The sequence below is a fragment of the Leptodactylus fuscus genome, chromosome 11, assembly GCF_031893055.1.
Source record: "Leptodactylus fuscus isolate aLepFus1 chromosome 11, aLepFus1.hap2, whole genome shotgun sequence".
Classification (NCBI taxonomy): domain Eukaryota; kingdom Metazoa; phylum Chordata; class Amphibia; order Anura; family Leptodactylidae; genus Leptodactylus; species Leptodactylus fuscus.
The window spans coordinates 43,607,205-43,751,383 of NC_134275.1; the positions used below are offsets into that span (position 1 = coordinate 43,607,205).

Below are 144,179 nucleotides of genomic sequence, written 5' to 3' on the forward strand. Positions count from 1 at the left end.
ATAGTCACTGTAATGGCACCCCCTGCAGTCAGCTAATGGTTCCGCCATAGTAGGGTAAGATAGCCCTTCTATTCTGATATTGTATTTTCTATAGGGTAAAAGATATTGACAAGGAAACCATCATCATGGCAGAGGAAGTGAGCGATGCCAATCGATAGCGCTTACCCTGTCAGACCGTGGCATATTGTCACATATCATTTTTATGCGGTCAGACTTCTGCCTGCCTGTGCGTCCACGTCGCCATAGACATGGAGGCGATCAGTGGATTTCATCGACTTGTGTCTTTAATAGGATAATATTCCTCTGCGCTCTCCATGGCGGCGGGGCTGTGTGCTACATACCTACAGACAATACCGGATTCCACACAGACGGCAGGAACAGCGCCCTGGGGACACGTTCTAGCAAATACTTTGGAAAAGCTTTTAGCTGTGCAGCTACTGAAACCTTTTAATGGGTCACAGGAAAGATACAAACAGGACTCAGACGCACGGCGAATCCTCGGTGACTTATAGGCCAATAAAACATCTGCTGCGCCTCCTCCTCCTCACCTCACACCGCCGACGTGCCTCAGTCTACATTACAGCGCTGAGATTTGATTTTTTTTTTAGTTCTCCCTGTATGGAAATTGGGGGCTCTAAAATTCTACAAATGTAACCGCTGACCATAGTGAGAAAGATGGATCTGGTTAAAGGAACACTCCATGTAAAACTGGTGCATAGGCTTAGTGGGTGGGACATGACAAGGAATCTGTTAGAAGTTTACTTTCTGGATATTCTTCTGATGGGTCTCAGAGTAATGGTCAACAATAAATCACATCAGTTTTTACTAAAAACGAAGTCCAGCGGGAAAAGGAAATGACTGGCTCCCATTGATTTAAGTGGGAGGGGGCAGGATTTTGACGTGGATTCTGCGTCAAAATCCTGACCATTTTGCCCTGTGTGAACTAGCCCTAATAATGGAGCTTCCTCGAACTGAACTACATTTACATTACAAAAATTGGCACATACCATGGATACATCTTGACAGCAGACAATCCTATATAAGAGTGGTGCTGTCCCTTTAAATCCTCATTAGTCTTAGCCCCCTTGCAGACAGCCATGGGTAAGTTCAGTATACTATTGGGGGGTTTTCCCATTCATTTCTATCGGCCCAGGCACATGACCATGTATCACACAGATCAATGTGCAGGGTGACAGTCTGGGCTGCAAAACCCATTACAGGTCCTATTCTTGTCCAGTTTTGTGGCCGTGCTTCATTGAATGAATGGGGCTGCAGAAGTATGGCTGATTACATTCAATCACGGCCATTGGCCAGCGCACAGTCGCCTACAAGGAACCTTAGTTTAGACTCCCTTTCTAGCAGTGAATTACTTGAGCAGTAATTCCGCACATCCCCTTTAAGTGGCCTTTAAAGACAGGACAAGACGCAGATTTAAAGCATTTTTATTGTTTTACTGAAAACAAAACAGGAAACGAAGACTGAATGTTGGCAATGATCTGAGGGGGAGGGGAGGGCACTTACATCTCGTGATAAAACAGGAAAAAAAAACAAAAAAAACCCGGTAGCTGCACTAATGACAATCTTAAAAAATAAATGAAATTAAAATCCAGCGACAATGGCAGGTTGTGTGGTTTATTATTTATTTTAAAAGGAAAAAATAAAAACAAAAAAAATAAAAACAGAAAATACAAAAAAAATTTATTCACACTACGCTTCTGCTAACATTTTTTTTTTATTTTTTTTCTTAAAAAAACTTCTGCTTCTGGTAATTTAACCTAAAATCAGAATTCTTTATGGTACAATTGATAGGGTATCTGTTCAGTATATAAATCGGGGGGAGGGGATATTCAGCACCTTTTAATCTCTGAAACTTCCAAACTTTTGAGTTTTTTTTTTTTTGTCGTAAAAAGATCACGTAGGAATTCATCGCATGGAAAATACAAGACGTTCCACTCGCCACTGGTAGAAATTGCTAATGGAAATGTTCAGTTTTTTTTTTTTTTTTTTTTCCGGCAGGTCCGGTCAGTTGGGTGCTGCCACCGTGTAAGGGCTTTACAGTCTATGACCAGTTACGTGAGGAGGAAACGATCGTCCAAGGTGGGCGGAGGACAACTCTTGCACGATTATCCCTTTGCAGGATGCCACGCTTAAGAGACTGGCATCGATTCCTTGGCATGGGAAGTCCTGGCCTTTCAGCCTTCAATGCTGGATAATCAATATACACAATGTCCCTTCCTAAAGGAGAAAATACTGTCTGTTTACAAGCGATGCACGAATCTGGGGAAGAGAGGACGGTGCCACAAATACAGGTAGTGTAAAGTTATGGCCGCTTGGGACCAGACTAATGTTTGGGGTAACCATTAAAAGGATTGTTTAAGATAAAGTGTCTTTAGTCCTCCCAGAAATAACGCCTCTCTTTCCCACAGGCTGAGTGTGGTATTGCAGCTCAGCCCATTTCACATAATTGAATATCCGTTGTCTCTCCTGACAAGTCTGTTTTTAGGAAATACTTATTTCTCATGAAATCATTCTAAAGCCTACTGCCTTGTGCCATTCCTCTGTTATTCCTACTGGAAATTTATGGGTGTTATAAAATCTGACACTGTCCAGTCAGTCCTGACCAAGGCTGCATCCAGTTATCAATTTATTCATAGCTTTCCAGGCAGAATAACAGAGGAACAGCAAAATGCAGAACGCTCCAGAATTATTTCATGAGGAATACACGTATTTACTAAAACAAAACACATCAGAGGATACAATACATTATTTTCAAAGGGGGGAGGGGGGTCTAGAAATTTTTAATTGATGACCTATTCTTAGATTTTTGTTTAACAGCACCAGCTGTCCATGGGAAATGTATAGTATTCAGTAGAACCTCCAATACCAGACACGGCCTACCATTGACAATGACTGTGCCCAATTCTCTACTGTGGGGTATTTAGGAGATATATATATCTATATATCTATATATATATATATCCGGACTCTGGTCAATGTCAGCTTTGGAAGAGCAGTCGATAGAATCCATTTTCTTTCACTGGTCGATCTCTACTTAGCCCGTGGTGGCGGCACAACCGGAGAAGACATACGTGCGACTTGTTTGTCAGAAGATTAATACGATGATTTCCCCGCTGAGGGGGGTAAAAATACTTTTCACTTGGTAACTCCTTGTTTGCCAGGGTCACCCTCTGGCATGGAAAGGATTCACGTTAGTCTGTGACTGCTTAGAAAATATCCAACAGAAACAAGTGAAGGAGTCCATGAGATGTCTCCTCTTCGACATCATGGTGGACCGGCATCCAGAAGACTCCGCTGTAAGTAAATTACATCCAGCTTGATTCATAGAACGGGAAGTAACCATGTCCAGGGGATCTGGGGCTCCTTCTACAGATTCACACAAAAAAAAAAAATGGAGGTGAAGGGGAGGGAAACAAAAGTAACGGTGTCCATGTCTTCTCAGCAAAGGCTGTGTGTGGTGGAACTGGTGTCTGGTAGACCATTCTCTTGTGGTGCTTCTGTAGGGGTTGCTGGCTGGCACTGGGGGGCGACTTTGATCACAGAGTGCTTGCACTTGAGGGAGCCACAGCGACAACTGAAGAGCTTGCCCTTAATATCCCAGAAACGGTCACCATAATCAAAACTGCAAGAGGAGGCATAATGGGTTAAAAGTCGGCCTCATTTACCTCACTAGTAATGAAAGAGTTAAAAAAATAAATGAATAAATATTGTTTGGAATTAGAAAAACATGGCTGCTTTATTTCTAAACAGCGCTACTCCTGTCCACCAGGCTGTGTGTGGCATAACAGCTTGGTCCCAGTCACTTCTATGGAGCTGAGCTGCAAATCCAGTCACAACCCATGGACAGGAGTGGCGCTATTGTTGGAACAAAGTAACGCTATTAAACCAAGACAACCACGTAGTAACCAATTGTAACAAACCAAATGAACGTTCATGACTGGTTGCCATGGTTCATTAAAGGCATTTTCTAGGACTATGATATTGTCTTTACCAAGAACAGCACCGTACATTGTATAGTGGCTGTGCTTGGTATTGCAGCTCAACTCTATTCATTTGAATGGGATGGAGATGCAGCACAGTCATGTGACCAATGGATGTGAAGATAAGGTGGTGCTCACTTAAGTGCTGCAAGTTCTTCAAAACAGTGGATTGGTTGGGGGCCTGTCTTTACTGATCTAATATTTGTGGTCTATCTTAAGGATAGGCCATCAATATCATAACTATACACTAAAGGTTGAATGATTAGGGTTAGGCCTAGGAGAATAATAAAAAACAAGTTGCCCATGGTACCTTATGGTCAGTGAATCAGGTTAGCCAATTCGTTCCTCTCTACACTTACAGGCTGTCTACAGAATAGATGTCTGATCACTGGGACCCTCATGATCACAACTCAGCCTGTGGCACTAAGACAGTCGTGTACAGTCAGTCCTACAGACTTTGAATAAAGGAGTAGTGTGCGAGCATGACCACTGCTCCAGTCATACAGAGACATAGTTTCTTGTGGTCTGTGAGGTCCCAGCGATCAGTCACATATACTGTAGATAGATCATACATAAAAGACATGGTAGTGCCATAGTTCATGAGCATCAATGTGGCTGCAAAGAAAAATCTGATAGAAGATAAATTGGCAAGATGCTTTCTAGCACCAGTGCCACCACTTAGACCCCTACAAATTGGCCATTGATGCCACATTCCAGCAGAATGGCACCAATATTAAATAAGAGAGTCCCTTTAAACGGATAACTCATTTACATTAAGAGATGGAGGCTTTCTAAAGCTAGCACAGGCCGTAGGCTCAAAGTCCAATTTTATAACCTCCATACTGTTATTAGTAAAGTATGTTCTCTTTAAGGAGACGTATAAAATTATAAAAATAGCACCACCCCTGGCCACAGGCTGTGTGTGGTATTGGAAGTCCATTCACTTAATTGGTTCTGAGCTGCAATTCCACAGACAGACAGGTGTGGCACTATTGCCGGAAGTAAGCGGCCATGTTTTTGTAATCCTACACAACCCCTCATTCAGATATATCTTAGTTATGCTGGGCTCCAATTAATCCATCATGGATATTGATAGGCTTTAGCCCAGCTTCTTCCTAGTTCTGATAAAATACAGCTTAATTTGCTGCATGACTTGCAAATTTGTGACTTGCAGATATGAGAACAGGATATGTGCAGTATATGTGCCAGGCTCACCCAATCTGTTCTCCTGCGTTGATCTGTCTACTGCTGAAAAAAGCTATACGGGGGAAACGCAGGTCTTGATGGGACATGAATACCCGGACAGGAAGCAGATTGGGCTCGCAGAGGTGGTTGATGAAGCGACTGATGTTGCCGTAGAATCGGGCGTCGATGCAATACACCTCACCGTCCTGTAACACAAGATATTATGAATACAGAGAAAGATGGTAAGACTAGAGACCCGGGAGAAGGGGCAGGTTGTGCTTCTTTGGCATCTCCTTGGCACTCAAGGAATGAATCCTCTTAGCACTTGCAGTCGAGACCTTATTTATTTGCTTTACAGGGATCAGATTAATCACATTATCAGTAACAGGAAGCGGCTCCTGCGAGCTGGAAGTCACATGGTATTAAATTACTTTAGTGGTGCTGGCACCGTGGCCTGCTGCTGTCAACCCAGAATGCTTTGCAAACGCCAGACGCCAAGCTACATTGATTTACTGTTAACGCCCCAACACCCGTGAAGCTTTACAATGAGATTGGGGTCATTTGTCAAGACCGCAGCCCCATGCCAGCCAGAATATGGAGATGGTGTGCACCATATTCCTTGACAGCACCGTCAGGTTTGAGGGTGAGGAGGCAGCAGAGACTGTACCATTAACTAAAAAGTAACACAAATGAGGCCACAGCCATCTGAGAAGGAGCTGTGTGTTTTCCTCATGTCCTGAGGAACCAAGTAAAAAGCGGAGGAGGAGGAGGGGGGTGCTCCTTTCTTCTCAGCAGAGAACAACCGCACAAGCCAACTTTAATTACCACTGCTAATTTCAGCCACTTCGGGACCCCGAGCAGAAAGATGCATTAAAGGAGCTGGCCATGCCTTCTGGGCACGTTCGTAATGATCTTTAATGGACGGCCGATGCCAGTGGAGCACAATTAAGGTGGCTGGTGGAAAGCGGTCAAGTGTAGAGGCTTAGAGTACATCGTACAGCACCCGCCAGTCTCCTGCATGCTCGGACCACTCAGTGGCTTTCCCAGCATGTAGACTACTATATGTGAGGAGTATAAAATGTCCTGGAAATAATGCACAAGATCAATGAGCACTGAAGATGTAAGAATGACAGCTGCATCATCTGCAATGATCACTCCCATCAGGGGTCACCTGCGACATAAGATGACTGCACTCAACAGGGTATACTCATGAAGATTGAACAGCAATGGAAGAGCCATCTGATTTATAAGGAGTCTCTTCATAAATGTCATGGCTCCTCTGCTGGGGCCGTGACCAGTAAACTGGTGTAAATGATATTAAATCTAACTTTCATAAAAGTGGCATGGGAGGTTAAAACTTTTTTGCAACTTTTAAATGCAAGATATCTGGCCCCACTCCGTGCCATTTTACAACTGGAGTCACACTTTGCAGAAAAGGTGCCAGGAGTGGATTTAGCAGAGGTATATACTTCATTCCTTGGGAAGCCATCCCTGGCTCAGACTCAAAAAAAACCCTCAGCAAAATAAGAAATCAGGAAACTCTGCAAAATATTTTTTCTGCAAACTGTTGACTTCACCTAAAAGGGACTTTTGGATTTGCTCTGCAACAACTGTAGCAAAGCATCAGCTGTGAGAAGCATTGGACCTGTCAGAGGCCATAGACAGCAAGCTGAAATCAGAAACTGAAGAGGAATTGAAAAGCAAAGCATGGAAGAGTTGCAGAACTTTTTGCAGCCTCGGGACACACTGCACATTCACTCCACATGATAAAAGCTGCTCAGAATCTCACCTTATTGTCCAAATCAAACAAATAGGTGTCATCTTCACGGACATCGGCTTCTGTATCCGAAATTAACTCTCCCACATACCTGGGACATAGGAAAAGCAGAAGAGGAGGCAGTGAGCACACTATAATAATATTGCATAAGGCAGATCACATGCGCTGTCAGGATTTACCAATGCTAAGGCTCTATTGCACACGACCCTGTGCTTTGTCAATAGGTCAGCCCCATTTTCACATCAATGATCTCTATGGCCCCCATACACAAACCCATGTAATAATATGCAGGTCTGTTTTGTGGCTGGGGCTCACTAGATGAAGTAAATGGGTACGTGAAGGCACAGGCGGCACAGAGATGGCATCCATGCCATCTGTGCCGTTTAGCCACAGACTGGGCACAGGTTGTATTCATGTAGAAACAAGAAATCATTTATATAGTGTTGCCCAAAAGTATTGGCACCCCTGCAATTCTGTCAGATAATACTCAGTTTCTTCCAGAAAATGATTACAAGCACAAACTCTTTGGTATTATTATCTTCATTTATTTTGTTTGCAATGAAAAAACACAAAAGAGAAAGTCAAATCATTGATCATTTTACACAAAACTGCAAAAATGGGCCGGACAAAAGTATTGGCCCCCTCAGCCTAATACTTGGAAGCACAACCTTTAGACACAATAACTGCGCACAACCGCTTCCGGTAACCATCAATGAGTTTCTTACAAGGCTCTGCTGGAATTTTAGACCATTCTTCTTTGGCAAACTGCTCCAGGTCCCTGAGATGTGAAGGGGGCCTTCTCCAAACTGCCATCAAGAGATCTCTTCACAGGTGTTCTGTAGGATTCAGGTCTGGACTCATTGCTGGCCACTTTACAAGTCTCCAGTGCTTTCTCTCAAACCATTTTCTAGTGCTTTTTGAAGTGTGTTTTGGGTCATTGTCCTGCTGGAAGACCCATGACCTCTGAGGGAAACCCAGCTTTCTCACGCTGGGCCCTACATTATGCTGCAAAATTTGTTGGTAGTCTTCAGACTTGATAATGCCATGCACACGGTCAAGCAGTCCAGTGCCAGAGGCAGCAAAGCAACCCCAAAACATCAGGGAACCTCCGCCATGTTTGACTGTAGGGACCGTGTTCTTTTCTTTGAAGGCCTCTTTTTTTTCCTGTAAACTCTATGTTGATGCCTTTTCCCAAAAAGCTCTACTTTTGTCTCATCTGACCAGAGAACATTCTTCCAAAACGTTTTTTTGGCTTTCTCTGGTAAGTCCCTTTTCATTCAGACTCCGCCGGATAGTACAGGTTGACACTGTTGTACCCTCGGATTGCAGGGCAGCTTGAATTCGTTTGGATGTTAGTCGAGGTTAATCTTGCGTTGAAATCTCTCGTCAATTTTTCTTTTCCGTCCACATCTAGGGAGGTTAGCCACAGTGCCATGGGCTTTAAACTTCTTGATGACACTGCACACGGTAGACAAAGGAACATTCAGGTCTTTGGAGATGGACTTGTAGCCTTGAGATTGCTCATGCTTCCTCACAATTTTGCTTCTCAAGTCCTCAGAGAGTTCTTTGGTCTTCTTTCTTTTCTCCATGCTCAATGTGGTACACACAAGAACACAGGACAGAGGTTGAGTCAACTTTAATCCATTTCAACTGGCTGCAAGTGTAATTTAGTTATTGCCACCACCTGTTAGGTGCCTCAGGTAGGTAACAGGTGCTGTTAATTACACAAATTAGAGAAGCATCACATGATTTTTGAAACAGTGCCAATACTTTTGTCCACCCCCTTTTTTTTAGGTTTGATGTGGAATTATATCCAGTTTGGCTTTTTGACAATTCTTTTTGTGGTTTTCCATTGAAGACAAATTAAATGAAGATAATAATACCAAAGAATTTGTGATTGCAATCATTTTCTGGAAGAAAATGAGTATTATCTGACAGAATTGTAGGGGTGCCAATACTTTTGGCCAACACTGTAGACCTGGAAATCCACTTTATTTTTGGTTGAGAGATTTATGGCACATCCACAGGATATAGTAAAAATACATGGATAGACATGGGATCCACCTGTGACGACCTGCCCTTAACTCTTGTGACAACCATTCCACTCCAGCAAGGAGGTAAAGGTGCAGGGGATCCATGTTCTAGACACAGGTGCAGGTCCCATATCTAGTAGATAAGCTATATAGATCAGAGATGGGAATTCCCTGTGTAACACCCCTTCTGTGCACAGCTTTGCAATGGCTGACTACATGTAACATGAGTCTAGTAGCTGCTCCTTCACCAATTTCACTGAATGTGTTTTCCATCGGGCAGAAAATTCCTTCAGTGTTTAAACAGGGCAGAAAATCCTGTCTTCAGGCAAAGCGGAGGATAAACCTTCAGCAAACCCCACCTTGTGGAGAAAGCTGGTGAGAAGCCTTACAGATGGCCATGAACAGCAAGGAGCGGGACAAGGACAGCTCTGCGATGTCATTACCCTCAATACAATAGTGCAATAATACATGGGATGGACAGATGGGCATCTCAGAACAGAGCTGTCCTGACAGACGTCCAGCAGAGACATCTTCAGTACTTAGAGTCACACAAGAAATCACAGGCCCACTTACTCGCACACAAACGTGCCCATGGGAATCTCCTGCAGCGACCGCACTCCCCAGCCCATGTTTTTGGTCCGGAACAATTGTAATCGGATTCTGTGGAGAACAAACAAGTTAAATGCACTTACAGTATTTTTATGTACCTGTACATCATATAGAGATTACATCAAGACAATCAGCCAGAGGATTGCCTGGGAATGGAACTTATCTCCTAAATACTGGACAGAGAATAAGGACCTGGTCAGGCACACTGGCAGTCCTTTACTTCTATGGGATGACAGCCAACAACTGCACACCATTAATCCCATAGAAATGAATGGTGCAGCACATGTGCCTGGCACCCCCATTCTTATGATCCCATCCTGTAGAGAGGGAATAAAGCATACTTTTGGACAAACCATCAAAGAAAATGAATAAAATATCTTGGAATAAAGACTACTCCCCCAGTTTCAAAAGGGAAGGCTAATGGGAGCCTTTTAACCATCTACCCCAAATGCAAAATTGGGGAAAGTGAGGCTAAGGCCATGACAGACTGTAACATGCCCAATACTTAACTTCTTCAGAAGATATGTAGATGCCAGAGCTATCTAGCAGAGATTTAAAGGGGTTATCCAGGAACTCTCTTTACTCACTTTCTTCCCGGGTTCTTTAAGTCTGTGCCAGACTTTAGGATTCGATGCTGGTCTGACATCAGATCATGTGATCGGAAAAAGCACTGGAGTCCTTCCTCGACGTGTTCAGTGATACTAGCGGTACTATTATATTGATCTAGTCTATCAGACTCCATAATCCATCTAACACTGAACAAGAACTCCCTAGTCAACCCCTTTAATCCTAAATAAAAACCTGTGCACACTTGGCCAATTCAATATTTGTGCATGTGTATAGGGAGGGAATATCTGGAGAAAAGATTGTTAGGTGATAGAGACTCACTTCAAACCATTCTGCACTACTCGGTTGCGACAGTTCCGCCAGCAAGAACAGGCATGGTTACATTCGAAGATAAGTGGCGGTTCCACCATGTTGAATTCTGGCAAAAGGCGCCCACTCTAAAACAGGAGAATACATGTTTTTAAGAGTCGCAAGTAAAATATCAATAAATGAAATTTCACTATGGTATTGCTTATTTATTTCAGTGGGTTTTAAGATCCTTAGGTTAGGCCATCAATATCAGACAACCAGCAGCTGACTGAAGGGCCGTTATGCTCTGGCCAGTACCACGGTCACATTATTGTTTATGGTGATGTAGGGCAGCTACCAATCTCCCATCCTAGGTTACGGACAGCAATTCCAGAAATCCCTTTAACAAGCTTCCATAAGATCCTCTAACTCAGACTTGGGCATTGTACAGCCTGTGGGTCACATCCGGTCCTCTAAGTGCCTCTGACTGGCCCGCATTGGGTCATCAAAAGTCCTTTAGCTCACTAGGATATGATAAGACTCCTTAGTGGGCAGAGCCACACAGGACAGTGTGGTTGTGTTACACATAAAGAGCTGCCGGGAATGGAGACTGATGGAAGATAAGGAGGAGAGAAGAGACAGCGTGTGTGAGCAAGAGAGGGGAACTGGGGGAAGTTAAACTGAATGCAGTTGGAGGGGGGACATTAAACTGGGGCGGCTGGAGGGAGACATTAAACTGGGGTCAACTGGCTGGAGGGGGAAATATCTGCCTCTAGTTGCCCCCAGTTTAATGTCCCCTTCCAGCTGCCCCAGTTTAACGTCCCCCTCTAGTTTCTTCTAGTTTAAACTAGGGCACGAGGAGATGGACTTAATACTGTGGGACATTTGGAGGGGAACATTATAATGTGGGGGCATATAATGTTAGGGTGACTATAGGAGCATTATACTGTATGGAGACACATGGAAAAATGGATGAAAATGGGTGGAGTCAACATATAAATGGGTGGGGCTAAATTCACAGTGGAGCATAGTTGTAATTTCTCATGTGGCACCATGGGAAAATTAATTGTCCACCTCTGCTCTAACCGCTACAGGATTTTCTTAGCAGAACTCGGTATAAGGACCTATTTCTTGCACTGCTGGCACTGCCTGTCAACCTCATCCTACATCAACAAATGTTACATACGCTAAGTCATGGTCATACATACATACCTTATCATACCAGCAACGCATGCTGAGCTGGCCGCACATACAGTTACTAGAGGAACAGTCATCTATGCACACACAGTACTAGAAAAGAAAATGGATGGTTCATGGATTATTTTCTGCAGCAGAAAGTATCTAATACAGCTGAGTTCTGAGAGTAGAGGGCTCTACCTCTAGTGACCTTACCTGAAGATGGGTGATGTTTCGGTCCACGTTGAGCGGGGAGGTCACGCAGTTCTGTGAGACGTACTTGTAATTGATGGGGCATGGTTCGGAGTCTTCACCGTTGATGCAGGATATAGGGACATTCTCATAGCCCCTGGATATGTCCCTTTAAAAAATAAATAAATAAAATTATTGCTGACTCACAGCCACAGATATGATGAAAGTTAAAGCAATAGTAGAGCGACTTACCTGTTCATTACGATCTCTTGTTTTGGCTTTTCAGAGGAGTTACTGCTCTTCTTCAAAGCTGTCCAGACTTGAGAGTTTGGGCTGCAGCACTCCAGCGGGGTTTCTCCCTCCTTGTTTTTAAGACTAACCTCAGCACCATGGGACAAGAAGAGCCTGAACCAAAAAATTACAGGTAAGTCTTTTGAGAAGACAACCCCTGCCCATCCCAAATATAAACCAGCAAAAGTCATTAACGGAGTATCAAATACATCCAGGCAGGGGCGTGACTAGGAGAGAGCAGGACGTGACTTACGTGACGCATTCAAATCTGTTTTCCCGAGCAGCAATGTGAAGAGGGGAATCTCCGTGGATGTTGACAGCTTTGAGGTCACATTTAGAGTCGAGAAGGATCTCAGCAATTTCAACGGATCCTGCAAATGCCGCCCAGTGCAAGCAGATGTTCTCCTCCTAAGATGGAAATCTAAGTTATCTGCAGCGCAAGGGTATGTTCTTCATAAAAGCCATTCATAGGATCAGTACAGGGTAAGTAATGCATGTAAATAGCGACTGCACCAGCAGAACAGTGAGCGCAGCTCTGGAGTATCAAGATGTAACTCAGGATCAGTACAGGAGAAGTAATGTAATGTATGTACACAGTGACTGCACCAGCAGAATAGTGAGTGCATCTCTGGAGTATAATACAGGATGTAACTCAGGATCAGTACAGGATAAGTAATGTAATGTATGTACACAGTAACTGCACCAATAGAATAGTGAGTGCAGCTCTGGAGTATAATACAGGATGTAACTCAGGATCAGTACAGGATAAGTAATGTAATGTATGTACACAGTGACTGCACCAGCAGAATAGTGAGTGCAGCTCTGGAGTATCAAGATGTAACTCAGGATCAGTACAGGAGAAGTAATGTATGTACACAGTGACTGCACCAGCAGAATAGTGAGTGCATCTCTGGAGTATAATACAGGATGTAACTCAGGATCAGTACAGGATAAGTAATGTAATGTATGTACACAGTGACTGTACCAGCAGAATAGTGAGTGCAGCTCTGGAGTATAATACAGGATGTAACTCAGGATCAGTACAGGATAAGTAATGTAATGTATGTACACAGTGACTGCACCAGCAGAATAGTGAGTGCAGCTCTGGAGTATAATACAGGATGTAACTCAGGATCCGTACAGGATAAGTAATGTAATGTAATGTATGCACACAGTGACTGCACCAGCAGAATAGTGAGTGCAGCTCTGGAGTATAATATAAGAGGTAACTCAGGATCAGTACAGGATAAGTAATGTAATGTATGTACACACTGACTGTACCAGCAGAATAGTGAGCGCAGCTCTGGAGTATAATACAGGATATAACTCAGGATCAGTGCAGGATAAGTAATGTAATGTATGTGTAATGTATGACTGCACCAGCAGAATAGTGTGCGCAGCTCTGGAGTATACAGGATATAATTCAGAATCATTACAGGATAGAGTAATGTATGTACACAGTGACACAAAGTGACCTAGGATAAAAGATTAGGTGACACATCTAGCCATGTATGACTAGTTTAGGACCCTGTCTTTAATGACCGCTGGCAATTCCTTGCACTGGGCGGTACCTATGGGTAACAGATGGCCTCATGCATATAACCATAAACCACATTCATTTTCCAACAATCAAAACGACCACATTAGACTCACATTATCCCGGATGTTGAGGTCAGCTCCACTGGAATGTAACAGTTTAACTAGCTCCACGTGCTTGTATTCTGTAGCCCAAATCATTGGGGTCCAGCCTCCATCATCCTAGGGGACAAGTAAAGAATGAGGCACTGTAAAAACCCACCTGTCTGCAACCCAACAATCAATGTAAACCACATTAAAGGGTTAATCTACCCAGAAGCCTTTATCAACCCCATCAACTAGATAAGTGATAAATGCTTCATGTTGCAGAAACGAGAGAAATCTGCACATAGGACTTTTCTCTCCTTGGGTTTCAATATAAAAACAGCAGACACCCAAAAGACCCCATTACAGTCTATGCGGTACGTGGAAGTGTCTGTGGGTAACCACTGTTCTGGTGGTTGGCTCTCAGTCATTCAGGTCCCCCAGCAGACGAAACGATGGAGTGCCCAGTGCAGATGTGGACCTGGCCTGACTTGTCCAGATGGGAAGTCCAGTAATACTTTTTATTTATCTGTCCTATGTCGGAATCTCTTCACAATACAACAGTCGATACATCCGCTGCATATAGTAACATAACAATGGGAGACAGTGGGGGAGGGGGGCATAATAACATCTCAGATATGCAAATGAGAAGAAAAGTGGGTGGAGGACCAATTGTCACACTGGGGGTGTGATTTTAACTCTCTCTGCAGGCAAACACTTGAAGAATAGAGAATGTCATTCTGTACAATTGATTGCGAGATAATTACGGGAAGACAAAAGGAAGTAAAAGGTAAAACCAAAAAAAACACAAACAGCAGGAGCTCTCTCGCAAGCTGTACACTAGTGGCGTCATCACTACTGCTGATACATATGGGCTAACTGAGCACCATCCCCTTAGGAGTTACCTGGCAGTTGACATCCATCTGATCGCTGGTGAGCAGGTGCTTCACCACATCATAGTGACCTTTCTTTGCAGCCAAATGCAAACATGTTGAGCCCTCAGAGTCCTAGAACCGGGCAAGGAAATAGAGGAACAGAGACTTAGAAGCCATACACAGTGATAGGGGTACAACTATAGTGGGCAACAGGGAGGAGACATAATGGCGCACACAATGTTGCAGTTATTTCACCAAACAATATACTATACGGTGATATCAGCTAAAGGAGTTTTATATATTGATGACATGACATATACTTAGGCTAGATCATCAATATGTGATTGGTGGGGGTCTGATGCTTGAGACCCCCAACAATCAGCTGCCACTCACAAACACTGCAGCTTCTAAAGCAGCTGCTCGGCCCTATTCAAGTGAATGGGGCTGTGATGTAATACCATGGACAGCCCCTATGATATTTATGGCACTCTGTCAGGTATTCAGTGTTCGATTTGGAGCTGTGGCCTCTTCAATTCCCTGTTTGGTGGGGGTTGCGTTTATCAGGCCCACTAACAATCATCTATTGTCATGGAAAATTCTTTTAAAGGAGGGACACTACAGGAATGGAATGCTATTGCACTAGGACCCTGTAGCTTCAGGCAAAACACTGACTACATAACATTTACCTTGGGGTCCAACAAGGCTCCGGCCTTTACCAGATACTTCACAGTCTCCAGGTGATTGTTCTCGGCAGACTCCATTAATGGCGTCCGCTGATCCTCAGAGCAGTTATCCAAATTTGCTCCTGCCTGCAAAAGCATCAATAAAATGTTCAAAGGAAAGTTCTTTCAGTATTGTAAATAACCTAAGACGACTGCCCTAAAATGGATACCACGTCCACGGTCCTTCTTGACTTTTTAAAGTGAATTACCACCTTTTTCATTATTTTGTTTAAAATAATTCCTTAAATCTACCTTCATAGCATTTAATCTCAGTTAAACACACTCCAAATTCCCCGAAAAGAGATAAAATTGTTACTTTTTGCAGCCACCTCTAGAGGCAGCTCATGAACTTCCAGCATAGTGTGTTAATATTGAGTTCAAAGTATGAGCAGTAAGTGCCCCCTGGTGGTAGCTATAGTGTTATCTTAAAGGGGTTTCCCAGTGTAAAATATTGTTCACCTATTATAAGGATAGGTTATCTGTATCACATTGGTGGTGGTCTGACACCAGACACCCCCACTGGTCAGCTGTTGACACAGAACAGGAAGCAGACAGTGCTGTCCTCTGTGTAATGGCCAAACCTACACCAATTCAAATGAATAGGAGCTGATCTGCAGTAACCTGGTCTGGCCACTACTCAGAGAATGGAGCTGTCTGCTCCATTTTCTGTGTATCAACTGCTGAAAACAGTCGACCCGTGGTGGTGCCAGGGGTCGTAGGACAGGATGTCAATATGTTTATCCCAGAAAACCTGTTTACCACTATGAAGGGGATCTCTATCCCACAGACAAGAGTTCTGATGCTATGAAGATGTTTTTGACCTATTTAGATTAAATACAATGTATTCATGGTCAGACATTCACATAAAATTGTTTACTCTGAATGCCTAATATTCCAAGAAGCTGGCATTAAAACAAAGATGGCACTCACTTGAACAAGCATGTGGCAGATATCAGTGTGTCCCATTTCTGCTGCAGCGTGCAAGGGTGTCCTCTTACCGTGCTGCTCCATCTTGAAGTTGGGATCAATCCCATCCACTTAAAAAAAAAAAAAAAAAAAAAAGAAGTATATATTTATAATGACAGTGGCAGTGCAGGGTATTTTCTCTTGACCTCATTAAAGTACATGGCTCTTTACCCTCCGGTCATTCACTGACCTCAGTGGTCACAGGTTGGATACCAATGACTTATTAGCAGTGACGTCATCAGTACCCCAACATGTGATTGGCTGCAGTGGTCGCCTGAGCTGCTTCACTTCTGGTCCAGCTAATAACTGATGTCAGAGGTTAGGTATGTTTTTGGGGTTTTTTTCTCTAATTTCACCCTATCCCCAAACTCCTGTGTATTCCAGTTTGTCTAGAAAACCCCTTCAAAATAATAACACATTGAATGTCTGTGGCCACCACTAGGAGGAGCTCACGATCTTACTGCATACGGCTGTAAAGTGAAGTAAATAAGCTCCCCCTAGTGGTGGCTACAGGCAGACAGAAGGTTATACACCCTGTTATATACTCTATATGCAGAAGATTTAGAGCTTTGGATCAGAAAAACATAGCTCCGATTGCTATAATATTGGAGGATTCTACTGATGGTCAAGGAGGGAGGAGGACAGACCAATAATCAGATCTTGGCTCGTACATACTTGACCAGTATGCTGGGATATGTAATTCATGACCCAAATCAGTATGGATGAATACGGACATCCAATACTTTATAAATAAGCTCATACAATGCACTGTCCTGGTTTTTTGCTCCATAAAAGTGAAGGTGTACAATAAGGCTTGCAGAGCTTTCGCCTGCCTTTGCAGCATATCACCCCCAACAGGTTAAAACACGTAAGCTAGAGAAATTCAGCGTGGCCACAAATCAGTCTACCCACATAGTGCCAGGAATAGGAGGGCACAGATAAAGGAGTCTGTTCCCCAGCTGGATTGTTGGGTCAGCCGCTGGCAGTGTTCAAAAGTAAATTCTCCGGCACATCTGAAATTCTCTTTTATTCTTGTGCTGCAGCTACAGAGACCTCATTAGCAGGCGCAGAATATTGCAGACATCAGCACATCCCTGTGTACTCGCCGGCCTAGAATAGGCAGCAGCCCACGTCTGTGTGATATGTCTGCAGCTCTGGGAATTCAGAACTTATTTTATCCAGGAGGAGGCTGGCAGAGCAACAAGCCCTTCAAGACTGCCTGCCAAAAAGGGGTACAGGCTCCCGCTGACAACCTGCAGAACGTCTGGAGACACCAGAGAGAGGGTCACACAGAGCCTTAATGCCCTACCACCTCGGCTCTAAGACTAGATCATTTATTGCTAAATTTTGCGAGACGTCTATTTATTGCAAAAAAAAGCATCTCTATTGTCTAGGAATTGCATCTCCAAGGAGGACATAAGAGAATTCTGCACTTGTCAGTCAGGATAAAATGGGAGAGGTTACTGGCAAAACGCAGGACCCTTCCCTGGCTTGGCACCGCTCAGTGGACACTTGTCAGCATGGTGCATGACAGATCTGAGTTTTATTTGGTCATTAATAGCAACAGCTACAGTGAACACTTGTTTATATGTCACCTACCCACTGGGGTAATGGTTTGGGAGGGTAAAATCAACTAATAACTCCTCTATAAAGGTTAAGATATTATGTGTGGCTATATAGATAATGTACTATCCACGACCAAACATACAAATAAGACAATAGCGTGGCCAACAGCTGCCCCCCTCGCTCGCCCTACAAGCAAGGAGACACTTACTTTAATGTGGAGGCACTTTTGGCAACGACCTACCTCATATCCGAATAATAACTGTGTGTATGGGGAATAGCTATCTAAGCCGTATGGCCAGCTGTAGTCACTTCACTGACATCAGAATGCAAGAAAGGTTTACCAACAAATATTTCAAGCCAAGGGCCACATTTAAGCAACAGGTCCCATAAAGAGGTTAGTATTTTCCAGGCTAAATTCATGACCTATCCTTAGTACGGGCCATCAACTAAAAAGACTGGCAGGTGTCCGACACATGGCCGATCAGCTGTTTGAAGAGGTTGAAGGGTTTCAGAAGTTTCAAGAGACCACACGGTCCCGTTGAAGTGAGCCGCTTGGTATTGAAGAGACCACAGCATTCACTGAACTTTTCTCCATCTTCAGCCAGGTGATCTGTGGGTGTCCTGTGTGTCAGATCTGAATAGATCACATGTGGGTGACCTATGTTAAACCCCTTTAAATGAGTTGTCCTGGATTAAAAGGGTCTGTGTTATTCCAGGAATTGCTCTACTTAACAGAGATGACCTTCAATATCACACACAGCCAATGGACAGGAGGGGCGCTGTTACACGAAACAGTCTAATTTGACCCTACAGACACAATAAGAACTCACCAAGCATCATCAACACTTTCTGCAGCTCGCCTTGTCTTGCAGAGAAATACAGCTGTTTCGGATGGAATCGAAGTTTCTTAGGCCTAGAAATAGAGGAGACATTGTCTCTATGACAAGTCAAAAAAGATTTAAATGAGATTGTAATGAGCACCAATACAGAAATATAATGATTAATAAGACAGGAGAGAAGTCTGCTCACTTTTCTGAGTCCAGTGCAAGTAGCGCACTCTCCAGAGTCTCCTTCACAGGTCCCTGAGACAAGACAGGAGATTTCCCTGCGCCGTGAGCTTCTGAGACTTCGCAGGATTGAGGAGCGGACACGTCTGTCTTAGAGTCATCTGCTGCTTTCTGGGCTGTGAAATCACTATGGAGAAACGCAAGGAGACAATACATCAGTGACGGTCGCTGACTAATCAACAATAGAATATTGCTTGGGTCGTCAAGCCTCAGGACCTGCAAGGAAAGTCCTGTCACGTTTAGAGATGTCGCCGTTTGAGCAATTGAGAGATCAAAAAAAAAAAAAAAAAAAATAATCAGGAATTTGCCAAAAATCAAACACAGAAAGTCCTGATCTAACTGTGATCGCAAACCTTGACCTCAAGATGGTTTATTAGGGTACGCTGTCATGTGTCACCACTAGTTCTGGCCATTATAGAACTACATGTTTTGGCAGTTTGCCCTTCTGCAGTTCTCCTTGAACTGGCTGGGTAAAGACTAGCTGCTATGATGTCCGTCATAGACTAAACATGAGGTTCTGCTACCTAGCACGCTCTTACTTATTCTGTTGGATTTTACAGCTTGTTACACAGAAGTACGGATCTGTATTGATGTGAATAAAGCACTTGGTGTGACACGAAAATTTATATGCTGCAGCAACGTTTCTGCGTTTCTCTGCTTCTCTCTTACTCAGGCCCCCCTCCCCATAGATTAATATAGGTATATGTAATCTGATCCCTCTATGAGCTGACAGTCTATCTTGGAATACCAAGATGAATTTTATGTATGATCGGTGTTTATTGAAATTTTGTATAATAAGAGAACACGAACAAGAACAAATAAAGGAATCCAGAAACGGGACACGCAGGCCCCAATCAGCATAGAAATACGAAGGGGGGAACCCCCAACCGATAAAACTCAATAGGATACAGTCAATGCTGAAGCGACATATAAAGAAGAAATAAACCGGCCATGAGAGCCAGACAATATGAATGTCAAAACATACAGGGAACAGAGAAAGGGGACAAAGCCCCGGAACGATAAACAAACAGTCAAGACCACAAACACGAACAAGAGAGAGGGGGGAGACAGGCCAAGAGAACAAGGGGGAGAGCCAAAGGGGAAAGAAAAAGACAAAAAGAGAGAGCGAGGAGGATCAGAGACACAACCAAGTCCCCACTCAAGAAAAAGAAGAAGAGAAGTCAGAGGACTCCTGGAAAATCACCCAGGGCCGCCAGAGCTGCTCAAACCTAGAGGAGTCAGGAGAGTCTTCTGCAACCAAGGCCTCCATTCTCCGAATAAGGAGGAATTCCTGGAGAAACTCAAGAAGGGTAGGTGGCGTAGGGCTGCGCCAATGCCTCGGAATGACAGCCCTGGCGGCCGTGAGAAGATGCCCCAGCAAATCCTTTTTGATGATGGACAACTTACCAGGAATGACTGAAAGCAGGGCCAGTTGAGGCGAAACCACAACCGTGCGTTCACACACTCTAGAGTAGAGGGAGAAGACCGCATCCCAAAATGGTCGGAGCACAGTGCACTCCCACCAAATATGAAGCATGGTGCCCCTCTCGGTACCACAGCGCCAACACCGGTCAGAGACGGCAGGGAAGATCCTATGAAGGAGGTCGGGACATCTATACCATCTGGTAAGGATCTTAAAGCTCCTTTCCTGCGCACTACAGGGCAAAGCCAATTTGTGGGTGAGAAGGAGGGCCTTATCCCAGTCGGCAAGCTGAAGGCCTGAGGAAAGCTCAACATTCCACGAGGCCACATACGAGGGAAGCCCCAGCGTAACAGCGGCAAGGAGAAGACCATACAAAAGAGACAAAACACGTCGGGGAGGGACTGATGAGACAGTGACTGACTCCAACGCCAACAGGGGTGTAGAGAGCCGGGAAGAGAGAGAGAACTTTCTGAGAAAGGATGATAACTGGCCATACTCCAAGAGAGGCGGAGGTCCGGGTGCGTCAAACACAGCTGGGCGAAAGGGAGGAGGGAGGAGTCGCCTACAACCTGTCGGAGGCGAACATCAGACTTACCCCAGCAGAGGAATCTAGACCCCGAGCAACCCAGGGGGAACATGGGATTATCAAACAAAGGAGTCAACGGGCCCGGAACTCGTGCCAACCTCCCAGAAAAACACACCAGGTCCCAGGTCTTGAGAAAATGGAGGGAAAGAACAGAATGTCCGGAAGACTTAGGACGGAAATGCGGCGGGATCCATGGCAGGGCAGAGAGAGAGGGCGAGATCAGGTCAGCCTCTATAGCGACCCACTGTTTTTTGCAACGTCGGAACCAAGATGAATTTTAAAGAGGTTTCAGCACGTTAGGAGTTTAAGGCAGGGTATTTTGTATGAATCTAATGGCTTATGCAAAGCTTGTTGCAATCACTTAAAGAGGACCTTTCATGGTTTGGGGCACAAGCGTTTTGTATACCGCTGGAAAACTGAATTCAGTCTGTCGGCTTTCACGATCCATTCCCCGGGTGAAGAGCTATCGCTGCCGGTGCCGTAGCTCTTCACAGTCAGAAGGGCATTCCTGACAGTCTGTCAGGAACGCCCTTCTTCACAGCAGTGCCTATAGTGCTGTACTGTGTGAGTGGGGAGGAACGCCTCCCTCGCCTCCTTTAAACATCATCAGCAGCAGAATTTAGAAATAAGATGTATGTCTGGAATAGCTTTTCTAAACGTTATGCAAATATATGCTTAGTTAAAAATCACTAATCGCCAATGAAAGACTCCCTTTAAAGAGGTGATGCCTTATGTTATGGGCATTTATTCCCTGTCCACAGGACAGGAGATAAGCATCTAATCGCTAGGTTCCCCAGGAAGCAGAAAATCCCCTAAGGCCTCCTTGTGAATGGAGCACCAGTGCACTTGTGTGATTGATGCTCCATTCACCTCTATGGGGCTGTGGGACCTGCCGGAGATTACAGTCCTTGCAGCCCCATAGAGTGAATGGAGCATCGGTAAAACAAGCACATTGGTGGTCTATTCACAAGGCGGCCTTAGGGGAACTTTCAGCGCTGCGTCCTCCTGATCACTGGGTGACCTAGCATGTTCTGTGTCCATGACAGGACTTCATTCATTGTGACATGAGTAACAAAAAATGCACATTTTTTGGTGAAAGAACAACCTGACTTATGTGACACTCGACTAAACAAGGTGGCGCTCTATGCCCTCAACAAGTACAGACATAACAGGACATTTCTATGAAATCCATGCCCACTTAGAAGCAGCCCCATTAATACAGCATACACCCCTGGTAATCACCTCTCTGTTGTAGTGTCTGCTTGACCCTCGGTTGTGACGTCGTCTTCTGTGGGAGCATCTGCCACTGTACGCACTGTAGAGGTGGTATCTGCTTTTGCAATGGTGACCTCTTTGGCCTTAGAAATCTCTTCCCCACAGTGTGGACAGTAGCTGGCGTTGTTGACTTGCGTGGCGCAAAGTTTATGAAATCTGTGGGAGATGCTGGTTTCCGGTTGACACTCCATGAACGTTCCCTAAAGATATTTCAATATGCGAAATCAATTACAAGTGTGTTACAATTATCAGTAATCACCACAGGCGTTAATGACGAACGCCCCCGATCGCAGCAAGGTTCCGGCTACATAAATACAGCCCAGCACCGCAAGTACCAATGCGCCTGGAATTAAAGGCATTTTAATCATTTTGTTACTTCACTTGCTACTTATCAAGGACCTCTTACCTCTTCCTGACATGTCTGTTAGATAGAAATACTTGTAATCCTGTAAAATAACGAGTTCTGGAACAACTTGTCACAATCTAATTATTTCATGGAGAGCACAACCAAATAAGGAGGGATGAGCAGAGAGGAAAAGTGCATCTCTTTAAAGGGAGCGTGTCACCAGAATCAGCCCCTACTGAACTATAAGCATAGTCAGGTAGCCGGGGTACATGCGAGTAGAACGCTTTTCTGCTTCCCAATTGGTGCCTCTGCTGCTATGATACTAGCTTTTATTCCTGATATGCTAGTGAATGGTTTGGTGCAACAAGGCACTCATCGCACTTGAATGCATAGCTCTTCGGTGCAATGAGATGAGTGATGTCATCATGGGCGAATAAGTGAATATTTCAGCAACAGAGAAACCAATCTGGAAGCAGGGAGGTTTTTGTTTTGTTTTTTCATACATCAACCTCAGTTATCTGCCTGTGCATGTACTTCAATGGCGACTGTTCGGGTGACAGACTCCCTTTAAGGCTGTAGCCACATGGTGCACTAACACAGCAGATTAGCCTCTGCAAATCTGCCGACAGGTTACCCATTGCCATCTACAGTGGCAGCACTGTGAAAAGATTAAACAAATCTCAACCACATGCAGGGACTAAAACCTGCAGCATGTCAATTATTGCTGAAAATTTTATTTACAGGTTTTCTGGCCACGCACAGATCTGTTGTTCTGGCAGACTCTGGAAGCTTTAGCTCTGTGCCCAAATTTCTCCATTGTCTTTCATGGTACCAGAGTGCCTATATGGTCTCTACAATTCAGAGCTGCACCAATGTGATAGCAAAAGATGTTACAGTGGGGATTAATGTGTATAGAAAGATGCTGGAGTTTAGTATACATGTATATATGTTATGACAGTGACTTACTGCAGTGCAGAAGTATCCACACCCAGGACAACACTGGTGCTTCACCATCTTGCCCCTGTGATCCTCGCACAAAACCAAATGTCGCACTTTATTTGACGGTCTCATCAGCTCATACTTGATGACCTCGGTCGTACACCGGCTCAGCTGGAATGAAGAAAAAACACAAGCAAGTCAGAAACGTTATACTGTATACGTACCGGTAGCAGTGGCATCAGTGTTTTAATAGCAAGGCGGCGGTGCTGGAGAGTTTTCTCTCAGAACAGGGGACCGGCCCAGTGCTGCGAGAAAACTCATTACCATAATGAAGAGACAGGGAATATATACTGAATGGCGGCATGGAGAAGACTTCTAAAGGTAGAAGAATAGCCTTTTTAAGGCTATTCCGACTTGGGTTTAGCTAAAAACGGGATTCTAATGATAGAATCCATTTGATGCTATACCAGATTACGAGCTGGTTTTGACCCTGGGTCACATGAATAAAACCAGCATTTGAGCCCTGGGCCGCTCTTCCTCCACTCTAGTTTTCACAGGTAAGTTACCTGTGCTATGGAGGCTAGCATTACTATAGTTTCTCAGGCCCTATAGCACAGGTAACTACTAGTGAAAAAACAGGAAAGGAGTCAGGAGATGGAGAGCCCTGGGGTACAGATACTGGCTCCGATCAGGTGAACAAGTGTTGAAACCAGTCTAAAACCCCCACGTGCAGCATAAAAAAACCTAGAGGTAGTAAAGTAAGACTCCCATTATTGTTCCCCACATAGGAGCTTCAGAGGGATTCGTCACTGAGGTCTAACCTCTTGGTCTGTGCTCTCTATAGCCATGCAGCGATCTTCAGCAGTTGCAGTCACTTCGTCTTCTTTCGGAGTCTCCATTCGACAACTACAAAGGGGGATTCCTTGAAGACCGTCAACCTCCATGGTCTCGGATCCATTAGAAAGACCTATGGGTCAAATAAAGAGAACACATATTGCATTGGGTAGATTTTCTGAATCCTAAGGTGCGAACCCTCAGGTTACAAAGTTAAAGGGGCAGCCATATGGCATATTTGGGAATATGGATAACATAGAGGTGGCTCCTCTATTTGGAATTCCTCTAGAGCCAAAATATAGGAAACTGCTCTGTAAACGTTGCTTCCATGTCAAAGGACTGTCCTTGTATTATGTGGATGGCAATTCCCAAATAGTCATTTCGCTGTGGCGCCCCATTTGCAGGGGTGCAGGAGGTCTGCCGATCATCCAGGGGCTATATTCTAAAAGGAGTTGTCTCTGATTAGACAAACCCTTTAAGACATTCCATGTAGGCAACAGATCTGCATAAAGTGCTACAGTTTAACCATACCTAAGGGTAATATACGTAAACATGAATCATTTGCAGCCATATCTCCATCTGTAACTAAGTACAAAACCTCCTGAGAGGAGCAATAAAAGACATAAATGGGTACTGGCCAGAACTGTAGGTACCAGGGATCAGAGCCATGCAGCATGATTAAATAGCCAAGATTACTGAAAATTTTATTTGCTCAAATTATCTTCCAGCCTTCGACATCTGTGATGAATTGGGGACATCCAGAACAGAAGCGGATCCCTGGTGCTTACAGCTTGTGCGAGGTTATGTCTTACTGAGCCATATGTACATATACTCTTCAGTCAGAAGAACTCATTTCAATCCACTCTCCACACTGAGAACCCTGGGAGGGTGTCAGGAGTCCAAATTAGGAGGATTCTCCTGTGAGGAGCGTAGAAGCATCTCACACAAGAAGTGCAGCACGAACAGCAATGAATTGTGACAGAAAGAAATCATTCAGCCAATTATGTTGATTTATCCTCTACATTACAGTCGCCACCAGAGGGCATCACAGGAGATTGCAATGAAGTGCACAAAGGAGATGAACAAGATGGCATGTTGATGAGCGTATGCCAAAGGCCTGGGAGCTCATGCTGAGATGCAGGCGGCTGGCTCCAGTTATCAGTCAATTTTGCAAACCCCCCAGAACAAAATATAGTTGATACTGTCAGATTAAAGGACATTGGAACAGTGGTGGGAGGGAGGACAGATGTAGTAGACACGCACTAAGTTAAAGGGACTTTAATATCACAGATAATAAGGGTATCTAGCCATGATAATATGATCATTGTCTGAACAGTAGGGGTCTGAAAAGAGGCAGATCCTGAGGTTCCTGAGCAATGGGCCCCCTACCTACCTTGTACCATTTAGAATAGTGGTATATTCTATGTTGAAGAAGGACCTTTGGGGCCTATCCCTAACCCAGGGTCTAGGGCAGGGGTCCTCAAACTTTTTAAACAGTGGGCCGGAGGCAGAGCAGGTCGCACAGACATCGGGAGTGGTGCCCTCCTAGTGGAGGTAAAGTGAAGTGCGCTCCATGGCCTGGACCGAGCTCCCCAGGAGCTTCATTATAAATGCACGCCTGCCGGCGTTGTCGGCGGGGCCAGACAGAAGTGCTTGGCGGGCCGCATGTGGCCCTCGGGCCGCAGTTTGAGGACCCCTGGTCTAGGGCCTGGTAGCTACTGGTACCACCGCATCCCCTGAGTCTGACCACTGCAAATCTAATCAAATCACAACAAGGAAACTTCTCTGACAACTTGTTCAGGTTGCAGTTTGATGTTGACAGATATAGGGCTGCACAAAAAAAACAGACCACCAAGGACAGATGTAATTGCATCATCCTAGGGCTATAATCACATGATCATGCCAATTCTGTATGTTTCATGGTCCAGTCTGCATCAGTTTGGCATTTTATTTCTGAATGGGAGGGCTGTGTTTCTGACCCATTAAAAAGTACAGCACATTTGGTTTTAGGACTGGTCACGTATAGTACTTGGTCGAGAACCCTCAATGGCGTGAATGGAGTCTTATACTGATCAAGCATTCATCAGATATCCTGAACACTCACCTTTAGACTGGGGAGACAGGATCTCTTTAACTCGTAGGTCCAGAGAATCAAGCGACACTTCTGTGTACTCTGTGCTGGTGTCCTGTGTGTCACAATCGCCAGCTGTAACACATAGAAATAGGCCTCACTACTAATCAGGAAGCTATACATTAGTAAAGCATTGGTTCAGGTTTCTATGGTTTTGGTCGCTTTAACTGAAAGCAGGATCAAGCATATTGACCACATGATCCTTTCTCAACCTGCGAGAACCATTTACTCCCTGATCCTCATTTGGAGCCCACGTATGCTTAGCCAAGCCAAGCCCAATCTCACTCAGTTGCAGGCTTGCCACCAGGACGGCAATCCACCAGCTCAGCAGGTATTCACACTGGGAGGCCAGTGGTAGTATAAAATATTTACCAACAATATCAGACACATGCCAGATTTATCATATACGCCAACTTTCAATTATAAATAATCTGTTAAACGTATGCCAGCTATAAGATGAAGTACATTTTAGTACAGGCGTATGCCTTAGCATAAAACCAGGCGCATCCTCCGTCAGAGCAAAGTTTATCAAGACCAACGTGGAAACCGCTGGTGCTGATAAATCTCCCACAATGTCTGCCTGAGGCTTCGAGACCAAAACAGCAAACCATACTGAGCCTTAGGTTTGTTGGTGCCCCCTGCAGTACAATATATAGATAGTGTAGGATTAAATTGAGATAAATTTGTGTTCCCCTAACCATATCTATGGTCTATGCAAAGATGCCCCAACTTGTCTCTGCCCTAAACACAAGCATGTGTGTGAAACCTCTGTGAAATGAAGATATAGAAGTGCCACTGCTCCGATGGATCAACTCTCCCTACCAGGAACTTACTAATCTGATTCACGCATACATTACATGGAGACTTTGTGTCATGCAACTTATTAATAGGGGTTTTCCTCTGACTAATCGAGTTTACATACTTCTGTAGGATATGTGAACAATATGTGATCCATGGGGTTCTCACACCCAAACCCTGCAATAAAGTAGCTGTTGCAGCAGCCTCCAGGTACTGAAATCTGCTAGTAGAGGGAGGGCGAGCGTGCATGATATTCAATAGGAGCGGGGCTGTGGATGGGGCTGCAACTTCACTCCTATTACTTGAGCAGAAGGCAACCTCTCCTGCTCCCTGTCCACTGCAGCAGTTTCAGGCACCTGGAGGCTGCTGGAACAGCTGATCTGTGCAGGGTCTAGGTGTCTGACCCCCTTGCTACAAATTACTTACTGATAAGCTATCTTGTGAATAGATCAGCAGTACCAAAACTGCTTTTGGGGCCCTAAAACCCATATAATAAGTTGTATCTGGCACTCAATAACAAATATCAGTCAGTTGTGCTAACAAAAAGTCTTTGTGAGCTCAAGAATAGGCTAAAACAGCCTCCTGAGATCAGGGTTAAGGTGATGCACACTCTGCAAGGACACTTTTGCCCCCTTTACTAACAGCATATTGACTCAGTTTCAGCTACGTCATGTCTGATAATGGGGGAAGAATCTGTTTGCAGCTACTAGTCTGTCTCCAGTTGCTCTCTGTATGCCAGCCCCATTCATGAAATGTTTTTTACCGAGAAGTGGGTTAGGGTTTGTTCCACCTGTTCCTTTCCTCTTCTTATTTCTTTTCATCCATGGAATATCGCCAAGGCTTCTTTGTTTATTCTGATTCTTCCTCAGTAAACTGGACTCTGAGCTCTACAATGACAGATACACATCACATATAACAAGGAGCCGCATGTCATGTGTGTTTTACATGTGGCCTTTTTAATGTTTCCTTCCAGACCTTTTACATTCACAGTGTGTTATAAATGAGAGACAACATTAAGATCTACAATGGACTGTGTCTCTCCATCCCATACATTGGGCACATAATACAATTATTTCCGGCCCGCTTCCTCTCCACATTCATTACTGCTCAGAGAAGGACAGGACTTCTCCTCCACCAATAAATCCACTCAAGCACATCAGACTTAATAACGTCTATATAATATAATACATTGAGTGAATGTAATTCCCTTAACCAGGGATTGCTTCATTACTAGTTTGCCCCACAATAGTAGCACTCACTAAATCCGACTCATCATCCTCTTCTTCCTCTTGTGATTCCATAGACTCGGCCTCCTCATCCCCTTCAGACTCCATGTCATCCGCCTGTGTCACAGATACATTTCATGACATAAAGGTAGGAACTAAACATATCATAAGTCACCAGATCACATCATATATACAACAGTCCAAGTCATTGATTCATGACGGCACAAAATAGTTGGGGTATTGGTAATACATGGCTGCTGGAATACTAGTATTGTCATATATAATGAAAGATATAAATTTAGAGCATGAATAAATTATATGCTGCTGTTTTTTTCTGTGTGTGTGTGTGTACAGGCGGAACTTCCTTTATTGAGCCTGCAGGTGTCACTGTTGCAATTGAAGTCAATGGAAAGCAATCTCCTGAGCATTTCATCTAGTGACAGAAGGCAGCTAACAATTTACATTGTTTCACACAATAAAAGTTGGTGCCAAAATGGGCGGCACCTTAAGAGAAGAAAGCCAAACCCACAGATTTCAGTAGGACTGACTGACTTCCATATGTGTACAGAGTCATGCCAAGTGACTTGTTACAGAAAAGAAGTATCAAGCATGTTGAATTACATTCCTGAACCTTTCGTTCTCAGGAAAGACAAACCACCAGAGGTGTCTATCAGTGATTTACTCCTTTCTTCTCATTTGGAACACATGCAGGCTTAGCCGAATCAAGTATGCACGTGTACAAAGAAGCCAACATGAGAACCTTGCAGCTGCACGACAAGTGCTTGGCTAACAGCGATGGGCACATTATGTACAGCATTTTCCCTGCGGCGCGGACTGTTCGGAGAGATTTCCCCTGACCCTACTGAGGCAGGATTACCTTCTTCAGGCTGTCTGTGACGTCTTTGGAAGCACCGTCTTCCTCTTGGTTTTCTGAAACACTTGGTTCGCCGCTGTGATAATCCTCTTCCTCCGGTTCCTCTGAGTAGTCATCCTCGTCAGAATCCATATCTATGTTTTCTCCATTCATGTGAGGAGCCTCAGAATCCTTGTCACTCTATAAACACAACCAATGTGAACAATAACATAATGACACGATCAGCTTGGAAAGGGAGGGGGGTAATTAGTAGTACTTATGGTTAATAATAAATGCATCAATACTGGGTAATAGACAGCTCTGCAACACTTCTGTGGGTCATCCTGAAACCGGGACGTCAACTGCTGTGACCCCCTTTCTCCTATTTTGGCAAGTTAGTTTGCTTCCTAGTCTCCGCTTAGAATGGAGAAGGGGATAGGGTGAGCTTGAGTTTAAAAAGCCCTAAATGCAAAGCCATTACTGTGACTAGGAGGCTCAACACACACTGAGGAACATCAGGTGTGTACATCAGCAGGATTTCATAGCTCAAACTCAGTCTGAACCCCCAGATGCCTTTAAAGAGTCCCTAACTCGCCACAGTTCTACTGTCCCATACTATACATAGTACAGGATGGTGGGGATGCAGGGAGGCAGAAACTCCTAGAATTATAGTTCACAATGATGCAGGAGTCCGGTCCAGGAAGTGTGGCTGATGTATGGACTGGATTTTCCATTCTGCATGGGACCGGAGTGCTATAGGCAGGAGCGCTCCTGGCACTGCAGGGTAGACCAGGTGACACATGGGGGCTCTTTAGCTTCTGTGACATCTGGTTTGCACAGTGGGAAAGCCATTCGATAGCCGATGAGTAGTACAGGGAGCTATGACTCTCAGAGGACTCCATGGTCTCACCTTGGGACTGGAAGAGGAATGTGTCATGTTCTTGAACATCTCCAGGACAGTCCTTTGCTTCATTACTTTGGTCTTCTTTTTCGGCACCAGACTGTAAGTCCCCATCCGTCGCTTCTTCTTTCGAGATGCCGCAGAAGCTAAATCACAAAAAGATACAAAGCAGGGGGTATTATAGCTTATGTCAACCTATATATCAACCTACTGATGTGGGTCAACAGTCATCGATACAATATACTGGACTGAGCTCCTTATGCATGGCTTATACACAACGCAGAAGTGGCGCAGGCCCCATACCTGACTGAGGCTTTGCCGATGAGATACAGCTCTGACCCTGAGGTAGAAGCTCTTGTGTTGTGCTGGACTGGTGTACGGGTAACTGTTTCCCACTCTCCAAACCGTTTTTGGCAGCAGAATCTTCCACGCTTTCTGTTTGCTCTGATGACTCACTGGAATCCTTAGGTACAGGCTTCAAGACAAGAAAGACGCCATTATTATTACAAGGCATATCTATGACGCTTTCCTTATTGGGGATAACTGGTGTCATCTTATGCGGACCGGGCGTGAGTGCCATCTCTGAACCTCCTACAACAACACCCCCAAAAACTAGATAATAGATGAGTGAAGAGAGTAGAGCTAAGCAAAAGTCTTTACTCTGCCAGGACAAGTAGTGTACCCTAAGAGGATACATAACTGGTAGTAGGATAGTGTTTTGGAAGACATTTGTAAAAAGGTCCAGTTTTAATATCTTCTTCTAATGCTCGGCAGTGATAGGTTAAATTTACAGGCCCAAAGCCTGAGGCTGCACTACTGATTTTGATACATTCTTCTGAGTGTTTTGTCATTTGCAGTGTTGACCCTAGGATAGGTCATCGATATGTGACCAATGGGGGCTGACACCTGGGACCACCACGATTAGCTGTGGCCTCTTCAATGAATACCAACGCATAGCGCCATACATTTTACAGTAACTGTACTTAGAACTGCAGCTCGGCCCATCCCCTTGAATGGAACTGATCTTCTGCTCATGACCTCATATTCACAAGCAAGAGGCTACAATGCTCATGAATGCCACAACCTCCTCAAACAGCTGACCGATGGGGGTTCTTGTGTCAGATCCCCACTGATCACATATTGATGACATACTCTAAAGTTTACAAGTCCTAAAAAAAAAAAAAAACTTTAAATCACAAAATATCCCTCTATGACCCTGTAACAAACAGCAATTAGAATGGGACTACTTGTCATCAAAACCTCTCAGTAGTGCAGTCTCTGGCTTTAGAGCCATAACTTTAAGCAATTTATCTCAACATAAGGGTCCGCAGCTACCCCAATAGGGCAGTTTATGGATAGACCATCCATGGTCAGACTCTGTTTACATGATAAGGCATTGCCTAGGATTATTTTATTAGAGGAATTGTGGTAAAAATCCAAGGCGGACGCTGATTTCTGCGACCGATGAGTCGAGAATCCACATGAGGATTAGCACCATTGTCAAGTAGTGTAACGCACAGATTCTCCATATGTAACAAGCTCATTATTCTAGTAGACAAATGGAGAAAAATAAAAAAATATATATGTTATACATTACACACACACACTTATACGGTCAATGCATAGTCTGCAATCTTTCACAGAGAAAACAATGACACATCCCGCTAATATAATAAGGCCTAATGCATACAACTGAGTGTGCAGGAAGATGTTCCTCTGAGTGGGCATCCAATGGTCCAGTCCATTCCGATGAACACAAAGCAGGTCCTATCAGAACCCCCACATAGAGGTAAGTACATCATGGATCATGGATATTTTGCTGCAAACTTGGCCCCACTTCTCAGAGATGTGAATGGGGCCTAATGCAGCAACACAATGGCGGTCATACTTGTACATGTGAATTTAATACAGTTTATAAAATGGGACAAAGCTAGGATACCCTGCACCACTTCTATTAACATGGAGACAGAACGTGGTAAAGACTGAGGAGACCACAGCTCTTATGGCCTCGCCAAACGTAAGCCCCGATCTGATATCAATTCTAAGGACAAACCATGAATATCTTGATCTTAAGAACCCATTAGAGTACTATGGTGGTATCTCTGCTCCATTTACTGGAGCTGAGAGCCAAGACTGTACAGAGGCTGGGGAGCACAAGTCATGTCTTACAAGCCCCACAACTGTCCAGAATCAGAATGGAGTGCGCAGCAGTGATCGGTACTCTACCCAGATTGCAGCCTAGAACGGAGGCCCCCCAACTCTGTCCTTTGTGGGGTACTGACCTGGTAACAGATAACCACATAGATGCCGCAGCCCCTATTGATTTCCTGTTACAGCAGGGCAACAGCAGTAAGTTTCATCTGACATCTGCTGATGGTGTCAGCACTGTAGATGTATGGCCTTAGCGCACCTCTCAGTAGTAACCCCTGGGCACCCACTAAAGCACAATAGTAATAGCATATCAGAGATGGGGAGGGATTTATAGAACATTTTATTTTCCCAAGCCTGTATTATAGCCCACAAAGCTACATTTACAATACTGCAGGCAACAGAGCTGAAATCTCCTGGAATTCCCTGCTTATTCAGCGCCGGCACAATGCTTGCTTTAGCATCTGGAAATGGATACAGAAAAAAATAACTATTCCTCTAAACCATCGTTTACCAACTTTCTCAGACCCCAGGCAAGTAATAACACTCCCCAGTGGCCCCAAGACAAGTAATAACACTCCCCAGTGGCCCCCAGACAAGTAATAACACTCCCCAGTGGCCCCAGGACAAGTAATAACACTCTCCAGTGGCCCCAAGACAAGTAATAACACTTCCCAGTGGCCCCCAGACAAGTAATAACACTCCCCAGTGGCCCCCAGGACAAGTAATAACACTCCCCAGTGGCCCCCAGACAAGTAATAACACTCCCCAGTGGCCCCCAGACAAGTAATAACACTCCCCAGTGGCCCCCAGACAAGGAATAACACTCCCCAGTGACCCCCAGACAAGTAATAACACTCCCCAGTGACCTCCAGACAAGGAATAACACTCCCCAGTGGCCCCCAGACAATTAATAACACTCCCCAGTGGCCCCAAGACAAGTAATAACACTTCCCAGTGGCCCCCAGACAAGTAATAACACTCCCCGTAGTCCCCAGACAAGTAATAACACTCCCCAGTGGCCCCCAGACAAGTAATAACACTTCCCAGTGGCCCCCAGACAAGTAATAACACTTCCCAGTGGTCCCCAGACAAGTAATAACACTCCCCAGTGGTCCCCAGACAAGTAATAACACTCCTCTGTGGCCCCCAGACAAGTAATAACACTTCCCAGTGGCCCCCAGACAAGTGATAACACTTCCCAGTGGCCCCAGACAAGTAATAACACTTCCCAGTGGCCCCTAGACAAGTGATAACACTTCCCAGTGGCCCCCAGACAAGTGATAACACTTCCCAGTGGCCCCCAGACAAGTAATAACACTTCCCAGTGGCCCCCAGACAAGTAATAACACTCCTCTGTGGCCCCCAGACAAGTAATAACTCTCCCTAGTGAACCCCAGACAAGTAATAACACTCCCCAGTGGTCCCCAGACAAGTAATAACACTCCCCAGACAAGTAATAACACTTCCCAGTGGTCCCCAGACAAGTAATAACACTCCCCAGACAAGTTATAACACTCCCCAGTGGCCCCCAGACAAGTAATAACACTCTCCTGATGACCCTAGTGGTCTCCGGAATAACGCAGCAGGTCTTCACTCAGCCACAGACATTACCGGCCTACAGAAGGCTTCCTGTTTGCTAACCTATTCCACTTATCTGGGTTCTAATGACACAGATAATGCTGACATGCAGCCATTTTTCCACCAGAGTGTTGGCACCCTAGGTAGGTTTCCATGTACCCGGGTTGGGAATGGCAGCATATCATTCATACAAATACACACACTGCACTGCCCACTTAACAAATGGAGTTTCCCTAGTAGTTTAGAAGCTATATCAAGTTTGGCTCAAATAAGAGAATTACATTACCTGGAAGTCCCCAACACAGAAGAGAAAACCAAAGGCAGATATAAGGAAATGAAAGTGGTTTTCCCACTAACATAACTTATCCCCTATTCATAGGTGTCTGACCAGTGGGGATACAATTACTGAATCGGTTACCTTGTACCCTCACCTAAATGCAGCCTTCTCTTTTGCAGTTCCATAAAAAAGAATGGTGTTAGTGCGTCCGTGTGATTACCGCTCCATTTAGATGGGAGTACTAGTACCAAGTTCTTATAATGAGTGGTGGTGCCAGCGCTTGAACCCCCACTGGGCCAATGATGTTGCACATAAATCATGTTACAACAATACTAAGCAGCAACACCAAGCACAGAGACAATACTATATATATATATGGGACTGTGTTTGGCATTCAGTGGATAGGCCACGGCACTCACCTGATTGGAGAGGTTTCTGGGTGTCAGACCCACCCCCAATCGATCACATATTAATGGCCTATCCTAATGACACAACACCAGTATGTAAGTCGAAGACAAGCCCTTTAAATCTCCAGGAAAGATGTCGGGACCTGAGACCCACATATTCTTTTCTAAACAGAACTGGATAAACCTTTACAAACCCTCCTCTTACCGAATTGCAGGCAGACCTTGGCAGGGTTTTTCGCGCCCTGTGAATTTTCAAGTCCAATACAGAAGAATCCGTTAGCTTTGGGGTCTCGTCTTGGTCTCCCACCTGAGGGGGAGCAGGAGAAGGGGCTGTGGGTACATATACATTAGAGGCTGCTTTAGTCTTGAGAGCAGCTCCAGGAAGAGTCTTTGCAGCGTGGCCACTGAGCGGAGAGGAGCTTGAGGTCCGTAAAGGCTGTTGATGGACAACAGATTTGCTTAGTAAAAATCCATTGCTCCCCACCACAGAAGTCTGTATGGGACTATTTATTTTCAGTGGGTGTTGTCGGAGGTCTCCTGGGTCTCTTTCACAGACGCCGTTCTCCGCCACCCAACAGGTTTTATAGTTTGGGTCCTGATTATGCAGTTTTGTGCTGTCCTGTCCACCATGTGGGGATACCGTGTGCTCCTTCACATCAGTCCTCTCACAAGAACCATTAGTGTCGCCGACTTTTTCTGGCAAGTTTTCGTCCCCCGCCATGGCATCGGTCACTGGAAAAGAATGATAAACACTTTAGTGCATAACACCTATAAGTGCAATAGTAACAGCTTAGTAATAAACTTTAAGGGGCATGCAAACTGGAATGACCCCTCATATGCTAGAGTGAACAGAAACAGACTGGCATTTATAGGGGTATTCCAAGACTATGATATTGAGCTCCCGTTCCTCTTCTTGAACAGTTATTGTACATCCATTCATCACATGGACATGCTGCAGTTCAGTCCCATTCAAATAAAGGGTGCTGAGCTCAATACCAAATGTAACCACTATACAATGAACGCGTCACTATATTTCTTAATTGATAGAATAGGCTGCGCTGATCAATATCATAGTGTCAGGTAATGTCATTAAAATACGGAGTTCAGCAAGGACCCCATTCTTTTCAAAACAGTTCAAACTTCAGTTTTGGCAAAGGGGACATGGGGCCTGAAATGCTTTTTATTCTTCAGCCCATCAACAGTCAGAGTCCCTCTCCAATTTATCATGTATGGCTTCTCGATCTATCTCTTGACAAACAATATTGCTAGACTGACATGTTACCCTTTCAGAGGGTACTGATACTCCCAATGGATTCCATACAGCTGAGCCGCGTATGGGCCGGCAAGTCCAGCTGATATATGGACCACGTCTCCTGGCCCAAACAGGGCTTGCAATATACTCTGGGAAATAGTATGAACTGGCTCCTGTCCAGAAGGAAGAAAAACGATTTTCTAGTGCCACCTACAGGTAGCCACCTTGTAAGTCACTGTCCAGCTGATTAAAGGGCCCTGAATTGTGCCTAGATATATCTGCCAATGCAGAGACACCCTTCTGTAGTCAGCCTTGCCAAATCATTTACTCTCACGGCAGATAAGGCATCGCCAGGGGTGTCTGGCAGCAGCTCAATCCCCTCTCTTAATTGAGAACACATGTATACTCGGCCAAAACAACTGTGCATATTTATAAGGGGAAAGCTGATGAAGGTGTATATATATTTTATATCTCATGACTATACAGATATTTTTTATATTTATATGAAAGAGGGGCAGTCGTCTCAGATGTAGTGAAAAAGAAAAATGGATCCTTTCATTCAGCCACCTAGAAATTTATAGATACACTAGCTGGTACCCGCGACTTCGTCTGCGGTGATTGTAGAAGTGTGTAAATACAGGCGCAGGTAAGGTTTTAGTAGTGTGTATAAGGTATGGGATATAAAATGTAACTTTGTATCTTGTTTTTGCTATAATTCTGAGAATACGTGAGACTTTTGTGTTGAACGTAATTTGTAGTTCAGCTGCTATACGGTGTTCTGAGAAACTGTACATAGTGTCTTTGGGACCGAGGTATTTCAGGTTAATATACTTCGATATACGACATTGTATGATTTGTTATTTTGCGCCAGTACATGTAAGTTTTGGGCACAGGATACTCTTGAGCAAGCAACATAAAGTCTGGCCCTGTGCATGACAGCTTAGTAACTCCATGTGCCTCTTATTAATAGCAATTAACCCCATCATGTCCCTCACATTAACCCCTGTGTAAGAGTTACTGATAGAGATGAGCGAGTACTGTTCGGATCAGCCGATCCGAACAGCACGCTCGCATATAAATGAATGGACGTAGCCGGCACGCAGGGGGTTAAACGCGCCGGCTACGTCCAAGCGGAAGTACCAGGTGCATCCATTCATTTCTATGGAGCGTGCTGTTCGGATCAGTTGATCCCAACAGTACTCGCTCATCTCTAGTTACTGATATGTGAGAGACTTGGAGGTAATAGTTAAGTATCTTCATTACTGAGGTCTTTTATTAGTACCTCCATATGTCTCACATATTAGTAACCTTTATATGGGGCACACAGGGGTTAATGAGGAACATGATGGGGTTTATTCCTATTAATGTGAGGCACATGGAGTTACTAACTCTAAACTAATAACCCCAAATGCCTGACATTAATGAGAAAAGGAACTAAAGGAAGGTAGCTGTGTGTTTCTTACTTTCAGTTTGCTAGCAGCTTCCTGTCCTCCTCGGGGAACGTTTGCAGGGTGCAGATGGCAGGAGCTATCACTATAGCAGGCAGGCAGAGACTTGAGCGATTAAGCTCCACCCCCTGGGTTACCTGCACCCCTCTCAAAGGGGAGTGTCCTTATGCCTCAGCTCTAGCAGAGCACTGAAGAGACGCTGGGACTTCATTTAACTCTTGCAGGTCCTGGGCTGCTGGCGTGCCAGTGAAATATGGCAGGAGTGCCACTCTTGGCATGTGTGCCAGGGGTTGCTGACCTCTGCTGTAGGGGGTAATATGAATTTTGTGGCTTGCTATGGTCCAAAGTGTGTGAGATTGCAGAGATAGTGATGTGAGTTTGGGTTTTGTGGGGGATCCTGGGAAAAACATATGTGCGCTATTGTGACGAAAAGTAGCCTATTGCGCAATCGAGTGTAGTGACTATGTTTGTGGAAAATTTCAGCCAAATCGGTGGGGCGGTTTTTGCGTGATTGACCGCCAAACATCCGAACATCAAAAGTCACAAACCCACAAACATTTCACATTTATAATATTAATAGGATGAAAACAGCGATTGTAATGAATACAACACTTTCGGGTGATCCACTGGTTTAATAGGGGTTTCCAGAATGTTTTAATTGATCCACGGGGGTCCAACACCTGGGACAACATGGGTCACATGGCCAGATCACAGTTCAGTCTCATTTGAATGAATGAGCCAAGCTGCGATACCAAGCTGGGCCCTGTGCTTAGCACTCTGCTACTCATAAGAACACTACAGTCTCCTTAAACAGGTGATGGCCCAGGGTCGGACCCCAGCTAAGGATAGCTCATCAATTAAAAAGTTGCCTTTACGCTAGGGCCCCACGTTGCGGAAACGCAGTTATTTATGGAGTTCTTTATGGAGTTCTTTATGGAGTTTATTTATTCAGTTTTGTAAGTGTTTTTTTGAGCCAAAGCCTTGAATGGCTACAAAAGGAATAGAAAATATATAGGAGGCTTTTAGATTTCTACCTTCTGCCCAATCCATTTCTGGCTTTGGCTCAAATAACTGCAACAAAAAAAGCTACAATTTCGCAACATGGGTACTTGGCCTTAATAGAGTTTTCTCAATCATGACATCCCTGCGTAAAGGGGTTCAATGTCTGATGGCTGTGGGATCCAAGCCCAACAGTTTTGAGGACAACTTTCCCATCTGGAGCACCGATGTGCACGGTTGACCACTCCTGTATTCGCTTCTATGGGAGTGCCAGAGACAGTCACCCTGGAAATCCCATAGAAGTGAATGGTGTGCTGACCGAGCATGCACACCAGAGCTCCATTCACATGGGATACTTGCAGCACAGTTTTCCTGACTTCTGTACACAATGGATAGGAGATAAGCGTATATATAAGGAAAAGCCCCTTTAAACATTTGGGCTGTAGACAATCTTCACTGTGTGAACAGGGTATGGCCGTTGCAGGATTCTCATACCTTCCTCCTTGCTGTTGGTGATATCTTTAAGCAGATCCTTTCTGGGTTCCACCTTGCCTGCACCAACCCTCTGCAAGAAAGAAAAATAGACATATTTTATAGGGCGATAACAGACTTCCAGCACATAGGAGCTGTGATAAGACATAGGGGAAATGGTGTAAACAGAAGGTAGACACCATCTTGTGTGTACACTCAAATAGGAGACACCCCAAAGGTTAGTCCAAATAATACAATGTACCCAATGAAGGCCTTCAATCCAGCTTACTCCACCTAGAACCAGTTTAATTTATCTAATCAACCAATGGTACCCAAAGGAGTGTCATCTATACATGACAGGCAGGAATATGGTACACAAGAGCCTACATGGAGGTACTTGTACCTTTGTCGTACACTGCAGTGTGAATGCGCCCTTAGCAGTCCGTTAATGTGAACAGCCTTAGACATCAATAGGAGACGGCTAGGCCTCAGAAGCACATTTCTCCAGCATTGACTACACAGAAGGGATTCCCAGCTCATTCTATTTGCTTCTATTTAACAATGCTTAAAGGGTTTTCGCTTCAGGGGAAACCAAGCATTACATTGAAATCAATTGGCCGTCCATGTAACACACAGATGCATGGGATTCTGCGTCGCTCTAGCTGACAGAGCAAATTCCCATAAGGAGCAGTCCTCTAACTTTATACATCCATAGCGCATCTTAGGCAGACAACCCCTTTAAGATTTCTTCAGCTTGAATCTGTAGGATTCAATGAGAGGTGGTCAAATAAGGCTACTGTCCCTTTAAGTGAGGCAAGGGACAACTATTGTCCTGAATTTCAGCAGCTGGAAACAAAATGACTTGAAATCTTGTGTTTGATGCAGACGTTACTGCAAATCGAGGTATGGCCCCCGGCAGGAGCTGACATGCAGAGTCCCCGAGGAGAATTAATAGATATAAAGCTTTCACAAGTTCACATAAAGACGAGCCGCCACGTTTTCTTGCTTCAGACTTTCAGTAGCAAAAATGTACAAGGAACCCAACACAAGTAAGAAGAGACAAAGCTAAAGACAGTGGCCACAAGCATAGACGTCCCTGCTTGAACTTGTAGTCCCCCGAACTAGTATCATCTTACCAACTGGTCAGAATAATAATACTGGAGACTTTAGGGGCCAACTTGAATTTTTCAGTGACCAAACAAACATTCATAGACATCTACTCATTTGGCATTCATGACCAAATTTTAGGTTCACTGACTATAGGGCCCCAAGGATCTGTCCAGGCCTTAACTAACTTGTAATAACTATGGGCAGATTTAATCCAGCGAGACCTGGGAAGGCAGAGAAGTGTCTAAATTAGTACTGTCACCATCCGCCATCCCTCTTGCCAATGTCCCAGTTACCCTCTTCAGTGTTCCGCTTGCCAATTCTGCCCAACTATTGGGGCCTCTGCTACACGTGACTCCTGGTTTTTAAAGGGGCTACGGACTCATTTCTGCTATTCTGCCGTGGGGAGGCCAAGGGCCTTATCCATACTGCTCTATAACTAAAGAAAGGTATATCTGGTCTCAGACATGTGCCCTGGTGTGCTTTTGTCTCACTTTCCTGATATTAACCTGACTTGTTCCTGACCACTTCCTACCATGACGTCTTCCTGTCACAACCCCTCTTCACCTGACTATGGCATCAGCCTGCTATGACCCCCTCCCCCTTACCTGACTATGACTGCTGCCTGTCATGATCCCTCCTCAACTGACTATGAACTCTCGCTGCCATGACCCTTACCTAACTATGACATCTGCCTGCTGCAACCCCTTCACCTACGACTTCTGCTTGCTATAACACCTTCTTACCTGACTATGGCTACTGCTTGCCATAGCCCTCCTCATCTATAATCTCTCCCTGCTATGACCCCTTCTCACCCGAACAAGTCTTCTGCCTGCCATGTTCCCTTTTTTCTGACTATGACTTCTGTCTATAGACTTGGTACCAACCCCTCGTGTCCCCAACTCAATTACAGTCAGTTTTTGCTTCTGTGATATCCCTGATACCAGGGAATACCTGACACTCTTCTCATGGGTATAGCTCAGATGAAATCCACTGCAATGCAAGAGGGGTCCCCTTTATCCCTGGAAGCCTTATGAAAACCCACAGATCAAAGACCTACCTTATAGAGTAATACATGGCTTTCTATAGTCAAGGGTTAAAGTCAAAGATGCCACAAAGCACGGAAAATAGCAGAACCATCCAAATAAGATCATGCTGTAAAATATTGCGAAAAAATTGAAAATCAAGGCGACTCTGCTGTAGATTTGGGCTTTTTGGGAAGACTCAAGGGTCTGTAAGGTGGCAAGGTAAAATTGTAGCCAGATATTTCAGGATCTTTGGAAAGGAATAGGCAGATGAGGAGATAACAGCACACCGCCGGCACATCCTACTTAATAAAACATGTCTGCAGCTCACCGCAAGGAGACGATAAATCACATCCAGACAAGATGCTCAGGAAACAAAAAGACAATATATAGAATCATTGGAGACCTGATCTCACGTCTAAAAGGATCGCAAGAGAAGAATCTGTTGTCTCTATCCAGCCCAGGAAGAGGAAGCGTACAGATGAGATCAGGGGCTCTCCTGTGTAAGGTATACAATGAGAGCCTCGTGTCTTCAAGATCAGGGCCAAGAATAACTGGAAAGCATTGAGCACAGAGGTTTTCCCATTACCACTTATATTGTTGGGGAGTGAATGGAAGAGTATTGTGCCTGCGAGACCACGCTCCACTCACTTCTACATGTACCCCCAACAGTGCCACAGAAGTGAGTGCAGCGCAGGTTACTTCTCCATTCACAGAGGTGTCTTGTGCACCCCTGTAGCCCACTATTACTAGGTGTCCAAGTAGTGGAACCCCTGTGGTCAGGTTTGCTTATCCTACGGATAGAGAAATTACCATCTATTAAAACAGAGATACACTGGCAAAAAATAAATATTAAAAATAAAACAAATAATTATTACTATTATCATATCATTGTATATGATTGTGTTAAATTAAAAAAAAAAACGTGAAATTTGGTCTTCAGATATCCAACCTTCATCTACCTTGCAGCGAGTCCATTGGCTGTCTGGTTGGTGTGTCTTTCATTAGTATTTTTGCATTCTTAGCCATAAAAAAAAAAAGCAAAAAGTCTAACCAAAAACAACAAAGTCTAAAAAGATGAGAAAAAAGTGGGGAAAAAAATATTTATATAAATAATATGACAAATGACTGCAATGACAAAGTGAATCTTACCCCAAAGCCCAACAACGGCCTACAGACTCCAGCAGCCAGCACAGACAGGCCTTACGGAGACAAAGGAGTCCTCATAATAGCCACTTTACATGAGCTGTAGCCTGCAGTATGTTCGGGTCCAAAGATCTCTTGCAAAGACCAAGGGCATGAGGTTCATTCCTGTAGTGACAATACAGAAAGAGTCTAGGCCGGCCTACCAACCCCTCAAACACATTGTAAGACCCCCAGAGTCAACCAGCAGAACCACCTGAGACAGCAGAAGTCTCCTTCGAAGCCCAAGCCTTGGATATTTTTTTTACCTACACATTGCAGAACATGCCAGTGTTTTGCATGTGGCTCATGTAAAACCACACACGCACCCCCACCCCATGACAGAAATGCAAACTTGATGCACATAAAAACCCCAAGCTGAATCACCATCTTGGCATCTGGAGCCCCCTCCCCTCAAGACAGGCAAAATAAGATAGAAATGATCAAAACTTGCTGCCTGGAACTTTGTTCCTCAATGCAATACCTTCAATCACCCCCCAAAAGCAAAGGTTCCCTTCTGTTTGCAATCCAACAAGCACCCATTAGCAGTCCTGTGATTGGCAGGAAGGAGGGGGGAGGCCCAGCACCCTCCCAGGATAATGTCGGCTGATAGATCAGACCCAACAAAAGCCAACGGCACAGCACTGTCTGCCTTCATAATAAAAGTCCTCGCTCTACCTTCCCCTCTCTGATTACCAAGCCCTTCTGCTGGGCTGACTCCAGACGTGCACCACGGCCAACGAGATGACTTGTGTGTTTTCTAGGATCTTCCAAGTGGAAGGAAAGCAAGGAGAGTATAGGAAAAACAGCATAAAGACTGCAAACATGGAGGCTCGTCCTCAGTGCTGCCTTGTGCTGGAGCAGCTGACATAGAGGAAGTCAAAGGAAAGGAGCACTGGAGATGGGTAGACTGCAAACATGTAGCATGGCACAATTTAACCCAGACAATCCCACTGTAAACTCGCACATCTGCCTCAGATCAGGTGGATGGAGTCAAGATTATCCTTCATTAGGACACAGTCTAGAAAACTGAGCTCAATAGACAAGAGAGAGGAAGAAACGTGGATAAGGAGGAAGGGTTGGAAGTTTCGAAGCAAGCAAAACCCAGAACCTTGACATCACATAGGTGAAGGAAACCCCACAGAAAACTCTAACGGTAGATTGCAATTTCAAGACGAAAGATCAAGACGACATATTGCAAATCTTTAAAACTGAAGACATTTTTGATCCTATAGTAGAGTCTGGTTCATCCACAAAGTCTCACAAGCCCTGAAATTATAACACTATCCTTAGACATCCTAAGAGAACATCTGAGGGTCTTGAGACTTGGTCAACTTAAGACACACCTCAGCGGATATTGGAGACAGTCGATCACGTCCCTGAAGCAAACAAAATGTGATAAAGTTTAGGAGACAAACCCAGGAGCCACTTGAATTCTTGGGTGGTCAGCAATACAAAAACAATGCAAAAAGTTGGAGCCGTAGCAAAGTTCATTGCCGGCCTGGCTCTTAGGACTTGTCAAGCCATGACCTATAGGTTGGTGAGGCCAGGAGAATTAATCTAGTCCTTGGTCTGCTCTACAAACACATGTAATAGGTACAAAGGAGAAGACAAAGATCAAAAAGTCAACCTTTCCAGATGTCTACATATGTAGAAACATGGACGCCTGGGCTGAAGGAATTAGGTGGCCAAGTGAAAGTCTTCCCAAGTATAGATCCTCCTAATCATTGGGTCAGATACAGACGCCCTAGGGTGCGATTCATCTCCCCCTCCCCCCCCAGAACTTACCCTGCATAATCACCATGAATTGAAGAAAACAGTCCCAATATTACATATTACTAACTCTAGTCAAATGATCCTCACCTTCCGAAAATCAAACTTCATACGTCTTCTTTGTTTTGTGCGCATTTAACACTTTGAAAGCCAACAGGAATTAGGAAGAGGACGTCTAACAGGTTACGTCAAGATGTTCCTAAAGTGCTCTCATGTAACATGAGCTGTTAATATCATCCACACGTTTGTTCCTTGAGGTTCCCAGAACTGAAGACAGGAGCAAGGAGTGGGGAAGGAATCTCAATAAGGAACGCTACAGAAAGGGCTGATAACAGGGAACAATAGAATGCAGTGCAGTGCATCGTGACAATAGAAACTTAGCGTCTGGGGGAAAATGTAATCAAGACGTATCCTTAATATAAGACGACACTAGTAAGATCTACTCCTCCTCTCTGCAAAGTTTCAGTGTGGGGGTGGATGGCGGCGCTGATCTTGACCACTGTGGATGGATCAAGACCTAAAAAAAGAGAGAAACTCACACGTCACAGACACATGAACACACAGCTGGGGTACGGGGATGTCCAAAGTGTTCTCTGGCAGCCCTTATGGCAGACCAGGTCTTCTACAAATCGCATTATACAGTAGTTGTGGTCACATTAATAGGACGTGCATACAAGTAATTAGAAATGGCAGCAGAAAGCCCTTACAGACTGATGGCTCCTGGCAGGACACAACAATGGAGTCAGTAGCACAAGCCCCAGGTGTTACCCCGCAGGCTGCGGCCTAGCCAAATCCTTGAAGTCCTAAGCTTCTGCTCTGTCATTAAAAATGATGCCTGGTCTTGTTTAGCCGTCCTTCTCAAGGATTGCATGGAATTAGATCATCGCCCTCTCCTCCACCACCCCCTCCTCCAGGCCTCTAGTGAGCATGCTCTCCTAGCTCACTGCACTGTTTACAGAGGGTATGACCAGCCACAGTAACACCACTGCAACCTGGTGGAAGAAATTATGACCGGTATGGTCATAGAGAAAGAGACAAAGGCATTGGAGAGAGGAGAGTGTGAATGTAAGATGGCCAACACATACACAGCCTAGTTAATATAGCCTTTATCTAGGCCTCTGACTAGAAGCCCAAGAGAAAGCCAAGAATGGAGGGCTGGGTGTATGAGAAGATGGTGGTGCACTAGGGGGAAACCACTGCAAAACAGCAGCAGGACCTGAACACTGCAAAAATGGAAAAAGTTACCAAAACCATAAAAATAGGACAAAACTGGTGACAAAAGGCTTGGTTAGCTGCCAATGCATAGGGTTTATCAACTAATGGAAGAACTAGATGTGCCACAACTTATTATGTAGTTGTGTTTCTGTAGCAGAGCTGTGTTTGTCCAATGCAGGAGCACAGGGCTTCTCCAGTGTCAACTACGGTTCTACATTGGACTACATAGAGGCCTCATGGGATGTCTGCCAGAAGAAAGGCCCTATTCACCCTACACAAGCCAAGAATGTTCTATTTTTGGGTTAGATCGGGCCTTCCTTACTGTACAGGCGTCCCTATATATATATATATATATATATATATATATATATATATATATATATATTGCATGGTTTATGATTTTTTTAACATGTGACCGTCAGAGGCTGAATTAATTAATGAAATCCTGAAAGAAGGGCTCAAACGTGATGTTAACGAAGCTGAAGACAGCAGGTAATCCTTCTTTACCGCAAGCCAGCAACAGATAAGGACGTAAATGGGAAAGCAAGAGAATCAGCCTTGGGGAAAAATTCATTATTTGCATTAAAGACCCCATGAGGCCCAAACAGGAAGCCCTGGAGAGTAAGAGAAATTGTAGCAAAACTTGTCTAAAAAGAATAAATATGGCAGAATATAGATATATACAAACACACACATAATATCACATATATACCCTATACATCAGGCCATGTTAAACATTATTCATTCAGGATCTCCCCCCTTTCTGGACTCAAGCATTGATGGTGGATCCTCGGGGACCTCCAGGGCTCCACTGACCAACACATCATTATTCCAGAGCTACAAAACTAGACACAGCCTCCAGTATGATCCGCCGTCCAGTGTAAGGGCATGTTCACACAGCTGTGTGAAAAATCAGTCACTTGTTTGATAGAAAATTTCTACAGGAACCTGAGGCCAAGTCTCAGATTTCTGCCAAGGATTTGCAATTTGTGCTGTCACGGATACGCACGTTCATTAGTCCCATGCCATGAGGCTAATCCGCGTGTGGCTACTCACCGCCGAGCCCAAGTGGCATGTCAATACTTTTATTTTTGCAATGCAGATTTCAATGCTGCTTGCTATGACTACGGCGCAGATTCACATTAAAAACATTGGGATGCGGAAAGTGCAGCGGTCACCAAAAATTTATGTTTAACGTCATCAATGTCAACATGCCCTAATGCAGGGTACATATCAGTGCCAGAAGCCACAACATAGATTCCATCATAAATCCGGGGGGAAAAAATAAAAAAAAGTTAAAACTTCATGACAACCCAACTTTAAGCCGAGGCTACACATTGCAGAAAAGTTGCATTTTTTTGTTGCGTGTTGTTTCTAGAACCAAAGCTATGAAGGATTTAGCATGAGAGACGACTAAAAGACCTTCCTTTATATTTCTTCTTCCTTCTGAAGCCAATCTTGACTCGCACCACTCCTGTCCATGAGATGTGACTGGTATTAACGCCCAAGTGAGTGGGGCCAAGCTGCAATACCAAACACGACCTGCGGACAGGTGTGGCACTTATGGAAAGAAAACATGAATGTCCTTTAACCTTAATCTGTCCATTTTCTTGTGCAATAAACGAAACACAACAGACTTAAAGAGGTTTCCCCACACACAATGCTCAGATACGGAAAGAGGATAAGATCACTCAATAGCCGTGACCCCCAGCATGACCCCCGGAATACATGGAATGGTAGTGAGCATGCAAGACCACTACTCCGCTTCAACATGACTGACAGAGCACTGGACTTAACTATCCATAGAAGTGAATGGAAAATTGAAAATAAAAAGTGTATAACAGTAGACCTGGTTTGTGATTCCCAACCTTAGTTTAGAGAAACCCCTTAAAAATCCCCATTCCAACCCAAAAGCAGAAATTTAAGGGACAGTACAGGGTAGTCTGGCCAGATTATGAGACAGCTATGACTGCAACCACATATGTAGGAGCAGGCTAAAATTGCAAGCTTTGCTGCAGCTCCTTCCTGGGGAACCCCTCACCAGGTCCAAGGAAACTAGAGGCCGTCTATATGTACAAAGCACACAAGTCAGCCTGAAACCCTATGGCTTCTGCATGCATTGTGCCCATGCCATGGACTTCTGGAAACTCTGACTCCCATTTTAACATTTTCACTGCAGTCTCCTCCGAACCTGACCTCCTTCCCTCACCATGAAGCAGGGATCCACAGAAAGCAATCCTAAGTCTACTGCTCAACTCCTGCCAACACACACGACATGATTCCAACAGGGCCTGCAATATTTCTACTGCTCAAGCCACCCAGGCCGAGATGCCCTGAAGATTTCACTAGGCCTTGACGACACAATACTGTACCTGGCAGAATGTGATGCCCCTCCAAGAGCCCTTCAAGAGAGGAGACTGTGCCAGGTTGTGAGTGAAGACATGTGCACGGCTTGTGTGTGACAGAGCTCCCTCTACTGGCCAAGCCGGCACATTGGAGACCATTTCGAGTCGGCTGTAAGCAGCAGCCATTTCGCAGACGGTGCAGGCACCTCATTGTCTTCTGCTGCGAGCCATGAATACACCATTAGACCTCAGGTTTCTTTACGTAAACTGTACAATTATCACGTCTGGGGCTAGTGCAAACCTTCCATAGGGCAAATCCATACAACTAAAGCTCTACATGACTGTGGGGCCAAAAGATTTTACTAAAAACCAAAAGATCCTGCACTAGTAACAAACATGCTGCTGGATTATCAATATCACTGCCGGCCCAAGTACAAAATCAATGTGAGGCGATTCAGCAAATGCCCTTAGAGCATCATATTCAAGGATCCAAGGGGAGATTATCCATGCAACAACTGAGGTGAACTGAGCAGGTCTGAAGGACTCAAGTCCTATGATGATGAGCGTCCGCCCTCCACAAAGGGTCCTCCACGCTCGTATTGATCCTCTGACTACCGCATCAAATATTTATGCTACCTCTGCACTTCTGACAGTCGCACACAGAACATGTCCGCTTATATCATGCACCCAGCAAAACCCTGAGACGTCAATCTGCAGCTTCAGCAATTTGTCATATAAGGATATAGATAAAATGGTGAATGGTTGCAATTAATAGAAATGTATGGGAATAAAAAAAAAAAGAAGAAGAGGGAATGGGGGGGTTGCAAGGAAACGCCATGGAAACTGCAAGCCGAGGACTTGTGCCCTACTTCTGCAAACATAAAATACATAATTAAAACAAGGAGTGGAATCCACAGCTCGGTGCCAGCGAGACAGACAAAACCTGTGCTGAATTCAAGGGTCTTAGGAAGGAACCTAAGCAATTTGCAAGCCTTCAATGGCTCAAGTCGGTAGCTGCTGCATCCATGGTCAAGGGTATTGGTCTGCAAGCTGGGTGCAACAACAAGTCTCACCATGCTGGAAGATGTAGTCTCCCCCTAAGCTGAAAAACACATGACCCCCATCCCAATCATATCATCTGCAGTGACAATGGAGGTCAAAGTAGAGAGGGGGGGGGGGTAACAATTTGTACACCCGTCATATTGAATGACACTTGGATGTGCACAAACAGGACTGAAGCTGCTGCTGGTCCTAAGTAGATCAATGTGGAAGACAAGGCCAGACAGAAGGTCTTTTCATGGGTGTAGACATCTAGACATGGTACAATGTCTGCACAGAGAAGAGCTGGTGTTCAGCACCTACCAGACTCATAACCTCAGTACAAGCCATGCACAGCCTCCCCCAGGGCGAGTCCCAGACAAGCAGGCCTCACAGTCAGCTAACGTGTCCTGCCTTTTTTTTCTTCTTCTTCTTCTTCCTTGGCCCACAAAGCCTCCGCAGTAGGTCACGTGACCTAGCTCCCTCTATAGGTAAAATGAAGGCAGTGACAACAACACAATAAAAAAAAAAAGAAATCATGTCTGGAGAGCCATTTCAGATCAGCAGCCATCTCCGGTGACTGCAAAGAAAGCCACAAGAAGCCTGGTCTAGTCTGCAAGGAGGTGAGCAAGGGAGTAAAGAGCCGAGATGGCACAACAGGAGAGGGCTGCACCAGGCTGGCCAGGAAACATCTGGGGCAACACATATTTTCTTCCAACGGTTGGAATTGCACAAAGTCTTGTAGAAAGGAAGAAAATATGCAAAGAGATTCGATGCTGGATCCTTTAGTGACAAGATTGAGGATTCTAATCTGGAAAAATCCCGACCAATGCTAAGCAGTGGTTTAAAGGGATTTTGACCCTATAGATCCAGTATATTGGTATGGAAAAATCAATATCATTGACCATTGTGTTGAGCCTTCAGTAGCACAGGGGTGGCTAAAGGTCCCCGTAAACAGCAGAAAATATCAGTTGAACCTGCAGATTTTTGTGTGTGGGGGGGAGGGGTACGATATCTTATGCCTACAGAGACCTCCCAAGTTGTGAGGGGAAGAATCGCCATGAGGAATCATTTACTGGCTGATTCTTTACTACCCCGCTAGATAAGCTACCACCAGAGATGTCCGGTAATGGTGTACTCTCTTCTCCCTTAGACACACACAAACCGAGAGTGCATGTCTACTGGGTAAGAGAAAGGAATCGACTAACAAAGCATTCACCAATAACTATTGAAGGTGTATGGCCACCTTAAAGGGGCTTTCCAGGATGAAAATATTGAAGACCTATCCAACACCCAGGACCTCCACAGATTAGCTGGTTGAAGAGGCTGCAGCATCCGGGTGAGCTTTGCGACCTCTTCACAGATACTATGCACAGCTCTGTACTTGGTATTGCAGAGGAGTCTCATTCACTTAAATAGGACTGAGTTGCTACTGTACCATGTGACCGATGAATGCGACATCATTGGCACAGGGAAGAGGCTGCAGCAGCAGAAGTCTTAGGTGTCAGACCCCCCAAACATCATATATTGGTGTCCTATCCAAAGAATACGCCATCGCTATATATAAGTCCCAGAAAACTCCTTTAAGGACTATGCAAACAGCTTCCTCGACTACGTGACTGAATTTTCAGGCCTGGGGTGACATTTAACAAGACGTTTATAAGACATCTTCTACCTAAGAATGATCCTCTTGAGTAGGAGCTACAGACAGTGCAGCCCTGTGAATGGTTGTGGAATGAGTGAATGTGTCCAAGGCGCTTATTGCATCTATGGGCTTTGAATAAGTCTTCTGTGTATTTAACACACAAAAAGCTCATTAAATATATATTCAATTATTTTCAGTGGTATTGTTAGCACCAGCGAGCTGCGCGTGGCTGTAGAATATACCATGATGGACACAATGGTGGCAAACCAACCGAGGGGCAAGAAATAGCAATTATAGTTGTAGAGAAGGAGTAGAAAAAGAATCACTTTACTAAAAACAGCGCCAGTCTTGCTCCTGGACAAAGGGTCGTAACTCAAAGCGCCAATCATAGGCTGCAAGTATCAGAACTCAGAATCACAATCAGATTCCTGCTCCTGCCCGACACCACTCTCTTGACATTAAATAATCTAGTTTACCTGCTCCGGTCTGGCAGCACCCACTTGGTATTAGGGAGTCTAGTTTACCTGCTCCGGTCTGACAGCACCCACTTGGTATTAGGGAATATAGTTTACCTGCTCCGGTCTGACAGCCCCCACTTGGTATTAGGGAGTATAGTTTACCTGCTCCGGCCTGACAGCACCCACTTGGTATTAGGGAGTCTAGTTTACCTGCTCCGGTCTGACAGCTCCCATTTGGTATTAGGGAGTCTAGTTTACCTGCTCCGGTCTGACAGCACCCACTTGGTATTAGGGAGTATAGTTTACCTGCTCCGGTCTGACAGCCCCCACTTGGTATTAGGGAGTCTAGTTTACCTGCTCCGGTCTGACAGCACCCACTTGGTATTAGGGAGTATAGTTTACCTGCTCCGGTCTGACAGCACCCACTTGGTATTAGGGAGTATAGTTTACCTGCTCCGGTCTGACAGCACCCACTTGGTATTAGGGAGTATAGTTAGCAAATCAGGTATCAAAACTAACTGCACTGATTGCTCAGGAACAGTGGGGGGCTAGAAAAAAAAAATCAATTGTGTGGGAATCCGTCGAGGAGCACCTATTAATGAATGAAAAGAGCTTGAGGTGATTAAAGGTCCTCTAAAGCATTTTCAGCAATTTCTCTACAAAATTCAATTCTGCAAGTGGCCAAAAATCATACAATACACAAAATATTCATAGATCTCTCCCCCTTCCATCAAATGTCATCACAACATCATTGTCACAGAGGGTTTCCTACAATAAGCAGCCTCTACCATCACATTAATGTCCACATCCATGGATATTGACACCTCTAAAGAACCTCATATTGTCCGTGTGTCCTACAAGGAGCAGGGTACAACCCTCACCTTCTTTCAATCTTTAGAGTTAACAGTTTTATAAACAAAGTTTTATTGTGTAACTTTTTAATATACTTTGAGCCTCTATTTCTCAGAGTTTTCAGGACCTCTGCTTGCTACTAGCGGGAGGGGTCCTTGTTTTGGTTCACAGGATCTCACCTATACAAAATTCCCACAGCTGAGTGTTTACTACAGCTGGATTTAGTTCATGAAGAATTGTCTAGATTGTGTACAATGTAACAAACCCTCAGCTGTGAGAGGCATTAAAGCCCACAAGTGAAGGCTCCTGGACATTACTACAGCATGGACATACCTCACACATTGATGGTTGGAATAATCCATCTTCGAGCACGTTCTGCGTCATCCCTACCATGACATGTTGTGTTTTGGAGTCCCTACAGCTATAACAACCACAGCATGATCTACATTTTATAGTCCCTACTGCCGCATGCTCTATGTTTTTTGGAATCCATGCTGTATCATTCCAACCATAGCTTGATGCTTTTTAATCCCTACAACAGCATGTTTTTTGAGTCCCTACTTTTTCATCCTGACCACACCATGCTCTACTTTTTGAGACCTTAATGCTTCATTGCTACAAAAATACATCCTAACTTTTTGAATCCCCACCTCCTAAATCCTACCAGAACATGCCCTCTGTATTTGGATCCTTACTGCTTTATCCTTACCACACCGTGCATTTTATCCCTATAACTATATCAACCACATCATGTCCCGTTTTTGAGCCCTAACTGCTCACTTCCTTCCAAAACATATTCTTATGTTTTTGATTCCCTACTGCAGCATTCCCTACCCTTTAGTGTCCATGTTGCATCATTCCTATCATGGCATGCTCTTTTTGGAACTCCTACTGCTTTTAAGTCCCTAATTCTTTTTATCCTAAATACACCGTGCTGCACTTTTTGAATCCCTACTACAGACTGCTCTATGACTTGGAGTTCCTCCTGATTCATCCCCATGTTGTTCTTGAGTCCTTACAACTATATCAACCATGGCATAATCTATATTTTTGAGCCCTTACTCTAGGAGCACGTTCTAGGATATTGAATCCTTACTACTGTACTGCTTCATCCTCACCACACCATACATTTGGTATATATATATATATATATATATATATATATATATATATATATATATATATATAATCTCCACAGCACACTATATTATTTCGAGTTCTCTCTGCTTAATCCCTACCACGGCATGCTTTTGAGTGTCTACTTTTCCACCTTAGCGACTTCCTGTTATACTTTTGAGTTCCTACAGCGTCACAGCAATACAACATGCTCAATGGGGCAGATTTACGAAGACTGGCGTGTTGTACGCCTGTCTTAATACAAGTCTCGACTGGTGAAGGGAACAAGTGATTTATGAAGAGTAACCTTCCACCAGAATGGAGACCTGCTATAGTTTGGAACCTGTGTAGATTTCCATCACAACTTAAGCCAGAAAACGGTTAAGAGTTATAATGGATTCGGCACAAGAAAGGGTCAAGTGTGCACCACAATATAATCCCTTTACATCAGAAAACTAGCCTAGAAGGATTGATAAAGCTCCCAAATAAGTCTGCCTCCTTATCGCGTAATCCTGCTATACTTTGTATTTGAGTCCCTACTGCTTCACCCCACAACTGCATGTTTTACAGTCCCTACTTTTTCATCCCAAACACACCATATTCTACTGTGAGTCCCTACTGCTTCACCCTTTCTAAAGCAAGCTGTACATTTAGAGACCCCACTGCTGCACCCCTATTACCACCATTCCCTATGTTTCCCTATAGCTGCCTTCCTATCACACCAAGCTCTATCACTAGTGTATTGAGAGGATTTCCCTCATTGACTCTACTAAGAATAACAGAAGTACACACAAGACAACCCTTGCAATTCTTAGTAGGAAACTGTCCTCAGAAAATTATTAGCTTCCAGCTTCCAAAAAAAGAGAAATCTTGAGGCCAAACATATTGCACGTGTGGTTACTTGTATCCTTCCTCAACCACAGCCATGGTCCCTGTGTCATCTTGACCTTAGCTCTGCTCTGTCTAGTAGACTCTAAAGCTATTCCACGGCCATGGGTTTTTGTAGGCATAATACACACCGACAAACAGACAAGTGAGGTCCAAAGTTGGAGCATTTACCGGTGAGTGTTAAATAAATACACTCGCTACACCTGCTGGAAGGCAGACAGCTGCAGACGCCACCGCATTTATCTCTGGCAGTTTTCCTGACATTGCAAAACAAAACAGAAAAGGTGAGTTCTCAAGCCATTTCCCTCCATAAGGCTTCATCCTTCAAGTTAGGAGTCACCATGGCCAACAGCAGACACCTACACACATACCCATGCAAGACAAGCGCACCTGCTCTTTCTCTGCCATGCCCCACTCACTAACCCACACCACCTCTGATCTTCTCAGGACCTCCATCCTCACTTACAAAGCTTCCCATGTGCAAAAACTGCTCTGGTTCCCATCAAAAAAAGCATTGTCCTACCTCATCCAGGCCTACAAGAGCTTCACACACGTTCCAGACACACTGTGGGTGCAGCCAGACTTGGGGCATGCTCAGTGCACACAGCTACTCAGCCATTGCACGGCATTCAACAGTAACAAAAAAAAAAAAAAAAAAAAGAAAGAAAAAAGGAGGAAGTGTCAATGCAATGAAAATCAGACCAGCTAATCCAGCGGCTGTACTTGCAACGTCGTCCTCCAGACCAGTAGGCTGACAATCACACCGCCACGTGCTGTCGCTGGAAGCTTCTTCAATGTATTCCAGGCATTGAATCCAAGGAGCCACATTCCAGTGTGCACCACAAGCCCACACAATGCCGTGCTGCCCGCCCTGTGAGTGTGCACACATCCCTATTGTGTCAGGCCTGCAAACAAAGGCCAACACTTACAGTCTGGTCTTAATGGACTGCAGGCGCTGGTATCTCTATTTTGCAGGACATATGACCTGTGGATCTCCAGTGCTTGCAACACCATAACCCCCTAGCATGCCCTCCAAGCCATTAGTTCTGGGAGCATGCTGAGAGTTGTAGTTCCTAGCAGCTTGCACTGTCTATAGCTAAGGGAACTGCTGTCTAGAAGTTGTAGACTATATTTTGTCAATGGATCATCTTGGCAGACGCAGACATGACTGCGTTTCCTTGACAACAATGGTTAATACCTCGGAAATCTTCTGCATGCTTTTTTTTCTCCTCTTTTCTATTCAATATGGAAAATCCAGCGATGAGAGGGGAGCAAGAGTGATGGGTATTCAGTACGCCAAGGACTTGCTGCACAAGGTCCCTACAGAACCATTCCCTATCTAACTCGTATGTAACCAGAATATCTGGTCCTAAGAGGTAGCTATTTGGGGTATTAGACCCCTGGAAGACTGAGGGTCATATACTGTGCCCCTAAACTTTACTATTCTTCCAAGTGCCAAAAGAGAACCAAACAATGGAACGCTGCCACATGTCTATCTGCTACAAAAGTAGGATGAAGTGGAGGGCAAGGATGGCCACACACATTTATATAGGCCTACCAGGTAATATGTCTGGAGAGAAGGATCACACATGAGAAAATTCAGTTTGCCCAGTTTGTTTCTTCTCAGGATATACAAGTCACCTCCTAGGAGTCTGGCAGGGGCTGCTTCCCATTGAGAATACATGGACAAACTGAGCATGCATGTGTAAGCAGAGATGGGCAGGAATAGCCATCAGCAACACTAGACAGGAGCCCATGCGGATATTGTCCCCCTCCCACATTTTTTGTTATTGATATGTATAAAGTGAAACCTGTCCAAAAGACGGCCCCCTCCAAGAAAACCACCTCACCGGATTCTTTGAGAAGACCAATTTAGAATTTAAGTTTGGGTGGTCTCAGAAGAGTTTTCACGGTTTAGAAATACAAAATGAAGCAAAAATCCCATCCTAAAACGCCCCCTACACCAGATTCACACTATTGTTAGGGTGTCCGGAGGAGGACAAGAACAACGGACAAACGGATTGCTGTATTTGGACAATAATGGAGCCACATAAACCCCACTGACTACAATGGGGTCTGTTCTTTTTAACTGAAATTGCTGGTCGAAAAAGTCGATCTTGGATTTTCACCTGAAGATTTTTCACTGATGCAGATGTGAACACAATAGAAACAATAAGTTATGGGTAGTAAAGAAAAGACAGTAAAAACTGCTCAAAGGCTGCTTTCACACGGAGTAACACTCCGCTCATTCTGACACGTAAACACGTGTCAGAGTGAGGCGCTTCAAAACAGATCCCATTGACTTCAATGGGTGCCGTCTTACGCGCGCTACACATTAAAATCAATGGGAGGCTTTTAAACTCATTGATTACAATGTGCAGCGCGCGTAAGATGGCACCCATTGAAGTCAAGATCTGTTTTGAGGCGCCTCACTCTGACACGTGTTTACGTGCCTTGAAGAAGGAGCACGAAATGCAGCTCCGAAACGCGTAGCCATGCAATATGGATCTTGCTGTAATGCACATTACTGCTTTTTATGAAGACTAAATAAAAGTTAAATTTTATTCATCCAACCTATTTTTATGCTGGATTCATCTCCTTTGAAAAATAATATTATTCATCATTTCTTTACCTGACTTGGTCTGAAAATTGTCACATTTGTTACTAAGAACTTTAACTCAGGGTCCATGGATACTTTTTAGCTCATTTTGTAACTCTGTAATTGTTACGAAGGTCAATGTGGGGTTTCTAAGAACAATGGACAAATGTAGTGTTCTAGTCTTTGTACATGGGCAGAAATAAGTGCCGGCTGAAGATATTAGAAAGCGGATAGGCGCTCGCCAGTTCCAAGATATTAGAGATGAGCGAACACTGTTCGGATCAGCCGATCCGAACAGCACGCTCCCATAGAAATTAATGGAAGCACCTGTGACGCTGACTTTGCCAGCGGCTGGCGTCACAGGTGCTTCCATTCATTTCTATGGGAGTGTGCTGTTCGGATCGGCTGATCCGAACAGTATTCGCTCATCTCTAGCAGATATACAATATGGGGCCTCGGCATGCCCAGCCGCCACTGTTTGGACCTACATTTATTGACTATAGCATTAGCTTACCATTAGCTGCCCCTTTTTGTATGTGGTAAACAACTGTAAAACAAGCTATAAACCAATGAATGTAACGGTCAGCACTGTATCCTTGTGACCCATTAGACCTTTTTAACAATTTCGGCTGTCAGCGATCACCTAACTGGTTAGTACTTTTGTTAGTATTCCTCCAGCACACCGCCATGTGTCAATAAATATGGCAGCGCCAAGCTTTGTCAGGCCATGGAAGGTTTCACAGATGACACAACTTCAGATAGAAATGCTGCCGTACTAGATCACACCTAATGTTAAAGGGACTTTTGTATGGACGACCTATTCCTGAATGGAAAGTGCTGCACGCCTCTCTTAGTCAGCTATGATCCCTCTCGAAACGCGTCAGCTAGTGTTGGACTTACCACTTCATGTTATACCATCCTGTGTCTGTGATTGCTATACTTTTAAGTCTTTTGGAACTAATAATAATAAGAATTTTTTTCTATTAAACAAGGATACGCTGGACTACAATTATCGTGCAGCACTTTGGATTATCACGTTCCTAGCCGGTGGAATGACAAGTCCGTGCGTCCAGTCCTTCAGTCCGGGAAACAAATGTCCAGGTTAGTACACTTACATATATTTTACTAACCTTTTGGTTTTTATACCGCAAGTTATGCACTACATTGCTTGTGGACTATTATGGGTGGCTGTGTTTTTTCCCTCTCCCTTTTTCCTTCATTACATTGAATATTCCCGAATGGGACTGAATTCATTTGCCACAACCTCTTCAAAGGGGTGATCTGGGAAGGTCCTAGTTATCAGACCTCTACCAATCACATACTAAGGATAGAGTATTAATACAGAAGTCCCCAAATCCCATCTAATGAATGTGGTCATATTGTGACACGCAAGGTAATATGGCCACAACTCAGCAGCCAGCATAAAGACAACCCTGCAAGGCTTCTGTGCATCTACATAGCAGCACGATAATGTTGCATGGTCACCACTTTCGTCCAGGCAGAGGACAAGCTAACAAAATAGCACCAAGTTACTACAAGCCACACCAAGAGAGAGCTAGTAGCAGAAAAATACAATTTCTAGGATAATCCTTGCAAACAGCAGGAGGCCACACAAAGGAGGAGTTAACGGAAACAGGTTCTTTGGAAGAATTTTAACCATTAAGTAAGACAAAAAAAAAAAAAAAAAAAATCAATTCTCAAGAACAGATGCCTCCAGCAGTGAGGTATACACAGCCATATACAGTCATATAGCAGAGCTCAGGCTCAGTGTCTCACTAGTCTCCATGGCACAGCGTCCTCCCAACAGGGTGTAAGGTCAACAACTATACAATATGTGCACTATTAGCAATCCCATAATCTGGTAGGATCTGTGCAAACAAAAAGACACTCACATGCAAATCACTTCCAAGTAGGACTCTGGGGATGGGTGGAGGTGACTGCAAACTTTCCAGTGTCCAAATGCAACATCTAAAAAGCAAGAAACTAGAGATGTGGCGGGACAGAAGTGGGAAGATTCCACAAGCTCTTGGATCCAAGCAGGATGGGCTGACGTACCTCCACCACAGGCCACTGTGCCATCAGATTCTCCCCCACAGCTGCTGAGGCCTACCCTGGTGTGTCCATGAGCTTTCAGGACTAGGAGTAGTGAGGAGCATGCTCAGTGAGAGCTCCTTCCCTCCAGCAGGAAATCAGCTCATGGCTGGTTGGCTGTACTGTGGAGAGAGATTCCTTGTGCTCAGCAAGGGCCACCATGTCAGGTCATTCTGCATTCATTAGCAAAGCAGATAAATCCCTTAGGGGATATTCACACGTGGCAGATTTGTTGCAGAAATTTATGAGACTGTCCTATTTATCTAAATGGGGTTTGTAAAAAATCTATGCACATACCACAAAAACAACCCCGTGTATAAAAAGGTGAAAAAATGGGTTTGCATAGAAATATAAGCATATTCAAAAGATATATACATGTAGACCGTTCTGCTTATTGTCTATGGTTGGAATTAGGCCATATCTGTCAATGTGGCACCAACACCATCTGATACGTTGCGTAAATAACAAGCCATTCAGTGAGCAAGGTGTTCCTACAGTGCACGGCAGGCTGCATGTCACTAGGCTGGAACTATGCTTTCAGGGGCACCCATACAGGTTGGCGAAACCATAGAACTAAGTTATTGGGCTGTTCAGATAAAATGACTCTGCCCCCCCCCCCCCCCCCATCTTCCACAATCCCTAAGAGTTACACCATAGCGCCCTTTCATTTATTTTTTTTATTTTTATTTTTATTTATTTTTTTTTTTTTTTGGGGGGGGGGGTCTTCTTCTAGACCATTATTGTGTTAGAGCCTGGAAAACAAAAAACAGAATTTGCGGCTCTAACCTTAGAATGAAGCTAGTTTTGTGAACAAGTCTCAGAATCCTTGGCACCCACGGAAGATAAGAAACCCATTTCACTGTAAAAATTGTTTTAGAAATACTCCAGGTAGAAAATACAGATCTCAGAGCAGATGTGTAGTCAAACCCTGGCCCAGGAGCCCTAGGGGTCCCATAAAGTGCCTCTTCCCAATATGAGGAGACCAGGACTATGGACAATACATTATAGCTGCCTTGCCGCTTCAGGTTACATCTCTGTCTCGCAGAAATTACAACCCATTGTGTCCAGAATCTACATCTTAAAGGGGTTTTCCAGGTTTAATAACTGATGACCTATCTATTGGAAAGGTCATCAATTGAAGCTCAGCAGGGGTCACACTTACATCCAGGACCCCCGTCATTCAGCTGCTTATAGGGACTGCACTGTGGCCTCTTCATTACTTACCAAGTGCAGAGCCATAGTGGTCAGCATTATTTCTGAAGTCCTGGGTTCGTGTCCAGCCAAGGACAACATGTACATGGTGTTTGTATGTTCTCTCTGTGTTTGTGTGGTTTTCCTCTTGGGCACTCCATTTTCCTCCCACACTCCAAAGACATACCGATAGGGAATTTAGACTGTGAACCCTATATCGGACAGTGAGTGATGACAGTCTCTTTAAGCACTGCAGAATATGTTGGTCGTTACTGATGCTGAAACGTGGGGAACCCAGATATCAGACCATCATTGATCTTCAGTTGAGACCTATCCTAAGGATAAGTCATGAAATGATAAGTCATGAAATGATAAGTCCTGAAAAACCCCTTTAAGTAGAGTAGAGGAAAAATTGTGTACAAACCCAAATGCAGCTCCGAAACTACAAAGAAATACATTAAAAATGCAAGAATTTGACTTCTTATAGAAAAGGCCCAAAATACAAGAATATAAGCACGAAAATTTCAATGAAAAATATACATAAAAAGAGTAAAAATAGACAAATTATAAAATGTATGTAATTATAATAATAGCTAAATCTTCACTAAGTGATTTATATTGCTACACTCGGAGCCTAAATCTTAAGGGTCCAACACATAAATAGCACACAAGTGTCTACAGGGCTACAATCCCATATTGGTTTCACTTAGAGGGAGATATCGCAATACCTTCACCTACCAAGAACCAATCTTCAAGGTGGATCCCGGCTGTCAAAAACCTGCAGGGTCTACTCATGAAAATTAGGTTACACTAAAGGCTATATATATATATATATATATATATATATATATATATATACACACAATATGATCATGGGTTATAAATTCAGGAAGGGGCCACCTTAGAAGAGGTCCACTAAGGAGTTAATAACTTCATGTCTGCATAACTTCAAGTTTGCATCAAGGACCTAGTTCTAATATTGTGTCCTACAAAGCTTGCGGGGCAAGGAGAAAGGTTGGATGGTCCTCGTGTAGAAGACTGCATTGTGCAACACAAAGGAAAACAAGATGACAAAAAACCGAGGCCAAATAATTCTAATAAAAGGTGAGTAAAGTTTCCAAGTCAAGGGGAGAGGGGGGGGAGGAGAGAAAAAAGATCTGCATGCAGCCATCCAAAGCCCAGCAAGCCGGGCCCCGCTAGACGTCTCTAAGACAAGAAACATTAGCCAACACTAGAAATATGTAAATTGTCTCCAACAGCCTGGAGGGAACAAAGACTGTATGACAAGTCAGCAGCTCCACAAGCTGATCACTGCCAGATAATAGTGAGCAGGAGGGCGAGCTGAGCCCTGATGGGCTGACGTACCTCCACCACAGGCCACTGTGCCATCTGATTCTCCTCCACAGCTGCTGAGGCCTACCCTGGTGTGTCCATGAGCTTTCAGCACTAAGAGTAGCTGGTGAGCATGCTCAGTGAGAGCTCCTTCCCTCCAGCAGGAAATCAGCTCATGGCTGGTCGGCTGTACTGTGTCAATAAAGGAAAGATTCCCCCGGGCTCAGCAAGGGCCTCCACCAAAGTCCAAGTCAAGGCACTGTGCTCCTTCATGGAGGCTACCACAATCCTACACGCTGCTCTACCCTAAATAGTAAAGTGTCATGGGTGTAAGGTCACAGACGGTCGGGTGTTACTGATCCAAAGTGCATGCAAATTACTGAGGAATCTGAGAATTAACACTATTCTAGCTCAGGCTCTCTGAAGTAAAACCTGACATGCTCATGATGTTGGAGAAATACATATAGAGACGTAGAAAGCAGGTTTAGGGTCAGATGTCATCTACTGGGGTTTCTGATTCAACACCCAAAGCTAAATTCAGCCGACAAGATATAAGGGGATCTAGGATGACATAATATTCCAGACATATGGCCCTCTGCCTCTCTAATAATAGGTCACAATGACCCTCCATTACTATGCAGCTGACATGGAGTCTTCTGGGCATATTCTCCTGCCCAATCTGACACCGGACAAGATAAATGGAAGTGCATGGCAAAGCAACAGTCCAACACCAAGCACGTATGGTGCAGGGCTCCTATTGTACTGAACTGAAAGCCACGACAACCCTATCCTATAAACTGATAACTTAACAGATGTGTCTACAGGCAGGAGAACCTGTATATTCTGGCATTCAGATCATTAAACTAACAACTTCTCTTAAAGGGATGTTCCCATCTTAAGAATTTTAGTTTTGCTCCCAATTTGGGATGGCCGTGCACTGCTCCCATTCATTTCAAGCTAAGTGCTGTAGTTCTTCTATCTCTGACACTCCCATTGAAATGAATGGATCAGTAAGCAGCATCCATCTTGACCAATCCTCCACTCTCATGTCAGTAGTGGATTCAGAAGCAATGCGCAATATAAAGGGAGGTCTTATATTTTTCCCTTCTGGCTTTGGATGTAAACCAAATGATAGAGATTGAGTTTCCAAACATGTAAACACGTGTCAGAGCGAGGCGCTTCAAAACAGATCCCATTGACTTCAATGGGTGCCGGCTTACGCACGCTACACATTGAAATCAATGGGAGGCTTTATAACTAGAGATGAGCGAACACTGTTCAGAACAGCCGTTCCGAACAGTACGCTCCCATAGAAATGAATGGAAGCGGCCGGCACGCGGGGGGTTAAGCGGCCGGCCGCCGGCAAAGTCTGCGTGCCAGGTGCTTCCATTTATTTCTATAGGAGCGTACTGTTCGGAATGGCTGATCCGAACAGTGTTCGCTCATCTCTATTTATAACCCATTAATGTCAATGTGTAGCGCGTGTAAGCCGGCATCCATTGAAGTAAATGGGATCTATTTTGAAGCGCCTCGCTCTGATACGTGTTTACGTGTCTAAATGAGCGGCGTGTTACTCCGTGGGAACAGAGTCGAATTTTAAGGCCTAAACAGCAAAGTAAAACCCAGACTTTAAAAATAATATTTTAATTTATAGTTGCAAAATAATAATTAATACATTTTAATGCTACTGTATTTTTATTCATTTAATTTAGAAATTTTTTTTTACCCATTATAGCCTATGGCCCCATACACACATCCATGTATGATCAGGGGTTCATGTTCATGTGGTTTAGGTGCAAAACTCAAAACTCCGTTTTGCGATCCAGGGCTCACTAAAATAAATGAATGGTTTGTGCGCTTACCTAATAATATACATTACATGAGGCCAAGGATTAAGGCAGACAAGGATCTCAGAAGAAAAATACAATTTCCTGCATATTCCATATTGAACCAAACCAAAAAAAATAATGACCACCTTCATTTTACAGAACTGACCCCAGGGAGTATGGAGGATAAACCAGGAGCCTGAATCATTGCGCGGCTTCTTTCCCGGATTAAGGGAGTTTAGTGAGAAAACAAATTGTCTACGGAGAGGAGAGAGATGTCGGATGAATCCTCGGCGCGTCCATCTGATAAGGACAGCCGTTATCGAGGTCAGGGCAGACCATCTGCTGCACGCAGCATAGAAAGGTGCCAAAGACTAAAGGTGGCCACGCTCGCTGCTTGGCTCTAGCTACAGAAAGCCTGCCCTAGACCCGCCATCACATTTATGTATGAAGCATACCCTCCCTGCAGAAAGAGGCCTGGGCCAAAGACTCCACGCTGTACCTGCACAAGACACAAGGGACTATCCTCATATGTAAGGCGTAAGATGTCAAGTACCTGCTTTATGAGGCCTTGTCACTTACAAGAAGTCAATCATTTGTCTACAGACATGAGCTACAACCTGAGGTCCCGGTCCAGAACTATAATTCATAAAGCATGCTGGGAGCTGTAGTACAACTGACTGTAGAAGACTGACCTCAGGCTTCACCTGCTTTAATAAGGGGACTGGAACAGTCTCACCAAATTTGTATCGGCGTTATCTCGGCCAGTCAGATGAGACAACTTGTTTGTCACTTATTTAACTGATGGCTATTGCTTCCTAACCAATTCCCTGCCCCCCATGTACATGCATACTCAGCTTGTGAATGGGGGAGAGGGTAGTAAGCTGCTGCCATGATAATAAAACAGGATCAGGCATCGAAGTTAGATTTGCCTAATCCATCTGTCCTCCAGTGTCATGTCAGGGGAGAGGTAGGGGGGCCCATACACACAGGAAAGTCAGGAGGTCCCCACCCCCATACCCCAAGCGTGGGCAATCTACACATTTTATCACAAAATTGGTTGCACTTGATGTGTATGCAAACTTACTACATAGGGGCCTCCTTACAATATGGTGTACTTTGCGGCCTCCTATTGGGGTCCACACTTAGCAAGTTGCTCCACTCAGCATCCGTTCATACAAGGTAAACCAGGTGTTCAAAATCTGGATTTTTGACAACAAGAATATTATAGTCTGCAGCTTTGTTATGACCGATATATACTTGCTTTATTGTTTCCTATGTGTAACGAAAGACACCATTTCTTTTATTTTATTTAAGTGATTTGCTCTCTTGTGCAAAGTTTCTGACTTTAGTTACTGCTGTGATTGGAAAGAGTCCGGGAATCCTAAGACACTGGTGCAGAACTGTACAATAATAGCTACAGAAACCGAGAAGAAAAATGGGGGTGAAAAGACAGACTAAATACAAGTCTGTGCAACAGCGACACCCGCAGGAAATGTGCTCAAACTGCAGAACATGAACTGGAGCGTACTGGATGTGTACAGTTTCTATCTTCACTTACTGTATATGTGTCTCAGTATTATCTAATTATAATGAAAGCATATTATACAAAGAATACACCCCCATACTGACAAGCAGGAGATTTATTCTACAACAATCTCACATTTAGACCTGGATTTTTCTTTCAAAATACACCATATCATTTAACTACTGACTCAATGAGATTTCTCAATTTCTTATCCACACACTCTTTTATTAGTATACACGTATATTCACAAATGCCAACTTTGGTTTGCAAAACATCAATTTCATGTGAGATAATGGCACAGATTATGCATTTATGGTATTTGTATGGCATTCATGCCCTCTACAGATCTATACATTGAAGGATTGAGCCCCGACCGCAAAACGCACAGAACATTAATCTGTCCTGAGTTTGGAATCCAGGCTTCAGACACTTCACAAAGACCCATGGTAATACATGGTCATGTATAAGCGTCTATAGAACAGGTCAGTGAGCTATTGCTAAGTGCAATGTCTGAAAATATTTAGCCTAGGGTTATAGATATATCAAACATTGCACGGCCTGAGATCACAGCGTCACGCATCCTTCATTACCACTTAGTTACATTACGACTTACTAGTTGGTCTGACATTACGGTCACAAGAAATCCAAATCCCGGTGGGACTTCTTTGAACCATCACATCATGGTACCTCGCACACTGACTCATGACTTGTGATGAAGGTGGCGTGGACACCGGTCACTGGCCGTGCGATGGCTCATGTCCTTGTGTGTCCCTAGCCTTACAGGTGTAACTCGGCTGTTAAATAAAAAGTTGTAAGTGAGTCGCAGTCACAAGCGGGTTACACTAAGGTCTAAGCTAGCAGTCTCATATAACCTGCAACTGAGAATCCATGGGCTGTGAATTCATGGGCTGTAAACCCCATAAGTTAGGACCATCTAGCTCTAACTTATGGGGTTTACAGCTTTGCAAAACAATTGAACCCAAAGTACCCTGCTGCCATAACACCCAACCCCCTCTCCTATTTAACTTTATGCAAGAGAACAAGGGACAGCAGGGAATCCACCAATTTCTATGGACACCTAGGGTCCCCAAAGTCAAAGGTCTTGCTAGCCATGGCTTCAGAGCTGGTCCAAGAAATGGGCCTCCCCCGTCCATCAACAAAATGTAGAGGAACGCCCGACAACCCCTTTAGCAGGCTCTTCAGACCTTGGATGGCTGTATACCATTGAGATGACTTATAAATGTTTTTGCAGGCTCTGTCCAGATGACCTTCATGTCACAGCAGCCGTGTTCTACATCTGAAGCCTATATACTTGCTCACGTTTCTACAAATGCGCAGAATAAGACGTGTGTTAGGTGTTTACACTGATAATGGAAGGTGTCATTGTGCTGTGGTGAGAGACAGGACCACCCAAGTGCGGCCAATCTCAGTACCCGCCGCTTATCTCTTCATACAGCCACCTCCATCTGGACCAGACACCTGCAGGATATCTTGGCGGGCCCTGATTCCCTGCGAGACACACATCCCCTGGGTGCAGATTAATCTCACCATTACCACCTTATTAGACTCTAATTGTCTGCTGGTTCCCAGGAGACAGGACAATTTTAACCCCTTTGTTGCAGGGTCTGGGTGACACATACTATAGCATCTCTTTTTCAGCTAAAGAGGCTTATATGTAGATGAAAGGGTTAACCAATCCGGCGCTTTCGGCAAGGATTTCTCACACTCCCCACTGTACTGACATCTGTCATAATGCAACCCAACTACTCATGAGATCATGGCCAAATATCCCTACAGCATGTATGTTTATCAGCATACAGAGGGTTACAGCAAAACCAAGATGGTCACTCAGCAATGTAAATGTGTGGCCTACCTACCGGGACTTCTAAAAGGACATGTGCATGACCATAAAGGAAACCATTCTGCATAATAAATGATTATCTAAGAAAATGTTCTTTATCCTGTTGCAAAACAAACTCCTAGCAGGCCCATGGAATGTCTAGGCATGCTGGGAAATGTAGTTCTGCAGCAGTTGAATAACAGATGGACCAAAACAATAACCAACATCTTCTACATGGTGCCTATTGTAGATCCATGGTCATCTGCTCAGAAGTCATGATAATGTATGTGTGGTGCCGTGCCGCCATTTAGAAACATGCCCTGGCGCCTGTGCTTGACCCTATACACATGCATGCTTAGCATAGATTCGGGTGTTTTCAATAGAGAGGCGAAAAAGTATCTCTGGTGCAAGCTCCATCCTTGTGTGAACATTCACCTAATGTCTATGGCTGCTGATCTAGGCCTCTACTAGAGATGGGTCAACCTGACTCTTCAGACCCCAGGGAATAATAGGGAGGGTGAGAAAAAATAAATAAATAAATGCATTTCCCCTTCCCTCTTTTTGGGCCTCCTTGTGGCATCAAGCGCTCTCCTGACGATGTCAGAAGCGCAGGGTCATCGGGGACGCGTGTGATTGGGCCACAGAGGTCATGCCAAGAGTAATGACCAATCACAGGCCCCAGTGGTGACCCCAGCGCATGATGCCATCGAGGAGACAGTGAGAGCACTAGACGCCGCCTGGAGGCCCAAAAGAGGTAAGGATAGAAAAGCATATATATATTTTTATTTTTTTTTCACACTTCCTCTGGGCCTCCACCCAGAATACTGTGGGATCTGAAGAGATCCCAGAATATAATAATTTCACTTCCAGTACATACTGAACATGTTCAATTTGAGCCACAAGAATGGAGAGCTACAGCAGTTAGGAACTAGTGTAGATTGCTATTATAATACACTCCAGAAAACTGGTGCGAGTACTAAGGCTGCGTTCACACAGTTTTTTGGTCAGGAAACTGACTCAAATTCCTCCTCCTAAAAACGCCTCACCATAGGACTGTAATATGTTGGGCGGCGGAGTGTCCACTTAACTCACAGACACACAATGTGACAAGTGAGTGGTGCACGGCTATTTTTTCACATTCTTCAAACATGTACCCCCAGATCATCCTTCTACGCCAGAACACTGACAGGGATTGATAAATTTCACCAAATGAAACTCAACAGTAACCCAGCATGCAGCAGTAAGGGTCATGTGGCCTTTAGAAGGCTGCCTTGAGCTGGGGACCCATGTTGTGAAAAAGCAGCTTTTTTTGGTGCAGATTGTGTCGTGGCTTTTTGATCCAAACCCAGGAGTGGCTACAAAAGGAACAGGAAATATTTAAGAAGTTCTTATACTTCTACCTTCTGCTCAATCCACTCCTGGCTTTGGCTCAAAAACCGTAGCAAAATCTGCAACAACAAAAGTAGTTGTTCAGCAACATGGGGCCACAGCCTAAAAGAGGTTTATTGTGGAATAGCAAATAGGCAGAAATAGTTAATAAAAAATGATTAAAAAAAAAACAACAACCCAAACCGTAAGCAATACTCACTGAACAAGCAGTGCTCATGCCATCCAGATACTTACTAGGCCTCTGATGGTCTCCACTTCCTGGTCCTATCCAGATACACAAGAAAAGCTCGCTCAGCTGATCTGCCTTAGGGTTTATGCCCGACCGTGTGCTTTGTCAGTGACTTGGGCATGTTTTTCACGGCTAGCACACTGACCGCATATGTAGCCATGCCCAGGGCGAAAAGGACAGGCTGATCCCTCGTTCACATCTGCGTTGGTATTCAATCCAGGGGAGACGCATGGGAACCCTCCGAACGGAATACTAAACGCAATTTCAAGCGCTGTGCAGTAAAAGCACACGGACCCCATAGACTATAATGGGGTCCGCGTGCTGCCCGCACAAATCAAGTGGACAGGAAAATAGACTATGAACTACTTTCCTGTCCGCATGTTCTGTGCGGAGACCTGGAGGCAAGCCCACGGACCCTATTATAGTCTATGGGGATCCATGTGCTTTTACTGCACAGCGCTTGCAATTGCATTTGGTATTCCGTTCGGGGGTCCCCACGCGGACTCCCCCAGACGGAATACAAACGCAGATGTGAACCAACCCTGAGTATTCTCTCCTCGAGACAGGTCAGTGTAGGAGAGCCAGCGGTCACCTTGTAAGCGTCAGAAAATCGGTGAAAACAATTTCAGGCTAAAGCCCCACTTTGCGGAAATGCAGAGGGTTTTTTTTTGCAGATTTTACTGCTTTTTTTTTTTAGTCAAAGTCAAAAGTGGATTTAACAGAAGGGAAAAGTCTAAGCACTTCATAGACGATTTCCATTCCTTTTTAAGCCACTCCTGACTTTGTAGCAAAAAAAAAAGAAAAGCAAATCTGCAACAATGAAATGCTGCGTTTCCACATCATGAAGCTTGAACCTTAAGTTTGTTTTGTTTTTTTTCACTGGGATGTTTCAGCGATATTTGCCTGGTTACTTTTTGCCATCTGTTCCCGTTCCTACTCTATTTGTCCCTTGTTTCTTTGATGTTTTGTAAATTTTAAAAGTTTTTTCAATAAAAATTACGGTTTAAAAAAAAATAAAAATTTTTTTTTTCCAAGGCCTCCTCACTCATGCTTAGGTCACACAAGGTGAAATATAGCCAATAACAAATGCTAGACTATTTAACCGCTTTTCGACAGAACTTTTTTTTTCAGTTCTAAATGAAAGAAGGTCTTTCATGTCCTCTAGCATTGTACGTGTTATATACTGTACTGAATACATCGCAATGTCAGATTTTCTGGTTTCTGCCCAGTGAGGATCACCCCTGACAGTACAAAACTAGAAGTGTTACGAGTCACGGGGACGTTCCATACTGCAAACCAATGACGCTGAGCTGTAAGGCCAGCCCCCTCTGACATGCAGGGATAGCGCCGGAAAACTAATGGTACTGGGGTAGGTACTAGAAAAATTGACAATGCGCTGCACAGATCAGCTATGGATGTGGAGCGCGTGCAGACTGATCCTATTGAAGTACTACGAGTGGCGCAGCAGCCGTGTTCACTTTATAGCAGTGGCTTTTGATTTCAATGGGAGCCATCTTTTTGGTCAGGATTTTGAGGCGGATATGGCCTCAAAATCCTGACCAAAAAAACCCTGTGTGAACTTACCTTTACACTGATTCCAGCACAGCTGCATAGTGGACAGCTGAGGCTCCCCCTCCCCCCCCAACCAATACTATGTTCTTATATTTCTTATGTTTACTACCTTTTCACAATTAGGCCAGGGCTACATGGTGACTTTGGCCACAATTCCCACAGTCCTATTGCCCTGCTCCTCCTCCACCAATGTAAGCAAGAAGTTGCTCTGTGTCCCCAAGGATGCTGCGACTTCTAGTTACAAAAACATCAAGCACCGAAATTTTTTGCAACTAAAACTTGTAGTACCATTAGGATTGCAATGACACTCCATTCATTTACAATGGTAAGGATACACCATGTCAAAGTGACGCACTGATCTTTGGCAGCACGACAGGAGTTAAAGGCAAAAATCACCAACATAGCCCTGGCACTTCTGAAGTCTAACTCATTTTCCCATTGATGCAGCTATAAGAAGGCTTGTATTTTTTTGCAGGAGTTGTTTTTATTGGTATCAATTTGGTGACTTGTCCATGCGATCGCGACAATAATACATATCAATACTTCTGTATTAGGCTCTTCCTATAGTCCGCTCTCTAAATGTACAAAGGGTATGGCTAAGGAGTTAAATGGATAAACTTAAGAAGTATACAAGATGGCACAAAGCCAAAACAGGGACACAGAACTAGCACCCCGCCTTAGGCAACATGGAAATTTCAGTTGTGTTTTGCTGCAGGAGATAATAGGGTTGTAAAATAATAGCTCTATATGCCCCATTAGATAATGTGGATATCGCAGAGCAGGGTCCCACACTTCGAAACCCCCCCTCCTCTATGAACCAGAACAGAGAGTCACTCTGTAGGGTTCTCCTATTTTGGCAGACTTGAGATGACCATTTATTAGAAGGTGGGCTTTTTATATTCGTGGCCACCACATAATACTGCAGCAGTTACCCCGAACCAGATCCAAGGCACTCATTGAGCCACAGGGACTGCTTTCTGAAAGGCGCTGCCCTCTGATGGGACATCCCCTTTAAAGTTATAAACTGAAAAGTTCTGAGACTTTCTATCATACTTTCTGTTTCTAATCTTCACCAATGTCAAGTTTGGATTTGTGTTTGCCATTGGAGACTGGCACAAGAGAAGACTCGTTACACTGTATAATAGCACTTTCTTGTAATAAGCCCAAGTACTTGTGTCAATTGGAGACAAGTTTTCAGGCCTCGGAGACACAGCCAAAGTCCTGCCCACCCGCAGAGGCCACTGGTTGCATGGTGTTGCAGATGGAACTGAGGCATTACCTCTAAAACTGTACAACATTAGCCAACATAGGTGGGCAAGGGTCTCACCAGGCGTGGTCAGCCGAATCTATAGCAGCAAGCAGAGATCTTTATTATGGTGATGAACTGGAACACAAAGTATATTATTAGCTTGCAAAACTTTGGCGACTACTACTGTTGGGACTACAAATGGGTATAAAGCCACATTGGTGGATTGTCCCCATCGCCCGGCGACATGGCTGTTACAGTGGCCCCACAATAGTTTAGGGCTGGCAAATCCCATCCCAACTATAGGCCTAATGACCCAAACTAGCGCCATCACCAGGATTTTTTTGATCATTACACCCACAGACGGGACAGAAGTTGCACCATTGACACTGGTCATGCATTTCATACCAATTCGGCCTAAGGGGTAACACAAGAGATCTCCCACCTTAGGTGTGAACATGTGCAGACAACCACCATATTAAGTGTGTCACAAGCCGCAACCGTAACGCAACCCTGTGACCAATGACATATTCACTGACATCTAGGATGCAAAACAAGGGTCTGTGACGCCCGAAATATAGGAAACATGACACCATTAGACATTATGATCCAACATGGCTACAAAATGAGACTTTACAGCGTGTCGGCTGCTGTTAGGAAGTTGCAACTGACTTAAGATTTTGTTATCGGACGCAATCCTAAGTCATATGGTTAAAAAAAATGGCGCAAAACTGTGATAGCAGTAGAATTGCCGATTATGCTGGGAAGTCTAGAAGTGGGTACAGGAAGGCTATATGCGGAGGTGTATATATTATACAGGGTTAGGGGCAGGTTTATAGGTTACATATAGGGCAGGTATAATAATAGAGCACACATGGAATAACAACAGCCGCCAATGTCCCCACCTCCCCGCACCACACACTGACCAAACACCCGGGGCCCCAGGACCCCCAGCCCCTACAAAGAGCAGAGCACTGCCAGCCTGCACCCCACAGGCTACCGCGACCCCAAAATGAAGAGCCCCAGACCCTCCCGCGAAGCCGCCGGCGCCGCCATCCTCCTCACCTCAGCATCCAGTGTGGCCATGGCTCCGACCCCGAGCGTAGCCCCGCCCCGCCGCCTCTGACGACGACGATGCCCCGCCCACTCTCTATTACAAACCCGGGGGAACGTAGGGGAATATGAGGATCCGGCGCATGCGCGCTCAGATGCCTCCGCCGTAATCAATATGGTGGCCCTGTCTGAGTGACCTAACATGGCGGGTCTATGGACCACTGTCCTCACAGAGCCGCTTAGGAGTTGGTGGGCGCCTTGTATAGAAGCCAATCCTTGTGTCTGCGTGAAAAATGCTACTGCTTAGTTGTTCACTGTGGTATTCCAGGTTGTAGACCTCTCTGGAATTTGTGGTTCCTCAATAGCAATAGAGCCCCCATTTACCTCAGAAAATGAGTGTGTTATAGTCCTGACGTCTGGCTGCTGTTACATAGTCATCCCTCTACTAAATGCTGGCGTCTTTATCGTGTTACACAGGTATATAATAATATAGTTTATACGTGTATATGTTACACAGGTATATAGAAGTATATGTTATATAGGTATACAGAAGTATATTACTATATATTATATATTTATATAGAAGTATATATTATACAGGTATACAGAAGTATATTACTATATATTATACATGTATATAGAAGTATATATTATACAGGTATATAGAAGTACATATTATACAGGTATACACAAGTATATTACTAGATATTATACAGGTATATAGAAGTATATATTATATAGGTATACTGAAGTATATTACTATATATTATACAGGTATATAACTAGATTATGCATGTATATATTACACAGGTGTATATAGATATGTGTATATAGATATATATGTATATATTACACTAGGATTCGGGTTTCCATCCTTTGGGTCTAAATGGGAAACTGTTTCTAACTATTTTATACTGAAACTGACAGAACTTTTCTCTTTGCCAATTTTAGCAGATTCTGTGGAGGAGTCTGCTTAGGAGACTTCAACCCCAGTGTGAACCCAGCCTAAGGGTGAGTTCACAATGAGTATACGCCAGCTTATTCTGAACGTAAAGCACGTTCAGAATAAGCGGCGTATAAAGCAGTTCCCATTCATTTCTATGGGAGCCGGCATACGAGCGCTCCCCATAGAAATGAATGGGCTGCTTTTTTCACTACAAGTGCTCCCGTTGAAGTGAATGGAAAGTGCTAGCGTGTACGTCTCTGCATGAGCAGAGCTAGCCGTACACGCGGGCACTTTCCATTCACTTCAATGGGAGCGCTCGTAGTGAAAAAAGCAGCCCATTCATTTCTATGGGGAGCGCTCGTATGCCGGCTCCCATAGAAATGAATGGGAACTGCTTTATACGCCGCTGATTCTGAACGTGTTTTACGTTCAGAATAAACTGGCGTATACTCAGTGTGAACTCACCCTTATATAGGTATATATTCTACAGGTTGCGGGTAAGGTAGCAGCAATGGTGCCGATGAAAGTAGTCAAAGACAGGGACACAAAACGTGGTGCAAACAGGTTTATTTAGAAAGAAAAACAGCAAAAAAAATAAACCTTCACATCGAGTACAAAAATAAAATACTGCCTTAACCTAAGGCAAAATAAGGGCTAGTTCACAGGTGAATAGGGTGTGGCGGAATTTGGTCCGGAAAAAAAACACTTCAGGAATTAGGAAGCGGTTTTTGGCATTTGAGGTGGGTTTTGGTAAAAACCGCCAGGTGGTTTTTCCCTCCAGCACAGAGAATGGACCTTAAAAAAACTGCGGTTTTCCGCCTCCCATTCACTTGTATTGATTTCCTGAGGCAGAATCTGCCTCAAGAAAGGGTAGCTCGCTTCTGTTTTCTGCTAGTGGGAATAAACTGAGCGGAAAAGAAGACCACTAGCGGTTTACATAGACCTATATTGTGAGGGGGCGGATTTTGAGGAGGATTCCGTGCCCAAATCTGCCCTCTCTTGCCCCGTGTGAACACGGTCTAAGACTCCTGCTTGTCCGAGCTTTGAGGCCTAGTTCAAATCTGCATTCGATATTCCATTTGGGGAGTCTGCATGCCCCCCCCCCCCCTTGACAGAATACTGAAAGTACACGGACCCCACAGACTATAATGGGGTCCATGTGTTTTCCACACATTGTCCACGCAAGTCATACAGAGAGGAAAGTAGTTCATTAAGTACTTTTCTCTCCACATGACTCGTGGACACTGCGTGAAAAACACACAAGCCCTATTATAGTCTATGTGTTTTCATAAGCTCACCGCTTGTCAGTGCGTTTGGTATTCCATTTGGGGGATCCCCATGCAGATCCCCCGAACGGAATACCAAATGCAAATTTGAACCAGGCCTCACTAATATAGTATAAGGCTAACTGTACATGTGGCTTACTTCCACAATGAAACAAAGCACAACAAGTCCCAGTTTGTTCTCACCACAACTCAGCTCTCCAGGACAGACCCAGGCACCTCCTCCCACTCCCAGGATCTGACTTAAAGTGCGGGCTCTGCAATCTTTTATGATCAGTAACGAGTTTGGGACCTACACCTGGGGCTGAGGCCTACTCAAGACTCGCCCTGGACCACATGTATGTCAGAAACCTGTGGGATATATACTGTGACTCCAGCACTATATATAAATATATATTACACAGATATTTATTAGTATATATTTTACAGACATATATAAGTATATGTTATGCATGTATACACTGTCTATTATATACATATATGTGTATATATAAGGCTGGGGTGCCATGTGGTGTAAAAATCACGGTGTTTTACAGTCAGAGCAAAGTGGATGGGATTCTAGTGAATCCCTTGTCCACTTTGCGGTAAAAACTATGATGCGGCGATTTCCAAAAACAGTGCGGTCAATTAAATCTACAGAAACGCCGGTGGTTTCCCCATAAGTATAATTGACACATAAAGTCTGCAGAGGAGACCTCTGCAATCTGAAATAATGGCACCCAGCAGATTCCAGCATGTCCCAAAAAAGTGCCGTTTACACAATAGTTTTGGGGGGGCACACATTTTTAACATGTTGTTACAGGGGTTTGGTTTTTTTTTTTTTGGGGGGGGGGGTTTCTGGTCTTTTTCAGGATGAAAGAAGGACAAGCCTTCAGCTTCAAGTAAGTAAATAGCTGTAACCTTGTCACCCCTAGCAACCAATTAGAGACTACATCTTCTTTCTCCTGAGCAGTTTCTAAAATGAAAGCTGACCCCTGAATGGTTTTGGGCCTTGTAACCACTTATGGTTTTGTTTTACAGGACGGTCCCCTCAAGTGTCATCTTCTTTTGCTGTTGGAGAGACCCTTTATACTAAATGTATGTAGAATACTACCAAAATGTCACCTGTGCTAAATTAAAGGGGCTGTCTACTATCTATGTCCTCATGATAATTTAGGGTTGAGGAAGAGTGAGAGAAAAATGGTGAGCTATACAATATGTCAATAATTCTCCTCTTCTGCAGTTCTGCTCTTCTAGATAGGGAGCAGTATTATAGTAGTTATATTCTTGTATATAGAAGGTAGTATTATGGAAGTTATATTCTTGTACATAGGAGCAGTATTATAGTAGTTATATTCTTGTACATAGGAGCAGTATTATAGTAGTTATATTCTTGTACATAGGAGTAGTATTATAGTAGTTATATTCTTGTACATAGCAGGTAGTATTATAGTAGTTATATTCTTGTACATAGGAGGTAGTATTATAGTAGTTATATTCTAGTACATGGGGCAGTATTATAATAGTTATATTCTTGTACATAGGAGCAGTATTATAGTAGTTATATTCTTGTACATAGGGGACAGTATTATAGTAGTTATTTTCTTGTACATAGGAGCAGTATTATAGTAGTTATTCTTGTACATCGGGGACAGTATTATAGTAGTTATATTCTAGTACATAGGCAGTATTATAATAGTTATATTCTTGTACATAGGAGCAGTATTATAGTAGTTATATTCTTGTACATAGGAGGTAGTATTATAGTAGTTATATTCTTGTATATAGAAGGTAGTATTATAGTAGTTATATTCTTGTATATAGAAGGTAGTATTATAGTAGTTATATTCTAGTACAAGGGGCAGTATTATAGTAGTTATATTCTTGTATATAGAAGGTAGTATTATGGAAGTTATATTCTAGTACAAGGGGCAGTATTATAGTAGTTATATTCTTGTATATAGAAGGTAGTATTATGGAAGTTATATTCTTGTACATAGGAGGCAGTATTATAGTAGTTATATTCTTGTACATAGGAGCAGTATTATAGTAGTTATATTCTTGTACATAGGAGGTAGTATTATAGTAGTTATATACTTGTACATAGGAGCAGTATTATAGTAGTTATATTCTTGTACATAGGAGCAGTATTATAGTAGTTATATTTGTGTACAAAGGATGCGGTATTATAGTAGTTTTAGTATTTCTATTATTATATGTGTATCCTTTGGCCAAAAGAAAAAAAACAAGCCTCAGGTCCCAGTATCTAAAGCTGCCCATACATATTAGACTAAAGTAGATGATAAATTGAAAGTTTATCAGATGAAATGTAACAATTGTTCAAACTGTTCATTGATATACCGCCATCGCATGGAAAATGTCAGCCCTGCTTCAAATGTTATTTGTTAATTGGATGAAAGATTTTATTTTACAATTTTTGTCCTGGTGTTGCTGAAAATGTTTGAGTAAGGCCGCTTGGCGACCCCCCCCAACAGAAGCCTATCTGTATAAAAAACTGGTTACCTATAGACCCCATAGACTATAAATTGGTCTCTCGAAAAATGCAGAGAGAAAACTGCTGCTTGCAGAACTTTTTTCTCCGCATATTTCATGCGGATTGGGGAATGGAGTGGCCCGAACGCAGATGTGAACCGGGCCTAATATCAACATAGCCAATATGGAGTAAATGTGTATGGCTGTGTCCGTAACATTCAGAAGACGTCATCTGTATAGTTTTTGCATTTCTATCCTGGAGCTTCAGCCTGTGCGTGACATATTCTCAAGCTCAGTATAAGACAACAATTTCTTCTTACAAAAAGGTTAATAGCAAAATAGTTTTCAGAAACCAGAGCTGTGGGGGATACAGCGGAGCTAAGACAACAACACACACCCCAGGGCTGCCTTGCAAAAAAAAAAAAGACAAATATCTGCAGGTTACCTGAGGACACAAGATTTATGCTTTTTCTGTTTCAACCCTCAGCCTTATTATCTAGTGACCTATTCTCCATTGTCGGCTTTATGAAGTCAGAAATGCATTGGCCGTGAACAATAATAAGATCTCGCTTCTAATGTAATTACTGCTGCCAAATGTCTCAGCTTCTGTGGTGAAATCCAGCACAGCGTCCATCTGTACTGAAGGAGAAAAAGAGCAATGATCACTGCAGATAAAGTGATAAGACCACATCCATACCGCGATTTAACCACACGATGACCAGACTGGATAGATGGCTATGAGGTAGAAAGATATGAAGGAGGGATAGATAGATAGATAGATAGATAGATAGATAGATAGATAGATAGATAGATAGATAGATAGATACGTGGGTAGATATGTAGACAGATACATAGCTATTAGGTAGATATATAGATAGACAGACTGACAGATAAATAAATAGATAATGGATTCCAGATAAAAAGAGACCTACAAGATAGAGATATAGATAGATTTGAGGTAGATAGCTAAATATCTGGTTGGTAGGTGGATACATAAATAGGCAGATACTCAGCTAGGTAGTTATAGGTAGATATGAGGTAGGTGGGTAGATAAATATAAGATAGCTGGATAGATAGATTAGATAAATTGGTAGGTGAATAGATGGATAGATAGTATGTTGGTGGGTTAATTTGGAGATAGTAGGTTGGATGGATTACCGGATATGAAATTGATAGTGGATAAGAAATGTCACTGTGGTCTTTCATCCCACTGTGTGAATATAGCTCCAGTCTCATCCTATGGCTATGCTCCCATCTACTCCACCCTTGCTCAGGTCAGCCACAGACAGGATCATGTCATGATCTGGTATCTGGCAGGAACCAAAGAGCCCCCCCACCCCCGTCCGCCACAACAGTTGTGCTATAACACTATGACATTGTTGGGGGCATCCGTGAATCAGGCGATACATATTAACCCTTTGGATATTTCACCAGAGGGTGGATAAGTGCCGCTCAGACATAACTTTATTTTTCCTAACGTCAGGTGGCTGCACATTCCCAGAGTATAAGATTATCATCATTGTACTAATAAACAGTGTGGCCATATTAACTGGGCAACAACATTCATTTCTATGGTCCTTGACTTCAGACGTTCCATGGGATTGCTACTACGCAGAAACAGCCAAAATTAGATCCCAGCTACAATCACACTGGACATGGAAAATGTGCAGCATCCTAAGGGGCCCTGCTCCAAGGACATGTCCCCTTTACACAGCAGTACGTGAAGATTAATGTCCTTTCATATCACATCTATAGCTGGTCCCCACATTCCTGTGTCTGCGCCATTACCTGCCTCACTGGTTATAATCCCTCCAGCCTGATTTGTTCCCTGTTGGAGGAGTAACTTCTCTTTCAGGTTTACTTTACCTTAAATACTACTTTTATAATGGTTTCTCCAGGGTTGCTAATGAAGTTTATTGAAGAAATCACAATGTTGTATATATATATCATATTCATAGAAATCGGGCCCCCAGCTCAAATTATACCACCACCTTGCTTCCTGGGTTCTCCATCAGGCTCTTATTTCTATTTTTTACCCATTCTGACCCTTTAGTTAAAACAATGTAAACCCCTGGACTTCCCCTTTAAATCCAAAATTGTTCTGCCTGTCCTTTGGTCATAGTTGGTGCCTCGGAAGTCAAAATAAGCATTGCACCCTAACCAACATGGACCAAAGATCGAGGACACTCTGCGTTTACCCTTTGTTGACTGAGGGTATATTCTAAAGTGAGTCCATGGGTATCTTCAGAAGCCAGATATTTTGCCAACACAGAGGCCATATCCTTTGGATCTTGGAAGACAGTGTGAACAGTGCACATGGACAAGACCCAACTTCCAGGCCAGGTTTTCCAGCAGAAGACTATAGGAATATATCATGGTTGCACTTCATTGGAACAAGGTTGGGGTGACTAATCTGGCTCTGCCCTGGTGTGAAGGTCACACACTATAAGCCGACTACATGGTGACGGGCGCCTTGTTCTCACAAACAGACTTCACACTATTGGCAGATTACAGATAGCGGCAAGAAAACCTGAAGACGCCTCAGGTCAACTGGGAGGAAACCGACCCAGAGCTCCTATGACATGAGCGATACAGGCCCCAAACCACAACTCAGTGTAACACATTTGAAGCGGTACGCTGCCATCTGATGGTCACTGTGCAGAATACGCCAGGAAGAAGGCATGCCAAAATAAAAGTCCCCTGCTCTAGACCCATAGCAGAAAGACCAAGAGGAGGATCCACCAGCTTTAGAGTACAGAACCCCAAAGTTATGTCTTAAATAAGGCAGAATATCCCTTCCTAATTAATGTTTTGGAAGGATAGGCAATGACCTTGTCAAGGGAGGTTTATGCTATAGGGACAGATTAGTCACAAGCTTATATTTAGTATTTTATCAGGTCTTTTTGGGCAGGGAAGCAGAATCTTGTGAGTCTTATTTTTGAGGTTCCCCTCATTGCTGTACCCCAAGTGTCAGCATGTCATTGTCCCGTACCCCAAATGTCAACCTGTCATTGTCATTCACCCCAAGTGTCAGCGTGTCATTGTCCTCTACCCCAAGTGTCAGCATGCCATTGTCCCATACCCCAAGTGTTGGCCTGTCATTGTCCTTCACCCCAAGTGTTGGCCTCTCATTGTCCTGCACCCCAAGTGTCAGTCTGTCATTGTCCTGCACCCCAAGTGTCGGCATATCATCATCCTGTCCCCCAAGTGCTGGTGTGTCATCGTCCTGTCCCCAAGTGTCAACATGTCATTGTCTACTCCCCCAAGTGTCAGCGTGTCATTGTTCTGTCCCCCAAGTATTGGTGTATAATTGTTCTGTAGCCCAAGTGTCAGCTTGTCATTGTCCTGTCTTTGAAGTATCGGTGTATAACTGTCCCGTCCCCCCCAAGTATCAGTGTATAATTTTCATATCGTGTTAGCATGTCATTGTTCTGTCCCCCAAGTGTCAGCATGTCATTGTTCTGTCCCCCAAGTGTCAGCGTGTCATTATTAGGTACCCCAAGTATTGGTGTATAATTTTCCTGTATCCCAAAGTGTCAGCATGTCGTCATCCTGTCTCCCAATTGTCATTGTATCCCCCAATTATGGAGGTATAATTGTCCTGTAACCCAGGTGTTGGTATATCGTCATCCTGTCCTCCAAGTGTTGCTGTCTTATTGTCCAGACATGGGCAGACGTGTCCTTAGTATTGTGTAGTCTTGCTGCTGGTTGTGTAACTTTCACTGGGGACTCTCCACGATGACAGTCACTCAGTTCCTCCATCCGCCATTTTCCCAGCTGGTTTACAGATCAGCTTTAGGCTTTTTTTTTTTTATAGAACAAATCACACAAATGTGGAAAACTCTTTTAAGCCTTAAAGATCCTGAAAACCATAAAGATCCCTGTGGATCTGTCAGTGGAGATATCACAAAGCACTGCTGCATGTTGGGAAATAAGACGTCCTGTTGTCTATTATTACTGTACACAATGGATTTTCAGGCCCTCCCATAAAAAGAATGCATTTAACCCATTGAGTGCTGCAAGCTATTTCATAGTAAGATGAATCCGACAGAAAGCCTCCCCTGTCAGTGTAATATTCACTGCCCAAGAAAGATTAATCCTTTCACAACCTTTGCTCTAAAACAAGATGCATGATAAGCTTGATTTTAAGGGCATTTTCTTAAAGGGGTTGTTACTTCAGACAATACATTTTACTCTACCTTAATCACACACCATCCTGCTCCTAGAACACTGAGCAAACAGCTGTAATTTGTGGGGGAAATGGAAAGCAGAGCAAGTGTTTAATTTGCCTGCAGCGCCACCACAGGGGAAATAAAGCATTACAGTGCCCAGTAAAATGAATGGCTTCAAGGCCCTCTAAAGCGATAGATACTCTTTGTACATTTTCTTAGCTCGTTAATATTTAGGGTCTTGAATTGTGGCATCCAGTCTAGTAATGTAGAATTTACAGAGTGACTGGAAATGAATATAATATATAAATTATTATATTAGTCTGTCGGAGAGATGTCATGTGGATTGCATTATACCTGCCATTGCAGGGATTGTCAGTCAGCTTTCCCAGGCTCCTGAAAGGTAAATATGGCTACTTATGTAGCTATATTGGAAGGGAAAGTGTTTTATGTGACTTATATATTGATAATCTTTCTTTATAATAGGTTATTAATTTGTAATTGGTGTGGGTCTGACAATTAGGACCCCTGTCGATCAACTGTTTGAAGAGGGTGAGGCGCTTACAAGTGCTTTGCTGACAACATCATATTTATTGGTCACATTGTACGCAGCAATTTTTCTTTAGATTTCGTCTCAAAACATTCATTCGTATTCACTGGCTGGAATATCAGGAATTCTTTATCAGCCTGTATACACTAGGATCTGACCAGTGGGGCTTAGCTACTGAGCATGTGCGACCTAGCTACTGAGCATGTGCGACCACTGGCAGTGGACAAAGGGAATCAATAGAACAGCAATCCTGGCCTGTAAAGTAGAAGTGACGCTCAACTGATCACCTGATCTATGGGGTCTGAGGTCTGATATCAATGATCTAGTCTAGCAATAGTTCATCAATATTTATCTCTTGCAAAAACCCCTCCTTAGGGCTCGTTCACATCTGCGCCCGGTCTCCGTTCTGCAGGTTTCCTGTTCCTGCACAAAACAGAGGCAGGTGACGGAAACCTGTAGGTGTTACGATACTGGTGATACAGCTGGAATCCGATAGCCAGGAAGGACGGCAGACACAGCGGAGTAAGAGACTTGATCGATGGATAGCCAGAAGTCGGTGCACAGAGCGGGTAGTCGGGTGAAGCCAGGAGTCGGTACACGGAGCGGGTAGTCAGATGAAGCCAGGAGTCGGTACACAGAGCGGGTAGTCGGGTGAAGCCAGGAGTCGGTACACGGAGCGGGTAGTCAGGTGAAGCCAGGAGTCGAAACACGGAGCGGGTAATCAGATGAAGCCAGGAGTCGATACACGGAGCGGGTAAGCAGGAGAAGCCAAGGTATACTGAGCAAGAATACCTCAGAGCTAGAGGACTGGGAACAAACACAATACTCAAGCATTGGTTATAATATGCTCTGGGTATATATAGGCCTAAACAGGAAACAAGATGGCCGCAAACAGGAAACAAGATGGCCATGGTCATGAAGCAATACTCGCCACATTAACTGTGGGCAAGAGTCAAGGAACAGCAGCCTCCAGTGGTAGGAGTAATAATGACACCTGAATAGCGGCCACTAGTGGAGATCCTTGGAACAGTATCTTCACATGATGAAACAGAGGTTCTAACACATAGATTCTGACAGTAGGACTCTTTCATACCCATTCATTTGAACGTGTTTGAAAGATGTCCGGCCATGAGCGGTAGTGAGCGTTTTATGCTCTCCGCCGCGAAACCGGTTTATTTTAAACCAGACACAGAGTCGGACATGCAGTACTCTGTGTCCGATTTAAAAAAAAACAAAAAAAACACGGTTTTGTGGCGGAGAGCATAAAACGCTCACCGGCGCACACGGCCGGACCCGATCTGACAGGTTTCCGTCTTCTTCATGCAGAAGACGGAAACCACAGAACAGAGACCCGAACGCTAGTGTGAACCTAGCTCATACGCAGGCTAGAGAAACCTAGCACTTCTTTGTACACTTTCCTATTCCATTTATGTAGATTTATTATTTATTATTATTTATTTTATTTTTTATTATTTATTTATTATTTTTAAATATATAAAGGTAGAAGGGCCGTCGTGACTCTTTACATTAGGTGGACCCATGTACAAGTACAGTACAAGTGAGAACATTCATATCTTAGCTGCCCCTCACTACTTTTCTAGCCCTATAGGAGCTCCCTTTATTCTGCATGCTCCTTTACAGCAACCCACAGTGACTAAATCTTTGTTTCATGAGATTACTGTCCCTTTAAGCAGACCAGGGCCCATTTCTAACAGAAACGTCCCATATATAGTTAAAAACTCCTCCAATTAAACTAGGGGGAAATGATCCATCAAAACTTATAGGATGAATTTGCCTGCGGTTGTGGAGTCTCAGTAGGAGTGCGGCGCTCCCTGCCCCAGAGATGTTCTTGTCTGCGGCTAATGAACACAGTGACTGACGTCCCAATAAAGCGGGAACCGGCTCCTTCACGCATATTAAATCACTCTTACATGGAAGATTTGCACAGATTTGGTTTTCCAGCAGAAATTGATAAATTGGATCTGCTTTGATAATGAGTCTTTTCCTCCGGCTCTGTGTCCGAGACGGCGAATTGCTTAAGCCTGACAAACTTCAAGTGTCTATTCTGACTGACCGATGGAGACGTTCCCTTTTTTTCTATTGTGCAGCTTATATTTTATTAAGTTTTACATGCTGGAAATGTTTAACGTCAAACTAAAATCTGCAAAACAAATCCCATGTATTTATTGTCAGACGGCTCTAGGAAGCTGGGATGGAAGATGTTGTCTGGAGGTGCTATCCTTGTGCTGCCTTTGACATGGAGGGAACTTTGCAGTCAAATGGTCTCTTATGGAGATCGTGACACCCACAGAGGCTTAATACAGATGATGTGTGTGATATGTATGGACAATGCACTGCACACAAGCGTGCAATTCACACCACCATAGACAATGCAGCGTGCACAATTCTAGACTATGTATATGATTGGGTGCATGAGAAAACGCAACAGACAGCTTTCCTCTGACCTGTACAATTAACAATGCTTGGCATTGTTAAAGGGGTTGACCACTTTCAGACCAATATTGAGAAACAAATATTATTGTTTGTACAATAAGAGGATATACAAGTTTGCAATATACTTTCTGTATGAATTCCTCACGGTTTTCTAGTTTTCGGCTGTCATTCATTGTTACTTCTAGTGGATAAAAGTCTAGCCGTGGTCATGTGATGTACGGTCCATGGTCATGTGATGAGCACACAGGTGCACAGCTGATTACCAGGCAGATATCTGATTACTGTGCAGTAATATAACAAGCAGCACCGGAGCATTTACTGGGAACGGGACCACCTAAGTCGCACTTGCTACTCATTTGCATAATGGACTAAAGTTGATTTAATCGGGAAGGAGGATGTGGTGAACGGTGACAAAGTTTAAGCACTGGGAGATTTCTGGTAGTGAAAGATTATATGACGTACCCCTTATACATACCGCTCCTTCCTAAACACCATGTGCCGTGGGGGCTGTACCCAAATGTGTATATAAGTACTAGCATTTACCCGCGACTTCGTCCGCCGGCTGCAGGACCTTGGATGATGTCATCTTGGGTCCTCAAGCATAGCTGGCGCATACGTTTGGCGGCCGCGGTCTGGAATTCAGTGGATTTAGTGTCATCACAAGTACCCAGGTTCCAGGTGACCATCTAGGTAAGTATGGAATTTCAGGGTAATTCGTTCAGCTGTTTTGGTGTGATTTAGGACCAAACGTACAAACTTTCACATTTATAATGTTATTAGAATAGGATGCATATGTGTAGTGGTCAGATGGTCTGGAATATTTGAATTATGCAAATCCCCAGCAGTCCTACAGATTGTAGATTTATTTATTTTTTCTGCCACAATGGAGAGGGGGAAGAGTGTTTATGAAGAACGTTGTGCCTCCCTGGCAGAGTTTCTCTTTAATAGATTATTAAAGGCAGAAATGCAGGATACAGATAATGTCTGAACTGAAAGACGCCTTATCAACTGTGGGAGAAGCAATAGCTCCACCTAGTGACACATCATAGGCATGACATCTCACAACTGTTTCCAAATTTAGCAGATTATCCGAAACATACACATAAAAATGGACGTGTAACAACTTGTTGGGGTATATATAGCAAGCACTATAAATCTACCATGCATAAACAAAGAAAACTGACTTCAGCATTGTCCTATTAGCTGTCCCTCATTCTCATCTTTGTATGGTCAGTAACTTTTCATACAGGTTTGGTACTAATGAATATAAAACTAAGATATCTCATGTGAGAAAAATGCTTCCTTCCCCACTTATCTGGCTCTTTCTTATGTGCAAAAGTGATTGTAATAGGGGAAGGAAATTGTGTTTCCCGTGATGGTTCCCACCGGTTTTATCTATATGCAGCACCTGCTATCTGTGAGTGGAAAGGGAAGAAAAGTCATGATGTAGAACTCCTCTCCTCAGTGGGAAGACAAGTCACACGTTGTGTACGCTTAGTGCCATCTCTTCTCCAGATAACACACTCACACACACCTTTTTCAGGAGTTTGCTGTACAGCAGCAGCAGTCGGAGCAGCCTCCGCTTCCCACACAATAACAATGGACATTGGGCGCTCGTGGTTCTACCCAGTTCTCCTTCCTTGGGCTACTTTACACTTGCCCATTTTCCTGCTTCCGGTATAAAATAAAGACAACCACAATACAAATAGTTTTATGTATGTCATTTATTTTTTAAAATAACTTAAAAGGAGAAAAAAGAAAAATAAATGTGCAAAACTAAGATTTACAGGAGGATGGACGAAGACAAGTAGAAGTGGAATAACATTCACATCCATACATCATGAACCTCTTTCCAGAAGCGGCTTTTTTTTACCCCCAATGCTTCCAATTTTTGGGATGCCACCATAATGTTTCCGAAGGGTTAATTTTATATATCAGATTCCAAGGCAATAAGATGGAAGGTGCTTTACTAACTATAAAGTGCATTCGCTTTCCTGAGTACTACTGAATTATTCTGGAGAATTATTAGGTTTTCAAGACCCAAGTGATGGCTGTCATGTTGTTTGACGGCCAAATCGATATTCGTGATCGTGCCCAGTTCCTAGTGAACGGATAAAAGTGAGCTTTGACAAAATGGCTCCTGTACCGAAGTGAACCACTGTGTAGTCCCTGAGGCTCCAGTGAAAGGGGAATTCCACTATATTAAATCGGGACAGAAGATAAGCACTAGGAGAGGACATTCTGCTTGAACGTATAGTCCTTCTGAATCTGTCTTTCTTGCTCCATTGACCTGTAGCAGCAGCCAGTCTGTTTAGGGGCCCATAGAGAAATATAGGTCAGAGTCCCGGCCCTCTGCATGTGCTATATCAATGACCTGTGCTTAGTCTGGAATCGTATATTCCCGTATATAAAATCAATATTTCTGTGGCAAAAATAAGATATAGAGAATCTCTGCCTTAAAATCTGATTAATAATGCAAGAAACGATAGGAATGCTGTGACGGGACCATCGCCAAAATGATTCCTGCTCACAGCGCCAATATAGCTTTGAGCAGAGTCATGTCAGGTTGATTGTTATGAGACTATTCAATGAGGTTGTGTGGCACCGCATGCCTATCAACCAATCAGAGGCTGTCAAGAATTAGAAAACATGGCTGCTTTCTTACAAACAACAGCTCCACTCCTGTCCACAGGCTGTATGTGGTATTGCAGTTCATTGCCATTTGAGTTTGTGGGGTTGCAATGCCAGATACAACTTTCTGTTGCCAGTCTTGACAGATTTGACCCAAAGCCTAGCACTGCGACCATAGCCTAAGGCCAATTAAAGGGGTTTTCTGGATTAAAAATATTGATGGTCTAACCTTAGGATAGGTCAGTGGGGGTCTGATGTTTGAAGCTGTGCTGTGTACGGCTGGAAGCAGCTATGCACCTATTGAAGTGAACAGGAGGAGGTACAGTTCCAGGCACCACCGCTGCAGTGTATGCCTCTGTACACTCTATACGGCTTCCACCTTCATACACTGTAATAGAGGCAACAGAGAACTGCAGCTCTGCTCTCATCCAGCCATATACCTTGTATACAGCTTAGCCAAACCAGGCTGAGTTCACATCTGCACAGAGACTCCAGCACAGAAAACAGCAGAGAGAAAAAGTCCTGCACAGAGGACTAATCTTTCCGCTGGTTTCAGTATAAAGACGGCAGACCACATTTTTGTCTATGGGGTCTGCCTGTGTCTGTGGGTAACCACTGTTTTGGCAGTGAAGCTCGCTGTCATTTGGGCTCCCCAGTACAATGTGACCCTGGCCTCATCTAGCAATGAACCTATAAGTCCACAGTTCAGTAGTCAAGGCTTGTCAAACTACATGTCCCAGCATGCCACATCCCACTGCGCCAGTACATGTCATGCATGGGTGAGTGTCAGCTATAAAAATAATAGTGTGTATGTGGCATTAAACTGATTTTTTTTTTTTTTTTTAAATAAAAAGCAACCACACAACAGATCATTGGAGAAAATATTACAATAATTTTTTTTAGACTTCATTCACACTGAAGACTCAAGATTTAAAGGCAAAGAAACAAACATATCATCTCTCTCATATCATACAATAGCATCTAACACACATACAGATAGATAAATGCATCTAGATTTATACATGATTAAAAGCAATGGTCTGCATCCTGCGGCCCTCCTCAGCATGCTGGGAGTTGTAGTGTCACAGCAGTTGAGGAGCCACAGGTCCCAGAGCACCGACTTAAAAATAAGGCATCACAGGTGCTTAGAAATCTATAACTTAAGGTTGGCCGCATACGTACAACAGGCCTGGGAGTGTGGCGGAGGCTCCTGCAATGCCAAGTCCAGCTGCAGCGCCAGTTTAATGGTGGAGACATGAGGGGGGGGGGGGAGGAAAGTCCACTGATAAAACAGCAGAAGAAAACACCCCTCCCCTTCCTAAAAGAAATAGTCCATGGAGCAGCCCAGTAAGTGTCAGAGTGTACTTTATGAGGATGTCGCAGGTGACCCCCTTAGTTGCCGTTGCTGACTGTGGCTTCATTGCAGCTCTGCTCATATGACGGGGGGGCATCTGGGGAGTACAAGGAAACAAGTTCAATTAGTTTCACATGACAGGTTTAGCAAAAATCATACATTTACCCTGAGACTTAAAATAGCAGTACCCCGAGGAAAATTTACCTCACCTCCACTAGGGGGAGCTAACTACATTTGGATTATATACTGTATATACTCAAGTATAAGCCGACCCGAATATAAGCCGAGGCCACTAATTTTACCACAAAAACTGGGAAAACTTATGGACTCTGGTATAAGCCGAGGGGGGGGGAAATGCAGCAGCTACTGGAAAATTTCAAAAATTAAAATGGTCAGAGTTTTTGGGTGCAGTAGTTGCTGGGAAAGGGGAGGGGGTGTTTTGGTTGTCTGCCTTTCCTGAGCTTGAGGACTGTTCCCCCCCCCCCACTTGGAATTCAGCCTGGCTAAATAACCCCTTCAGGGGCACTGCAGATCCCCTATATTCAGAAGATCGGGCACTTTCAGACACAGGAATACCTAATGTGTATGTATGTGTAAGCTTTTTTTTCCCCCACTATTTTATGGGAGATTGTATACATTACTTTTGCGGCTGGTCATAGATCCCCCCCCTTGCAAAAAAAAATAAATATTTTTTTTTTTTCTCTTTTGCTTGACTCAAATATAAGCAGAGGGGGGCTTTTTAAGCACAAAAACTGTGCTGAAAAACTCAGCTTATACTCGAGTATATACGGTAAGTGGTATTGAACACAATGGGTGCTCCCTCTAGTGGCAGCTGCCGGTAATCATGACTAGAGATGAGCGAGTAGTGAAATAATTGAGATTCGATATTCGTTTCGAGTAGAGCCTCAATATTCGAATACTCGATCGAATATCGAATCCCATTATAGCCTATGGGAAAAAAAATGCTAGTTTCAGAACAAACCACTATTTGACTAAAGGAGAGTCACCAAGTCCACGTGTAGCAGGAGGAGAGAGTGTTTAGGAGGAGCGCTGTGCAGTTAAAGCGCACGGACCCCATTATAGTCTATGGGGTCAGTGTGCTTTAACTGCACAGTGCTTGCAGTTGCGCTGATAAAAAGTCAGCTCCCTCGTAACCACAAAGACAAGCCTGCGGCAAATCAACGCCGGTTCTGCAACAGGCTCGTCCTTGCTAGTCAGGAGAGCTGACAGCTTGCTGTTATTATGCATTATTGACCAGCGTTGATTGGCCAGTGTACAGCATTCGGCCACTCAACGCTGGTTCTGCCGAAGGCTCGTCTGTGAGGAGGCGGTGTCTAATATCGGACCACAATGGAGAATGTGTTCTGATCTTAGACTCCGGCCAATGAACGCTGGTTCTAAATCGAATATTTACTGCGAATAGGAGTAGTATTCGATAGAGTACGGATATTTTGAATACCGTAGTAATCGATTGAATAACTACTCAATCAAATTCTACTCACTCATCTCTATGACCAGTTATAGAAAGTAGGGTAATCAGTTTATTGCAGTCCCCATAACTGTCCTCTATAACTACAGCCTTATAAACAGTCAGCCTTATAAACAGTTGTCAGACAGACACCAGACTGAATAAGTGCAAAATATTCAGAATATTAAAACTCCTCCAATGTGGTAAGCTTCATGCTGAGGAGTGTGGTCTGTGAAAAGCCACAACACATCCTCCATGGATTCCCTATGTGGAGGCTCCATTGTTCCTCCTGGTGGAGGCCATTGATGACCCACAGTTTCTACACACTCCATGTACAGACTGATCTTATGTAACCCAGATAGTCAGAGAGCTCCTTGGCACGAGATGAGATTCAGTATCAATGTTATGTTTATATTCGGCTCAGGAAAAACATTCTTATTAGGGGATTTTAAAGCCAAATATAGAAAGAGACTTTCTGAAAAGTCATAAAGCCGCCAGACTAAACATTCTGCAGAGTGTCCATAACATATAATGGGCCTGGCAAATGAAGTGTTGAAAGATCAATGAGAGGAGTCACTAGGTGTGGTAGAGGTCAGAGTTATATACTATTACTTTTATCTTACCCCCATCTGCCTCAAATACACAGCACCCATAGAGCCCCTATGTGAAGCTTTCCAGTGTAGTAGTATCTATTAAATCTGTGGGGTCCAACTACCAGAACAGGACAGGCATATGGCTCATAAGGACATGTGCATCATCATAGTACAAGCACTTACCGTACGGATAACCCCATGTGCTATATTCTGGGGGTAAAATCAGCGTGCTGGCTGTAGGCACTGGAACAACAGCTCCCTCGGCATAGTACGGGACGGTGGATCCTGTAGACAGGCAGAGGGTGGGGTGTGAGGGAGATCCCAGAGTACCTGCCTCTGTCTCCCGGGAGTTTGGAAAGTTTAGCTCGGGTGCGTAGCAGAAGGGGGCATTTGACTGTTGCTGTGAGTGGCACTTAGTAGGAATAGAGACATTGTCCATAGGCTGGTTGCTGCTACACTGGTCATCATCAGCAGGGGGCGCACTGGGAACAACGGACATTGGTGCATGTGATATGGAGTGCCTTAGGCCAATGCGAGTCGGGCTGACTGGTATGTTTCCAATGTAGATGGGTAACGTGACGGAAACTTCCGGGCTTTTAACAGTGACCTGTGGAGGGAAAAAAACAAATCAATAACAAATGTTATGGAAAATTAGGTTTACTGAGACTACTGATCTCATCAGAGCAATGCACCAGGAGAGGATGGGGAGAAGCAGTGGGGTCCCAGCACTCAGCAAGTCAGGGATTCCCAACCTATGCAACACTGGGGGAACCCTGGAAAATTCCCTCCATGAATTTACTGCAAGTCTGCATGTACCTACAGATTTCATTGCAGATTATGCTGCTTCACAAAGAGTTAAATCCAGGGAATTTCTGCACAAGAATAACCTGAAGACATTTTCTAGGACATGTGAATGGGATATTAAATCTGTAAATTGCTGACGATTGGCACCACATAATCTACAACCAATAATACAGAAACTGATAATCTGGCAGTACATGTGGAATTTTACATAAGGCAGAAAACTGAGCAGAAAGAACCAAATCCAGAGTGTGTGAACACTGTACTATATGCTCAAGAAAAAGACGCAACAAAAGGCAGCACTCACCATTCATGAATAAGGTTGTTTTATACAAGCAATAACTTCCAGCATGGTAACACAGAGAGATGTGGGGAGAACAAATGGGCAATAGCAGTTTTGCATGTTTTCATGCTTCCTGGAGGTCTTGAGGAAGTATGACAACACATGAAATGGCCGTCGCCCGTTTGTTCTCCCTACATCTCATGGTACTACCATGCTGGAAGTTATTGCCTGAATAAAGCAACCTTATTCATGAATGGTGAGTGCTGCCTTTTGTTGCTTCTTTTTCTTGAGACAATAAAAGACTGTTTATTCTACAGAGCACCACCATATACGGGATAGAAGATCCTACTGTTTCTCCTGAATTTAATGAACTATATTGGAGGAGGATGGTTCAGCTATCTTTTGTCTATATTTTTGACTGTACTATATGCTTTTAAAGTGTCCATGAATCCCGAATATTTGAAGATCGGTCATCTTGCAGTCGGATTATGGGGAAGTTTATGCATAATGATATGTAACTAGACAGCTTCCCTGAAGATGTATGTGACTACCACAGGCAGACCATGGGCCTAACAAAAACCTTTCTGTGTCAAGAGCTTGGAGCTGCCTCTAATCTATCAATAGATCTCCATCTGAGCAGACAAAGTCACAATGACATCACTGCAGGCTCTGTGTAAACCAACTATGGTGCCCAGAAAAATTTTCCCCAGAGATCCAGGCCTGGAGCACAGACAGGTCCTCCCCAGAGACCCAGGCCTAGTGCCCAGACAGGTCCCCCCTCCCCAAAGACCCAGGCCTGGTACCCAGACAGGTCCCCCCACAAAGACCCAGGCCTGTTGTCCAGACAGATCCCCAAGACTCATGCGGTGTCCTGACAGTTTCCCATTACATAAACAGCACTTGCCGTACTGATTCATCTGATCCAAGGGGCACCTAAGAGGACTCAACCAACTGACGCTAGGTTCACACTAGTATTGATCTCTCCGTTGTACAGGTCAGCATGAGGACCCAAAAGATGGAGAGCCTGTCTGCTAACAAAAAAACAAAAAACACATATTACCAGCCGCCCCCATAGACTATAATGAAGTCTGCTGGTTACACCGGCAGAGAGAAACGTCCTCTGTGCTGGATTTTACTCCTACAATTTTAGATAGAATCTGCAGCGGAGCCCCATGTTGGCAAAATATGGCACACGTGCCAAAGTAGGCACTCAGAGGCCTCTCTGATGGCACAAGTGCAGTTGCCCTGATCACTCACTAACTGGGAACCCGGTATAGTATTCCCAGTTAGTGAGCGAACACTTCTTTCAGCTGTATGTGCAAAGGCACACACAGTTGAAAACTATCAATGTAGGAAGAAGACACTGTAGTTTACACTGACTGCAGAGTCGTACCTCTGCCCCAATGCAGGCGCAATGACATAAGTCATCAGCGCCTGCAGTCAGAAGGACGACGCTACTTGCCTCCTCTTTGTGGGACTGCAGGAAAGTAGCATATAATGTGTGGGCGCCTACTGTGGATCATATATTACTGCGTGGGGGCCCACTGTGGAGCATATAATACTGTGTGGACGCTCACTGAAGGCCATATAATAGTATGCGGGGGCCACTGTGTAGCATATACTTACTTTGTGGAGGCCCACTGTGGAGCATACAATACTGTGTGGGGCCCACTGTAGAGCATTTAATACTGTCCAGGGGCCCCACTGTAGAGGGGGGGGGGGGGCACTGTAGAGCAAATACTACTGTGTGGGGCCCCTTCACTATATCACACAGTATTTGTTCTATAGCAGACATGTGATATTAGTACAGACTGTAATAACATTGCACGGTCACTATAAAACAGATCCTGTTCGATGTAAATCGTGAACTTTAATTGTTCAGAAGTACCAAATGCAGAGATTATTACCCTTCAGTACAAAGCTGTTTGTATTATTGAAAGCTCTCTAAAGGTCCATTCACGTGACTGTAGTTGCCCTGAATTGTGTATCCGCAGAGTATTAGGGGGAGTCTAGCATTCAAAACACTCATTTTCAACTAAAGGCATGTTGAGATAGGCTATTTTTAAGACTTTCTTTACTACTTTGATTCTCCCTGCAGTTTCTTTGAAATTCAGTTACTTCTGGTAATGAGGATCATGGAGCAGCGCTCCGAGCACCCCCATGTCATACATGTCCACCGCCCCTTTCATGTTTCTGCTCCGTCCCCTCCTCCTCTTCTCCAGAACTTGTGCCTTGCGTAGGCTTCTGATACCCCGCTGTACCCATCTAATCTCAGGCATGCATAATCGGCTCTGCTGCTGCAAATTCGAGCAGAGCTGACTGTGCATGCCTGAGTAGCAATTTTGTGGTGGTCTCGTACACAAGCGTACTGCGTGTAGTTCTCAGGAGAATTAAGCGTACAAGCGTAGTACACTTGTGTAGGAGACCACCACAAAATGGCCGCTTGGGCATGCGCAGTTGGCTCTGCCCGATCCCACAGTGGCAAAGCCGATTGCGCTTGCCCAAGATTTTAGACAGGTACAGCGCGGCATCAGGGGCCTGTGCAAAGCACAAGTTCCAGAGAAGAGGAGGGGACGGAGCACAAACATGAAAGGGGCAGTGGACATGTATGACGCGGGGGTGCTCTGAGCGCTGAGGGAACACCCCTGGTACTCCATGCTTACCATTAGCATACCAAAAAAAAAAAAGTTTTGAAGAAACGGCGAGGAGAATCAAAGAAGTAAAGGTAGAAGTAGACTAGGCTTTTTATGGCTATTCCAACGTGCCTTTAGTTGAAGATGAGTTTTTCAAATGATAGACTCCCTTTAAGGATAAAATGCCGTGTTGGCACTATGCGATAATTTAGTGGGCTGCAGTTTGGGCGCTCTGTCTCTAAAAGGTTCGCCATCACTGACTTACAACTTATAAATGTACTTTAGACATCATGTATATCATGGTATGTGCTGTATATACAGAAAGAACAGCATTACGTGCTCTGAATGAACCTTGAACAGACCCCACAGAATTCTAATAGGGTCCTTCAGGGTTACAAAATGGTTTGTGTTCTTTTCATAGCAAGAACAGCATTGAAAAAACCTGAATTGCAGTGTAAACAGAGTGTACAGTGGTGTGATGCAGTAACATCTCTCCTCACCAGGTGGCAGTATAAGACCTCTAGTATACAATGATAGAAGCAGAATGTTACTTAGTGATTCATATTGACTCCTCTTTATGTTGTTTCTGCACAAGGAATAAGACTCTGGGGCAGAGATACAATTCACAGACTGATTAGTAAATATTCTGAATGAGATCATGCTAAGTGCACGTGAGTCAGGCGTGATCCTGGCATGAGTCTCACCAAGTCTGTACACAATAGGAGCCTCTCACCTGTAGATAATAGTCTATCTGGATGAGGTTACAGCCTTGTAAGATGGACTGAGGAAGGGCAGGCACTAGAATCTGCTCATCCCAAAGCGCATGCTTCCAGGCTTTTACCGGAGCCCCTTCAACCTCCGCAATGGTCCTCAAGTCATAGACCTGACGCTTTGATCTGTAGGCAACTTTCTGAGAATAGAGGAACAATGCGTAAGAATACAGCTCAGAAACCAGGTCCATATCAAACAGTGTTTTATATATATATTGCGATATGATAGTAGTTATATTCTTGTACATAGGAGGTAGTACTATAGTATTGCTATTCTTTTACATAGGGGCAAGTATTATAGTCAAAAACTCAACAGCTCACTAAATTATAAAATGATCCCATATGAACAGATGCACGGAAATTGAAGCGCAGTATTCTGCAGTATTATAGAAGTAGTAGTAGTAGTATTCTACATAGGCGGTAGTATTATAATATATAGAATAGAAGAAAGCGAAGCGGCACTCGTGTATCTCTAAAATTTGCTCTTCATTTTCCTCTGTATTATAATATAGTAATATAATATTGTTGAATAGAAGCAGTATTATAGTAGTTATATTCTTGTACATAGGAAGTAGTATTATAGTAGTTATAGTTTTGTATGTAGGGGCAGTATTACAATAGTTATATTCTTGGACATAGGTGGTAGTATTATAGTTGTTATATTCTTGTACATAGGGGCAGTATTATAGTAGTTATATTCTTGTACATAGGAGGCAGTATTATAGTAGTTATATTCTTGGACATAGGTGGTATTATAGTTGCTATATTCTTGGACATAGGTGGTAGTATTATAGTTGTTATATTCTTGTACATAGAAGTAGTATTATAGTAGTTATATTCTTGGACATAGGAGCAGTATTATAGTAGTTATATTCTTGTACATAGAAGTAGTATTATAGTAGTTATATTCTTGGACATAGGAGCAATATTATAGTAGTTATATTCTTGTACATAGGGGGCAATAATATAGTAGTTATGTTCTTGTACATAGCGGTCAGTATTATAGTAGTTATATTCTTGTACATGGGGGGGGCAGTATTATAGCAATTTTATTTTAGTTCTTACCTGAATAAGACTTGCCACAATGGCTCCAGTATCTCGTCCCGATTTATTATCCACTTCTGTGTGGATTTTAATAGGTTGCCCCACAATATAGCCCCGGAGGTCAGAGGTTACACTTAGCAAAACTTGCCCCGATTTCACAAGCAGGTAATTAAACTTCTTGGTTGCAGCTGCACAGCTTAATTGCTAAAAATAAAGATAAATGTAATAAAAACTTAAGTAAAACATAATCACCTCGAGCATTATCTCTGGACTTGGGTGAATCTAACGAGATTCTTTTTAATCAATATTAGTGAGGTTTGGCCCTCTGATACGTTTTAGCCTGAACTTGTTTGGATAGAACTGGAAGTCCTATTATTATAGACAGGTGATGAATAAAAATACCAATCACTTATACTCACCTTGCCTCACCACTCATGGGGATTCTTTTGGCATCCAATGGTCCCTTAGGCCCCTGGCTGATATCACACACCCTAGGTCACCACTGACATTATGGCACTTTGACCCAGTATATGATCAGCCAGAGGAGGAAACCAGCGGACCACCCAGGACAGGCGAGGCAAGCTGAATAACTGGTTATTTTTACTCACCTCCACTGAAGAGACTCTGGAGCATCACAGGGTTTCGTGGATGACTAACCCCACAATGTCTGGGTCAAGCTCGAAACTTAGAAACTTCAGGCTGAATCAGTTTTTATCCGAATTAGTAGGCTGCAGTATAGGGCTGACCATCAGTGACTCTCTGACAACTCACCTCAATATCTGGTATTTCATTCAGGTCCAGAGGTCTCAGGATGTAGAACAGTTTGTTGCTCCTATAATCTTTGGAGAGTCTCCGTGTTTCTATAACAGCCTTCACCTGGTAGGTCACCTTACCAAAAGGCCCCTCAAAGGATGTTGGAGCTGATTCTGTAAATAGGGTAGGACAAACCATATCAGTCTGGCTTCATACACAACTAGTACCAGATATTCTATATACAGCCCCTTATAATAAATGGATTGTCCTGACATCCACAATAGATCGCTGTGGACAATATATTTTTATTAGGAGGTCTGCTGACCATAGACTGGTGGCAGCATGGGTTTCATTTTTCTTCAGCACCACCTCAGGTGAAATGAAGCATTACATAGTCCCATTAAATGGATATTCCAATCTTATTGAGAGAATGTGACCTCTCTTTATGACTGGAGCAGGTCTGACTTTGGGGACCCTCATTGATCCAGATAATGAAGGGGGTGTAGCTCTGGTTTAGCATTGCGCTCCCTTCTAGTTGTCCCTTATTACCATTTATGTAAAGAAGAGTGGCTTGCTCCATCCTAAAACACAGCCAGTGGCAACACTGTGCAAGGGAAAAACTCAGGATTGATGCTCATTAGAGATGAGCAAGTACTATTTGAAACTCCAGTTTTGAATAGCACGCACCCATAGGAATGAATGGACGTAGCCGGCACGCAGGGGGTTATGCGGCCGGCCGCCGGCAAAGTCTGCGTGCCGGCTGCTTTCATTCATTCCTATGGGTGCATGCTATTCGAAACTGGAGTTTCAAATAGTACTTGCTCATCTCTAATGCTCATCAATCCTGAGAATGAAGAAGATGCTACACTAGCGCTGCATCTTCTTCATTCTCAGGATTGATGAGGATCTCAGAGGTCAGACCCCTACCAAACATATAGTGATGCCATATTCTAGGAATAGGTCATCGCTTTATAAGATGGAGGATAAATTGTCTTTGTACAACACAGACATACCTGGTCCTCCAGAGCAAGAGAGACTTTTTATATACCACTCTTATTGCAACTACTTCCTGCAGGGCCATCCAGAGGAGGGCACTAGTGAGACCATCCAAACCTGCACCATGTCACAGTAACACAGACTATACATTCATGTAGTCTGCACCAAAGTTGCAGCAAATAGAATGCCAAATACACATCCACTGTCAGACAGAGGTTTCTTGGGTCCATCTGCTAAAATATTTCTGAGGGCCCACCCTCCAACTACCCCTAGGAAAAAGACCTTCTAATTTGGATGTCTTATGAGGGACCACTATTGTGTTAGTTCCTGGGACCACCAGAGGATCCTCTGGTGGGCCAGTACGCATCCCATAAGTGCATGGAGACAATGGGTGCCTTCTCTGCACCATTATAAGTTCATAGACTATATAGGGGTATTGCTATGTATGCAATCCCCTAGCATTCACCTTCACCTTGACCAGAGGAGAACGCCCATTGTGAGCGTTTTTGTTATTCATTATGCCCAGCTTACACAGTATGACTGGATCTTTACAGCACAGTCAGTAAAGCAATAAACAGTGACCGAGAACCTGGGGACGGATCCTCTGAGCATGTTAATTGTTCTAAACACCTAATCTGCCCTCCCGACTCTGAGCCGCGCGGCTTTGATGTCGCCTCAGTGCAAGCCATTAATATTAAAATCCTAATTCTACCCTCCAGCAAGTGGCGGGAACCCGATAGCAGACTCAGCCATTACCTGGCAACAGAAACTGGAAAGGGAAGGTGTGCTCTCCGGGCTGCAACGTTCCTGAAAAACAGACACTTTCATGGTCATTTACAATGCAAAGCAACAAAGACAATGCATTCCAGGGACAAAACAACAATGAGGGGCGGCCAACATCTCACACAGGATAATACAGCTCAATTGTGCTTGGATGTACAATGGTGTGGCATCTCTGCTTGCTGTCAGTGAGTGGAAACCTTCTTTATATCCAGGTTATGAAACCTATACCTATATAAATATATGTACCTATATCAGGGGTCCAATACTTCTCAAAACTTTTGCACTAGGTTTGACTGACAAATATAGAAAGGTTCACATTGAAGGGGTTATATGGGGACTGTTTAAAACGCACTTACTGCAGGATTCTTCTTCTTCAAAACCTTGGGTTTCTTGGGTGGTTCCGACTCATGTCACAAAATTGGTACCAGTACCCAAGTCACCAATACTATGGGGGGGGGTGACTTTACTTATTACAATAACCTATTCAGCCAGACTCCATGGTAAGGTAATACCAGTGAACATGGGAGAGAAGAGGTAGCTACTCTATGCCGGGTTCTGGTTCTGATCATGTAACCCTGAGTCGGAACCAGTCCCAAAATTTGAGGTTCTGAAGAAAAAGAGCCTGGAGGAAGAGAGTTTTAAAGATTCCCCAAACCCCTTAAGTTTTTTTTTTTTTAAACAAATTTACTTTGGCTTTCATAGCAGAAGTGACAATGGCCTACCACATACTCTACATCATCCGACGGATCCCTACAGTGCCCTAAACACCCAACTGATTTAAAATAAGGCAAGTGGAGAGTTGCGTGCCGTGTTAGTACTGCCGTAAATCTCACCAAACCAGCCAGCTGACCATCTAAGGTATATGCACGCCTCCTGACTATCAATGGCAGGTGTCAGAGGAGAGAGGGATCGGGCAGTTCAATTTCAACATGCCTGATCCTTTTGCTCGCTTTTAAATAAGCCTACCCCAGAGATGTCTAGCAGCAGGATATGCCTCTCTCTCGCATGCATGTATGAAGGGTGTGGGGACAGGAGGGTTGGAGGTCAACTACCCCATCCATTTGTACACAGGAAAATAAGTGGACACCAAACCAAGTTTGTTCCCCTTTCCCATTCAATATACACATACATGTATATAGGCAGAGAGCTGTACCCTGAACTAGGGTTTTGCTTTTTTCTCATGTGTATGGCCATCTTTAGTCTCATTTTTATTAAGGTTTTTAATCAAGTCCATCAGAACTATGAAAAGAATGAAGTTTTTCAGCCTCTCAGATTATTGATCGTGTGGGTTGAGAGTTTTTAATTTACATTACCGTTTCCAGGCAGAGAAACGTAAGTGGCTGCAGGAATGTTCTCATTACATCCATATAACAAAGAATTACAGAACTTGTCCCCTGTGGGGAGGATGAAGCACACACAATATGTATTCATAGAGAAGAGCAGGGCAGGTGCGGAGGAGATGAGGTCAGCCTTTTATACCGCCACTTCACCAGAGAGGATTAACGCGGCAGATGGGACACCGGGCACTCAAGACGGCAAGACCGCAACTCGAAAGTTCAAAACCTTACATTCCCAATAGAATTATTAACCGCCCTATATGTTCAAGGAAAGCTGTAGAACATTCATTTTCTAAAACTTGTCTTATACATTATTTGACAGTATTACATTTCAGATACGAAATAGAACATTCTGATCATTCCAGTAAAGGGACAACCACATAATACAAAGACTAGCTGGGTGTACATGGGTAGCTCCACCCTCTGGATCATGGATGGAAGGATTTACCTTTATCTGCCAGAGAGAACGTTCCATTGAAGTATTGTTCTTCCAGGTTCCATGATGAATCATTGGCTTTATTTGAGACACCGCAGGACCCCAAGCAGTTCACCTTGATGGCTGCAATAAGAACAAAGACATGATGAGTCCACTATACATACAGACCTATAGTCTGGTAGGGGGAATATTATAGTAGTTATATTCTTGTACATAGGGAGTAGTATTATAGTATGTATTCTTTACATAGTGGGCAGTATAGTAGTTATAGTGTACACCTCTACCTTTCCTATGCTCTACTTTGCAGTCAGATGCTTTCTTGCATTTTCCAGTCTTCCTTAGCAAATCCAGCCCTCTTGCATCTCACTGCTCAGTACTACACATGCGTATATACATAATATCTTTCTTTCTCTCTATCTATCTATAGATCACAATATGACACAGAGTTACTGACATCAGTTTTTACAGGATGGTTCTGCTTCACAAAGTGAAATGATTGTGGCATTTTGCGGCACAGAAAATAACCGCAGGTAGTTTCTTCGATGACATGTGGGGAGTTTACAGCTACAAGCAGTAACAGAAACAAACAAGACTGTCAGGTCAATTGCAGGAAACCTGGATCTAACAAAGCAAATTGTCAACCAAAGTGCTGCAGAGCTACAAGAGGGAAAAGCATGGTGGACAGCATTCTGTGACTGGTAGTACTACACATATGAGATTGGTCATTAAAGTGTTAGTCCCATCATGTATAGTGATGGCATTGCTGCACAAGGCTATGATCAGTGGAGGGTCCCGGAGGTTGGATCCTAAGAATAAAGGGGAGCTTTTAAGTTACCCCAACACAGTGACACTCCTGGCCGTGCAAGTAACTGCAGCAAGAGAGGACGGAGTAGTAGTTTCACAATAGCTTGACTGCTGAAGGTTGCTTAACCCTGTACGAAATATTAAAAAAAAACAAAAAAAACCACAACAACTTGATAGTCTTCAGTAGTTGATAACGTTTTAATGGCTAACTAATAATGATGACAGTTAACAACGTTTCGGAACTCTAGGCTCCTTTCAAGTAAATGTAAAACCATTTCTGAAGGATGCATATTTATGTACAAAAGGGCACATAGGGATAGAATTCCAGGAGGAAGGGGGTAGAGGGTCGTTAGTAATTGGTACAATCAATGTAAACATTCCAGGGTTTTATCAGTTCTCAGGTCAGTGATTTCTGTAAGATGACATAAAACCATGTGACAGATTTAGCCCCCTCTACAGTGTTTGAAGCAGGGTCATAAATTTACACTCATAAATCCGTCGTTCTTTCTTTGATTTGAAATTCCCTCTTAAAACCAAAATTTTCATGTGATCGGTGATATTATGATCCTCATTGCAGAAATGTTTTGATACGGGAAGGGCCATTCTTCATTCTCTAATTGTATGGCGATATGAATTCAAACACATTCTAAGTTGCTGTCCGGTCTCTCCAACATACAGATTTTCAGTGGGACATTTCAAAAACACATTCTTGAGGCAGGGTTACCATCCAAGAACAATTGATAACCAAGTCACCAGGGCCACCAGAATACAAAGATCGGATTTATTAAAATACAATACCAAACAGGAGAACAATCGGGTGCCCCTGGTCGTCACATATAATCCACACCTAGAGACGAATCACATGCAAATTACATCCACTACTGCAAAAAGACAACCGTCTAAAATCCATATTTCCAGACCCCCCTCTCCTGTGCTACAGACAACCACCAAACCTCAGGAATATGGTTGTCAGCAGCTCACTATCACCTCCAACTAACACAGGAACATTTCTATGCAGACAGAAAAGGTGTAAAACATGCCCTCACATACTGACCACTGACAGGATAGAGATACCAAACTCTAACAGGGAATATAAAATCCCAGATACGTTCACCTGTAACACACCTAATGTAGTGTATTTGATAATGTGGCACCAAATCTCCCACTGAAAATCTGTATGTTGGAGAGACCTGACAGCAACTTAGAATGCGTATGAATTCACATCGCCAGAGAACGAAGAATGGACCTTCCCGTATCAAAACATTTTGAAATTTTGGTTTTAAGAGGGAATTTCAAATCAAAGAAAGAACGACAGATTTAAGAGTGTAAATTTATGACCCTGCTTCAAACACTGGAGAGGGGGTTAAATCTGTCACATGGTTTTATGTTATCTTACAGAAATCACTGACCTGAGAACTGATAAAAACCTGGAATGTTTACATTGATTGTACCAATTACTAACGACCCTCTAACCCCCCCCCCTTTCCTCCTGGAATTCTATCCCTATATGCCCTTTAAATATGCATCCTTCAGAAATGTTTTTTATTTACTTGAGAAAGGAGCCTAGAGTTCTGAAACGTTGTAAGCTGTCATCATTATTAGTTGGCCATTAAAAAGGTATCAACTACTGAAGACTATCAAGTTTTTTTGTTTTTTTATATTTACTACCCACTCGCTAACACGGTACAAGAACAAACATTTTCCTTTTAACCCTGTATAAGCCATATAGCATCATTTTATAAGGTGTGAATACCCATTTAAGCAAACAAGGTACAGGTGTGACAGCAGAGCCAGGAGACTAATGGAGACAAAAGAGGCCGGGCACAGAGTCACATCTGCAAATAAAGGGATCATTCAGTTCACAACATGGGAAAATAAGTTTTTCTTTTTCTCCTACTTTACCCAGTGATCAGTATGTACTAAATAAACCAAATGACAAGGTAAACCCAGACCACTCCCAGATACAAAGGAAAGGCTGCATCTGTCACCTAGAGGGAAGGAGGTGGTAAAGGGGCAAACTATACAATGCAGAAATAAAAAAAATTAAAAAAAAAAAAAAAAAACCACACACACATTGCGGTCATTGTCATATCAAATTGTAAACAGATGGGGGCACACATTCCAGTTTGGTACTATGACTTGCACTGATGCCCTGAGCTGATGATACATGTGCAGGCAGTACTGCAGTTCTGCAACCATTACTGAAATACATAAAAGCTCCAAAATACAATGTTGTCATAGGAAGTGCTCATTGGAGTATTTCCAAGATCTCCGCTTGCTGTCAGCAACTAGAAACATCTACAAATAAATCAAAAAAAATAACAAACATTTTTTTTCTAGTGCTGCTCACAGCTGAGAGTATGTTGCAATGTATTATGCGGTTTAGCTATGTAAGATGTAGGTCTTGGAGTCTCACTTCTGTGAGAGTTCCAGTAAGCATGCTGAGAGTTGTAGTTTCATAACAGCTAGAGTGCCAAAAGTTGCAAACACCTATATCACTTTGTATCCTACCCTAATAGTTTGTTACAGTGTATCAGTGCAGGTAAAATGTGCATCAGACTGTTTATTTCAATATGTGAACTGGATACAATTATACCCAACCCTAAAGCCCAGGGTTCTCATCTGTGTTCGGGTTTCCATTCGGGGAGTCCGTGTGGTTTCCTCACTAAACATGCGGAGAGAAAAGTGCTGCTTGCTTGATTCAAGCGGAAACCACACAGACCCCATTCTAGTCTATGGGATCCACGTGTTTTCCCAGGCAATTGCATTTCTATGTGTATAGGTTTCTGTCCGGGGAGACCCCAAGCAGACACCACGAACGCAGATGTGAATCGCGCCTAAGCTGTGAGAAGCAATAGAATGGCTTTGCAGACATGAAATTCACGTCCAATGCATGTGACCGGGTTTATACAACCCCATTCATATGTATTGGAAATTTTCCTCTGTATTTTTTTGTACTTTTAAATGCCCTCTCTTATTTTGGGCAATTTGGCATTGAATTGACCCCATGGAATAACAAAGCGATAATTCTGCTGCAGCAAATCTGTGACAGAAATCCAAGGGTCATCTACATGTGGTGTGTGAACATGTCCTTAAATCTGTAACCTATGGATATTCCTTGTCACTAACAGCAAGCAGGGGAATTGAAAACAATGGGGAATGGCACCACAAGGTATAGTAGAACATTTCACGCAGTGACTAAGCCTTATTGTTACGAGACCGGACATTTCAGCGCCACCCCGATAGATATCTGCTGTGTGACCAAGGCTGGAGCTACCAAACCGGTTCCTGATCATGTGACTTCCATAAATGCTCGGCATAGCCCTTATCTGAACCGGGAAGTGACTTTTCCCCAGATTATTGACATTGAGCTGCTTCATGATAATCCAGAACTCTGTAGATTAAAATGTAAATCCCAATAATAGGGTCAGGAGTCAATTTATAGGAATCTGGTTAAATCCAACAATGCAAGTATATGCCAAGATACAACAGTATATTCAGCCAAGCCTACCAACTCCACTATGTCCCCCATCAACCTGACAATGCAGCCAGCGGTGGAGAAGGAATAGGGAGGGGGCTGGGCATGTGTGCGGGGTGAGAGTCGGAAACCTCTGCTCTGGAGAGGCCTGCACATTCTGTGGATAGGTATGAGGGGGGGGGGGGGGAATCAGAAGGGAGAGCTATTGGCAAAACCTGTTTAAGGTGTATGAGCACCTTAAAGGGGTATTCCAGGGAAAAAGAAAGCTTAGCATGGCATTCCCTGCATGTAGTAGACTTCTTACTAATAGTTAAGTATAGATAGCATGGTGGGAATCAGACATCTCCTTCCTCCTCAGGATCTGACTATCAGTCACATGACAGACTCTGATCTACTCTATAGACCTGCAACAGGAGAGCAACCCACTTACGGTATATATTAGTAAGAAAGTAAGGAATGCACGGTTGAGCTTTATTTTTCCCTGCATAACCACCTTGAAGGGGCAAGTTACACACTAGATAAGATATATCAATCTGATCAGTAGTGGTCTTAACACTGGGTCTGCCACTGATCAGAAGAATGGGGGTCTCTTGTACCCTCATATGAATGGAAGTGGCTGGTCGCACATACATTGACCCTCATAAGAACGATATAGAGTCTAAGGGGAGCGCCGTTCAAGATACGGACATTACAGTGTGCAGATTTACCATTATCCCTATGGCCAGAGAGAGGGCAAGCAATCCGATGGATGATATCTGCAGTGACTACACTGGACTCTGCTCCTCCACAGTGTACAGTGCCCTGGTAGTAAGCCAGGCCTCCCTCCATGGGTTCCCAGCCGCCCCCTCCTCCAGAATGTATAGCCACCCCTGATTTCTTCCCCGGTAACATTACATACAGAAGGATTGCCTGTTTCCACAGTCGCTGACTGTGACTGTAAACAAAGGAGCAGTCTGGGCCCAGTCCCAAAACCTGAGTCAGACCAGCCTCCCCCTCATCCTGCACTTCTCCCATTTCAAGGTCTCCCTATCACCTGCCCCCCTCCCCTATACACAGACCTAACCTTAACCCCTTGTCTGCAGCCTTCTTCGCAAAGAGCAGAAGTAACATATAACCTGGCTGACCGGTCCAGCTGCACCACCTTGTTGTTCAGATCTACACCTCTCTCAGGATGCCATGCAGTTCAGTGTCCTGTATTGTAGGACCTCAATACCTTAGAGTTGTCTGACAGCATCAACAGGTTTCTGAATGCAGCTCTGGATGTTACTGGAGTAGACAACTCGAATAGTACTGTACAAGATAAAGCTGCTAAGGGCTGGTTCACACGGGGACAAAGAGGCGGATTTTGACGGCGGATTTCGCCTCAAAATCCGCCTCATTACAATAGTAGTTTAAGTAGACCGCTAGCTTTTATTTTTTTCTGCTAGCAGTTTTTCACCGCTAGCAGAAAAAAAGGGACATTAACTTTTCTTCAGGCGTTTTCCGCCTGAAGAAAGCAATAGGAGTGAATGGGAGGCAAAAAAAAGTGCTTTTTTTCTTTGCAGGTTTTTGCAAAAAAAAAAAAACACACGTGTCGCAGTTTTTTGCAAAAAAAAGGTGCAGAAAAAAGCGACGTTTTTTGCGGCCCATTCACTTTACGGGAGAGGAAAACCGCCTGGCGTTTTTTGAAGCTTTTTTTTTTTTTTTTTTTTTTTAAAAAACCTCAAAAAAACGCTTCCCTATTAGGAAGTGGTTTTTTTCAGGACCAAAATAAGCCACATGTAATTTACGTGTGAACTAGCCCCAATGGCAAAGTTTATCTATAGAAAATGTAGGGAACCTATCATTTAAAGGGGCTGTAGTAGATTAGAAAAACATGGCTTCCATAAATAGCACCACACCTGTTCACAGGTTTTGTGTTGTATTGCAGGTCATCCCTATTCAATTTAATGGAGCTGAGCTACAATACCAGATACAACCCATGAATAGATGTGGCGCTGCAGCCAGGTTTTCTAATCCTGGACATTACCTTTAAATGTATGAGGCCCTTGGTTGTTACTTGGGTGTCTGCTGCATAATCCCTGTATATAATCTGATTTATATTAATATTTTGTTTTCTCATACTCCAATGAAGGCAACCTTCCCCATTCCAATGTTGTGGAACTACAACTCCCAGCATGCATACTTGCTCTGCTCTTCTTGGAACACCCATAGAAGTGAATAGAGCATGCTGGGAGTTGTAGTTTCACAGCAGCTGGAGTGCCAAAGGTTGCTGATCCCTGACCTAGAAACAGCTTGTACTCCCTAAAATAGGACAGTCACTGACGTTTTGGCAGCAAATCTGCCGTATGTGAATATATCCTAACTAGGAAAGCCTGAATTAAAGGGATAAAACCAAAATTAACTTTCACACCTAAGGTAGCTTATCCCATAGGGCGGGGGAAAGGGGTGCTCAGACACCAGACCCAAACCAAAATCTGATTATTATGACTAACCCATACTCAAGGGCCACATTTGGGATATTCCCACGTAGTAGATTGGGCAGGGGGAACCTCATCTATTGGCTATATAATGCTTGATTTTTTTTTTGTGATGGCACTGCATGAGAATAAAACATTGGCGGTGGAGTTCCCCCTTTATAATAAAACAGTCCAATGCAGGGAGCCCCTTAACCCGAGCCCACACAATAACAAGCCACCACTCCCCCAAACCCACCGAGAACAGAATGTATCGGCAATCCAAAAATATGTTACCTGCTTCCGTTACGTCTCTGATAACTCACCTATAATTATATGGAGTCACTCTTCTCAGAATCGCACACACACGGAATGGTCACATGTTTGTAACTATGACGTGTTTGTTGACTGATCAGACTCTTCTGCACTGACATAACTGAGTAAAGTTCACACTGGGAGCGGCGGTTTTGGCTGTGGTGACATTTCCCCTGACATCATCCCACATGTGAAGCAAAAGTTTGTACAAGTAATTCAAGCATTCACTGACAGGAGGAACAAAGGAAGCTTTATGTAACGGGAAGAACTACTGCTGCAAGGACCGAGGCCGCTATTTGGGGGTCTCAACATTGGTACCCTCTGCAGTCAGCTTTTCTTCCAAGGGTTGGTCAAACTATTAGGCTGTAGCCACACAGATGCTGCAGCAGAGTCAGGGGTGAAATCCATGGCAATAATTGATATAGTCGGTTTAAAGGGGCTCTCCTGGGAGGATTTTTTATTTGCTTCTGGGGGTTTTAGGCTGGTTACAACCCCAGGTCACGTGATTGGGACGACCACCCAGGTGCTGGTCCCAATCACATGACCTGGGGTTGTAACCAGCTCGGAACACCTAGGTATAGCTTCTAAAGACTCGTCACAAAAACAAAAAAAAAAGACTCCCTGCAGAACCCCTTTAAAACCAGCAGCTAGTAGTCAGGATGATGTACAATGCTCAAAAAAATAAAGGGAACACTGAAGCAACACAATGTAACTCCAAGCAACACTGATTGACAATCAATTTCATATGTTGTACAAATGTAATAGACAACAAATGGAAATTATTGGCAGTTATGGAGACACTCAATAAAGGAGGGGTCTGCAGGTGGGGACCACAGACCACATCTCAGTACCAATGCTTTCTGGCTGATGTTTTGGTCACTTTTGAATGTTGGTTCTGCATTCACACTCATGGTAGCATGAGACGGACTCTACAACCCACACAAGTGGCTCAAGTAGTGCAGCTCATCCAGGATGGCACATCAATGTGAGCTGTGGCAAGAAGGTTTGCCGTGTCTGTCAGCATAGTGTCCAGAGGTTGGAGGCGCGACCAGGAGACAGGCCAGTACCCTAGCAGACATGAAGGGGGTCGTAGGAGGACAACAACCCAACAGCAGGATCGCTACCTCTGCCTTTATGCAAGGAGGAACAGGAGGAGCACTGCCAGAGCCCTGCAAAATGACCTCCAGCAGGCCACAAATGTGCATGTGTCTGCACAAACGGTTAGAAACCAACTCCATGAGGATGGTATGAGGGCCCGACGTCCACAAATGGGGGTTGTGCTCACAGCCCAACACCATGCAAGATGCTTAGTATTTGCCACAGAACACCAGGATTGGCAACTTCGCCACTGACGCTCTGTGCTCTTCACAGATGAAAGCAGGTTCACACTGAGCACATGTGACAGAGTCTGGAGATGCCGTGGAGAGCGATCTGCTGCCTGCAACATCCTGCAGCATGACCAGTTTGGCAGTGGGTCAATAATGGTGTGGGATGGCATTTCTTTGGAGGGCCGCACAGCCGTGTCAGCAGTTCCTGATGAATGCATTGAAGCTATGGACTGGCCCGCCCGTTCCCCAGACCTGAATCCGATTGAGCACATCTGGGACATCATGTCTCGCTCCATCCACCAACGTCATGTTGCACCACAGACTGTCCAGGAGTTGGCAGATGCGTTAGTCCAGGTCTGGCAGGAGATCCCTCAGGAGACCATCCACAACCTCATCAGGAGCATGCCCAGGCGTTGTAGGGAGGTCATAGAGGCACGTGGAGGCCACACACACTACTGAGCCTCATTTTGACATGTTTTAAAGGACATTACATCAAAGTTGGATTAGCTGGGGTTTTTCCACTTTAATTTTTGGGGTGACTCCAAATCCAGGCTTCCATTGGTTCATAAATTTGATTTCCATTGACGATTTTTGTGTCATTTTGTTGTCATCTCATTCAACTTTGTACAGAACAAAGAACTCAATGAGAATATTTCTTTCATTCAGATCTAGGATGAGTTATTTCAGTGTTCCCTTTATTTTTTTGAGTAGTGTATGTCATGAAAACTCATGCAGTCTGCTACTACTGCACATTGCAGCGGGCTCACCAGCAGTAAGTTTGTGCCAGCTAACCCGATACAAGTGTTGTCCCCAGTGTAAGGGTACGGAGACTGCAATGGAAAACAATTCACAGCATATCTCATGCTATGCATTGTGGTGAAAATCCGCAATATACTGCAGGTTAATTTGCACAGATGTTTTTTCGGTAGTGTGAGGATGAGAGGTGATAAAAGACATCTGGTTGCCATTGCTAACACTGTGGATTTTCCAGCATATCCATGTGTTCTAAGGCATAGACCACCTGTGGAAAAGCAGCAACGTATCGCCTCAGGCTAAGAGAACGTTCACACTACCATGTCATCCAACGCAGGAGGACATTAATAATAGTAGAGAGTTGGATGCAGACAGAGCCCCCTCCACCTGGATCCATCTACATGGACTAGAATGTAAAAAAAAAAACAGGACAGACATTTTCTTTGTGCGTGCAAAACTTTCTGTTCTGTCAGAAGAAAGCTTCCGCAAATAGATTGAGAACAGCAATAAAACCTCAATGTCTAAATACATCCTTAAGTTCAGGGACACGCGTTGCAGACTTAGAGGCCGAATCATTGCAAAATCAGAAGCAGCTAACACACTGCAAGGTATAGTGGCAGCGTGGTGGTGGTGGTGGGGGTGGGTGGGGGGAATATAAAGAAAGGAATTGTGGCCAAAAGCTGCAGCAAAAAAAAAAAAACCCAGACATTTTGGCTTTTTTTTTTTCCCTTCTTTACTGCGGGTGGCTCTGCTGTGGAGGACATCCCAAAGGAGAACCTATAAGTGGGGCCTTAACCTAAAGCCAGCGTCAACTTAACAAAATGCACGCCAACTCTTCAAAGGTATAGACAACCATATAACACATGAATGGGTCTGGTCCGCCACAGATAGAGCCCCCTCTATGATATCCATATGCCTTAAAGGGGTTGTCCAGAGGGTTCAATTTAACTTTTTTCCGTATTAATGCCAGCTCTGCTAGCACAGTTAACAAGTGGTGAAAACTGGAGAAGCGGCAGAGCAACATGGAGACCGGGTGCTGATGGCCTGGGGTCGGAACAGCCTCAAAAAATCCGTAGAAGAAGTAGGTTAAATTTATGCAACCCCTTGTTCATAGCCTTAGACCCCTGACAGGGAACAGACCTGTAGTCCTGTTAAAGGGGTATTCCAGAATGCTGCGGCCTCTTTGCTACTTATCAAGCACAGCGGTTGTGATTGGTATTGCAGCTCAGCCCCATTCATTTGAATAGGACTAAGGCTCAGCATGGACATGTGACCAATGAACCTGATGTCCCTGCCCTGAGATAATGAAGTGAAGCGCAATATCATAGTCCTGGAAAACCACCTTTAACTCTCAGATTCCAAGTGTTTGCATTTCATGCCATCCCTTACTGATTCAGGTCCTGTACACCGCCACCCTGCTGTGGTGTTCACACAAGATGCTGTACCGCTACCACAGCTGGGAATTACGGATTCATAACACCTCGAGATCTTCACATAGCAACAATAGCCGCACAAAACATCCCGTGGAAGGATGCTGCCGCCGGCGTCCCACTGCCCACACAGGCGTTAAAAATTAATTATAGGACCAACCATCCTAGCGCACAGAATACAGAAGCACAGGCCGCTGGATAACATTATTACCTCCTTGTCTCGTACACAATGAGATACAAAAATAGTCGTGAAATCAGCTTCCTGAAGGAGCAAGAAACAAAGACGCCGCTTATTCTACGCCTTTACTCCTCCAGACAGACACTCCAAAAAACCAGGAGAGATTCTGCTACTACTGACAAGACGGGGAAGACATTATAGCTCTGAGCCAAGTTTTCACAGAGGCGACTGTCACGTGTATGTGCGGTCACACAGAACAAACATGTAAGAAGCCACTTGCACTAATGGCCGCGTAAACAAGCAATGGTTCTGAGAAATTCACGAATGAGGAAGTCACATCTTATCACGCGGACTATAAATATTGTACTCGATTCATCTTCCATTGCATCATATCTTATACACCAGTCACATCCAGAGCTGCAGGCAAAAAACACTTACTGGTATTTTCTGTGTGCTCTAAGGCTGCAGGGCCTCAGATCCAGGACTACACCTTTACTTACTGCTTTGCATTGTGGGTGATGTAGTGTTGGCTGCTTAAAGGGGTTTTCCAGGTTAAATAACTGAGGTCATCGATTAATTTGAGGACAGAGGTCTGGCATCCAGGCCCCAGCCGATCTGCTGTTTGAAGAGGCTACTATGTTCAGGCGAGTGCTGCGGCTTCTTTGATACTTCCCAAGCACAGCGCCGTACATGGTTTAGTGGCTGTGCTTGGTATTGCAGCTCATTGCGGTTATGTCATGTGACCAATGAATGTGGCATCAAGGGGAGCACAAGTGTCACTTCAGACAGCAGAGGTGCTGGGGAACATTGATCAAAAAAAAAAAAAATTCCAGACAAGCCCTTTATGGGATCTCAGCATAGCCATTAGTTAAGTCTGACAACACAGTCCTACTAGCCACTAGTATAATTCTAAACTGTGTAAAGTGGCCATAACCTCAGCTGACAGTCAGTCCACCCAACTGTGTCATACACATGCATGCTTGGCTAAGGACTACTGTCTAAGGACGTACAACTACTCCATCGTCTATAGGTCCCTCGGTTACATGATCGGTTTCTCACAGACATCACCAGCCTTTTCCGACTGGGGTTTCTGATGGACTCTGTGCTGGATGCTCTGAACAGACTGATGTGAACATAGCCTAAGCATGTGTGTTCTCAGAAGGGAGAGAAGACACCTCTGGTAGCAGGTTATCTACTATGAAAAGAAAGGATGGTGCATGTTGGAATCCAGTATGCCCAATCCCTCTCTTCCTCTCAGTTGACATCTAGCGGAGGATGAACACTTGGACTCCCCCATTAGGTAGTGAGCTGGTCCTACCTGAAATCAGCCCACATGTATGACCACCTAAATATTCACAAACATTTATAGCATATCCACCTATCTCCAGAAGAGGGTTCCCCGACCCCTGTTCTGAATAGGAGTGCATACTCGGCTCTCTAGTCATTGCTATTGGCGTCCCAAGAATGCCTGGCTGGACCTTGCACTGTGGTCACAGCTCCAGGTCGATTGGGGAGCAGGAGATCTTGTGGATCCCATAAATCTTGGTAATGAGAGTACCCCTTTATCTCAAATAAAAGACTAAGACTCCTCCCTGATTCTAAATGGAAGCGCAGGCACAGCTCCCTCCATTTTCTTCTTGGATTCAACTGACTGCACCATGTGGAAGAAGGGTGTTGGGAGATCCTGTGGATGCCATAAATGCAACAAGGATACCCCTCGTCCTACGTATACAGAGGCTACATGGCAGCATATGGCGTGCTGTACTGTACGTGCCGCTATGGAGCTCCACAGACGTCAGGGCTCGTATGCAACCATAATCTGCTAGTGTGCACAAGGCCAAAGACTGATCCGCTATGATCCTGCTAACAGCACAGGTTACAGAACAGGAATCCTGACTCCTGGGCCCCTTTCATTAAACATTTGGACCCTCAGTCATATAGTCAAGTTAACTATTAACCCTTTAACCTGCCAACACTTTATACATGCAGGAAATCCACACTGTAACACAGCCTTGGCTGCAGCTGCTGTTTTAACCATGCCTCACCCTACCACCCCCCACCCCCTTATAAATTCCTAGACCTGACCACAACAGGTTGAGGAGGAGACCAAACAGTCACCAGGGTGATGGCATTGTACTCCGCATTCCCGGCTGGGATCACCATTACACAACCTTTCGGCCCTAGGAACAAGGCGAGTCCCCCAAGAGTCTGACACGCCGTCCGTCCGTGAGCTCATGGAAATTATTGTACAGATAAAGGGAGATGACTGGGCTGTCCATTGGCTGATAACAGGGAGCAATAGACTGGATTGTGTGTCTTCTCAATATGAGGAGACCAATACTATATCCAATATATTATAACTGATGCCCTGGCACTTCAGATTAGGCCTCTGGGGAGAGCCCCTTTAAATCATCCAGCAGAGGCCCCAAGAAACCAATCAGATTCTGGTTTTCCCATAAACACACTGTTCTGTACTAGAAACGAGCGTCAAACTGCAACCAATCAGATCCCTGCATGTATGTCCCCGAGCTGGAATCTGATTGGCAGTTACATTTATAAGCCTCCAAATGCAATAAGAAGGGGCAGAAATATTTAAAAAAAATGAGCACAGTCACATATACAACTGCAGCATGGTCTTACATACAAGGATTGGGGGAGGGGGTGTACTAAAATTCATAGTAGTCACCCCTGGGGTGCCCTGTGGGACATGTTTTAACCATTGCATTCCTAGAAATGAATAAATTCCAAAATATTTTTGCTCAGGCTTATACACACCTGTTTGAGCTAGGAACAAGACAAGTGACCACTGGGGAGGGGGCGGCTGCCGAGGGAGTTATTTTGAGGAATGTGGGAGGGGGTGAAAGACCTGCATGGCTATAATCTGGATTATCAAGAGAGGAGGGGCGGACGGGGCAAGGGCAGTACAGTAATGATGGGGGTTATTAAAGGAGACCCACAACATACGCAGGAGGTCTTGTTAACATTACACTAAGTGGCGCTCATCAACCTGCTGTGAAACTACAACTCCCAGCATGCCCTGACAACTGTTGTGGCTTACCTAGACACACACAAGATCCTGCTTGTGACACTTATTCGGGACAGTGCTGGGATTTGTAGTTTCTCTAGACACACGGAAGATGGTACAGTCATACTGGACAATGCTGGGAGCTGTACTTTACCTACACACACACACACACACACACACACACACACACACACACACGATCCAGCTTGTTACACAATTCTTGACAATACTGGGAGTTGTAGTTTCCCTGGACACACAGAAGATTCTGCTTGTGGACAATGCTGTAGTCTCCTGAGACACAAGATCCTTCTTGCTACATTTTAAGATATGCTTGGACTTGTAGTTCAACAAGTAAACACAGATTGGCCTCCTGTTTATATTCTCTGTGTCGCCCCCTAGTTGTAGAAGGATAGTGAGGAGTACAGCACCCATACCATGCCCACTTTTAAATAGACCCCCATGAACAGCTCCCCACGTTAACCCCTTCCCCCCTGTACCCTGGGTGCTCAGGTTAAATCATTGAGGGGTTAAAGGCATAAATCCTGCCCATGGGGACTATGCCCGGATCCAGATAGCAGGCACCAGAGTAGTAGCCATAGCCACCTATAGAGGGGCAATACACCAGCAGCCGGGCTGACACCCACGGGTGCCCCTATGCCCAGACTATAAAGTACACAGGAGCTAGACGGAGCCCGGGAGTGGGCACCGGGGTGTACTCACTCTTATAGGGCAGGGCGGCGGTGGTCCTGATGGTGACGGTCCCGCACAGTGACTCCCCCGGGCTGTAGATGACCCGGCTGTCCCTTAGACTGATCTCAAACAGCTGCACCTTCCCCATGGCCGACCACTGACTACTGCAGCCCCACAGCCTCAGCCCGCAGCCACACTGCCTGTGTGACGTCACCCGACCCGCCTACAGCCGGCCGAGACCACGCCCCCTGCTGGTTACCTCAGCTGTCAGCTCGTGAGGAGGGCGGGGGCTGTGGTCACCTGTCAGGGGTCACTCTCCACAACTCATCAATTCTGTATCTAGTCAGCATTTTATTAAAAATCACCTCACAGTCCTTAAAGTATTAAGCCAGTGTGAACACGCCTCTGCCTGCATAATATCCATCTCAATACCGGCTAATATCACATTAACCCTCTAACACTCAGCGTTACGGACACTTTTTTCGTCATTTTGCGCGATTTTTCATGATTTTTGTGACATGTGGCTGTTTTTCAGACTTTATCATTTTTTGTTCTTTTTTTCCAGGTATTTTTTTTTATTTACTTTATTTTTATTTGGGCTGAATTGTTTCATGATTTTTTGATCTTTTTGCTTCTTTTTCCATTACTTTCTATGTTATTATATCATCATTATATTATCTTTGTTTATTTATTCACTAGGTCTCAGACCCAGGACCTTGTATATGAGAAACTGGCAGCCCACAAACTCAATTGTATCTTTGTATAGACTTTAGGGGGCACCATTTTTTGTTTTTTTTTATACTTTTCCCTAAGGAAAACAGCTCCGATGGTGACATTTGTGGGACCCAGCAGCGACACAGTTCCAAGGGTCACCTACCAATCACGTGATCATCTATCCTCTGCCTTTATAGCACTGGTATCACCATATGGGGCAGAGGGATCTTTTTGCTTCCCCACAGGTTCAGCTCGGAGTTCAATGGCAACCCTAATAGTTACGTCCCTGTTCTGACTGAGCCAACAACATTGCTGCTTCCTCTGTTCATTGCATAGGCGGTCATCTATCTCCTGCTCATTGATCAGGGGGCTTTAACAGTGCACAGTTGAAGCCCAAGGCCTGGTGGTGTATATGTATGGTCCTTATTGGGTTAATATTAGAGATGAGCGAGTACTGTTCGGATCAGCCGATCCGAACAGCACGCTCCATAGAAATGAATGGATGCACCTGGTACTTCCGCTTTGATGGCGGCCGGCCGCTTAATCCCCCGCGTGCCGGCTACGTCCATTCATTTCTATGCGAGCGTGCTGTTCGGATCGGCTGATCCGAACAGTACTCGCTCATCTCTAGTTAATATAAAATATTCGGCAAACTTTTTTCTTGACTTAGGATTCCTATATAATAATTTTTTACATTACATGGGGTTGCTGTGGATTGTATCATATATGAGGCGCCATAGTTACATAAGATGCCATAATAGAATTATAGCTAGTAGCTATGGGGCCCAGCTGTTCCTCTGTTATTACTCCTGAAAATTTAGGAATACATTGACAATTTGACAAATAGTAGTGGCAATAGTAGTGTCTGGAGGAACAGATCCCTGTGGCCAGCACTTAAGGCCGGGTCCCCACACGATTTGAACGCCATGGAAAAATCGCAGCATTTTACAGTCAGGGCAAAGTGCATGGGATTCTAGGGAGTCCCATGCCCACTTTGCAGTAAAAACCGTGGTGCAGACACCCTGCGATTTCCAAAACTGACACAATTATGCCTACGGAAACGCCGTCAGTTTCCCCTTAGGTATAATTGAAACAGAAAGTCCACGGAGGAAAACTCTGTGAACTTTCTGTCTAAAACGCTGCAGGAAGAACCGCGATGCGTTGCCGCCGTGTTTTGTCCCGTGGGGCCTTAGCCTAAAGGAGTTTTTTATACTGATGACCTGTGCACAGATAGGTCATCAATATGTGACTGGTGGGAGTTCGACACCTAAATGGCGCACTGACTGTCCGGGGCCCCACGTGGGGTGAAGGCCGCAAAAACCGCAGCATTATACAGTTCCTGCAAAGTGGATGGGACTCTAGCAAATTCCAGTCAAATATTGCAGAAACATACCCACAGCGCAAATGCTGTGATTTTCAAAACTGACGGGTTTTTGGAAATCCCAGCATGTCAATTATATCAAAGGAAACCTCGGCGGTTTCCCTATAGGTATAATGGAAACAGAAAGTCTATAGAGGAAAACTCTGCTGACTTTCTATGAAAAGTTCTCCTGTAAAAACAGCGTCGGATACACTTTATCAATGCAGCCCAGTACTTGGGACCTTAGCGAGCAGCTGATCCGGCTGCTAATATTACTGTCCTCGATGCGGCCAGAAACCGTAATAAAACTGGGTTTGGAAAACGCAGCATTTCTGCTGCAGGTATATTTCTGCGATGTGAGGATGGGATACGCCAGTATTTCATCCACTTTGCAAGGACTGTTTATGCCACATTTACGCCATGTGGGGCTTCAGCCTTATGAAGACGATGTTGTCAGTAGTTATTGGGGTATTATGTATGACACTTATGATAGAGCTATGGCTGGCATGTATGAAACACGGAGGGAAAAGGGAGGCACAAGTCCTTTTAACATGGCAGCACCAAGGCCAGCCTCAAGGTTGTAGTTCAGCTGTCATCACTGACTTTGCTGTACTGGACACATGGAACGTGCACGCCCTGATTCCACATTTGGTGCCCATACCTATGCCAAGGCAGAGGCACAGAATTCCTCTTCTTTCCTTAGTTTACAGATGTGGCTGTGTTACGTGGCATGGTAATGAATTATTACTTGTGCACTATGTGGCTGTATTATTTGAGCACTGTGTGATAAGGCGACTAGAATAGAAGGTATTGTTCAGACACCATCCAGCCTAAAACCTGCGCTGTTATCATCACCGCCAGCAAATATAAGCATTAACCCCGTCTGTGCTCACTAGACAAGTAATGGATCTCCCCGAGCTGTCTATGTAAGCTATGTGCTCTAACACAAGGCACCTAAATATTTTATTAGTATTTGTCTTGGTTTAACCAGTCAGAGAGCGCTATGTGCGGTCATACCCACTGTGGGGTAAGCGGTCTATGTACCCCTGGATAGTTTATGGATAAAGGGACATTTTACAGGTGGGTGCAAAGTAGGTGAGTGCTCAGGGCAAATAGTAAACTCCAAGAATCTTATACATGAGGGTGACTGCTCACATGGCATTGTCTGGGCTTTGGCCCTCTACAGGTTTTAGATACATATGGTTAATGCTTGGTAGCTGTTATATACAGTACTAGTTGGTACCCACGACTTCGTCTGCGGTGATTGTAGCAGTGGGTATATACAGGCGTGGGTAAGGTTTTCGTAGTGTGTATAAGGTATGGGATATGAAATGTAACTTTGTATCTTGTTTTTGCTGTAATTCAGAGAATACGTGAGACTTTTGTGTTGAAGTTAATTTGTATTAGAGCTGCTATATATACGGTGTTGTGAGAAACTTTACATAGTGACTTTGGGACAGAAGTATTTGAAGTTAACCCTTTCCCGCCAATGGCATTTTTTGATTTTCGTTTTTGACTCCCCTCCTTCTAAACCCCATAACTTTTTTTATTTCTCCGCTCCCAGAGCCATATGAGGTCTTAATTTTTTCTGGGCCAAATTTTTCTTCATGATGCCACCATTATTTATTCTATATAATGTACTGGGAAGCAGGGAAAAAATTCAGAATGGGGTGGATTAGAAGAAAAAATGCATTTCTGCGACTTTCTTACGGGCTTTGGTTTTACGGCGTTCACTGTGCAACCAAAATGACATGTCCCCTGTATTCCGTGCTTCATTACGATTCCGGGGATACCAAATTTATATGGTTTTATTTACAGTTGGACCCCTTAAAAAAATCCAAAACTGTGTTAAAAAATTATTTTTTGAAAAGTCGCCATATTCCGACAGCCGTAACTTTTTTATACATGCGTGTACGGGGATGTATAGGGCATCTTTTTTGCGGGAACGGGTGTACTTTGTAGTTCTACCATTTTCGGGAAATGTTATTGCTTTGATCACTTTTTATTCACATTTTTAGCAGAATCAAAACAGTGAAAAAATGGCGGTTTGGCACTTTTGACCGTTTTTCCCGCTACGGCGTTTACCGAACAGGAAAAATATTTGTATAACTTTGTAGAGCGGGCGATTTAGGACGCGCGGATACCTAACATGTATGTGTTTCACAGTTTTTAACTACTTTTATATGTGTTCTAGGGAAAGGGGGGTGATTTGAATTTTTTATCCTTTTTATTTATTTTTTTTATATTTTTTTTACTTTTTTTAAAAAAAAATTTTTGCATTTATTAGACCGCCTAGGGGTATTGACATGGGTGGGCGGTGTCGCGGATTGTCAGAGTGGTGGGGGTCGGCAAACATGGCTGCTCCGGAGCGTTAAAGAGAGCCTCCTGGAGAATCGTTAAGGTGAGGGGCAAAGTGGTAAAGTATATGTATATGTGATTGTATGGGGTTAGGGGCGAGGCTGTAGAGGGCAATATGAATTTTGTGGCTTGCTATGGTCCAAAGTGTGTGAGATTGCAGAGATGGTGGTGTGAGTTTGGGTTTTGTGGGGGTCCTGGCACAAACGTATGTGCGCTATTGTGACGAAAAGTAGCCTATTGTTTAATCGAGTGTAATGACTATGTTTGTGGAAAATTTCAGCCAAATCGGTGGAGCGGTTTTTCCGTGATTGAGGAACAAACATCCGAACATGCAAACATCCAAACACACAAACCCACAAACCCACAAACTCACAAACTTTCACATTTATAATATTAATAGGATATATCACTTAGTATACAGCATAAGTCATCACTTTGAGATCTTTATAAGGGTCCATTGTGTCTGAGATGCCACCAGCTATGTGAATTTAGTGCACCCCCTGATGTAGGTACACCTACTACCTGTATTAGGGCTCACTGACATTGCCATACAGACATCACTCCTTATAGAGGTCAATTGATATTGCTAATGTGTGACACTTGCAGAAATTTTCTTGGCTTCACCAGGTATGAAACAAATGTGTCTGATCAAGAAAATATCTGAGGAAAATAATGGATGCTGTAGGATAGAAAATACGGAATAATTTTGCATTAATCTCCCGCCCCGGCCAGCGGCAGCAGATATGTGATCAATAGGAGTGGGAACCTCAATGATGACTTTACCCACAGCTTATACTGTATTGGATTTTTGCATTTCACTGATTCTGACAATTTTAGGTCAGCTGTGTGGAAGGAATAGATCCAGCAAGTGTCCATTCATATCACTCAGACAGAGAAATGTCAGAAATGCTGAGATCCCAGTTTCTTCGAATATCTGTTCTGAAGGATGAGGGGAACATGATAAGAGATGAGCTAAGTGTTTTCAGTCTTAAATTACCCATACACCTGCATGCTTGGCCGAGTGTGGGTGTGTTTTTATCGGTGGAAATGGGGGAAAGCTCCTGCCAGACAACTTTGGCAATATCTCATATTACCTATGAAAACAAAGAATCAGTCATGTGGAAATATTTATACTCAATCCGCTTTCACTCTGACTGTAATACTGCCCCCTATGTACAAGAATATAACTACTATAATACTGCCCCCTATGTACAAGAATATAACTACTATAATACTGCTCCCTATGTACAAGAATATAACTACTATAATACTGCTCCTATGTACAAGAATATAACTACCATAATACTGCCCCCTATGCACAAGAATATAACTACTATAATACTGCCCCCTATGTACAAGAATATAACTACTATAATACTGCCCCCTATGTACAAGAATATAACTACTATAATACTGCCCGAATGTAAAAGAATATAACTACTATAATACTGCCCCCTATGCTCAAGAATACAACTACTATAATACTGTTCCTATGTACAAGAATATAACTACTATAATACTGCCCCCTATGTACAAGAATATAACTACTATAATACTGCCCGAATGTAAAAGAATATAACTACTATAATACTGCCCCCTATGCTCAAGAATACAACTACTATAATACTGTTCCTATGTACAAGAATATAACTACTATAATACTGCCCCCTATGTACAAGAATATAACTACTATAATACTGCCTGAATGTAAAAGAATATAACTACTATAATACTACCTCCTATTTAGAGTAAAGTAATATAGCTACTACTATACTGCTCCTATGTACAAGAATATATTGTGTCCACCATTACATGCACATTACTACATTACAGTATATTTCCTTCTACCACTTATTGAAATAGAAAACTCTGAACCATAAACTGGTTGAATTATAACCTAAGGTGTGGCACAGATAATAATAGTACACAGAGTCACTGGCAGGAAATAAAACACGTCACACCGTTCACTGAGTACAAACATATTAAACGTCATTAGCCATCTTATTGTATGTAAGTATACAGTATAATACAGGAGAGACAACCTCATAGGGTGAAAGTGGAGCTAATATACAATGCACTTCTATGGGTATCCTGTATGTTTTTTGTTTTTTTTTTGTAGCCACCGTTTGGTAGTATTATGTGTATATTGTACACTACTGTTATTTGACAGTACAGTATATGGGGGTAGTATGTGGGCACTAAATAAAGCTGTTTATTTAAGTAGTATATGGCACTGTTATACTTTGTAGTTTGGGTCTGTTTATAGTAGTATGATGTTGGAATTGTATGGTGGAATTTTTAGGCACTGTATTGTAGTGTTATGTGTATACTGTATGGGTCTATTATGTAGGTAATATGATGTACCGATGTACCATTGTATTGGAATTGTATGGGGATATTATTTGGGCACTATATGGCAATCCTATGTGTTTACTGTATGGGTCTATTATGTAGAGTTGTAGACATTGCATCATTGTTTTATATGGTGATTGTATGCTGGTAATATCTGGGCACTGTATGGCAATGCTATATGTATACCGTATGGGTCTATTATGTAGACATTGTGTGGTTGTTTCATATACTGATTGCATGGTGGTATTATGTGGGCAATATATGGCAATGCTATGTCTATTATGTAGACTTTGTATGGCCCTTTTATATAAGGACTCTATGGTGATATTTGAGCACTATATGGGAGTGTTCTATATTTACTATATGGTTTTATTATGTAGACATTGGAGCAACAAAAAAGTTGCTCAAATCTGATTCTTGCAATAAAATTTGTGACTTTTTGTGTTCGATGCTGCCGCCACCACTTTTCTGAAAAGAGGGCATACCAAGGGCAGGCAGTCTTCATAAATCCACTCCATTGTTTTGTAGTTTTATATAAGGATTGTATGATGATGTAATTTGTGCACTGTATGGAAATGCTATGTGTTTACTATATGGGCCTATTATGCAGGTAATGTGTGCTAGTTTTATACTTGGATTGTATGACGGTATTATTTGGGCAGAATGCCATTTTATGAGCTCACTATACAGGTCCTTTATGTTGTCAAATGTGGTAGTTTTATATCGGAATTGTACAAAGCTATTATGGCAATGTTATGCATTTACTAAACGGCTGGATTACTTGGACAATGGGTGGTAGTATTATATGCTATTATTTTGTCTCTTTATTACGTGGGTAGTAGGTGTCGGTATTGTTATTAGGTGTCAGTATAGTGTTATTATTTGGGTATTGTATGGCAATATTAGGCATTTACTATATAGCTTTATGACTTGGGCAATGAGTGGATGACAGTATTATTTATTTGTTTGTTTCCCAACATATTCCGCAGTGCTTCACAGACATTATCAGTCACTGCCCTATATAGGGGTCACAATCTAAGTTTCCTATCATATTATATTGGCCTTGTACGGTGCAATTATTTGGGCACAGTGTGGCAATATTATGCATATATAATACAGCTCTATTACTTGGGCATTGGGTGGCAGTACAATATTGGAATTGTATAGCGCTATTATTTATGCACTGTATGGCAACTTTATGCATTTACTATACGTCTTTATTACTTGTGCAGGCAAAGTGTTATATTATATGAAAATAGTAGGATGGTATTATTTACGATGGTTTTGTAGCATATGTCAGACATGTGGATCAAACATGATGTGATAATTTGGTAAGCCTAGCTGGACCTACACTGTTTAGAAAATCTACCCCATTATACTTCTGTTATAATAAGTAATAAATAAATTTCTCCTTTTATTTCCCACTGAAACAGATACAGAAAACAGAATCCTGACACTTTCAGCAGCCTGTATTCTGCACATACATAAAGCAGGTTGACAATCTGCAGGGATTTTCTTCACATTTTTCGGCCATGTTTGTAGATGATGTCAAAGACTCCACAGTAAGTAACAATAATACTCAGCTAAGGGTTATACAAGATGTGAGCGCAGGATACAAGGACGCTATGTGCACCGGGTCCATACACGCTCCTCTGTAATGTCTGTGTACATTCCTTAGAAGTGTGTAATATATCTCATGGTTACATAACTTGCTGCACGCGCCTTCACTATAAACATCCAGGCACACGAATATATTGTATACTGTAGGCTACACCAGGATATCCTGTAATATGTAGTACATTTAGAAGTATGTCCCGGCATGTGATTTTTGGTGGCAGAGTGACGTGGACAGATTCCAGCTCATTAACCTTATTTTCCCTAACATCCAGTTTACTTTTGGCTACTTCCATGTCTACAGTAATGCCTGCACATCTGACAGGCTTGGAAAAATTCTCTTTAACAGTTTTCGTTATATTTATCCTGAGAAAGCTGGGTGACAATTAATATGGCAGCTGTAGGATGCGTCAATAGGGAAATCTGACTAGGAGGAAGACAGAGATAAGGTGGTGACACCCAATGTGAATGCCAGCACTGCTAACTTAAGAGTTGTCACTTTTCACTTCTTTTTCCTTTTGGTAGATTTGCAATTCAGGAGTCTGGAAAAGCTGATAACTACTGAAGTTCACCCATTCAAGTGAACAGGAGATGAACTGCAGTAACCTGGCGTGGCCACTACACAGGTATGGAGCTGTCTGCTCAGTTCACTATATAGTTCTAACACCAGCATCTCCATAGATTAATTGGGTTGTCGGGTGTCAGACCCCTACAGATCTGAAAGGGATGACCCAGAGGCATAACTTGAAGCTCCTAGGCCCCAATGCAAAATATGTAATTTGGGTCCCAATTATTATGTGCTACCTATAATAAAGTTGGTTTGTTTTAGAGAAGCCTTTGGGCCTCCTCAGGCTCTAGGGCCCAGTAGCAATTGCTTCCTCTGCACTCCCTAGCGCTACGCCCCTGAGATGAGCTATCCTAAGGCTAGGCCATCAGTATCAAATACCTAGAAAACCCCTTTAAAGCGGGAATCTGGTGGAGACTTGTTTTAATTTACTTCCTGGACGGGTGCTTTTTTTCCCCTCGAACCTTGGGTTTCCAGGGTGGTTCAGACTTGGGTTCACATGATCAGCCTGGTACCCAAGTCAGTCATCTTCTCCCGACTATTCATGTTCACTGGTATCACTTATACTGTGCAGAATGGCACTAAAAAGGAAGCAGCAAAGTCAGGAATAGGTTAAAGAGTCATCCATGGTGTGATAGGTCCAAGAACTAGATGGCAGTATAATTAGGAGAAAGCAAGGGGTCAAGGGGCCAGAGCCAAGAATAGAACAGGCACCAGTCAAACAATCCAAAAGTTAAGGCAAAAGAATGGCGAGGAACAAGGCCGAGGTCAGAGTCAACCAGTAGTCAGGATGAGGGTCAAATAACAGAAGAACGAAAAACAGACCAATACTTTAATCAGCAGGTGACGTGGTCCAGCTGAAGGCCCCTTACATACGTCATGTTCTGGTGGCCATGCAGTCATAGAGGGAGAGCCATGACTGCAGAGGACAAGAGGCATTACTAGAGCACAGGAGTCAGTTACCTAGCAACTGGATGCAACTATCGGCAGGAGCCGCAGCCGCCTGCGGGGAGCCTTCTCAGAAACGGGGTGAGATGATTATTATTTATATTGGTTGTTACCCAGAGTCACATGAAACACAAGAAACCGTGATGACTCAACAACTGATATTTACCAAAGATTCTTCTTACCTTACAGGAAATATGGAAATATAGCGGGCGTCCAGAGCCTGAGAAAAGTCTGTAGAGAACCCCAGGAAAGATTGGAGGCTTTTAGCTATTACTTAAAAAGTAAGGAAAATACTGAAATAATACTTAAATAGTACTGCATAATACTGGCCCCAAGTAGATAAATAATACTGCCATTTAATAATGGCTCCAAGTAGATAAATAATACTGCTATATAATACTGGCCCCAAGTAGATAAATAATGCTACCATATACTACTGGCTTCAAGTAGATAAAAATACTGTCATATAATCATGGCCATAAGTAGATAAATAATACCGTCATACAATACTGGCCCCAAGTAGATACAGTCCTATGAAAACGTTTGGGCACCCCTATTAATCTTAATCATTTTTAGTTCTAAATATTTTGGTGTTTGCAACAGCCATTTCAGTTTGATATATCTAATAACTGATGGACACAGTAATATTTCAGGATTGAAATTAGGTTTATTGTACTAACAGAAAATGTGCAATATGCATTAAACCTAAATTTGACTGGTGCAAAAGTATGGGCACCTCAACAGAAAAGTGACATTAATGTTTAGAAGATCCTCCTTTTGCAAAGATAACAGCCTCTAGTCGCTTCCTGTAGCTTTTAATCAGTTTCTGGATCCTGGATGAAGGTATTTTGGACCATTCCTCTTTACAAAACAATTCAAATTCAGTTAAGTTTGATGGTCGCCGAGCATGGACAGCCCGCTCTCAAATGGTCTGAAAACAAAGATTGTTCAACATAGTTGTTCAGGGGAAGGATACAAAAAGTTGTCTCAGAAATTTAACCTGACAGTTTCTAATGTGAGGAACATAGTAAGGAAATGGAAGACCACAGGGACAGTTCTTGTTAAGCCCAGAAGTGGCAGGCCAAGAAAAATATCAGAAAGGCAGAGAAGAAGAATGGTGAGAACAGTCAAGGACAATCCACAGACCACCTCCAAAGAGCTGCAGCATCATCTTGCTGCAGATGGTGTCACTGTGCATCGGTCAACAATATAGTGCACTTTGCACAAGGAGAAGCTGTATGGGAAAGTGATGAGAAAGAAGCCATTTCTGCAAGCACGCCACAAACAGAGTCGCCTGAGGTATGCAAAAGCACATTTGGACAAGCCAGCTTCATTTTGGAAGAAGGTCCTGTGGACTGATGAAACAATGATTGAGTTGTTTGGTCATACAAAAAGGCGTTATGCATGGCGTCCAAAAAAAACAGCATTCCAAGAAAAACACTTGCTACCCACTGTAAAATTTGGTGGAGGTTCCATCATGCTTTGGGGCTGTGTGGCCAATGCCGGCACCGGGAATCTTGTTAAAGTTGAGGGTCGCATGGATTCCACTCAGTATCAGCAGATTCTTGAGAATAATGTTCAAGAATCAGTGACGAAGTTGAAGTTACGCCGGGGATGGATATGGGCAAGGCAATGATCCAAAACACCGCTCCAAATAGACTCAGGCATTCATGCAGAGGAACAATTACAATGTTCTGGAATGGCCATCCCAGTCCCCAGACCTGAATATCATTGAACATCTGTGGGATGATTTGAAGCGGGCTGTCCATGCTCGGCGACCATCAAACTTAACTGAACTTGAATTGTTTTGTAAAGAGGAATGGTCCAAAATACCTTCATCCAGGATCCAGGAATTGATTAAAAGCTACAGGAGGCGACTAGAGGCTGTTATCTTTGCAAAAGGAGGATCTACTAAATATTAATGTCACTTTTCTGTTGAGGTGCCCATACTTTTGCACCGGTCAAATTTTGGTTTAATGCATATTGCACATTTTCTTTAAGTACAATAAACCTCATTTTAATCCTGAAATATTACTGTGTCCATCAGTTATTAGATATATCAAACTGAAATGGCTGTTGCAAACACCAAAATATTTAGAACTAAAAATAATTAAGATTAATAAGGGTGCCCAAACTTTTTCATAGGACTGTAAATAATACTGTCATGTAATACTGGCCACAAGTAGATAAATAATACTGTCATGTAATACTGGCCACAAGTAGATACAGTGTTGGCCAAAAGTATTGGCACCCCTGCAATTATGTCAGATAATACTCATTTTCTTCCAGAAAATGATTGCAATTACAAATTCTTTGGTATTATTATCTTAATTTAATTTGTCTTCAATGGAAAACCACAAAAAGAATTGTGAAAAAAAACCCAAATTGGATATAATTCCACACCAAACATAAAAAAAGGGGGTGGACAAAAGTATTGGCACTATTTGAAAAATCATGTGATGCTTCTCTAATTTGTGTAATTAACAGCACCTGTTACCTACCTGAGGCACCTAACAGGTGGTGGCAATAACTAAATCACACTTGCAGCCAGTTGAAATGGATTAAAGTTGACTCAGCCTCTGTCCTGTGTCCTTGTGTGTACCACATTGAGAATGGAGAAAAGACCAAAGAACTGTCTGAGGACTTGAGAAGGAAAATTGTGAGGAAGCATGAGCAATCTCAAGGCTACAAGTCCATCTCCAAAGACCTGAATGTTCCTGTGTCTACCGTGCGCAGTGTCATCAAGAAGCTTAAAGCCCATGGCACTGTGGCTAACCTCCCTAGATGTGGACGAAAAAGAAAAATTGATGAGAGATTTCAACGCAAGATTGTGCGGATGGTGGATAAAGAACCTCAACTAACATCCAAACAAGTTCAAGCTGCCCTGCAGTCCGAGGGTACAACAGTGTCAACCTGTACTATCCGTCAGCATCTGAATGAAAAGGGACTGTATGGTAGGATACCCAGGAAGACCCCAGAGACATAAAAAAGCCAGGCTGGAGTTTGCCAAAACTTACCTGAGAAAGACAAAAACGTTTTGGAAGAATGTTCTCTGGTCAGATGAGACAAAAGTAGAGCTTTTTGGGAAAAGGCATCAACATAGAGTTTACAGGGAAAAAAAAGAGGCCTTCAAAGAAAGAACACAGTCCCTACAGTCAGACATGGCGGAGGTTCCCTGATGTTTTGGGGTTGCTTTGCTGCCTCTGGCACTGGACTGCTTGACCGTGTGCATGGCATTATGAAGTCTGAAGACTACCGACAAATTTTGCAGCATAATGTAGGCAGCGCCGCACCTCCCATAAGGCGACCTGAAGCGACCGCTTCAGGCGGCGCTATGCCAGGGCCTCGGGAGGGCGGCATTTTTGCTGACCTAAGCCAGTCCAGGACAAGCTGTCCTGGACTGGCTTAGCGTCACCGTGTCTGCAGCCCGACACGGGAAGCAAGCGGTGTATTTGGGCGGCCCTTGTTGGATGCAGCGCTGCTCCAGTGGCCGCTCCTCACACTCAGGCAGAGAGCAGGTCTTCTCCCTGCCTGCGAACGCCACTCGCTCCACTGGGCCACGCCCCTTCCACTTGACCCCACCCCTTTCTTGCGACCCCGCTCCCTCAGTTCTTCAGGCGGCAGAAAGCCCAGGTTCACCCCTGAATGTAGGGCCCAGTGTCAGAAAGCTGGGTCTCCCTCAGAGGTCATGGGTCTTCCAGCAGGACAATGACCCAAAACACACTTCAGGTCAGCACTAGAAAATGGTTTGAGAGAAAGCACTGGAGACTTGTAAAGTGGCCAGCAATGAGTCCAGACCTGAATCCCATAGAACACCTGTGGAAAGATCTCTTGATGACAGTTTGGAGAAGGCCCCCTTCACATCTCAGGGACCTGGAGCAGTTTGCCAAAGAAGAATGGTCTAAAATTCCAGCAGAGCATTGCCTGGCTGAGGGTGCCAATACTTTTGTCCGGCCCATTTTTGGAGTTTTGTGTAAAATGATCAATGATTTGACTTTTTTTCATTCTCTTTTGTGTTTTTTCATTGCAAGCAAAATAAGTGAAGATATTAATACCAAAGAGTTTGTGCTTGCAATCATTTTCTGGAAGAAACTGAGTATTATCTGACAGAACTGCAGGGGGGCCAATACTTTTGGCCAACACTGTAAATAAAACTGCCATATACTAGTGACCCCAAGTAGATAAATAATACTGTCATGTAGTGCCTTAGTTTTCTGGGTTAATTGATTAATAAACAGCATATGACACCGTCTTGTAGTGATGATGATCTATGATGTGCTAATAGAGATAGTAGTCTAATAGGGATTTCCTGTTGTCCATACCATATACCAAACATATGATGATACACATAGCATATATATGAGGATACATGTACCATACATATGACACATACCACATGCCATACATATGATGATACATATATTATACATATAATACTCATTTGGTATGTCCATCACAACAAACATGAGACAGTTCTCAGGCTGCTGTCACTTGTACTTTCTAAGAAGTGATAAATGGCTGCTGCCAGTCATCTGTGAGAACTACTTACCATCAGCACTAACATGGCTGCATATACTGTACATATGTGCCATTTACCCGGTCTGGACATTATGTCATGTTTTACTGGTTTCCTGAAGGATGCTGGGAGATGTGACAGAATCTACATTATTTATATAGTCATAGGTGACACAGAGCATGCATGGGCCCCTGATACCTGAGAGGTTCCCATGGGTAGCCAGGGGACAGTACAGTACATGACGTGAGGAGTTGTCTGGTAGATCCATCTGTTACCTGTGTAACACTATATCCCATAGACATCATATGTGTCATAGGAGAAGGCCAGACCCTACAACTTCACCGCCTAGGGCACTTTTCCTTACAGGCAGCTGTATAAAGGCGACTCCAAGGCCTGGTTCCGGAAGTGTAATATAACGTACAGATAAAAGAAGGCTCAATGACACAATGGCGGGGGGGCAGGGGGCCCTATAAACCATGTACCATGCACTTGTCATCTCCAGCCCTTGCCAGCAGCTGTGTATATAAACCTCACGGCTTGGATTCATGAATTGACTTCCGCTCTCGCTTTGTTCACAGCACATGTTGTGTTCATAATATTTCTTGGACGCCTGCCTGGCTGTAATGACAGGGTGCTGAGAGCTTCTACTCACCCAGGACTAGACAACATGAGTACAATGAGCAGAGGAGAGGTAACACGTACCGCAAAGTAGCTCTTTACACACAGGCCAGTGTCGTCTACCCAGAGGAACATTAACGAAAATGCGTCACCTTTCCAGACGTGTCTATCTCAGTAAGTAAATGGATTCTCCCAGTGGCGTAACTAGGAATGGTAGGGCCCCGTGGCGAACTTTTGACATGGCCCCCCCCCCTCCTGACCGACACCGAAGACCTTGACCGACCGACCGACCCCACGCCGCATTCCTGCATGCTCTATTATGTCCCTCAGTGGCCCCTGCACACAGCATTACACCCCATTGTGGCCCCTGCACACGGGATTATGAACAATTATTAGACCCCAAGGTATAATAATCGGAGACCGAGGGGAGATACAGACATAAAAAAAAAGTTACTTACCTGTCTCCGGCTCCGCTGCAGTCTTTGGTGGTGTTGGCCATCTTTAATACCGCACGGATGTCACATGACATTTCATGCCCTCCCTCCATCTGCCCCCAGTTATATGCCCTCCCTCCAACTGCCCTCAGTTTCATGCACCCCTCATCTCTACCCCCATTTTCATGTCCTCCACTCCATCTCTGCCCCTAGGTTACTGTTGCTCCTCAATTGCTCCACACCACACATACATACACACTCACACTCTCCATTCTGCATCTCACATCATCCCCTCCCCTTCAGTACAATACAATACAATACACAGAGCGCCCCCTGACTACTATTAGACAGTCATTAGTAACAGCAATTGCAGGCAAGTCTGAATACAAACAATGTGTAGAGTACTGATCAATCTGCTGACACTGACCCCCCCTCCTCCTAATACACAGATATCAGGACACTGTCCTCTCCTCCTAATACACAGATACCAGGACACTGTCCCCTCCTCCTAATACACAGATATCAGGACACTGTCCCCTCCTCCTAATACACAGATATCAGGACACTGTCCCCTCCTCCTAATACACAGATATCAGGACACTGTCCTCTCCTCCTAATACACAGATACCAGGACACTGTCCCCTCCTCCTAATACACAGATATCAGGACACTGTCCCCTCCTCCTAATACACAGATATCAGGACACTGTCCCCTCCTCCTAATACACAGATATCAGGACACTGTCCCCTCCTCCTAATACACAGATATCAGGACATTGTCCTCTCCTCCTAATACACAGATATCAGGACACTGTCCTCTCCCCTCCTCCACACCACACATACATACACACTCACACACTTACACTCTCCATCCTGCATCTCCCTTCCCCCCTCCTCCTCAGTACCTAGCACCACATCTCTCCTTCTCTTCATCTCTTGCAGGACTGCACGGGCTATAAAGACACGCCCACCTAGTCATGTGACGGCTGACGTCACACAAGGTCCTTCATCTACAGGTCCTACAAGCTTTACCCCCCCCCCCCCCCCCCCCCGATCTTATCGCAGTTACAACAGTTTGTCTGTGATAAGAGCGAGGGTAGCAGCCAGGGGTAGCTGACACCGGGCCCCCTATTGTCGCGGGCCCTGTAGCAGCTGCCTCTGCTGCTATGGTGGTAGTTACGCCACTGGATTCTCCATAACAATGCTGGAGCATTTAAAAAGAAGTCATTGTGTTGTCCCTCTGTTATTCTTGTTGGAAATTTATGAATAAATTAACAAGTAGGTATTACCAGTTGGGGGGGGGGGGGTCCCTACACACTCTCTGACATTGTCCAACCAGTACAGACCATGGCAGGCAGTAGGGACTCACCTCTTACAATAGGAGAAACTCATTTCTAGTAGGAATAATGGAGGAACAGTGCAACGTAGCGATATGAGAAAATCCATAAAATTGAGAGGGGGCCCCACGGACATCCCACAGCAATAAAAACGCGGCAGCAACGCATCAAGGTTCTTCCCGCAGCACTTTATACTTTAGTTCACAGAGTTTTCCTCCGTGGACTTTTTGTTACAATTATATCTATGGGGAAATCACCAGCGTTTTCTTAAATATAATTGACATGTTGCGATTTCCAAACCACGCTGGTTTTGGAAATCGTGGCGTGTCCACACCATGGTTTTTACCGCAAAGTGGTCATGGGATTCACTGGAATCCCGTCCACTTTGCACTTACTGTAAATTGCCGCAATTTTTCCGGCGGCGTTTCTGCTGCGGACAAATGGCAGTATCTCTCTCCCCTGGGGACTAGGGTTGAGCGATCTGGATCGGCGATTGAGTAAATTTTGCGATCGCAATCGGAATTACAATTCCAATCTTTTCTGGCAGGATCGAGGTTATCTCAATATTGGCTCAATCCTATTCATGTATATATCATTAATAGGCTTGAACAATTGGGATCGGAAAAGATCGGATCCCGATTGGCGATTGAGCAAATTTCACAATCGGGATCGGCTGGAAAATGATCGGAAATCGGATTTTAAAATCAATCCTGAAATCTGAAGATCGGATCAACCCTATTGAGGACACTTATTCCCTATCCCCAGTGATCAGAAGGATGGGGGGCCGAAAGTTCCCCTAAATTTCTTTTGCGAATGGAGCATCAGTGCACTTGTGTGACCTGTTCAAATCAAGTGAATGGGGCTAAGTTGCAATACCAAGAACAGCCACTATACAACATACAGAGCTGTGCTTGTTGTGCAGTAAAGAGACCGCAGCGCTCCCCTAAAAGCTGCTGACTTTTCAGACAGGTCATGGGTGGGGGTGCCAGGTGTCAGACCCACCCAATAACATATTGCTGACCTATCAATCGCCAACAGAATCCAAGAAATTCCCTTTAAGTGATTTTTTTTTTTCCTTGATGTCTCTGTATTATGAATAGCAGTGTCACAAGGACATAGAAATCTGTCCAGACATCTATCACACACATTTCCTCCTCTATTTCTGACTTCACACCCAGCGCTGCTTTCACTTCCTCTCCACAAAACCATCACAGGGCTTGTCTGACGTGTTTACACCGCCCTGCGCGCTGTCAGCTCTGGGGAACACTTCTCACCTCTCATGTGACTATTCAGTGATTTTTGTTATGACACTATCTAGATTAAAGGGGCTCTATCAGCAAAATCATGCTGATAGAGCCCCACATATGCGTGAATAGCCTTTAAAAAGGCTATTCAGGCACCGTAAATGTTATATTAAACTACCCCCCTGTTTTAAAATAAAACCCTAAAAAAGAATGTTATCTACTTACGCATCGTGCACGATGGGCGGGCATTCTGGGTGTGTCTTCTTCTTCATCCACGCCTCTTCTTCCTCTGATGTCCTCCGGTCCCGTCCTTCTCCGGCGCTCGCGAACTGACATTGATATAAAAAAATGGCCTAGGCGCATGCGCAGTAGCATGCGGCTTCTACTACAGCTACTGCGCATGCGCCCAGGCCATTTTTTATTTTTATTTTGCTGATAGAGCCCCTTTAAATCTTTCTGCATCTCCATGGGAACTTCTGGCAGTTTTTGTTTTTTTTTCTTTGATGGGGTGGGGTGGGGGTGGGGTGGGGGTTAAAATTTCCCTCAAATTGGCCTTTAATGGGGGTGTATCAGATCCAAAATGTCTCCGAAACCAATAACTGTGTCATGTACGGACCTTTAATAGGGTCAAAAAAATATCTCTGTGGTTACAAACCAGTTAAGCAATGCTGGGATAATCATCTATTTATGGATATGCAAATTAGCCTGTAAGTGCAATGGGGGGATGGGCAAATTTGCTAAATTTGCCTATAGACAGCTCCAAATACTCCAGCTATCCTCTGTTATCACTACTATTTTAGCCATGATTGACATTTTCATCACCCTCCTACACTTGCTGTCTGTATGCAAATATGGAGTCATGCCCCACCCCCAATGCACTTGCAGGCTGATTTGATATCCAACAGAGGAGGATTATTTCTGCATTGCTTCATCAGATTGTGGCCACAAAGGCATGTTTCTGCTCCTATTACAGGCCTGCGTCTATTGCACTGTACTGTGAGAGGGGACGTTCCTTATCGCCCAGCCATGATGCTGAGAGGTGAGGAATGCCTCCCCTACTCCTGACTAGTGGGGGGGCGTTGCTCACCGCTCACATTGATAAAAAAAAAATGGCCTGGGCGCATGCGCAGTAGTCATAGCAGAAGCCGCATGCTACTGCACATACGCCCCGGCCATTTTTTTTTTATCAATGTCAGTTCGTGAGCGCCGGAGGAGGACGGGACCCGAGGACATCGAAGGAAGAGGAGGCGTGGATGAAAAAGACGGCGCACCCTGAATGCCCGCCCAGCGTGCACGATGCATAACTAGATCACATTCTTTTTTAGGGTTTTATTTTAAAACTGGGGGGTAGTTTAATATAACTTTAGCGGTGCCTGGGGCTACTGCGCATGCGCCTAGGCCATTTTTTTATATCAATGTCAGTTCGCGAGCACCGGAGAAGGACGGGACCGGAGGACATCAGAGGAAGAAGAGGCGTGGATGAAGAAGAAGACACACCCTGAATGCCCGCCCATCGTGCACGATGCGTAAGTAGATAACATTTTTTTTTAGGGTTTTATTTTAAAACGGGGGGGTAGTTTAATATAACATTTACGGTGCCTGAATAGCCTTTTTAAAGGCTATTCACGCATATGTGGGGCTCTATCAGCATGATTTTGCTGATAGAGCCCCTTTAAGGTTAGAACTATACAGCAACTTTGATTATGACTAAATATCGTTGTGTTGTCCGGCAACCCCTTCGTCAGTGTAAGTTTATGGAGTTGTATAGTGACCCTGACGGTACTGCGACTTCTAGATTGATCACTTTGGGGTTTTTACTCTGCGGCTCACCATTCACTTACAATGTCGCAGGGGGACCCATTGCCCTGTAATCCTATCCCAATACAGCATTTGGACAGGGGCTGTATTCCTAGATCACTCCCTTTAATGGTTCCCTTGTGTAGCCTTTTATTTTATAATGGCCTCTGCCCGCGACTTCGGCTGTGTGTTGTTGGCGTATTTACATAGAGAGATAACAGCCCTGGCTTTATCAGAACCTGAGATAAGCTGCTGCCAAGAGCAGTGGAATATAGTATGTGAACATAAATTCATAACAGTCGTGAAGCCATGTCATTTACCGGAATATAAATTAGCCTACATGTTAATCGAGGTTACAATCTATCTATGTGCCAAATTTAATTCAAATCCATTCAGCAGTTTTTGCGTGATTGAGTAACAAACATCCAAACACACAAACTTTCACATTTATAATATTAGTAGGATAGGATTTAGCTATTATCAAACATTCTAGCGCCCCATATTTTCTGTGTTTTCAGAAAAAAAAAGTTGTCAAAGCCCCTCCATCTTGTGAATACAGCTACACTTGGACGTTAGCTCTGGCAGGTTCATGAACAGAATGTCAGAAAGTCAACTGAAGACTCACACGTGGGTAAGTCATGAGGAGAGAGAAAGCAATATAAAATATAAGTGCATAAGGGTGCATTCACATGGTGCAGTTAATACTGCATTGGAAAAACTGGTGCAGTTTCTTAATTTTCCAGATGAGACAGTTTACATGTTTAACCTGTAAATTAAGAAATTGCAAAAAAAATTGTCAGAAATGCATGCAGTTATTTCTAATGCACGCTAAAGCTCTGTTCATTTGTACAATGCTGTCCTGGATCCATGATATGGCTGGTCAGTATAATGGGGCACATGGGGCTCTCTTGTGCTTGTTGGCATACATGACAGGAAACTAGTCCTACCCAGGAAAATGTGAATTTAGTTAAGAAAACAATAGAGACCTTGTGAGAAGACCTGCTGTCTGCACGGACTGAATTAAAGGGGTTTCCGGTAGTTACATTTTAATGACCTGTCCTTATATGTAGCCAGGACCCGCACAGGTCACTACTCAAAGCCACTAATACTTCACAGGATGGGGTTGAACTGCAATACCAAGCACAGCCATTTTACAATAGGCGGCGCTGTACTGGATATTCAATGAAGAAGGTGTAACACTCACCAGAACACTGCGGCCATGTGTGAGTCCTGGGTGTCGGACATCTATTGATCTGATAGCTGGGAACACTCTCAGCCCTATATGATATATGATTATTATGGTCATGTGATCCACAGCCTTGTACACCTATGGACTCCTCCATACGATGCCTGCACCAGGAGCGCCTCAATGAATAGAAACTGGCAGCGGGTATCAATCAGGAATAGAGTAATGGCGCCAGGGCTTCATCACAAACAATGAGGCTTCACATCATACATTATCAAGTCAGGAAGAAGTACAACTACTGTACCCGCCAGCCCGAGGCCACACAATAGGGGGCATTGTCTTCTGTCTTAGAGGATTACTGGAAGAATTGATTACATTTCCTCCTGCCTCTCCCAACAGCTTTGTATAAAGGTGACCATACACATTAGAGGAATGTCAAGAGAATCTGCCCATTATAGCGGGACTTTCGGACCATCTAATGTGAGCAGGAGCCTCCAGACTCTCTCATTCGAGTCAACGGGAAAAAGAATCTGACTTCAGCGGCCTGATGCTTTCATCCCCAGGGGAAGGGTCTAACTGCAGCTTTTTCCCCTCTTGCTATTGATAGCATATGCATGCCTGGCTGAGCCGAGACATTCAGATAATGTCTGAGTAGGATAGTAGCACGAATGCGAGGCAATATGAACTCTCCAAAAGATGGTTGGAACGGGGCTGAACAATTGGATGATGGGTATGGGATGGTGAACAAATAGTCAATAGACAAGAACGGACCCTGACTTGAACTTTCCCTGAATTTCCCCTAGATCTGTCCCTAAATGCTGACCCTAACACCAGACACCTGTGGCCCTCACTGTTCCTAAAGATCTCACTGTTCCTATCTGCAATACAACATCAACCTAACGAAAACCTCAGCAGAGCGCTAAACCCAGAGACAAAAAAATTGAGGATCTGCGTAGGTCCAACACCCAGGACTCAGGCTGATCAGCTGTTTGGATTGGTTATTAATTAATGAAGCCTGGTAAACCCCTTTAGCTCACACTGCACTAGGAACACTACTAGACTGGAATGATAGGCTGTAAATATACACTCACCGGCCACTTTATTAGGTACACCATGCTAGTAACGGGTTGGACCCCCTTTTGCCTTCAGAACTGCCTCAATTCTTCGTGGCATAGATTCAACAAGGTGCTGGAAGCATTCCTCAGAGATTTTGGTCCATATTGACATGATGGCATCACACAGTTGCCGCAGATTTGTCGGCTGCACATCCATGATGCGAATCTCCCGTTCCACCACATCCCAAAGAGTCTCTATTGGATTGAGATCTGGTGACTGTGGAGGCCATTGGAGTACAGTGAACTCATTGTCATGTTCAAGAAACCAGTCTGAGATGATTCCAGCTTTATGACATGGCACATTATCCTGCTGAAAGTAGCCATCAGATGTTGGGTACATTGTGGTCATAAAGGGATGGACATGGTCAGCAACAATACTCAGGTAGGCTTTGGCGTTGCAACGATGCTCAATTGGTACCAAGGGGCCCAAAGAGTGCCAAGAAAATATTCCCCACACCATGACACCACCACCACCAGCCTGAACCGTTGATACAAGGCAGGATGGATCCATGCTTTCATGTTGTTGACGCCAAATTCTGACCCTACCATCCTAATGTCGCAGCAGAAATCGAGACTCATCAGACCAGGCAACGTTTTTCCCATCTTCAATTGTCCAATTTCGATGAGCTTGTGCAAATTGTAGCCTCAGTTTCCTGTTCTTAGCTGAAAGGAGTGGCACCCGGTGTGGTCTTCTGCTGCTGTAGCCCATCTGCCTCAAAGTTCGACGTACTGTGCGTTCAGAGATGCTCTTCTGGCTACCTTGGTTGTAACGGGTGGCTATTTGAGTCACTGTTGCCTTTCTATCAGCTCGAACCAGTCTGGCCATTCTCCTCTGACCTCTGGCATCAACAACGCATTTCCGCCCACAGAACTGCCGCTCACTCGATGTTTTTTCTTTTTCGGACCATTCTCTGTAAACCCTAGAGATGGTTATGCGTGAAAATCCCAGTAGATCAGCGGTTTCTGAAATACTCAGACCAGCCCTTCTGGCACCAACAACCATGCCATGTTCAAAGGCACTCAAATCACCTTTCTTCCCCATACTGATGCTCGGTTTGAACTGCAGGAGATTGTCTTGACCATGTCTACATGCCTAAATGCACTGAGTTGCCGCCATGTGATTGGCTGATTAGAAATTAAGTGTTAACGAGCAGTTGGACAGGTGTACCTAATAAAGTGGCCGGTGAGTGTATATAGAGAAGTACTGGACTAAACACAAATGGCGTATTCTATAACCAGCACTGATGTTATATTATGCCTTGTAATACATTTCACCTATAGTGGCCACTGCGGGGAAAATGGGAGAATGGACATGACCCGGCATCTACTGAACATCCAGAGAGAGCTGGGATGGGCTGCATTTTTGTGGTTATGTCACCGTCATATAAGTCACACAACATCAATCACATCTGTTTTATTATCAGCTTTGGGTTTCTGGCGTACAGTGAGGCGCCACTGGCGGTGGCCTTATAGGTTTTTTATTCACCTTACTTTCTGTATGTGGAACACCCTTTGCTGACACAAAGTACATAAACTGGATTCAATTATTGCCAAACACTCCAATGTCAAACATGCCAGCAGTGTAAAGATAAGGGTGTCATTAAGTTAAGCCTGCAAAGTGTGGGCGGATGTGCTACCTCCCAATTTTAGAAATCCACCTATAAAAAGTACAACATTGTTATGTCATGATGTCATAGCACAGGTTATTGGGGGACTGCTGATCTCATCATGACCTGGAGTGATGGGTGATAACCATTATGGCCACCATCCTAGCTTCCACAGAGGTTGTCATTGTATCCTGAACAAGTACCCTCACCCCTTTATATAGCTAGCGCAGCTTTTATGTTATGGAGCCGTATTCAGACCTCCCTGTCCTGTCTACTACCTGATCTACCCTGGGCTGTGAATAAATAAATACGTTGTTTACTGTATAGATAGGATATAGGTAAGATATGTAGCCATAGGCATACAAGAGGTTATAAGTAATCATTGGGCACCATAGCAAAACTTATAACTGGGCCTTAGCCCCACTCTACAATGGTCATCTGAGCAGCCAGTTCAGAAATTAAAAGGTGTACAATTATTTTTTTGTTCTACACACAGGAATAATGTCCATAGTAATGTCACACTACAGATAATTCATACATTGGTGTCACAGTACAGGGATAATATGATGTCACAGTACAGGGATAATACGTACAGTGATGTCACAGTACAGGGATAATACACACAATGATGTCACAGTACAGGGATAATACACACAGTGATGTCACAGTACAGGGATATATACACACAGTGATGTCACAGTACAGGGATAATACACACAGTGATGTCACAGTACAGAGATAATACACACAGTGATGTCACAGTACATGGATAATACATACAGTGATTTCACAGTACAGGGATAATACACACAATGATGTCACAGTACAGGGATAATACACACAGTGATGTCACAGTACAGGGATAATACACACAGTGATGTCACAGTACGAGGATAATACACAGTGATGTCACAGTACAGATAATCACTCGATGTCACAGTACAGGGATAATACACACAATGATATCACAGTACAGGGATAATACACACAATGATGTCACAGTACAGGGATAATAAACAGTGATGTCACAGTACAGGGATAATACACACAGTGATGTCACAATACAGGGATAATACACACAGTGATGTCACAGTACAGGGATAATACACACAGTGATGTCACAGTACAGAGATAATACACACAGTGATGTCACAGTACAGAGATAATACACAGTGATGTCACAGTACAGGGATAATACACACAGTGATGTCACAGTACAGGGATAATACACACAGTGATGTCACAGTACAGGGATAATACACACAGTGATGTCACAGTACAGGGATAATACACACAGTGATGTCACAGTACAGGGATAATACACACAGTGATGTCACAGTACAGGGATAATACACACAGTGATGTCACAGTACAGGGATAATACACACAGTGATGTCACAGTACAGGGATAATACACAGTGATGTCACAGTACAGGGATAATACACACAGTGATGTCACAGTACAGGGATAATACACACAGTGATGTCACAGTACAGGGATAATACACACAGTGATGTCACAGTACAGGGATAATACACACAGTGATGTCACAGTACAGGGATAATACACACAGTGATGTCACAGTACAGGGATAATACTCACAGTGATGTCACAGTACAGGGATAATACACACAATGATGTCACAGTACAGGGATAATAAACAGTGATGTCACAGTACAGGGATAATACACACAGTGATGTCACAGTACAGGGATAATACACACAGTGATGTCACAGTACAGGGATAAAATACACAGTGATGTCACAGTACAGGGATAATACACACAGTGATGTTGCAGTACGGGGATATTACACACAGTGATGTCACAGTACAGGGATAATACACACAGTGATGTCACAGTACAGAGATAATACACAGTGATGTCACAGTACAGGGATAATACACACAGTGATGTCACAGTACAGAGATAATACACACAGTGATGTTGCAGTACAGGGATAATATACACAGTGATGTCACAGTACAGGATAATACACACAGTGATGTCACAGTACAGGGATAATACACAGTGATGTCACAGTACAGGGATAATATACACAGTGATGTCAAAGTATAGTAATAAAACACACAGTGATGTCATAGTGCAGAGATAATACATTCAGTGATGTCACAGTACAGAAACAATAAGCACAGCGATGTCACAGTACAGGGATAATATACACAGTGATGTCACAGTACAGGGATAATACACACAGTGATGTCACAGTACAGGGATAATACACACAGTGATGTCACAGTACAGAGATAATACACACAGTGATGTCACAGTACAGAGATAATACACACAGTGATGTCACAGTACAGAGATAATACACACAGTGATGTCACAGTACAGGGATAATACACACAGTGATGTCACAGTACAGGGATAATACACACAGTGATGTCACAGTACAGAGATAATACACCCAGTGATGTCACAGTACAGGGATAATACACACAGTGATGTCACAGTACAGGGATAATACACACAGTGATGTTGCAGTACAGAGATAATGCGCCCATAGTGATGTCACGGAACAGGGATACTGTCCACCACGACATTGTAGTATACTAATAATGCACACACAAAACTGTGTATACTGTGACATCACAGAAGAGAGAACGGTAATTATAATGATGTCACTATCAGGCGTTATGATGTCCTTGTAAAGTAATGGGGTCACATTCAGTTTTGCTCATCTCCTTTTATAATCTATAGTTATCACTAGTCGCACCCTAGGTCTCAGTGATAATGGGCCCTTAGTTGTTGGACCCCATGGCAGCTGCTCTGTCTGTTACCCTAGTAGTTTTGCCCATGCATCAACTGAACAATTCTCCCTGCTTTTCCAATTGACCATTTACATAGAGTGAAGGAGATAAGCGGCACTGGTACATAGCCGGCACCACTTATTTAAAGAGTCTAACACAAGTCAATTAGCTATGTCGCTGAAAAGTGACCCCATGGGTGGCTCTACTGGGCCTAGTAATACATCCATCCTCCGTGTGAATCCTGTCTGACCAGTCTATCAGTTTCATGTATCTGTTTACATGACAACTTTCACGTTTCTCTCTATGTAGAACAATGGCATCTGTAATCTCACCATTGGATCATGACTTCAACCCGTGGGTACTCTGATAACCAATACAGCTCCCATTACAGTTACCACATTGCTTGTCACACAGCATTCCCACAATCCTGAATGACAAAACTTCCCAGGCTATTACAGTAATAAGAGAACCTAGCTGGTTTCTGCCATAAAACATTGCCACCCCTGTCCACAGGCTGGTTGTTGTATTGCAGCTTAGCCCCCTCCACTCAGTGGAGTTGAGCTGTAATACCAGGCACATCCAATGGACACATGTGCCGTTGTTTCTAGAATTAGGATGGTTGGTTGCCCTAGCTGTCCAGCAGACATGATGTGACTATGTCTCATGTTTCAGTACTGTACACAGTAATGTCTGCCATATTATTCACATACTGGAGGAGCAGTAATGAATCTTTTCCTACATTTTCTGCCTCGTCACTTGTTTCCTTCCTCCTCACTTGAGGCTGCCAGGTGTGACTGCATACCTATGACATGTGTACGCTGCCAGGGTCAGGCGCCATTAGGTGACTCAGACCCTGTACACCAGAGCAGTACATCAGCCAGACAAAATGACTTCCTTGACTTATCTCCAGCTTTTCTTGTACCTAAACAGTATTAAAGTTAAAGGACCTTTGATGATGTCATCAAAGGTCCTTTTGCAATTCGGTATCTATCCAGGGTCCGTGTTAGGAGAGGGGGGGAGGGGGCAAACATCCTCAGGGGCCCCATACTTTCTCTTCCATCAGGACTAGATCGACAGCAGATAAATCACTGTTGCTATGATCGCTGTTTGTAAAATTTTCCTTGAACATATCAGCTTGCTGTGCCGCCCCTCCCCCTCAGCATCGGAATGTGAGGGGAGAAGTCTCTTGCGACGTCACAGCTTACTCCACTGCCAGGCAGAGCTGCACAGGAGTTTCCTCCATGTCCTGTGCACCCAGCAATTCAGCCAAAGGTAAGTATATATTCTTGGGTAAAATATGTGTATATGTGTTTACATTATGTGTCTTATATACTGTGTGAGTCCTACATGTGTTTAGATAGGCGTGTGTGTGTGTGCGTGTATGTTGTGTATGACTATGTGTGTGAGTATATGGGTATATGTGTAAGTATATACAACTACAGTATATCTCTATGTATCTATCTATCTATCTATCTATCTATCTATCTATTATCTATTCTATCTATCTATCATCTATCTATCTATCTATCTATCTATCTATCTCATATCTATCTATCTCTCTATCTCTCTATCTATCTATCTATCTATCTATCTATCTATCTCATATCTATCTATCTCTCTATCTATCTATCTATCTATCTATCTTTGCTTCTATATATGTCTACCATTATAAATACTAAAATTGTATTTTATAATGTGATGCTTAGGCCCGGTTCACATCTGTGTTCAAGTTTCCATTCGGGGAGTCTGCCTGGACACTCGAAACCTATACGCACCCCCTTGCATCATACATTCAAACCGCCCCGTCTTGCTTGCGCTCCGAAAATTCCTCTTTCTCTCCCTGTAACTGACTCCAGCGTCTCTCATCACCATTTATTTCTTCGTCTGTCCACAAGAAAATGGCACTCAGACATGTGCAGTAGCGCTCAGAAGGGAGTGTTACTGCACATGCCCGAGATTTCAATGTACAAGAGTGAGATGAGAGATGCTGGAGGCGGTTACAGGGGGAGAGGAGGAATTTTCGGCTCGCAAGCTAAAGAGGGTCCGGTTTCAAGGTATGACGCAGGGGGGTGCACGGTGGCTTGGAGGAACGCCCAGGGTGCACAGACAGGCTTATTTACACATCGCTTTTTCCGGTACGTAATGAAAACGGAGGGGGGGGGGTCTTTTAAAAAAGAGTAGCAGCTGCTCCCTGCAACCACTATTATGCCCCAAAGCGGCATAGGAGCATAACAGAATTGGGTTGGCAACTGTGGGGCATAATAGAGGTTTCAGGGGGCATAATATATATAGACACACACCTTCCCCCCGCTACCTGATGCAGATGATCAAAAGAAAAACCTAATTGCCTCCCCCACACACACTCCCCGGTCTTCAGTTGGGGGGGGGACGTCTTTTGATCGACCATCTCAGACAGCAGAGGGGCTAGGTTCACCACTGATATTACCCAAAGAATGGCATTTCAAGAAGTGCCCCATTTTGGCCATTCTTGCCACACAAAATTTGGGTAAATTCACTGTCAATGGGAAATTAGTTATTACCCTGTAAGGTAAAGGTGGATCTGTTAACTGGAAGATTCCAGAATCAAAAAGAAAGTATAAAAATTCTTAAAGGAGAGCACCACCCAGAAAAGGAAATTTCATCGATGTCAGCAACAGTGACCACCTTTCCATAAAGAAAAGACCCAGTAATCATGGGTAGGGGGCTGCCTGATGGCTACAATAGGGGGAACAGTCTGAGTTTGTAGTAGTTATCTATAACACGCTTGTGGTGACTTTTGATAAATTGTGAACACCAATTTAGTGGCACACTGTACACCTATAGGAAAAATGTAAATCTATGCTGCCCTAGGAGAATGTGACACCTAGTGGACACAGGAGGAACTTCAATTTTTTACTTTCCATTATTGAGAAATATTTTGGTTCGGGATTACAATTCTATACCCCTCCTTTCTGTTACCTTCAAACAGAGACATAGCTATAGGGGGTACAGAAATAAGAATTACTACTGGGCCCTGGAACCTGAGGGGCCCATCAGCCTCTCTACACCAGCACTGTAGATACTACAGTCCTATGAAAAAGTTTGGGCACCCCTATTAATCTTAATCATTTTTAGTTCTAAATATTTTGGTATTTGCAACAGCCATTTCAGTTTGATATATCTAATAACTGATGGACACAGTAATATTTCAGGATTGAAATGAGGTTTATTGTACTAACAGAAAATGTGCAATATGCATTAAACCAAAATTTGACCGGTGCAAAAGTATGGGCACCTCAACAGAAAAGTGACATTAATATTTAGTAGATCCTCCTTTTGCAAAGATAACAGCCTCTAGTCGCTTCCTGTAGCTTTTAATCAGTTCCTGGATAAAGGTATTTTGGACAAACAATTCAAGTTCAGTTAAGTTAGATGGTCGCCGAGCATGGACAGCCCGCTTCAAATCATCCCACAGATGTTCAATGATATTCAGGTCTGGGGACTGGGATGGCCATTCCAGAACATTGTAATTGTTCCTCTGCATGAATGCCTGAGGATTTGGAGCGGTGTTTTGGATCATTGTCTTGCTGAAATATCCATCCCCGGCGTAACTTCAACTTCGTCACTGATTCTTGAACATTATTCTCAAGAATCTGCTGATACTGAGTGGAATCCATGCGACTCTCAACTTTAACAAGATTCCCGATGCCGGCATTGGCCACACAGCCCCAAAGCATGATGGAACCTCCACCAAATTTTACAGTGGGTAGCATGTGTTTTTCTTGGAATGCTGTTTCTTTTTGGACGCCATGCATAACGCCTTTTTTTATAACCAAACAACTCAATTTTTGTTTCCAAAATGAAGCTGCCTTGTCCAAATGTGCTTTTTCATACCTCAGGCAACTCTATTTGTGGCGTACGTGCAGAAACGGCTTCTTTCTCATCACTCTCCCATACAGCTTCTATTTGTGCAAAGTGCTCTGTATTGTTGACCGATGCACAGTGACACCATCTGCAGCAAGATGATGCTGCAGCTCTTTGGAGGTGGTCTGTGGATTGTCCTTGACTGTTCTCACCATTCTTCTTCTCTGCCTTTCTGATAT

At 43.8% G+C, this 144,179-nt stretch overlaps 2 protein-coding genes across 8 annotated transcripts; both read right to left on the reverse strand.

Moving 5' to 3' along the window:
• Positions 1-1,482: 1,482 nt before the first annotated feature.
• On the reverse strand, positions 1,483-71,419 carry EHMT1 (euchromatic histone lysine methyltransferase 1). Of its 7 annotated transcripts, none has more exons than XM_075259138.1 (27): positions 71,380-71,419; positions 38,852-38,921; positions 34,863-35,389; positions 30,548-30,719; positions 30,254-30,390; positions 29,368-29,544; positions 28,524-28,607; positions 28,028-28,151; positions 26,440-26,541; positions 24,323-24,468; positions 23,529-23,672; positions 22,184-22,416; positions 18,895-19,059; positions 18,696-18,802; positions 16,264-16,370; positions 15,298-15,420; positions 14,642-14,743; positions 13,770-13,874; positions 12,370-12,524; positions 12,078-12,230; positions 11,850-11,994; positions 11,670-11,747; positions 10,491-10,606; positions 9,567-9,653; positions 6,973-7,051; positions 5,214-5,389; positions 1,483-3,640 (listed from the first exon to the last, which is right to left on the reverse strand). In XM_075259138.1, the coding sequence occupies exons 1-27, from the start codon at positions 71,398-71,400 to the stop codon at positions 3,457-3,459; spliced, it is 3,819 nt and encodes a 1,272-aa protein (XP_075115239.1). In that variant the 5' UTR covers positions 71,401-71,419; the 3' UTR covers positions 1,483-3,456. The 7 variants fall into 7 exon arrangements, with proteins under 7 accessions (XP_075115239.1, XP_075115238.1, XP_075115236.1 ...); XM_075259137.1 differs by lacking the exon at positions 71,380-71,419 and adding an exon at positions 58,126-58,281; XM_075259135.1 differs by lacking the exon at positions 71,380-71,419 and adding an exon at positions 53,995-54,111 and having other exon boundaries at positions 18,696-18,778.
• Positions 71,420-84,978: 13,559 nt separating this feature from the next.
• ARRDC1 (arrestin domain containing 1) lies at positions 84,979-113,742 on the reverse strand. The gene is made up of 8 exons (XM_075259153.1): positions 113,590-113,742; positions 99,136-99,246; positions 97,324-97,374; positions 95,590-95,744; positions 94,840-95,022; positions 93,738-93,914; positions 89,471-89,894; positions 84,979-87,323 (listed from the first exon to the last, which is right to left on the reverse strand). The coding sequence occupies exons 1-8, from the start codon at positions 113,705-113,707 to the stop codon at positions 87,265-87,267; spliced, it is 1,278 nt and encodes a 425-aa protein (XP_075115254.1). The 5' UTR covers positions 113,708-113,742; the 3' UTR covers positions 84,979-87,264.
• Between the last annotated feature and the right edge of the window lie 30,437 nt (positions 113,743-144,179).

Excerpts from the sequence above, each read along its gene's own strand:
- EHMT1 (XM_075259134.1), bottom strand. The coding sequence starts at position 54,063 with ATGCCCCAAGTCTGGCTGCACCCACAGTGTGTCTGGAACGTGTGTGAA. Across the intron at positions 22,417-23,528 it reads GTGGATACTTCTGCACTGCA|GGAACGTTCATGGAGTGTCA; the intron begins GTAAGTCACTGT and ends AAATATCTTTAG. Across the intron at positions 5,390-6,972 it reads TGTTTGATTTGGACAATAAG|GACGGTGAGGTGTATTGCAT; the intron begins GTGAGATTCTGA and ends CTTGTGTTACAG.
- ARRDC1 (XM_075259153.1), bottom strand. The coding sequence starts at position 113,707 with ATGGGGAAGGTGCAGCTGTTTGAGATCAGTCTAAGGGACAGCCGGGTC. Across the intron at positions 99,247-113,589 it reads CGCCGCCCTGCCCTATAAGA|CCATCAAGGTGAACTGCTTG; the intron begins GTGAGTACACCC and ends TTCTTATTGCAG. Across the intron at positions 97,375-99,135 it reads GTTCTCTCTGGCAGATAAAG|GAACGTTGCAGCCCGGAGAG; the intron begins GTAAATCCTTCC and ends TCTGTTTTTCAG.